Here is a 143,502-nt window from a genome sequence, read left to right as displayed (position 1 = left end):
TCAATCCGGAACATTTCAAGAACTTTGAACGTTTCTTCAAGTACAGTCGCAAAAATCATCAAGCGCTATGACAAGGACCGCCACAGGAAAGGAAGACCCAGAGTTACCTCTGCTGCAGAGGAAAAGTTCCTTAGTTACCAGCCTCCAGAAATTGCAGCACAAATAAATGCTTCAGAGTTCTAGTAACAGACACATCAACTGTTCAGAGGACACTACGTGAATCAGGCCTTCATGGTCGAAAAGGAGACCAATAAGAGACTTGCTTGGGCTAAGAAACACGAGCAATGGACATTAGATGGTGGAAATCTGACCTTTTAGTCCAACCACCGTGTCTTTGTGAGACGTAGAGTAGCTGAACGGATGATCTCCGCATGTGTGGTTCCCACCGTGAAGCGTGGGGGTGCGTTGCTGGTGACACTGTCAGTGATTTATTTAGAATTCAAGGAACCAGGTGAAGCTGGTTTCTCAACCAGGTGAAGCTGGTTGAGAAAAGGCCAAGAGTGTACAAAGCTGTCAAGGCAAAGGGTGGCTACTTTGAAGAATCTCAAATATAAAAGTATATTTTGTTTTGTTAAACACTTTTTTTGGTTACTACATGATTCCATGTGTGTTTTCGTAATTTGTCTTCACTATTCTACAATGTAAAAAATAAATAAAAACCCTTGAATGAGTAGGTGTGTCAACTTTTGACTGGTACTGTAAGCATTCAGACCCTTTGCTATGAGACTCGAAATTGAACTCCGGTGCATCCTGTTTCCATTGATCATCCTTGATGTTTCTATGACTTGATTGGAGTTGCCCGGCCCAACTGAGCAATCGGGGGAGAAGGGCCTTGGTCAGGGTGGTGACCAAGAACCTGATGGTCACTCAAACAGAGCTCCAGAGTTCCTCTTTGGAGAGAGAACCTTAAAGAAGGACAACCATCTCTGCAGCACTCCACTAATCAGGCCTTTATGGTAGTGGCCAGAAGGAAGCCACTCCTCAGTAAAATACACATGACAGCCCGTTTGGAGTTTGCCAAAAGGCAACTAAAGGACTATCAGATAATGGCGCCGGAGGTAATGGCTGCAGTTTTACGGGCTCCTAACCGACTATGCTATTTAGTTTTTTTTCGCATTGTAACTTATTTTGTACGTAATGTTGCTTCTACCATCTCTTATGACCGAAAAGAGCTTCTGGATATCAGAACAGCAATTACTCACCTCGAACTTGGCAAATATTTATTTATTTAATAAAGTCTGATGCAGCTGATGTGAAGAATATACTGCTTCCTCGAGACCAGGCCCAAATCCATAATTTGCGTCAAGAAAAGACAGAAATGTACAGACTTCAACGCGAGCCTACCAGCCGAGCTAAATGCCTTTTTTTTATGCTCACTTCGAGGCATGCAACACTTAAGCATGCATGAGAGCACCGGCTGTTCCAGACGACTGTGTGATTACCTTCTCCATAGCCGACGTAAGCAAGACCTTTTTAAACAGGTCAACATTCACAAGGCCGCCGGGCCAGAGGGATTACTAGGACGTCTACTCGGAGCATGCGCGGACCAACTGGCAAGTGTCTTCACTGACATTTTCAACCTCTCCCTGACCGAGTCTGTAATGCCTACATGTTTCAAGCATACCACCCTAGTCTCTGTGCCCAAGAAAGCAAAGGTAACCTGCCTAAATGACTACCGCCCCATAGCACTCACTTCTGTAGCCATGAAATGCTTTGAAAGGCTGGTCATGGCTCACATCAACACCATCATCCCGGAAACCCTAGACCCACTCCAATTCGCATACCGCCCCAACAGATCCACAGATGACACAATCGCACTCCACACTGCCCTTTTCCACCTGGACAAAAGGACCACCTATGTGAGAAGGCTGTTCATTGACTACAGCTCTGTGTTCGACGACATTGTGCCCACAAAGCTAAGGACCCTGGGACTAAACACCTCCCTCTGCAACTGGATCCTGGACTTCCTGACGGGCCACCCCCAGGAGATAAGGGTAGACAACACCTCTGCCACGCTGATCCTCAACACTGGGGCCCCTCATGGGTAAGTGCTTAGTCCCCTCCTGTACTCCCTGTTCACCCACGACTATGTGGCCAGGCACGACTCCAACACCATCATTAAGTTTGCTGGTGACCCAACAGTGGTAGGCCTGATCACCGACAACGATGAGACAGCCTGTAGGGAGACGGTCAGAGACCTGGCAGTGTGGTTCCAGGACAACAACCTCACCCTCAATGTGACTAAGACAAAGGAGCTGATCGTGGACTACAGGAAATGGAGGACTGAACACGCCCCATTCACATCGATGGGGATGTAGTGGAGCGTGTTGAGAGCTTCAAGTTCCTTGGTGGCCACATCACCAACAAACTATCATAGTCCAAACACACCAAGACAGTTGTGAAGAGGGCATGGCAACACCTCCCCAGATCCTCAAAAGTTCTACAGCTGCACCATCGAGAGTATCCTGACCACTGCTTGGCATCTGACCCTAAGGCGCTACAGAGGGTAGTGCGAACAACCCAGTACATCACTGGGGCTTCCTGCAATCCAGGAGTTATATACTAGGCGGTGTCGGAGGAAGGCCCAAAAATTGTCAGACTCGAGTCACCCAAGTCATAGACTGTTCACTCTGCTACTGCACGGCAAGCGGTCCTTAACAGCTTCTACCCCCCAAGCCATAAGACTGCTGAACAATTAATCAAATGGCCACCGGACTATTTACATTGTTTTTACACTGCTGCTACTCGCTGTTTATCACTTTACCCCTACCTACATGTACAAAAACTCCGTTGTTGGTTAAGGGCTTGTAAGTAAGCATTTCACGGTAAGGTCTACACCCTTTGTATTCGGAGCATGTAACAAATAAGATTTGATTTGATCAGACCATGAGAAACAAGATTCTCTGGTCTGATGAAACCAAGATCTCTTTGGCCTGAATGCCAAGCGTCACGTCTGGAGGAAACCTGGCACCATTCCTACGGTGAAGCGTGATGGTGACAGCATCATGCTGTGGGGATGTGTGTCAGCGGCAGGGACTGAGAGACTAGTCAGGATCGAGGGATAGGTGAACAGAGCAAAGTACAGAGATCCTCAATTAACCTGCTCCAGAGGGCTCAGGACCTCAGACTGGTGGGGAAGGTTCACCTTCCAACAGGACAACGACCCTAAGCACACAGCCGAGACAGTGCAGGAGTGGCTTCGGGACAAGTCTCTGAATGTCCTTGAGTGGCCCAGCCAGAGCCCGGACTTGAACCCTATCCAAAATCTCTGGAGAGACCTGAAAATAGCTGTGCAGCAACGCTCCCCATCCAACCTGACAGCTCTTGAGGATCTGCAAAGAAGAATGGGAGAAACTCCCCAAATAAAGTTGTGCCAAGCGTGTAGTGTCATACCCAAGAAGACTCCAGGCTGTAATCGCTTCCAAAGGTGCTTCAACAAAATACTGAATAAAGGGTCTGAATACTTATGTAAATGTAATAATGAAACATTTCTAAAAAAAATTTTTTTGCTTTGTCATTATGGGGTATTGTGTGTAGATAAGGGGAAAACAACTATTTAATCCATTTAAGAGTAAGGCTTAACAAAATGTGGAAGAAGTCAAGGGGTCTACTTTGAGTGCAATGCATTCTGTTCATGTTTTATGATAAACTTGGGCAAATGTAATTTAATACATTTAGTTGAATCCCTGCTAAGGTCAATAAGCTAAAAATAATATATATATTCTTGAATTCCGTTTTAATGCCTGGATTCCGTGAGTGCTAATTATCATATTTGAACCAGAATGAGGCTCTGTTGTTCCTGCAGTGATTCACCATCTTCGTCAAATGTTTTCATAATTTATCGGCAGCTAATCTCCACTAAAGCCTAGGCCAACCAGTAGCCTATGCAAATTAGAGAGCCAAATGAACGACACTTAGCGATGCAGTTTGGTAGGCTACACTGACTGACAAAACGAGTCACTCACTTTAGCAACCAGAGTTTTGTATATAATGACGAGATGCTCATTTCTCCACCCTAGCAATGGGAGTCGTTGTCCCAAAAGCAGGAAGGTAGGCGACAAGTTTAGGTCCAAAATAAAGCTAATAGAAACACATTGGGCTTATTTTGGAAAGATTTTGGCGAGAGTGAAACCTCTCGCTTCGCCTCTTCCTCTCTGCTGCGTTTCTCTGTCATCGTTAGGATAGGCGCCTGTCAGTCACATAGCTATCAATAGATGGCTAGAAGATGCATTCCAGCAGGAGGGCTCGACCGGACTTGTGAATTAAACTTTTTTAAATGAAAAGTAGCCTAATTAATATGAAGTGGAAAATATAACCCGCTGATTTAGCCGGCGCTAATGGAAAACACTTAAGTCAATGTATTGAAATTGAAGTTTTATCCTAATTTCAATGTTTACAACGCTGGTTACAATTATATTACCTTTTTTTTATGTAATATCACCAATGCGCATTGGTCCCCGATTCAAATGTTTAACTGGTTAAATGTAATCTACGTAATCCCCAAAGGTAATTATTTAGATGGCCATAAACTATGACTAGTAATGCTGCATACTCCAAGAAAGGTTAAAATCTCACCTTTCTGGTAAAAATAGTTAAATTGCTGAGGTGTAGTCATTTGAGGACAAGCTCAAGTACACAGTACAAATGTGATAAAAATGAAGTATTTGATGTATTTCCTATTCAACTGAATAAGGCTTGAAACGACTTGTGCTTTCTAAATATAATAATTTATAAAATGACCTAACTATAAGAGTTCACCTTCCTTATAACTGTAACATACATATTTATATGTTTAGTGTTATAAGGTGCATATTTTCTAAAGGTCTCTCTTGATCAAAATGTCTGACCCTATCGCTGTGAACGTCACACATAGCTCTAGCTTGGGTTCCTGAACTCGTTAGGAACTCTCCTTTCATCTCATATTGATCTTGTCTGTCTATGACAGTGTTTTTGTTTAAAATCGATTAATTTTACATTTGATAAAGTTGGCTATATATCGAATGTGCTAGAGGGACGAAACCACTCTCCTGCTGTGCTACGATGTGACGTAGGGTTCAGCAAGGAGTTGGACAGTCAGAAGAGCAAATTAAATGGTAAGAGGGACATCTCAGCTTCAAGTTGTTAGATTTTACATCCTACTTCACATAGGCGGATGAGATGTACTCCTGTGTCTGAGAATCAGAGCTACCGCTCAATGCAAGCCATTTCGATCTACGGTGTCAGAACGGAACTGGTACCAGAACCATGCAGGTCTCCTAAACAGCGGAATTTATATTTAGAGAGTTAAGATACAAGTGCATCGATCCGCGGACCCAAACCAATAAAAATACAAAAAATCTGAAAAATCTGTTCACATGTTATGAATCGCCGTTTCACAAAAATGATTTGCTCATATCACATTATTTCTACTTTCTGAAAATACTTCCTCTTTTGTGACAACTGATGCGTCCTCTCTCATTCAGTGTCAAACTCCATTCAACTGTGTAGACAGTCCTTGATCTTTCAGTCATTTTGCATGCCAAACAACCCCAGGCCTAGTCAAACTGCGCACTGTGCCCAGCTTTGCGCACTGACCAACGTGAGGTAGGCAGCCTGTTCCTGATCTAGCACATCTGCTTGGTACCTTCAGCATTCAAATGCTAAAATGGCTTGCGTGATATTAAGCTTTATTAGTTGAGTGACGACCTGTGTAATTTGCTAGGTTAATGTTATCTGTCCGCTGTTGAAAATGTGTTTAACTTTTATTCCAGTAAGATACTGGAGACACAACTCATCTGGCTATAGCTGCTAAACGGGGCTTACAATAGATTTTATTTTGATGTTTCAGCAATAGGTTTGATAGTTTAAAGATAATCTGTTTATGGTCATTTTTATATATACAGGGTAAAGTTAATAATTTCATAATGAAGACAGCAATCACTTTTGCAAGGCGCACTGCAAATGCCTGAAGCAAGAGAAGAGAAGTTCTCTGTAAAACTTCCAAACTGTCAAAACCATTTGAGATTGGGGGTGAAATCCAAAGTTGTGCTATGTCTTCATTGGCTAGGTCATAGCTAATTTTTGGAAATGATAAATATTGATACATTAGTAGCTAAAACACAATCTGCAAAAATTCTAGAACCAAAGTGGGAGGACAAAAACATATGCTACATTGCCCCCCTCCCTAATCTGGTAGTAGGGTGGTAGATGCCTAGGCTCCCTTATGGCTCAGCTCACGTTCCTACATAATACATACACCATAGACATAATCCTCCTTGTCCCCCATGCCGTGGACCCTGCTGACTTCCCCTTCTCGCTGGTGCTGCTGTGGGCCGGGGAGTTGCTGTACGCCTCAGGTATGGAGATGTATACTCAATACAAAAGTATAAGCAACTCATCACAGCTCTGCCACAAACATGGAAGAGGCATTTACTCAAAAGAGAAAAGAATGAATGTCTGCCGCCAATCAAAAAACTTGTATGGCTAAAAAGACTAGTATAAATCGCATAATGTATCAGTACCACTTAAAGTCGAGAGGTTTGACAACTATACTGCATCAAATTCAAGATAGTTAGGAACCGATTTGATGTCCCAATACCATGGCATCGGGTTTATCAGATAAAAAAAAATATTTGACTCATCAAAGTTCTTTTCAATTTAAACTATATACATTTCTCGCCACAAAAATAATGCTCAATATATGGGGCATTGAACAGTCAGCCCGTGCAGATTCTGCCACGAGGAAACAATCAATAGAGCATCTCTTTTGATACTGTCGCTTTTGATTTGTTGAGTCATAATGTCCAGCACAAATAGAAACTATATATAGCTTATTTCCACAAACTTCCTTAAAATGTATATCTAATATTTGAGAGTTGTGTGTTGTGGGACACATCCAATCCCTGCTTGTGTGTCCTGATATGATATGTACTTATTTGCCTGACTCTTTGTCTCCGTGTGTCCAGGCTGGCATCTGAGATCTTAAAGGAGACCCATGAGGACATTGAGGAGATTGAATATCTGACTGACGGTTCATGGAGAGCCATTCGAGATGAGAAGGAGAGGGAGAGGGAACGGAGCAACACTCCCGACTATCCTGTAGTGGATATATGTAAGTGCATGTCAAATGGGGCTGGGTGGTATGGGCAAAATATCATGATATTTGTAGAAAAAAAAGGTATGTCTGCATTTTGTCTTTGAATGATAAAAGTTCTAAATATGATTTGAGTAGTCCATGACCCTAGGGGGGCAACACATATACATTCTAAGTGATTTTCAATGGGTCTTTCTCAATTCTGATTTGTTTTATACTGTTCAATTTAACTTCAACCGCCAACAATGTCTGCATTTTCATCAATTTCTACATTGCCTGCACTCATTTGTTATCATTTCCACACTGTGCCACGTAGGGCTGCATGATATTGGCAAAAAATCAAGCCCTAATATTGCTATTTGACTTTGCAATTTAGATCAAAACACTTGAGTGAACTGTTGGAATCATGGCCATAGAATAATTATTCTGTTGTAGTGGGCAGTACTTTGAATACAGTGTTTGAAATGACAACGAATGAAATGAAAAAGGATAAAGCCAGGGAGGAATTATTTTGACAGGGTAGTAACCAAGTTAAGCTCAGTGTTTCCCAGGAGACCCTAATTTAGATATTACTTTACATGGTTTATCTTAATGTAGCTAGATACTGTTGCACAAACATGCTGATCTAGGCCTACACCAGCACTGCTATCTGTTTGTTTTAGTTAGCTACGTTTGTTCTGACACTGAAAAGACAAAAAGACAAACTAGCTATTTGCAGACAGTACAATACATTATCAGTTTGTAATTCTAGAACGCTTGTGGATTTATATTTTAAGAAGAAAAGTGTAACGCCGTATCATTGTCACCAACATCTGACCATGCAGCAAGTGCTCGTGACTGTGGTCGAGCAAAAACGTGTCTCCTTGAGTGACTGGGAAGGGCTTGGTGTGTACGTGCAGAAGGAGTAGGGTGAGAAACAACTCAAGTAGCAAATGGAGTAAACTATAAAAAACTGGTGGCGTATCACATTTTAACAAACCAAACATTGAAATACCGTTATAGAAGGTAAAGTAAAAACCCAAACCGGTCCGTGCATCAATACCGGTGTGTGTATATAGTAAAATATGGTATTCTGCCCGGCCCTAATGTCAAATATTTCCATTTTAGCTCTTACAGACTGATTTTGATACTTAGTGCTTTCGGAAAGTATTCAGACCCCTTGACTTTTTCCACATTTTGTTACAGCCTTATTCTAAAATGGATTAAATAAACATAATAATCTACAGCGAACTACACACAATACCCCATAATGACAAAGTGCAAATGTATAAGAAATAAAGATACCCTATTTACATAAGCATTCAGACCCTTTGCTATGAGACTCAAACTTGAGCTCAGGTGCATCCTGTTTCCATTGATCATCCTTGATGTTTCTACAACTTGATTGGAGTCCACCTGTGGTAAATTCAATTGATTGGACATGATTTGGAAAGGCACAAACCTGTCTATATAAGGTCCCACAGTTGACAGTGCATGTCAGAGCAAAAACCAAGTCATGAGATTGAAGGAATTGTCCGTAGAGCTCCAAGACAGGATTGTGTCGAGGCACAGATCTGGGGAAGGGTACCAAAACAATTCTGCAGTATTGAAGGTCCCCAAGAACACAGTGGCCTCCATCATTCTTAGATGGAAGAAGTTTGGAACCACCAAGACTCTTACTAGAGATGGCCGCCTGGCCCAACTGAGCAATCGGGGAGAAGGACCTTGGTCAGGGAGGTGACCAAGAACCCAATGGTCGCCTAGAGTTCCTCTGTGGAGATGGTTGTCCTTATGGAAGGTTCTCCCATCTCTGCAGCACTCTACCAATCAGGCCTTTATGGTAGAGTGGCCAGACGGAAGCCACTCCTCAGTAAGAGGCACATGACAGCCCGCTTGGAATTTGCCAAAAGGCACCTAAAGGAAATTTATTTTTATTTTTTTTGATATTTCAATTTCTAAACCTGTTTTTGCTTTGTCATTATGGGTATTGTGTGTAGATTGATGGCGGGAAAAAAACAATTTTAATTAATTTTAGAAGAGGTCTACCGATTATGATTTTTTCCCTCAGTGCCGATTATTGGAGGCCCAAAAAGCCGATACCGATTTTAGTCGGCCGATATTTTTTGGGGTGTGTAATAATGACAATTACAACAGTACTGAATGAACACTTATTTTAACTTAATACATTTTAGCCTCAAATAAATAATGAAACATGTTCAATTTGGTTTAAATAATGCAAAAACAAAGTGTTGGAGAAGAAAGTAAAAGTGCAATATGTGCCATGTAAGAAAGCTAACGTTTAAGTTCCTTGCTCAGAACATGAGAACATAATGAAAGCTGGTGGTTCCTTTTAACATGAGTCTTCAATATTCCCAGGTAAGATGTTTTAGGTTGTAGTTATTATAGGAATTATAGGACTATTTCTCTCTACGATTTCTATTTCATATACCTTTTGACTATTGGATGTTCTTATAGGCACTTTAGTATTGCCAGTGTAACAGTATAGCTTCCGTCCCTCTCCTCGCTCCTACCTGGGCTTGAACCAGGAACACATCGACAACAGCCACCCTCGAAGCAGCGTTACCCATGTAGAGGAAGGGGAAACAACTACTCCAAGTCTCAGTGCGAGTGAAGTTTGAAACGCTATTAGCGCGCATCTGGCTAACTAGCTAGCCATTTCACATGGGTTACACAAGCCTCGTCTTGGGAGTTGACAGGCTTGAAGTCATAAGACGCGCAATGCATTGCAAAGGGCTGCTGGCAAAACGCACGAAAGTGCTATTTTGAATGAATGCTTACGAGCCTGCTGCTGCCTACCACTGCTCAGTCAGACTGCTCTAGACTTAATTATAACACAATAACACACAGAAACACGAGCCTTAGGTCATTAATATGGTCGAATCCGGAAACTATCATCTCGAAAACAAAACGTTATTCCTGTTACATTGCACAACCCTCAATGTTATGTCATAATTACATAAAATTCTGGCAAATTAGTTTGCAACGAGCCAGGCGGCCCAAACTGTTGCATATACCCTGACTGCGTGCAATGAACTCAAAATGACACAATTTCACCTGGTTAATATTGCCTGCTAACCTGGATTTCTTTTAGCTAAATATGCAGGTTTAAAAATATATACTTCTGTGTATTGATTTTAAGAAAGGCATTGATGTTTATGGTTAGGTACAGTCGTGCAACGGTTGTGCTTTTTTCGCAAATGCTATTTTGTTAAATCATCCCCGTTTGGCGAAGTCTGCTGTCTTTGTTAGGAAGAAATAGTATTCACACAGTTCGCAACGAGCCAGGCGGCCCAAACTGCTGCATATACCCTGACTCTGTTTGCAAGAGAAGTGACACATTTTCCCTAGTTAAAAGAAATTCATGTTAGCAGGCAATATTAACTAAATATGCAGGTTTAAAAATATACACTTGTGTATTGATTTTAAGAAAGGCATTGATGTTTATGGTTGGAGCAACGTGTACCTAAGCGATTATATGCAACGCAGGACAGGCTAGATAAACTAGTAATATCATCAACCATGTGTAGTTAACTAGTGATTATGATTGTTTTTTATAAGATAAGTTTAATGCTAGCTAGAAACTTACCTTGGCTTCTTATGCATTCGCGTAACCTCGTGGAGTGCAATGTAAAGCAGGTGGTTAGAGCGTTGGACTAGTTAACCGTAAGGTTGGAAGATTGAATCCCTGAGCTGACAAGGTAAAAATCTGTCATTCTGCCCCTGAACAAGGCAGTTAACCCACCGTTCCTAGGCCATCATTGAAAATAAGAATGTGTTCTTAACTGACTTGCCTAGTTAAATAAAGGTGTAAACATTTTTTTAAGAAATCGGCGGCCAAAAATACCGATTTCCGATTGTTATGAAAACTTGAAATCGGCCCTAATTAATCGGCCATTACGATTAATCGGTCGACCTCTACATTTTAGAATAAGGGTGTAACTTAGAAGTGGAAAAAGTCAAGGGTTTCTGAATACTTTCAGAATGTTCTAAGTTATACGCCATGCTTTGTAGGTCATTTATTTTAGATTATATCTTCTTTTTTTTTTTATAGCATTGGTTTGTAATAGTGTTCACTTGTTCCCCCTCCCTCCCAGGTGTTCCTGAGGCGAACGGCCACTCCCCAGCCCACAGCAGCACCAGCCAGACAGGGAAGTCAGGAGCAGGGTCCACGGCGGGGGGAACGGGCGGAGGAGTGGTGGTAGATCTGACTCTGGACTCGGAGGAGGAGGGGGGAGGGGCTAGAGGAGACAGCGACGACACTGAGGACAGCCAGGACAGCCCCGCCCCCAAGAGGGGCCGATACGACTATGACAAGGACCTGGTCACTGCCTACTGACTGGCGGACTGACCCCACAAACTGAGAGAGAGGGTTGGGCTTGATTGGAGGACAGGAAATCATTAGTCCCTACTGCATCCCCTGCCTGCCCGCCTGCCCCCACTTCTCTGGCGTTTATCCACACACACACACTCTCATACATGCACTGTCATCCTCTGGAGTGGTTAGGCTTCATCTATACACCACTGGAAACAACTGCTCCCTAACACTTGTGGCTCACCCCTCCCAGCATTCTGTATCCTCCCTCCTTAGAGACAATTTAAAATGATAACCTCTCAAACTATTCCCCCTCCATCTCCTTGTACTTTGTATTTGACTTGAATTTAAGGCTCTCAAAGCCACAAGCATTTGGTGTTTCGCCACTTTTTGTGATCGCAGGCAATGGGAGATATGGAGCATCATCGTTGTTCAGTCGTAAGAGGTCAAGATAACCTATATGAAGAATTTGTGACTCGAGTCACAGACTAGATCTTTCTGGAATATGATGAAATTGAACACCCCAACTTTCTTTCTGTTTAATTCATTCAGACAATGAAGACAAAGCAAATGGGCTCTAACAGTATTTCAAATGGTTTAAGTCAGAAAATCCCTAAAAATGATTGGTTTGATGATACTTCCCCCATTTAATTTTGTCCTTAGATGATGACAACCTACCTCAGTCATACAGAGAGAGTAGCACCTGAACTATGGTTGCTATAGTATTTTAACAAGAGGGTCTACTTTTTTCTTTTTTCGCTCGCATCACTTAAAAATAAAGAAATCCATTAAACATTTTATACAACTTGTACGGCCCAAATAGGGAATAGGTTATGGGAAGCAGAGTCATGTTCATTAGGGCACAATAGCAACATGTTAGTTTTTTTTTATGGTTTATAATGGAAAATGAGTACTTCCCTGTTTGAGTGTTTTTGTTTTGTGCTGAATATGACCCAGGAGTGCTGTATCTTTGAGAAGTTATTGTAAGTACTCCCCACTGCATTGAAATATATACGATTTCAGTTGGTGTCTGAATAGCTACACAGTATGACAAGCAATTGTCATAGTGGCGGGTAAGCAGAGACCAGCAGTTATCGTTTGAGGTTTTGGAACATAATCTTTTCAGATTCTGTCCAATGTTCTGTGTTGCCAGTGTTGTTCATATTGATCAAGGAAACTAATACAGCATGGATTATTTTCACCTGCCCATTTATTGTCAGTTAAACGTTGGATAGTCTGAGACTAAACACTGCTGCATTCAACCTTCTTCCCCCTAAATCATGAGAGCTTTACAGTGTTTTGAACCAGGTAAATTTTTCTTTCAGTTTCTTAAATTTGTTCATTAAAAAAAAAAAAAAAGATTGAACAAGGCACTTGACTAAAGAATGTCATAAATATTAGTATCGACACAAAACTGGTCAAAACCATGTTGAGGCAATTGTGCCAAAGCAGATTTGTCAATTATCTCTTGTTGCAAGGTCAGATTTGGGTGCCTTTTTTTGTTTTGAGTTTAGATTGGTGGAGGCTGGAGCCCACAGTTTCGCTATTTGAACTGGTCTACACAGGAAGTCCCAGTAAGAAAATACATTATTTAAGACGATTTGTCATTATTTACTGTTTTTTTTTTTTTTTTTTTTTTTTACAGAGTGGGGGACTTAAGGAGGGATGTATCTCCAGATGTGGAATGGTATCGATTTGTGAGTGTCGACATCCTTTTGACTTAATTGTCTTTGTCTAAAGTATAGTATTTATTGATAATTGATTGCGTCACAACTTTGTTTTATTTGAAAGGCAGTTTGTATTAAATTGTACATATGTGGCAATCAAGAGTGCTGTACCAGAGCCATTTATATATGGCTTTGTACTGTACACAAGTTCCCAGTAAGGGGTAGCAGAACACTTACGAAGCTGGAACTTTTTTTGTGATTGAATACGTGGCAAACTGAATGATCCAGGCTCAAGGCACTGCCGTCGTTAGACATGTCCCTTTCCATCTGAGTAAACTGAGTTCTAACCAATAACACATTCTGCCTCTTCCCAGTTCAATGATATTACACTCAAATTAGCCTTTATTATTGCATAGGCCCTAGATGAATGTCCTCTCTACAGGTAGTTTAAACAATACATCAGTAATGACTGCTTCAGATTAGCCTTTTCCACAGGCACAGTTCAAATTGTAGTAAACATTGTTAATCTTTTGGGTTCCAACGGTTGCTGAGACCTACAAAAAAATAAAAACATTTTCGTTCCTGGTCATTAGATTCCTCACCCCAGCGATAGTCCCCGTTTTTTAATTTGTGCTGTTTATGGTATTTGTTTACTTTCAGGATTTTATAGAACAGTCTGTTGTAAATTCCTAGAATCTCTGAAATGGTATTGGTAATACATGCATTTGACTATAGCGTAAGCATATTGACATTTTGTAATCATCCTGAATTCAGACTTGCATAGACACTCAGTACTGTATGAGTAAGCCATTTTGTGGAAGATGTAGTAGTATACCTAATCTAATAATGAGATGGTATTGACTGAGGAAACGTATGGGATCTTGTCTTCCACTTTTCTGCAGTACTCATGACATTTCAAGCTTGCGGATATTATACCGATAGGTGAGTTCTGAAACCATTATAGGTAACCCGCATGGTTTGATGGCACTTTCTGTCAAAGAACCCCAAACCGTAGTGGTGTCCCTGAATATGACCATAGTTGTATGATTCATGCATTTTAAGCAACATGTTATTACGTCTAGCAGAATTTCATCTTCAACTAAGCCGATCTATCCAACAAATTACTCTACAGATTTGAATCACATTGTTTTAATTTATAAGTGTAGAACATCACTGCGCAGATAGATTTCCTCAAGCTTTTTCATATTGCGAGAGAGAGGTGAAGTACAGGTTGTTTCTGAGGAACTGAGCAAGATGGTGAAACCTGGGTTAGGGTCCAGAGTGGGTTTTAAGCAAATGGTGGATCAGGTCTTGATGGTGGCATTCCTTATTATAACTGCTTAAGGTAGCATGGGCAGGGCTTGCAATCCATTATGTAAATGTTTTGTTTGTCTTTTATATCTTCATATTAAAAGACAATACAATTAAAATATTTTATTAAGCTTCGAATCGCCTCCAGTTGTTACAAAAGTCAGACACAATAAAATCACAAATACCAGTATTGGAACTGATGCCACTTTAGGGGTAAGAGGTGGTTGGGTCATCACTAGTTACCACAGCCACAAAGTCAATTATGGCTAATCATTGCCTAGTTCTACAATTTAACTTATTACAATCTGACTTTAACCTTATGCCTAACCTTAAAACCAAAAAGCAAATGTTTGTTTTCATGAGTTTTTACGGTATAGCCATTTGACTTTGGCTGTGGTAACTAGTGACAACCAGATGGGGTTGAGGTGTAGATTGGTGTGACATCCTTTATCTGATGCTGGGGCCTCAGGGACACATTTGTCTCCTTTTCAAAAAGAACTGTACAATTCAAAATCATATTCTAACACCTGTTATTGACTTGTGGAATTAATTAAACCTTTTTTTTTCTTTTTTATCGAATTGTCTGCTAAGTCATGTTAGCTTGAAAAGTAACAAGTTCCTTCTGGAAAAATAAAAGTTATTCAAAACAGATCATGATCAAATTACTTTTGCCAGTTTTTCCCCATGGGTAAATTTCCTTAAAGTTAAAATACTAAAATTAAACATTAATCAAGTCAAACCTTTTGAAAAGGGAAGTTTTGTAAATTTAGGAGAGTAATTTACGTAGTAGGTGAGTAGCTAGGCCTAGTTGTAGAAATCTGCTTGATAGTAATTTCTACAACGTGCCATTGGAGGTCGCTACCATTAAACATGGCTGTTTTAAAATCCCGCGATAGTTCAATTGCCATGGATGATGGCTCAGACTCGCGATTTTTGGAAGACTCCCCATGTTGCTGCTTCCTGTATTGAAACACCGAATTCCGTCTCCGCAGTCAGCAACCAAGCTTCACACCCCGGCTCCATACAGGGGAAGGTCGATAAGTGTACCCCTTAAACCTTCGAACGCTAACAATCCTCGGTCAGTGACCAGCCAGTCCTGTCAACCACAGCCGTTGTCCTTGTGGCGAGGGCCGCTCTGATTTGAGGAACGCAGCACACGATTTCCGTAGGGGAGGTGGTGCTAGCTGGACAAGAAGCAAAAGGAACAGTAATGTGTACAAATCTAGTGTACTATTATAGCTAGTTTGTTTTTGAAATATACCTTACTCGTTAGATATCTAAAATAGTCAAATGCACCTGACCTGATGGTGACGTGCATGTGTGATTGTCCTTCCAAACATCTATCTGTCATGCTCGCAAAGTAACTAGCTGGCTAAGCCACTAACAGCCAGCAACATTTACCCCTGTTGCTGTTTTAGAACAACTTTGAATTATCAGTTCCTTGTACTGATTTGCTTCGGAAAGTCGTCCAGGGCACTGTAAAATATTTCGATATGGCTCCGAAGAGAAGACCCGTTCCCCTAAATATCACGCCCATTGGAGAGGGGCAGTCCATCTCCACAACCATCGATGCTGCGTCCGAGTGAGTAACTCGGGAGGGCCGAGAGCATGTCTATTGTGTACTGTACTGATATTGGGTAAATTATGGTTTTTGGGACTAGATGCACAATTTTGTTCCAGTCGAACACTTACCTATATAACACTAGCCTAACTCACCTGATTCAAACCAATCATGGGCTCAGTGATTAGTCGTATCCATGTGCACCCATATGTCCCCAGGACCAGGATTGAAAGTATGTTTGTTTATTAATCTATGCCACACTCCCTCAATGCATCTCCACTTCTCAGAGCCAATCTGGAGGCCTTACAAAAGAAGCTAGGAGAGCTAGATTTGGACGAACAGCAGAGGAAACGCCTGGAGGCTTTCCTCACCCAGAAAGCCCAAGTGGGCGAGCTGAAAGATGATGATTTCCACCCCATATGTGAGCTGGGCGCTGGCAACGGTGGAGTGGTCAACAAGGTCCGCCACAAACCCTCCAGACTGGTCATGGCCCGAAAGGTGAGTCTACCCTTGTATCAATTTTTTATATTTCTCCCTAAACTCAGTTGGAGATCCACGCTACACTACTAGTCTTGGGTGCCAGGCTTCTAGGCTGAGACATACAGCCGTTGAAGGAAACCAGGTCCACACAAACAAGTCTGTTTTAATTCTGGTTTATGGCTCAAACTGTTATTCTAGATGAGCACTTGATTATTCTTATGTTCTCATCTGATCCTCTCCTCCACAGCTCATCCACCTGGAGATTAAGCCTGCCATCAGGAACCAGATCATCAGAGAGCTGCAGGTGCTGCATGAATGCAACTCTCCCTACATCGTGGGCTTCTACGGGGCCTTCTACAGCGATGGAGAGATCAGTATCTGCATGGAGCACATGGTGAGCTTCTGATAGAGACCGGTTTGAGTTGAGGGGGCGGATCAGTCGTAGGACTAGCATTGTGCTGGAATGTCGGAAGACATTGGGGGTCAGTGGCAAAAAGGCTGATGTGTGAATTAGAGTTTTGGCCGGGAGTAGGAATATTTGTTTGTGGTTTTGAGACTGCAATGGTGCTTATTACAGGACCTGTGGCATAACACTAACAAACCAGTTGTAACTTTGATTTAACAAGTTAAAATGTTGCAGTGGTTGTTATGATATATTAATCATGTCATGCACCTGGAGCTATTGTGCATTACAGAATGCGGACAATGTACAGACATTAAACCGTTGCCTATTGGGTACAGGATGGAGGCTCTCTGGATCAGGTGCTGAAGGAAGCCAGGAGAATCCCTGAGGAGATCTTGGGAAAAGTCAGCATAGCAGTAAGTATTACTCAACTTAATTAAGATTTAAATTAATTGTTTGTGCTTAATTGGTGTTTTCCTTCATTTGGTATATTTTTCATAAATACCCAAGGTAAGTTTATTATGACTAGATGAGTTAAAAATATATATATATATATAATATAAAATGCTCTTTAATTATTTGTTACTTTTATCTCACTTTTTTTAGGTATTTTCTTAGCTGTATTGTTGGTTAAGGGCTTGTAAGTAAGCATTTCACAGTAAGTTCTACACCTGTTGTATTCGGTGTATGTGACAAATAAAATTTGATTTGATATTGTTGATCTAAACGCAACTTGGCAGTTTGTCACAACTGTGATCAAGTGCACTCTGTTCCTTTCCCTTGTGGTTAAGGAGTTTTTTGTTTCTCAATGGACTGCTTTTTCTCCTGTCATTGTGATAATCATGAGTCACAGGAAGCTCAACATGCAAGGCCTTCTCACTGTTCTCACCATTAACACTGTGGGCGTCAGTGCGTGTTTTGGTGTGATATCTTGTATGGATGTAACTATGGACCCAGGCAGGGTAAAACGTCTCAGAGCTGGTCTTTGTGTAGGATTTCAGGTCCAGGAAGTGTGGATGATACGCTGTCAGAGTATGTTGTGTTAAATAAAATGTTTGCATATCACTCTTAAAGGTACTCCGAGGACTTGCCTATCTGCGGGAGAAGCACCAGATCATGCACAGAGGTAAGACGGCTCTCCATATGGACTGTTGTTTTCCATATAGATTGTATTGTATTTTTGTGCATATAAACGATATGATTTGAGACCCTGGGTGTAGTGTTTTATTTGGACATAGTGAAATAGTGTGAGGTGTGTTTGGGTGTATCTTGAGTTGAGGGGATGTAACGTTTAACGTTTGTGGTGTATAATGGTGTTTTGAGCTGAGGGTGGTGGTGCAGTGTTTTGAGCTGAGGGTGGTGGTGGAGTGTTTTGAGCTGAGGGTGGTGGTTTACAGTGTTTTGAGCTGAGGGCCCTGGTGTGTGGTGTGGTATGTGGAGCCGATGGGTGTGCTCCAGTGTGTGGTGTTGTTCTGGAGCTGAGGTCCATGGTACAGTGTTTTGGGCTGTGTTGTGGCAGGGCTGAGGCAGAGCTGTCTGGGAGCCCAGGCTGTAATTACAGGCTCTCAGATGTGATTACATGGCAGCCGCGCCCTGCAGCCCCCTCCCTCCGTCTCCCTCTCTCTCATACTCGCCCCTGTCTCCCTCTCTCTCATATTCGCCCCTGTCTCCTCTGAAGTGGGAGGGGGTCACCACAGAGGATGGATGTCAGGTCTACAACCCCATTATTCAGTTTCAATTTTCCAGACTGTTTGTGACTAGGGGGATTGAGGAGGATTTGGCTTGTTTGTATGGTCTCAACTGTAACTGTAGTGTTCAGCTCTAGCTACCACAGAGTAGCTTTGTGAAATGTGTCAGTGTTGAGGTGTCTGGCATGGTAGAGGGGCTTGGACAGGGACGTGGGGAAGGGGCAGCTGGTGCTGCTGGGTCTGGAACCTCGGCCTTCTCTCTCTCTGGAACCTCGGCCTTCTCTCTCTCTGGAACCTCGGCCTTCTCTCTCTCTGGGACCTCGGCCTTCTCTCTCTCTGGGACCTCAGCCCTCTCTCTCTCTCTGGGACCTCACCTGTCCTCCCTGCTTTACCACGCAGACGTCAAGCCCTCCAACATCCTGGTGAACTCGCGCGGGGAGATCAAGCTGTGTGACTTCGGCGTGAGTGGCCAACTCATCGACTCCATGGCCAACTCCTTCGTGGGAACGCGCTCCTACATGTCGGTGAGTCAGCTCTCCTTCTCCCTCCCTGCCCAGGACGCCCTGCCAAGAGCTGAGGCCGTGCCCAGTAGAGGGCCCTGTGGCACGGAGGCAGGCTCTGCCAGCCCTGCCCCCTCCCCTCAGACACCTGGAGGGCGCAGTGCACAGAGCCGCCCGCCCACTTGGCCAGCTCTGCCTGGGTGTGACGTACGTGTGTGTTCCTCAACAGCCGGAGAGACTGCAGGGCACACACTACTCTGTGCAGTCGGACGTGTGGAGCATGGGCCTGTCCCTGGTGGAGCTGGCCATCGGCCGCTACCCCATCCCCCCGCCTGATGCCAAGGAGCTGGAGGCCATCTTTGGCCGGCCCGTACAGGACGGAGCCGAGGGGGAACCACACACCATCTCCAACCGTCTCCCCAGACCACCAGGAGGGCGACCAGTCAGCGGTGAGAACTGACCTGAATCCCCTCCTCACACATAATACAATATAGATGATATTAGTGCTTTTCAAACAGATTTCCTTTTGCTTCTCCGTAAAAAGTAACTGTAATCAAACATTTAAGTATTTTATTTGTGATATCCATATTCTCCTCTTCCTCAGGACATGGGATGGACAGTCGACCAGCCATGGCGATATTTGAGCTGCTGGACTACATTGTCAATGAGGTCAGATGAACTGCTGACCCCACATATTATTCTCCTTATTACTAGTTCTCCTTGTCTGTGTGCTCTGGGGATTTTGAAATCACATCTGTCTTACACACCTTTTTACTCATTCCCAGCCTCCTCCCAGGCTGCCACTTGGTGTCTTCACCAACGATTTCAACGAGTTTGTGACAAAATGGTGAGCCCAAGCATTCATCATATAAGAATAGTGCCCATTACCTCAGCACCTTTTATTGTTGTTTTACCATGACACTTCTGTTTTGTGGCTGTGTGTGGACTCGACACACGTCTTGTGAATTATTGTAGGCAATAGGCACAGCATAGAGCAATGTGGAGCAAACGTACATTTTAAAGGTCATTTTCTCATCCCTTGAGAATGATGGCCACGTCAGCAGAATGAGATTTCTTGTGCAGCTTAATCAAAGCGTTCCTTTCTATTCTTCTTTTGGGGGGGGGGGGGGTCTAATGATTTCTCTGGAGTCATGGAGATTATCAAATGTTTCTGTTTGTGTTAATAGTCTGATCAAGAATCCAGCAGAGCGAGCTGACCTGAAGATGCTCATGGTGAGTAGCTGTTGACTTTTATTTCAAGTGCATCTATGTAGTTGTTCAGCTCTGATTGTTCATTGGTTCTCTGTAGCTCATGTTCCTCTAGCTCAGTTGGTAGAGCCTAGCGCTTGCGATGTCAGGATAATTCGGGTATATTCCCAGGACCACCCGTATGTATCCATAAATAAGTCGCTTTGAATAAAAGCGTCTCCTAAATGACGTATTATACTATATTTATTATTATTGAGGTTTGTAAAGACATTTTTTTGTTTGCAAATTGGCTATGTTCCCTACTGTACATGCCCTTTCAGCATCAGCCATGGACTAATATTGATGCGTTAACTAACTTGCTTTTACGGTTTGTTATTGTTTAGAACCACACGTTTATCAAGCGTGCTGAGGTGGAGGAGGTGGACTTTGCTGGCTGGATGTGTAAAACCATGGGCCTCAACCAACCCAGCACCCCCACCCGTGGCACTGAATGAGAAGCCCAACGCCAGCTGCTTCCCACACGAGGATCCCCAGTGCCTCACTGTCTCTCACACACACACTTTGGCACCCCTTCCATCTTGCTCTTAAGAGGTTTCAGCTCTTAAGTATACTCATCATCAACAGGGCCCATTTACTCATTGTATGACCACAGGTTTCCCATACCAGTGTCATGGTAGAGTCACACACATCATGCTATTTTTTCCTATCATATTAAAGATATTCATTTCATGAATTGCCATTGATATCATCTTACCACTTGTATTGATAAATGCTGTATTATGTTCATGGTTTGTGCAACAGCATATTGGTGTAGGCTGTAGAGGAGCTATCTTTGACAATGAAAGTGTCCATGACAGAAATCAAGTTAAGTGCTTTGAAGGTACAGGAGGACTGCAAACCAAAGAAGGTTCTCATCTTGACTACTAATGTTTTGGATATCATGCCTGATCAAAGTACTTCGTTTTGTACATTCATGACCAGTACATTTTTGAGAGAGGAGTACTTTCAATGTTGACATTTTGATTTGATTTTAATGATCATTAAACACTGTACAATGAACATCAAATGTGCTCATTTTACGAAATGGAATGATTTACCATCATATATTTTCCAGACACCCGAGGTCTTTTTTTTTAATTTCTTTTTTTAACTTGTATCAACTGCCTGAAACTCATGTGTCAAGTTAGAATCTCTCAAACCGTGACTATAGATGCTCTGAAAGGTTCAGATTTTTGCCAGTCTACTCAATTTATTCCGAAGAGTGTTTTTCGGTTGTGCTCCACTGTTTTGCTTTGCGTGAGTAAGTAAGTGTAACCTACTCCAAGCGTTCTCTTTGTGAAGCCCCAGCGTGGTGACTGGCTTTGTGCAGGCGGGTGGTGGTTGTAACATGTATTAGCCTGTCGTCTATAAGAGCCCATGTACTGTATGTATTCTCTGCTTCTGGCTGATTTTATCATTCTCAACAGACTTGCATTTGTTGGGAACAAAGTGGATGCGTTGTCGCCTGTATGTGTATAAAGCTATATAAACAGTACGCAAGTACTATTTAGCAGTCTTAAGAAAAACACACTTTTGACTCGTTTAGGAGGAAATGGAAGAGATGTCATTTTATTTTAAGAAAATGTGTTGGATACGGTTGTAATGTAAAAATAAAACTTTGAATGTATATGGAAATGAGTTTTTATGTGGTGGGTTTTGTGGTTAGTTATTGGGAGAACTGAATGGCGTTGCCCTCTTGCAGGTGCGTTCCTTTAGATGAGACGTGCAGCAAGCACTCCGAGGACCCTACCTGAGGCTTACCGAGGAAAGACGAGGTAACAAGGGCCAGAGGATGTTCTTTACTCAGGTTATAACATGCTACACATCCTCCAAGGCAGATCTATGCGGCATGTCTACGTATTTCCCAAGTCGATCTACGTACTATTACAATAGCTTTCACCCAGATAACTGCTTTGGATTCTTCTATTAAAACCTACCTCTTCTAGGATATTATCTCAGCATTGTTCTTCAGTATAGTTTCTCTCGCCTTGGGCCTGAATTAAATCAAAACCATGGCTCAGCCACAAATTACAAAAGCATAGTTGGTGGGTGTCTGTGGTGGAGGGAGAACTAGTTTATATTGGACTGTGAGACTATTGTAATAAACATGGCTGACATCATCTGGAGAGCTACCAGAAGGGAAAATTAACCAGTTTGACGGTTTGTTAATTATTTCAGATTTGTATGAAAACGATGTATTGTAGCTGTGTCATTTTAAGCAAAGTAGAATTGTATTTATTTGTTTATTGAAACAATGTTTTTTTAGCCATGAAAATCGTTTCTATTGATCAACCGAAATGATCCTGCAGTTAAAATGTTTTTATAGTGTGCGTTTTGTCTGATTGTGAACTACCTCTGGTACCTACTGAAGTGCTGACACTGCCCTCTAGGCTGGGTGTGTGTTACTGCCTCCCCATGCTGTCAGAGCATGCCTAGCCTAGTTCTCCCCACAGTGCCAAGCCATGCCACACAGTGGGGTGCATCAGCTTCCAGTCAGACCGAAGAGACACCTTTCATGGCTAGCTGTTACATCACATTACACAAGGTAAGCCGTTTCACTTCATATATGATAAATGCATTCCAACTCTGTGTGTAGGCCTGTTAAAGATAGTTTAGAGTATGGAAGATCTCCACCCCAGTCCACTGCAGCGTGACTGTGACGGTCCAGGTGTACAGTGTAGAAAATGTAAAGTGTGTAGGCGTGTTAGAAATCAGTCAAAATGAGTTCTTCTAAGCGATATAAAGCTGACTGATTTTGACTGGTGTCTTACACGCCACCGAAGAAACATTGGTAAAAGTGGGTTTGGTATGAATGAAGAGGTGAGGCGTGTGGTAAAGGTGTTACTGTACAACGTGAGAAGTGGGAGAGATGAAGGTATGGGTGTCGAGGGGGTTGCTGGCAGCCCCTGTGTCCTGGAATGTGCCAAGGCTTGTTTTTGGGGTGGGACACTAGGACCTCAGGCTATGGGATGGGTGGGTGCGACTCATCTCAAGGCGCGAGAGAGAGATACAGTAGAAGAGAAAAGACAAGAGTAACAACTATAATCAGATCATGATCAATTAATCTGGATGCTGTTCACAACTGTATCAACATATACTTTCAAAAAAAAGAGGATGAAGTCAAGTACTCATTTGTCATTTTTTTGATGTGATCGATATGACGAATGTCCACTCTTGATCGCAGGTGAATATCTCTTTTACTTTGCTCCCCAGAGAGGAGAGGAAGAGAAACATAGAGGGGAATGCTGTTTCTTTAAGAGAGAGGGAGGGAGAGCGAGAGAAAGGGAGGGACCTCTTTGCCCTCCAGAAACCAGGAAGGGAATTGAGTTGATCTGCTGCTGCTTGGTTAGCGCATATGGGGCTTTGAGCAGCACGACAGTTAGAGAGAGAGCGCTCCAGAGAGGAGGAGGGCTGAGCTAACCCACAACAAGCACCATCACGGCCATCGCAGGTGAGCTAAAGGCACCCCCGCATACCCCCCACTGTCCACCCAGGGCCTGTCGACAGGAGGGAGCAAGCACAGGAGGAGAGGAGAATGAGGGAGGGGGACAGAGAGATACTTGGGGGGGGGGGGGTGAAATGGGTCGCAGTCAGTAGTTATGGTTCTCTTTTTATTCCTGCTAAACTACTTCTCTGATTCCTGCTTTTACCTTTTGGGCTTGCTATGATAGTTTTATTAGCTGTGTTTGAGGTATTAACTTTACGGGCAGGTGGGAGAACTTAGGGGAGGAGGAGGATGGGGGGGGGTGGGTTCTGAAGAAGAGGAAGGAGGAACCAAAACTAATTTTATAGGACAAGGTACGATGACAAGCGAATTACTTTTCGGGATGTTGTCATTCACTAAGAAATCATGCTTGGAGGGAAAAGTTCCTGACCCACTTGCATTGTTCATTCTTTCCTGCTGGTTTGGAATTTATCAGAATAAGAATGTCTTAATTTAGGTCAGGAGTCTTGAAGTGCGTTTAAAACATAGACAGAGGGGTTGTCACAGAATGCTACCCCAGTGTTTGGCTGTGGCTTAGACAGTTCTGGTCGAGCCCCTTTTTTTAGTTTGCAGCACAACCCTGTTTGATGGCTGGTCTGTACTTTTAATACCTGGCATTCTGCTAGCAACATACTGAAGTGTATAATTCTGCCCTGAGTGCTTACGTTGGAACAGGCTTGGAGAAGTGGGGGTGGTGAGGGACGGAAAGCTGGTACTCGTAGTTCGCAGCAGGGGCTGTGAAGCAGGTCAAATAGTATTTAAGGACTCCACATCCCAGAGTGCCTTGCCCTTGGCCATACAGGAAAGGGAACACCTACCAGCCTATCCCAGCAAGGAGGTGTGGTGAGTGAGCAGCTGTCAAGCCAATCACAGAAGGGGAAGAGATGCCAGAGCGGAGCAGTGGGCTGAAAATAGAGGGGGGTGGTAGGTGTCTGCTTGTTTGGGATCAGGCAAGGGCTTGCCTGTATGACTAGGGCCACTCGGAAGTTTCCTGTCTGCAAAAGCTCCAGTACTGAGGCACCAGGCAGGGCCCTGCTCAGACACGAAGACAGGAGAGCAGGCAGGAGAGCCGGATAGGGCCTGGGGAAGGGACACACGCTTCTGCCCAGCTGGTAAGAGCTCAAACTGCACTCTCTCCTGACACTGAGGAGAGTGAAAGAGGGGAGAGCTTAGGAAATAAATACCAGGACCTGCGTGTGTAAGAGAGCGAGGGAGATGGGGCTTGGTAGAGTTCAGAGTTCCTGACCCACTTGCACATAAAAAATAGATGGCAAATAGGGCACTGCTCAGAGCAGGTTGAGCACATCATGTTTAGAGAGACTGTTGTTGTCTTAAAGTTTTGGCTATACACACTGTGCCCTTTTAACCCTTTACTTACTGGTTTGATTTAAAATGAGTACAGTTGTTAATCTAATCATCTGAATTGGTGTTACTGTGTGTAATGTTAGTTATTGTTATTAATGTATGAGACTAGGAATAAATGAGCCAACTGCAGATCCTTTATATATCCTTACCCCCAATGCTCGACTGTGACTGGATAGAAGAAAATGTGACACCTCTTGTGGACAATTTTACCTCGTTAGTGAGGTGTAGTTAACGAGATGCCATAACACAATCATAGCACATAGAATCTTGAGCAACTGGAAACTTTACCCTCTGCCCTTGGGAACTCCTTTATTCATTTATTAACTTTCAGTTCTTCTCCACGGCTGCCCACACCCTTTTTGTCATTCTCTACATCCCTCTTGCCTCAAGTAGCCCCTATGGCACTGTGTGATTTGCGTCACAACATCATTTAGTCTACGGTATCTGTCCGTACGTTGGTGGTTTGTCAAAAGATGTTAAAGGAGCGTAACTTATTTTTCTAATTCACAGATGCGTATTCCTGGAAACACATACTTGTTGGACTTGTTTTGAAGCATGCGGGTACAGCGAGAGAGGGAGGGGAGTATTTTATTGTCAGATGCCCAGACTCAGGGAAGTGTTTGGTTAGCTTTCAGATGCAGCGTTTGAAACATTATTCATTCTGTCAAATGTCACAGTGTTGTCATAATGTTACTCGTGCCACTCCTGAGTGACAATTGCAGAAGGCTGTACTTTCAGCCTGAGTAAATTCCACTAAGAGGTTAAGTTGGGACACTCCATGCTACCCACAATAGACTCAAGGGGAATTGTAGGGGACTTCAGTGGCTGTGGGTAGGCCTTAGACACCACCCATCAATTTGGCGGTGAGCATGTTGAATACAGTTTGATATTCCTGTATGTTATGCACCATAATGCCCCAAACTAGCAGGTCCACAGCGACAGGAGTAGACAGGTTGCGTGCTATTACACTGCCAGGCCTTGGAAGAACTAGTTTTGGGGTTATGTTGCTTTTGGGTGGTGCGCTAAACTATAAGCTGCCCCCTTATTAAGGGTGAACTCCCCTTGTCAGCAGTTAAATGTCCCACTGCTCCTGGCCCAAGCTGACAGACAGACAGACAGGGCTCTGTGTGTTATGTTGTTGTCTTGGGGGAGTCATAGGGGCTGTTCTGGGCCTGCTGGTTTATGAAGCAAGCAGTTCACACAACCTGATCAAATTAGAGGCTGAGATGCAGCCCTGGGTTAGACTAGGCCGTTGTGTTGCGAGTCTGACTTCACTTACATTGTTTACTTTCATGGTGGTGGGTTGTCTCCAAAATGTCACACCTTTTTTCTGGCTTTGCTGGATGCTGTCGTTGTTTTCATACATTAGACTCTAGACAACCTTAGACAATAGTTGTCAGAAAAACCAGATGTTTGATTGAGTAATCCCACGTTGACCTAAGGCACTACGTAGGGATCAAAGAGCGTTAGCCAAACTCTCCTGTGATCATGGGAGGGTACCATATGACAATCTCATGGTTGGTGAGATCTCATCTCTAGACGTGGGATGGTGGGTGGGTGTTTCAGCTTCCTCAGCAAGCTGAAGGGGGAAGTGGGCAATGTGGTGGGCTGATGTCTGAGAGAGCCAGCAAGAGGGAGAAGGAGGGATGGTCATCTGATAACAAAGCAGGTTCTGTTACACGCCTGTCACAGACACACAGGAAGTCCTCTGCCCGCAATGCACGGTAGCACTCACAGATTGGCACAGGGCTCAGGGGAGGAGCTGCTGCTGGACTTGGCACTATGGGTGTAGCTTACGGCCTACTAGGGGTTCTGTTTCTGGTGCCACGTGGGAGTTTGGATCCGCTACTTCCTGACTGACAGCATGGCAGCGTTAGGAAAGTCTAGCTCCAGCAGCAGAAGTTGTGTCTCTGTAACACTGCTGCCAGATGTGCACGGCTGTTTCTGGACCAGCTAAGTCAGGCTGGAGGAGGGAGGCAAGGAAAGCCAAGTAGAGCCTTCACTTTGGTTTACTTTACTTTGCAAGGAGGAGGGGGATGGTACAGTAAACCCATACAGTAGTCAGTGATTCCCGACAGTGGCTCTCCACCAACTATCTCTTGATCTCTGGGGTAATGGTACCCTTAAAGAACTTAGACCTTTGAAATGAAATCATAAAAATCTCCCACTTCCCCTTGCACTAAACTTTTATTGACAAACATGATACAAAGATTTAAGATAATGATGTCAAACCCTTCCTGCAGTGAGGGGTTAGTTTCTTACAGTGGCTAAGTAAAGGTTTCTCAAGTCTGAGACACTTTTGAAACACATTCAATTTACATTATTCCTTGGGCTGATGTCAAGGTTGTGCGTTTTTAAGACTGCCTCACCCAATACCTTTCAGTCAGGGGCATTGTCTAATTTTTGGCAGTCGGACGTGTTTCAAGTCGAGTAGCCCAGCCCCACAACTCCAGTTTTATCAGTTGCTCACCCTCTTCCTGCTTGCTCCCAATACGACCAATCAAGCTTCCTATCCTAGCAAGCCTGGCAGTAATGACTCAGTCAGCCACACTAGCACTAGACCAGGCAGGTTCAGCCTCAGTCAGAATCTAGTTCTTCTTGGAACTGTCCAGCCCCCCCTCACCTCTCCACATAGCTTTTCCGATTATCCTGTAATATCCTCTGTGACTTGACCTTGAACCCTTGTGACCCAATCCAGTGATTCCCTTTCTCTGGGCTGTCACTGACTCCTGTCACTAATCATCAGGGGCTCTGCTTATCCCGTGACAGTCTGCCAGGGAGAGACAGCCTGCTTGAACTCTGTTGTCCATCTATATTACTCATCTATATTACTCAATCTATGCTTCTAGGAGTTAGACCCTGGCTTCTGCTGTCGTTGTTTCACTCTGGTTTGGTTATTCACAGATATGCTACTTATCCCCCACACACTTGCGCTGCTAAAGATGCTTGTTTTCTGGCCTCTATGTTACTCCCTTCAGCAGAGCAACAAAGTATTGTGGTGTTGACTACTCTTAAAAAGCATCGTCGTAAAGAACTTAGAGTTTAAGTGACATACATTTTTGTCATGTAAGGAACACCTGAGGTTGATCTGGGTAAGGTTGATAGTCATTGTACTCCAGGATGAATGGTATGTGTAGGACAGGCTGTAGATCATTTGATGCGGGTTTCAGTTGACCTGAGAGGATATTTCCAGTAAAACGCAACACCCAGTTTATAACCACGTTTATAACTACCAGTTTAACCACATATCACTGTATTGGTCATTAAATAAGAAGGGAACTACTGTAACCAGGGGAGAAGCCCATCTATCTCTCACAGGTTTTAAGAAAAGCCCAATAGAACTGAAACAAAGTTGACGTTCAGGTCCAGGGTTCCCCAACTGGCGGCCCGGTGGATTTATTTGGCCTCCCAAGTTTTCTGAGCAAAAGCAAAAATTTAGAATTATTATTTTTGAGAAGTTTCATTGTTGGACATAAGACTGTAAAAACACCAAGAAATTGGATCAAAGTGATTTTACATTTTGGAAATGTGTTCCGAAGCATTCCCACGCATAATAGAGAGATGTGATCATGTACAAATGGAAGCAAGGTTCGAAATTATTGTTTTAGTCAAATATATTGATTTGGGCTTCTTGCGGTCAGTTTGCAGTCTGCAAATTATTTGTAATTATGTTTCGGTCCCCGACAAACCGTTCAACAAAAAATCGGCCCGCAGCTGAATCTAGTTGATGATCCCTGTCCTAGTCTTGCGTTGGATCATCCCCGAAATCTAATCTTGATAGCGGCTCTCAACGCTTGCTTGGCGCAAGCGCAGGGGTTAGTATTGAGTGATGGTGGGGGAGGAGTGGGATCTGCAGCAGTAAGTAGTGGTTTGACTTGCAAAGCAGCGCTCTGTGTGTGCGGAGTGGGACCCGGTGAACTAGGCAGGCAGCTCTTGGTCGGTGGCGGCCCTGGGAACTGAGACGGTGTGGTGCTGCAGCCTCTCACCCACAGCCATGAATAAGTGATAAGGAATGTTTCAAGCCATGAGAAGGTGTCAGGATCAGGTTTGTTTGCACAGTTTTTCCTCTTTCTTTCTTTGGTCATCTTTGTGGGTTATTCCTGGCCTGGGCCTCTACTCTCCCTATAGCTCCTGTGTAAAGGACATGACAGAGCAGCTGGATGCCTCAGTGGACTGTATGCTGGGCTGTTTTAACTCCTTTCAGCATCCTCTCCCCTCCACAGAGCTGTGTGTGACCCAGGGTCAGACATGTATGTCCTGGGGATAATGTGTTAGCAGGTTTGCACCAGGGACCAGCCCAGCAGCCTGGTGCAGTAAACAGCAGCATCAGTGAGAGCAGGTTGACTCGGCTTGAGTCTCTGTAGGCTCACCCAGGATCTGTTTCCACACTGTGAAGGACGTGACCGTTATCCCTGTGGTTGCCCTCTCTGACTCCCCCTATCCCTCTCTCTCTGCCCTCACTTCCCTCCCACAGCATATTCAGATGAGAGCTGGAGGATAATAATATTTGCCCATGTCAGACAGGGCAATTTTATCAGGAAGACAATGGGAGAGGTTGTAGTGGCGGTGTGGTCAGTTGCGTATCAAAATGGTAGAGGGTTAAAGGAGAAAGAGTAGGCTAACTGGGTTTGAGCCAAAATGAAAGGCCATTGTGTCATGAATAAAAGACACACACTACTCTGAATAGAACCAAGTGGGACAGTATTATTTGCATGTGCAAGGCTGCAAGCTTGTTGTTTTACGATTACCACGAGACAGATGGACCGGTTTTCCATACTCAGAAAAGTGTTTATATACTCAATGGCAAGTTTATTGGGTACACCCATCTACTACCGGGTCGGACCCCCCTTTGCCTCCAGAACAGCCTGAATTCTTTGGGGCACAGAACCTTTGCTCAGTTGGTATCAAGGAACCGAACATGTGCCAGGAAAACATTCCCCACACCATTACACCACCGGTACCAGCCTGTACCATTGACACCAGGCAGGATGGGGCCATGGACTTATGTTGTTACGCCAAATCCTGACTCTACCATCAGCATGACGCAACAGGAACCAGGATTCGTCAAACCAGGCAATGTTTTTCCAGTCTTCAATTGTCCAGTGTTGGTGATCCTGTGCCCACTGGAGCCGCTTCTTCTGGTTTTTAGGTGATAGGAGTGGAACCCGGTGTGGTCGTCTGCTGCAATAGCCCGTTCATAACAAGGGCCGACGAGTTGTGCGTTCCAACATGCTGTTCTGCACACCACTGTTGTACTGCTCCGTTATTTGCCTGTTTGTGGCCCACCTATTAGCTTCCGCTATTCTTGCTGTTCTCCTTTGACCTCTCTCATCAAGGAGCTGTTTTCGCCCACAGGACTGCCGCTGACTGGCTGTTTTTTGTTTGTCATACCATTCTCTGTAAACCTTAGACGTGTCGTGTGTGAAAATCCCAGGAGGCCAGACATTTCTGAGACACTGGATCCGACGTGCCTGGCACCGACGATCATACCACACTCAAAGTTGTTTAGGTTGCACGTTTTGCCCATTCTAACGTTGAATTGAACAGTAACTGAATTCCTCCATACATTTCTGACTGCTTTATATAGCAAGCCGTGGCCACGTAGGAGCAAACCATTTTCTTAAACAGGGTGGTGTACCCAAAAAACTGCCCACTGCGTGTATGTCACACATGGGTTTACATGACTGACAGGTCTGTTTTAAGGATTTGAACCTTTGTCAACAGTGTTGGAGTGGAGTTAATAGCAGAGTAAGGGCAGTTATGTTCGTAGCACACTACCCAGAGTTGACTTCTCAGAGAGCATTACCTAAGTATGACATGTGGTTAGTGCTGACACAGTGCCAGCGTTGTAGGTGTGGAGAGAGGTGGAGCTTTGTGAGGAGGTGTGGGAAAGAGCCGAGCAGGGGAGAGAAGAGGCAGCCAGGTTGAGCAGGTCTAGTGTACATACCAAGAGGCTTGATCTGAAGGAATGTCATTTGAATGCATTGCTCTTATAGAGAATAATCCCCCTGGCCTCACCCCCTGCTGGGTCTCCCTGGCAGATGGAGAATGGAGGGGCTGGCTTTTGTGTGTGTGTGTGTGTGTGTGTGTGTGTGTGTGTGTAAATGGACGAATCAGGGAGGGCTTGCATTGCTGAGCCCCCCTCCCCCGCGCAGGCAAACTGCAGTCTATAATTTTAATCTCCCCCACACACGTGAGCGAGGGGACAGCCTTTCCTGAAACTTGGCACACAGTACAGGGTGGGGTAACCGGCTCAGACTGGATTGACAACCTCCCTTTTTAATAGCGATCCCTCGCAGCTTGTGCGTGTTGTCCTCCAGTGGGGTTTTTCCACGGGGTCTGTAACCGGCAGTCTCCCCCTACCCTAACTGACAGAGCGATGCACACGCTGCTGCACAGCCCCGCCTCTGCTCCTCCTCCCAGCATGCACTCTGATCCTCCCTGCTCTCCCTTAAACTGCCCTTCACTCTCTCTCATGGTAATAGGTTCAGCAGTGGGCCAATACATCCAGCATTCCAGATACAGCTAATTCAACACTGAAGGATGTATGCCATAGCTATACTGTATTTTCTATTAGATTGGTCTGTAAATACAGTAAGTCTGCCAATAGCTGTTTGTCAGTGAAATCATGGTAACTGTAGTGTTGTACGTTGGTGATGTTTCAACATGGCTCACCTCCAGGCTCTTTAGTGGACTTTGGGGCCTGGTGTTTAAGGTATAAAGTGACAGACATCACAAGAGGTAAACTGATTATGCACTACCCAATTTCGCAATGGCATTCTATTATTACAACTTTCAAGAGTAAGTTGAAGCCGGACTGAGTTCATAAAAAACAGAGTGTCATACTGTGAAGAACTTTGGGTTCCAGCCCATAGTAACTCTGACGTGATTTAATACTTATTTGATCTTTAGTATCAGTGAGCCGAGTCAAAACCGGTCCATTACTTGCAATGACAAGCCACGTTATTGTGATATTAGTGAGCAACATTTCAACACATGGGTATTTCCATCTATAAGCACCGATGAGCGCCGACGGGAAGTTCATTAGAGCATATCTGGGTGTCAAGTGAAAGCTGAGTCTATATTTTTGAGAAATGAAGGCATAGTTGAAGTTGGATGTTTACATACACCTTAGCCAAATACATTTAAACTCAGTTTTTCACAATTCCTGACATTTAATCCTAGTAAAAATTGTCTTAGGTCAGTGAGGATCACCACTTTATTTTAAGAATGTGAAATGTCAGAATAATAGTAGAGAGAATTATTTATTTCAGCTTTTATTTCTTTCATCACATTCCCAGTTGGTCAGAAGTTTACATACACTTAATTAGTATTTGGTAGCATTGCCTTTAAATTGTTTAACTTGGGTCAAATGTTTCAGGTAGCCTTCCACAAGCTTCCCGATATAAGTTGGGAGAATTTTGGCCCATTCCTCCTGACAGAGCTGGTGTAACTGAGTCAGGTTTGTAGGCCTCCTTGCTCGCACACGCTTTTTCAGTTCTGCCCACACATTTTCTATGGAATTGAGGTCAGGGCTTTGTGATGGCCACTCCAATACCTTGACTTTGTTGTCCTTAAGCCATTTTGCCACAACTTTGGAAGTATGCTTGGTATCATTGTCCATTTGGAAGACCCATTTGCGACCAAGCTTTAACTTCCTGACTGATGTCTTGAGATGTTGCTTCAATACATCCACATAATTTTCTTTCCTCATGATGCCATCTATTTTGTGAAGTGCACCAGGCCCTCCTGCAGCAAAGCACCCCCACAACATGATGCTGCCACCCCTGTGCTTCACGGTTGGGATGGTGTTCTTCGGCTTGCAAGCCTCCCCCTTTTTCCTTATGGCCAAACAGTTCTATTTTTGTTTCATCAGACCAGAGGACATTTCTCAAAAAAGTACAATCTTTGTCCCCATGTGCAGTTGCAAACTGTAGTCTGTTTTTTTATGGCGGTTTTGGAGCAGTGGCTTCTTGCTTGCTGAGCGGCCTTTCAGGTTATGTCGATATAGGACTCATTTTACTGTGGATATAGATACTTTTGTACCTGTTTCCTCCAGCATCTTCACAAGGTCCTTTGCTGTTGTTCTGGGATTGATTTGCACTTTTCACACCAAAGTACGTTCATCTCTAGGAGACAGAATGCGTCTCCTTCCTGAGCGGTATAACGGCTGCGTGGTCCCATGGTGTTTATACTTGCGTACTATTGTTTGTACAGATGAACGTGGTACCTTCAGGCGTTTGGAAATTGCTCCCAAGGATGAACCAGACTTGTGGAGGTCTACAATTTTTGCCCGATTTCTTTTGATTTTCCCACGATGTCAAGCAAAGAGGCACTGAGTTTGAAGGTAGGCCTTGAAATACAGGTACACCTCCAATTGACTCAAATGATGTCAATTCGCCTGTCAACAGCTTCTAAAGCATGACCTTTTCTGGACATTTCCAAGCTGTTTAAAGGCACAGTCAACTTAGTGTATGTAAACTTCTGACCCACTGGAATTGTGATACAGTGAATTATAAGGGAAATAATCTGTCTGTAAACAATTGTTGGAAAAATTACTTGTCATGCACAAAGTAGATGTCCTAACCAACTTGCCAAAACTATGGTTGAAAAACTAAAGTGTATGCAAACTTCCGACTTCAACTGTACATTAAAACACAATGTTGACGAAAAGATCCCTGCCAACGAATATCAACACTTACTGTATATTTCGTTTTGGAGAAATCATTTACCTTAAGAAACATTGCCTTGAGTCTTGTAATTCCGTTACCACAAACCTACATATCTTTAAGATATTTTGTAATTTCTCTCCCTCATGAGGGAGGACAATGAAAGTTCACAGAAGTAACAAGGAACGGTAGACCTACCAATTGTTTTTTACTAATAATAAACCAGTAACGGAATTACTGCAATTGAATTGGCTACCATGGGAAATCATAGTTGCCAAAAACCACAGTTGGTTCTCCTGCTACTGTCCTCCCTTCCACTGGCATACTGTTATGTTCAGCTCATAACTGTTTTCTTTCTGTCGTCTGGTGGTCAAAGCAAGACTGTGAAAACAGTCTGGACAACCTCCCTCTGCCTCTTCTCTCTCCAGTTAATGTCACCTCTCCCAGCTCTTACTGACAGCTACTATTACAGCTACCACCTACCCTCTTTCCATTTCCCGTAACAAGCATCCTCAACCACTGAGCACCGACCAATCCCGGACATCCATGGACATTGACAAGTAGTTGAAATTTGGTCAGTCAGCTCTGACCGGACCAAATCTGAACCAATCCTAGACATCTGTTTCACAAGTTTGGACAGCAGTACAGAAAAGTAGAGTACACAAGCCAAGTGAAATGGTCAGAGGAAAAGAGCGTGTAGATGCTAGAAGGAATTTTACAGCAAGCAAAGTGATCATGTGGCTCTATGAAAGTCAACTGTGTGTGAGGGTGATCAGAGGTGTAGTCATTCCGCCAATTCTGTTGCAAAATATTAAAAAAATGGAAGCAAACGAAACGTGGAGGAACCTACAAGAATTTATCCAATTGAAACGGAACATTTTGTAACAGTTTGGGCTAATGATTGCACCCTAGATCACGGTGAGAGTGTGCAAGGTGGTATTGAATGTGTCACTGTCTTTCACCTTGATTACCGTAAATTCCGGACTATAAGCCGCAACTTTTTTCCCAGCTTTGAACCTCGCGGCTTAAACAATGACGTGGCTAATACATGGATTTTTCCCGCTTTCAAATTTTTTTTCTCAAAAAGAAACACATTCTGTGACGTGCTCAGTTTTTTGGCGGCATGAAGCTTTCATTAGACCAATGAAATTGCCGAACGGGTTAAGGTCAAACAACTTTTTTGTTTACTGTTTAGATTAAATCGAGCGCTCTCAAACTTCCCATCCTTCTGATTACGGTAGTCATTTTGTCACCCTCATCATGGCAAAGACACGGAGAAATGAATATGATGCAGCTTTCAAGTTGAAGGCGATTGATCTGGCTGTTGGAAAAGGAAATAGAGCTGCTGCACGGGAGCTTGGTCTTAATGAGTCGATGATAAGACGTTGGAAACAGCAGCGTGAGGAATTGACTCAGTGCAAAAAGACAACTAAAGCTTACTGCAAATTTTTTATTTTTTGTTACAAGCCGTGTTTCGTTAAAGCCTATTTATTTTTGTTACAAGCCGTGTTTCGTTAAAGCCTATTTATTTTTGTTACAAGCCTTGTTTCGTTAAAGCCTGTGTAAAGTTAATTTGTTTTAATGTACCGGTAGGCACCTGCGGCTTATACACATGAGCAGCTTATTTATGTTCAAAATAATACTTTTTTTTTTAATTCAGTGGGTGCGGCTTATATTCAGGTGCGCTTAATAGTCCGGAAATTACGGTACTCTAATTTGTCTCTTGACCTGTGCACTTACATTGTAAACTTTAATTCATAGGCTAGGTTGTAGCAACCTCATGGGTATAGGGCAAATTAGGGTACCATGTAGTAGCCTAAACCTGTCAATGTTACATTGAACTGGGGGAATGGAATATGAATGACAGTCATCCAATATGCTGTAATAAAAATCGTCCTACCTAATCCTGAATGGCACTAACCAACACTGTACAGTACTATATAGTTGAGTAGAACACACGAGTACAGTGTACTGTACTGAACATATTTACTCTACTGTGAAACATAGATATCTATGACTGGTTCAGATTTAGTGTGGTCCGGACCAACCAAATGTGGTCTTATTTTGGGGAGGAGCTCATTAGAATAACAACTAAATAGGCAAAAGAAGGATATTGCCTAGTTCTACCTTTGTGTACCTATTCTGGATACATCACAATGAAGAGAATTCTATTCATATCCAGAATGATGCATTTCTGTATAGTACAGATCAGGGACCCATGATCTAATTCTGTTACCGTAATTCCATTAACGGTTGTAAATCCACTGCACTTACTGTAGTTCAATAACCAAAATATACCTTTTTTTTTTACTCAAGATTTCATAGCTGACACCCCATTCTTTCTGCAGGCATCTTTGAATCTTAATTCGGAGCAGATATTTAGAGTTTTTGGAAAACGTAGTCTCATAAAAAGGGGGATTTTACCATAATTCAATTCTTCCAGTAAATATGTTTTTGTGAAATGTTCAAAATAGTCCTTGTGCATAGAGTTTTACGGTTTGTTTAACTTTTTAAAGTATAAAATTGGAGTCAGACTAATTCTGTTACTGTGCCAATATTATTTTCATGTGTTGTCTCCAGTGTGAAGGCTGAAGCCTGTCGGAGCACATTGAAATTACTGTAATTTCAAAATAACCCCCAGCGCTTACCCTGAGGCAGCTAGCCTACCGTGCATTGCTACTGTGCCTACCCAATCCCAAGAAGTATTGCCTAGGAATTGAACTGGGCATATGTGTGTCTTAAAGACTGAGAACTGATCCTCTCCTTCTCTTCCTCCCTCAGACAGGCAGACGGACAGACGGCAGGACGGACACGCGGGCGGCGGCTGTGATTGGCGGCTCGGCGGCAGGCTGGTGGAAGATGTCGTCGGGAGCCGGTGGGAGGGGTGGGCGGCGGCTCAGGGGTGGGGGGGGAGGGGAAGCGGCGGAGGAAGGCCCAGTGGGCATCCCCTTCCCCGAGCACAGCTCAGACATCCTGGGCAGTCTGAACAAGCAGCGCCTCAGCGGCCTGCTGTGCGACGTGCTCCTGATCACCCAGGAGAGGGAGTTCACTGCCCACCGTTCAGTCCTAGCCTCCTGCAGCTCCTACTTCCACAAGTTGTTCACCTCGGGCCCGAAGGCCAGCCAGCAGAATGTCTACACCATAGACTTTGTGGCAGCCGAGGCCCTGGGCGCCCTGCTGGACTTTGCCTATACAGCCACGCTAACGGTCAGTCACAGCTCCGTGGGAGACATCCTGGCCGCCGCCCGCCTGCTGGAGATCCCGCCCGTCCAGGAAGTCTGCACTCACCTGCTGGACACCAAAGTGCTCTCCCCGCCGGTAGGCTGGTCATCATGACAACACTATCGTAACATTCTGTCAACAGTCTCTGTCCTATCATTACATCCCATCACATGGCCTTTACTAGTATGTCTCCCTGCGGGTAGATCTGCATCGAAATATAGTCACTTAGCAAATGATTTTATCCAAAGAGATTTACAGTTAAAATGCATGTATTCAGTATGGCCTATGTGGAAATCAGTCAAACCTCTCTTGTTTTGAGTTATAACTATTGTATTGTAAATGCCATTCTTGATTTCCATCCAACTGTGCCGCCACAGACCACGTACCACACAACCTCTGTCATCACGTCACTCTACCAAACAAACACTCCATCATCAGTCTCTGGCCATCACATAGTCAGCACGCTTACATCATGCTCTTCATTAATCTCTCACTCTCACACTGCCAAACACACATCCACACCCCGGGGTCACAATAACACTCAACTTTTAACACTTACCCATGCTGGGCCAACACCAGTCTCTGAGTCTCAGGACAGCGTGCTCTACCACAAGCTGCATTATACAGACAAAGCATATTGCAGTTACATGCTATGCTTCAAAATGTAGAATAGAAGTAGCGTGGTCATATTCATGGTCATGTGTCTTTCTGTTTTGTGTGTGTCTGAGTATGATTGTGAGTGTATGAGAGTTATGAAATCCTGTTTTGTTTTTTCATAGGCGGGTAGTGAGCGAGGAGAGGATGGGGAGGGGGAGGGAGGGAAGGGTGGAGGAGGATGGGGGCAGCAGGGGAATCGACTGCGGGCCCGGGAGTATCTAGAATACTTCCAGAGAGGGGCCCACTGGAGCAGCAGCTGCAGCACGCCAGAGCTCAGGGACATGCCCACACACCTGCACTTTAACCATGGCAACGGGGCCCACAGCAACGGGGCCCCCGGGGGCCCCAGCGAGTACTGCTCTCCCCTGGACCTTGCCCAGGCCCCCACACAGGACCCAGATGATGAGGAGGACGACAAGGAGGACGAAGTAAAGGTGGAGCACTCTGAGAGCCGCAGGGACACGCTGACCTGGACCAGGGGGAACGGAGGGGGGCCAGGGGCCTCTTTCTATGCCCCAGCCCAGAACGGCCACTTCTACCTCCCCACGGAGCCCAAACTGGAGCCGGAGGAGGAAGAGGAGGAAGATGGCATGCGGGATGGGGAGAGAGGCTCGGCCAGCGCCCTCCTGCAGCAGATGATGGACTCAATCGAGAGGCAGAAGGAGCGGGCCGCGGCCGGGGAGGACCCGGGGGAGGGGGAGGACCCAGACGTGGAGTTTTACTTGAATTACTTTAACAGCACGCAGCATGAGGACACCGCCGTCTCACAGGGACTGCTGCCCCTCTGGGCGACACGGGGAGGCTCCAGCCAAGATAGAGGGGGAGGAGAGAGGGGAGGAAGAGGAGGAGAAGAGAGAGGAGGGGGCGGAGGGGAGAGGAAGATGCGCTCCAAGGCCTTCCAGAAGTGCCCCATCTGCTCCAAGGTCATCCAGGGCGCAGGCAAGCTACCCCGCCACATCCGCACGCACACGGGAGAGAAGCCCTACGAGTGCGCCATCTGCAAAGTGCGCTTCACCAGGTACGGCCCAATTAATGCACTGACCACCCATGTCACACCTACTCATGGTCAGGAAGAGGGCTGGAGGAAAAACAAGACCACTGTTGTCCCACAGCCAAGGACACTCCTGCTTAGCAATAGCTGCATTAGCCAAATGTTTGCTATATGTCAATTTATTAATTCACTATCCTGAAAACAAAGTGAAAAACATTGTTGATAGCATAGGAAACAAATGATCTCCTAGATGTCCCTCCCCCGCCCCATGCAATAATATGGATCATTTTGCCAAGACCTTTCTGGAAAACTTTAATCAGAGATGAACATGTTTCATATTTCATCTAATGAATGGGGACAGAGTGTCATAAAGATGTGTTTTATAGAGACGGGACTCATGGCAAAGTCCTGGAATGTTAACAGGGGGTGGTATAACAGGCTTTCTAGGAGGAGGCTGCTATAAAATGTTATGTTCTGATACAGGCAGTGGGGTTAAAAGCAGAGTGGTGCCCTATCTGTGCCAATGCTGTAATTTATTTTGAACTTACTGATCTCTGGGTTTGTTGATTATTGCCCACGGCAGAACCGACCGGCCTTCTCTCTCTCCCAGTCCCTAGCCAGTTAATGAAATCTGCCCCTGCTCAGACAGCCCAGCTAGCTACAGGCCAGTGTGGACTACTAGACTAGAGTGCTGTGTTACTGGTTTCCCCGTATGATTATTATTCTATTTTTTTAGGGGGTAGATCAGCTTTAATATTGCAAATGGATTGTAGCTTCCATCAATGTAACCGTCTGCATCATTTCCAGTCCCCCATATATTTTTTTGTAAATATATACAGTACCAGTCACAAATTGACACACCTACTCATTTATTTTGACTGTTTTCTGCATTGTAGAATAATAGTGAAGACACCAAACATATGAAATAACACATATGGAATCATGTAGTAACCAAAAAAGTGTTAAACAAATCAAAATATATTTTCTATTTGAGATTCTTCAAAGTAACCACCCTTTGCCTTGATGACAGCTTTGCACATGCTTGGCATTCTCTCAACCAGCTTCATGAGGTAGTCACCTGGAATGCATTTCAATTAAAGGGTGTGCCTTGTTAAAAGTGAATTTGTGGAATTTCTTTCCTTGTTATTGCGTTTGAGCCAATCAGTTGTGTTGTGACAAGGCAGGGGTGGTATACAGAAGATAGCCCTATTTGGTAAAAGACGAAGTCAATATTATGGCAAGAACAACTCAAATAATCAAAGACAGATGACAGTCCGTAATTACTTTAAGACACGGTCAGTCAATACGGAACATTTCAAGAACTTTGAAAGTTTATTTTAGTGCAGTCGCAAAAACCCTCAAGTGCTGTGATGAAACTGCCTCTCATGAGGACCACCACAGGAAAGGAAGTCCCAGAGTTACCTCTGCTGCAGAGGATAAGTTCATGAGAGTTACTAGCCTCAGAAATTGCAGCCCAAATAAATGCTTCACAGAGTTCAAGTAACAGACACATCTCAACATCAACTGTTCAGAGGAGACTGCATGAATCAAGCCTTCATGGTCAAATTGCTGCAAAGAAACTACTACTAAAGGACACCAATAACAAGAAGAGACTTGAAGAGACGTAGAGTAGGTGAATGGATGATCTCCGCATGTGTGGTTCCCACCATGAAGCATGGAGGAGGATGTGTGGGGGTGCTTTGCTGTTAACACTGTCTGTGATTCTTTTAGAATTCAATGCACACTTAACCAGCATGGCTACCACAGCATTCAGCAGCAATACACCATCCCATCTGGTTCGTGCTTAGTGGGACTATCATTTGTTTTTCAACAGGACAATGACCCAAAACACACCTCCAGGCTATGTAAGGGCTATTTGACCAAGAAGGAGAGTGATGGAGTGCTGCATCAGATGACTTGGCCTCCACAATCACCTGACCTCAACCCAATTGAGATGGTTTGGGATGAGTTGGACCGCAGAGTGAAGGAAAAGCAGCCAACAAGTGCTCAGCATATGTGGGAACTCCTTCAAGACTGTTGGAAAAGCATTCCAGGTGAAGCTGGTTGAAAGAATGCCAAGAGTGTGCAAAGCATTCATCAAGGCAAAGGGTGGCTACTTTGAAGAACCTAAAATATAAAATATATTTTGAATTGTTTAACACTTTTTTTGGTTACTATATGATTCCATATATGTTATTTCATAGTTTTTCATTCACTATTATTGTACAATGTAGAAAATAGTACAAATAATTAAAACTCTGGAATGAGTATGTGTGTCCAAACTTTTGACTGGTACTGTATGTACAGTTGAAGTTGGAAGTTTACATACACCTTAGCCAAAAACATTTAAACTCAGTTTTTCACAATTCCTGACATTCAATCCTAGTAAAAAATTGCCTGTCTTAGGTCAGTTAGGATTACCACTTTATTTTAAGAATGTGAAATGTCAGAATAATAGTAGATAGAATGATTTATTTCAGCTTTTATTTCTTTCATCACATTCCCAGTGGGTCAGAAGTTTACATAGACTCAATTAGTATTTGGTAGCGTTGCCTTTAAATTGTTTAACTTGGGTCAAACGTTTTGGGTAGCCTTCCACAAGCTTCCCACAATAAGTTGGGTGAATTTTGGCCCATTCCTCCTGACAGAGCTGGTGTAACTGAGTCAGGTTTGTAGGCCTCCTTGCTCGCACATGCTTTTTCAGTTCTGCCCACACATTTTCTGTAGGATTGAGGTCAGGGATTTGTGATGGCCACTCCAATACCTTGACTTTGTTTTCCTTAATTCATTTTGCCACAACTTTGGAAGTATGCTTGGTATCATTGTACATTTGGAAGACCCATTTGCGACCAAGCTTTAACTTCCTGACTGATGTCTTGAATTGTTGCTTCAATATATCCTCATAATTTTCTTTCCTCATGATGCCATCTATTTTGTGAAGTGCACCAGTCCCTCCTGCAGCAAAGCACCCCCACAACATGATGCTGCCACCCCCGTGCTTCACGGTTGGGATGGTGTTTTTTGCCTTGCAAGCGTCCCCCTTTTTCCCTCCAAACATAACAATGGTCATTATGGCCAAACAGTTCAATTTGTTTTTCTCCATCAGACCAGAGGACATTTCTCCAAAAAGTACGATCTTTGTCCTCATGTGCAGTTGCAAACCATAGTCTGGCTTTTTTATGGCGGTTTTGGAGCAGTGGCTTCTTCCTTGCTGAGCGGCCTTTCAGATTATGTCGATATAGGACTCATTTTACTGTGGATACTGTGTTTCCTCCAGCATCTTCACAAGGTCCTTTGCTGTTGTTCTGGGATTGATTTGCACTTTTCGCACCAAAGTACGTTCATCTCTAGGAGACAGAAGGTCTCTCCTTCCTGAGCGGTATGACGGCTCCGTGGTCCCATGGTGTTTATACTTGCGTACTATTGTTTGTACAGATGAACGTGGTACCTTCAGGCGTTTGGAAATTGCTCCCAAGGATGAACCAGACTTGTGGAGGTCTCCAATTCTTTTTTCAGAGATCTGATTTGTTTTGATTTTCCCACGATGTCAAGCAAAGAGGCACTGAGTTTGAAGGTAGGCCTTGAAATACATCCACAGGTACACCTCCAATTTACTCAAATGATGTAAATTCAGAAGCTTCTGAAGCCATGACATCATTTTCTGGAATTTTCCAAGCTGTTTAAAGGCACAGTCAGCTTAGTGTATGTTAACCTCTGACCCACTGGAATTGTGATACAGTGAATTATATGTGAAATAATCTGTAAACAATTGTTGGAGAAATTACTTGTGTCATGCACAAAGTAGATGTCCTAACCGACTTGCCAAAACTATAGTTTGTTAACAAGAAATTTGTGGAGTGGTTGAAAAATGAGTTTTAATAACTCCAACCTAAGTGTATGTAAACTTCTGACCTCAACTGTATATACATTTTTTTTTATATATATATGTTCCTCTATTATTTTCCTCCAAACCCTTTCACCCCTGCCCTAATTTGAGTTAACTAATTGACAACAACACTTAGGCTTCTACTTCCAGTTTATACATACTATATAATCTTTTTTTCAATAGTTATTTTCTTTATTTTTTTATTCCCATCCTTTTGTGAAACAGCAAAGTTAAAAATATATGGCAAATAGAAATCAAACTGGACGGTCTTCAGAGATAGATGGGAGGGGTTGGGGGTAGTTGAAGGTTTTCCCGTATTTAAGAGCACCATCTCTTCCTTGAAACCATCCCCTTAATTAATGAATCAAGGGACTTGCGTTGGAAATAGATGCACACTGGATATACCCAGGACCCTTTGCGCAGGCGGGCGGGTGGGCGGGCCTGATCTAAATGTGCCGTCTAAATTCAGCCGGTCGGCAGTGCACTGAGAAGGGAAGGTGGTATTGTAATCTTAATCCTGTTTGACCAGGGTTAAGAGTGTGCTGTTCTCGCACTAATAAATCACTCCTCCTGCCCTTTAAATAATTCACCTCTGTCATTGTGCTACTTTGTGTCACTGTGTGTGTAGAGGTGGGGTGGGTGGGTGGTCTGTGTGTAGTTTTAGGTCAGTGAGTGCATCTGCCTATACGTGCTTCGTTCACCAGCATTTTTTATTTATTGGATTTCCCCTTTCCAGGTATTAGTGTGTGAAGGTATCTGCTCCAGAAATAGATCTCCCCTGAACCTAGCCACACTGAACGTTGAGCTCTGGGCCGGGTCTCTGCGTGTGCTTTGAGAAATGGTGTAGATAAAGATGTGAAGTTTATTGTCTATCCTCAGGTGACCTGGCTGCCATGGCAGAGTAAACAACCTGGAATGAATGAATGACTTAATGAATAAATACAAAAATCTGTGTCAATCTCGCCATTTGGCAACCCGCCCCTTAGGGGGTTAATTGACACAGACAAACATTACATTAATTCAGTCATATTTCACAGTGATAATTATTCCGGTGTTCTGTGCAGTGCACTCTGCATAAAGAATGAAAAAGAAACAATAATTACACCTTTTATTTAATCTTTATTTAACTAGGAAATTCCGTTAAGAACAAATTCTTATTTTACAATGACGGCCTACCCCGGCCAAACCCTCCCCTATGGGACTCGCGATCACGGCCGGTTGTGATACAGCCTGAGATCGAACCAGGGTCTGTAGTGACACCTCTAGCACTGAAATGCAGTGCCTTAGACCGCTGTGCCCCTCGGGAGCCCAATCTATAATAGTAAAAAAGGTTATCCAAGCGATAATATCCCTAGTGCAGTAAAACGTTTAAAATAAATACCTGAGAGTGGTGCATATGGTGAAGGAGATACACAGGGAGACAAACTGCCTCCATAGGCACGTTCACCCAAGGCCAGGGATCATCAACTAGATTCAGCCGCGGGACAATTTGTTATTGAGCGGAGGGTCAGGGGCCCGGAACGTAATGGCAAGTCATTTGTAGACTGCAAATTGACCGCAAGAAGCCCAAACAGATATAATATTTGACTAAAACATAATAATTTCAAACCTTGCTTACATTTGTAACGATCACATAGATTCTCTTTGGAATACTTTGGAACAGATTTCCAAAAATGAAAATCACTTGGAGCTGATTTGCTGGTGTTTTTACAGACTTTTATGTCCAACAATATACAAAGTTTTAAAAAAAATGACTCCGAAATAAATAAATGAAATCACCGCAGGCCGCCAGTTGGGGAACCCTGTCCAAGGCAAACACCTTACTTTAAGATCACATGTTCCTCAATATAACAATGTGTACTGTGTCATATATTGCAAAGATAAATAGCTAAGTTTTGGAACATTTTATACTTTTTATCAATGTCAACACAGACACGGTTGAAATTGTTGCTTTTCTGAACTATAATAGACAGAAATGGCTATGAAAATGTGTATAAGATTGTGATTCTTACTGTTTGGTTAATAGTAGTAGTTTGCTTAGTACTTTAACTACCTTTGTTGCTATCAGAGTTCCTACTGTACTAATCAATTCTCTGTTGTCTTGGACTGAGCCTCTGTGTTCTTCCTCCGCAGGCAGGACAAGCTCAAGGTTCACATGCGTAAGCATACGGGAGAGAAGCCTTACCTGTGTACGCAGTGTGGTGCAGCGTTCGCCCACAACTACGACCTGAAGAACCACATGCGCGTGCACACAGGCCTGCGGCCCTACCAGTGCTCCAGCTGCTTTAAGACTTTTGTGCGTTCAGACCACCTGCACCGCCACCTCAAGAAGGACGGCTGCAATGGTATCCCGTCCCGCCGGGGCCGAAAGCCTCGGGTACGGGACCCCGGGCTCCTGGAGGCCTCCATGGGGCTGGTGGGCCCCGGCCCTCGCAGTGGCAGGGAGAGACGGCGCATGGAGGCAGCCTCGGCAGAGGGGGCCTCCAGGGTCCATGCACACAGTCCCCAGCCCCAGGAGAGGCCAGAGGAGCCGGGGCACTGAGGCAGGGAGACAGGGAGGGACGCTGGACACCATAGTCATACTTGGCCCCTGGAGGGGCCGCTGCCGAAACAAGAGGAGAAAAAAAACATGCTAAGGCAAAAAAACAAAAAAAAACACAACTAACTATTTCTCTATAAACCAAATCAGGGTGTCACAAATCTAATATTTTCAGTTTATTTTATCCCTTTGCTTTAGGAAACAGTAGACACAACAGACAAACATGAGTCAGTGTTCTGTTAAAGAGCAAGGAACGCTTCAAATCACACACCCATGATGTCTCCTTTCTGGGTCATTTCTGTCTGATCTGGGTTTTTATACATTTGGCAAAAATGCTTTATATGCATAACAAAACAACAGAAAACCCTGAGCAAACTATGCAGTTAAAATAGGTTTTGAATTCAGAGCCAAACGATGAGGTGTCCCACACCTACCGGCTGCAGCAGGGGTGAACTGAGTGTAATCTCTCATATTCAGATGGAAAGCAACCAATCTTTTTCTATTCTTTTGCAGTTCTAAAATGTACAGTTACCATAGAAACAGTATTGTCAGAATATGGCAATATATGCAAGATTAACTTACCCACACCTCTGATGCAGCATCCTTTTTTCTAAAGGCTTCAGAAAGAATCAGACAAGGGTTTGATTTAAGTGTTACTTACTCGATAAAATATATTTTAAAAATCTATGGTTCATCTTTTTTAAATGTCGAGTCGAATCCACGTTTGGGGGGCTCTTCCATTGCAGGGGTAGGGAACGCGAGGGGAGGAGGGGGTGTGTTTCTGAAGCACTACCATGGCCATGGTGCCGTTCGGCTTGACCACGTCATTGACTCTTAGCCCTCACAACCCTGACATTTCATTTCTGTTTTCTTTTTGATTTGTCTTATTGTTGTTTGTCCCTTTTTGAGTGACTGCTTTGGGTACTTGACACTTTACATTTGTATACATGCGTGTGTGTATGTATATGTGTGTGTATATATATATATATATATATATACACACACACATTAGGTGGTGATGATTTAATGCTGAGGTATATTAGCTTACCAATCGGGGTTTCCTTCGGCTTGACGTCAGATTTCTCACAGAGTGAAGCTTGTGGGTAAAAGAGAAAAGAAACTATATGAATGTTAGATTATATTGAATTTAGAAACCCATTGGTCCTAAACTTAACACTTGATTGAGATGTATATAGAGTTCCTGCCCGAAGGTAGAAGAGATACTATGTGGTTAACTTTGTGTAGTTCTGACAGGATCTGCCCTCTAACCAACAGCAGGTTGAAAGACGAAAAGCAGGGATAGACCGGGATATATACGTTTGCACAGCTTTACTAAAGATATCCAACAGAGAGAGGTATATTTAAAGGAGATTGTTGAGAAAAGGTGTGTATTAGTGCTTATTCCAATCTTTTTTGCCCTAGGGACCACGAAACCATGAGGCAACCTGTGTGATGAAGAGAGCATTAAATACCTGTCCAAGTTGGGAGGCCAAATAAGCACACAGCTGCAGGGTGAGACAGGTCGAGGGGAGGGGGATTTCACAATGTCTGTTGCATTCCAAAATATAATCTCCCCGGCACAGCCACTTTTCCAGGCAGAACGGGTTCAAATCAGACGTTTTCTCTCTCTCACTTTAGTTCTCCAACGCCCCAAAACCAGCCTGTGGAGTGCAGGGTATTATAGAGCCCTGGGTAGAGGAGGTCTGGTCGGTGGCTGACCGGACTGCTGCTGGGTGTTGGTGTGTGTGGCAGCCAGGGTCTTTTCTCTGGCTCACTCACTAGACTTGGGCTGGGAGTGTCAGCAGCTCCTCCAGTTGTGGACATGTTGAAACATGCTCTCCAAACTGCCAGTGCACTAAAAGCCAGGCAGCCATTATAGTGGGCAAAAAACATGAGGGCAGCCACCAGAGATCTCGGGGTGTTGCTCGACAGACTTATGACGTGTGTTTGGAAACGGCCACTGGTTCATATAGATCTGAACACGTTTGTCTTTGTGTTTTGAGTCGCTTGGCTAGTCAACTCTATGTTTTTAACCATACTTGTACACTGGTTTTGGGGCAAAGGAGAGTGTGCCGTACCGGTGACTGTAGATTGAATTCCCCTGCCATTGCTGCAATGCTGTGTCCTGAGTATCAGTCCTTTGCACCTTAATGGGAAAGAAGCAGGTTCTGAATGCACTTTGTTACTGAGAAAGGCACTTTTGTCAAAGAAACGGGTACTTTGAAACAAACTAAGGCGAATTAGCTTAATATCCCCATCGCAAGTGGTTCCGTTAAGCTTGTTCTCTGGTTTTGTTCAGTTTTTGACGACAAGCTGCCAAAAAAGAAAGATGTCTGCGTGTTTCGGGTCTCTTAAGAGAAGTCATGCGGGTTCAAAAAACAAACATGTTTTGTGACCTTAAAAACATTTTTTCTAAAAGACAAAATAACCCCATGTAACTGATTGCACTTGAAGTTAGGTTTGGTAAAACAAGCGCTAGTGAGTTGTCTATATTCATGTCTTAATGCAGAGTGGGAGGGGGGGTGGGGGGGAGGACGGAGTGTGAGTGTGTGTGCATGGCTGGAGGGTCTCAGGGCAAGCCTGGATAAACAAACTCTATCTCCACCCATCTGTTCACCAGCTCCCCTCTCATAGCTCCACATATTATCACAGAGAAGAGAACACAGTTAGACACTTTCAGACCAACTGCGCGGCAGTTCAATCATACACAAATAGACCCTTTTCCAAGTAGTGGCTAACTAACGGTGTGTGTGTGTGTGTGAGTATACTTGAAACTTCCACACACCCTCAACCATCTTTTCCATGGCTTTTCACTGCTTTGTATTCTGTTGAAATCCTTATTTCCCTGGGATGTTGACTCCTTCTCTTAGAAAAATGCAAATCAATAGTCTGTCAGTATTGATATCCACAGATCAAGTAAAAGACAAGGTGGTAGATGAGAGGGGTTGATATGTATAGCCTGACAGCCAGGAGCTCAGGGTATAGTCATGTATATGCATAGGTCTGATGAAAGAAGCCGTAGTCAGGTGATCTGTTAGGGGTTCTAAGTTATCACTCTCAAGTATATGTAGCCATCAAAACTTGTAATGTTCTTGGGCCTTAATATTGTGATTTCAAGTTGTATTCCTATTTTATTTCTTTAATCTTGGTTAAGCCAAAGTTACCCTGATTGTACATAGTACACTCTTATAGAGTTCTCCCTAAATTGCTGTTCATGTCTTGTATATGATATAAAGGTATGAAAGTAATTCTAAACATATCCAGAATGAGACCACCTCTGACCAAGCCACACACCAACAAAACCCACCCCCTCGATATGTATGCAGGAAATTGTGTAGAATCAGTTCACATTTTCTTTATTTCCGTGGACTCTAAAATCAATGGTGTAGATGGAATAGCTTCTCTTTTATGTCTTTATGTTCAAATCTTCTTAAAAAGGTGTCCCTACAGCTTCACTTTTTTTCTAATCAACTTTATGGCTGTTTTGTGTGTGGGTCGGGGTATAGGATTTGGTTTAGGGAGGGTAGGGTATTTTATGAGTTCGATTAAAGGTGTGTTTTGGTTGGGGATATAAAGCCTGATAGCACTGGAAATAGTGCTTTAGCTGAGACAGCAAGAGTTTGCACTAAAGTCCTTGTCCTACTAAAGGAAGGAGGGCGTGAGACCTCAGCAAGGCCCTTGAGTTTCTGTGAGCACAGGGTGTTATACACTCAACGGTCCAACACAGACAGTCCATCCATTCCCCTAACCAACAGACTTAATCATGTAGAGGTTCTTCTGAGAAGTGTACCAACATTACTTAACCAAACCAAAAGAGAAAAAGACTTTGATAAGTCGTCACAACATGTTGGATGTATGGGATTTGAATACATCAAAACCTGAAGGTGCTTTGAAAGTTTTAGGATGGTACACACAGAAGAGACAAAACTATTGTAACAGCGAAGCTGCCTCTGGGAGGTAGTATGACAACCCTCTGAGCAGTGTGTTCAGGGTCTAGATGTATTCAGGTGTTCTTCAGTTAGAGTGAGTGTCCCTGGGACTCTCTGGCCTTGTCTGAGGACTAAGCTTTGTTTAATGGGTCCAGTAGAAGTCTGAGGCTGGGCCTCCGTCTAGCTCCCATGTGGACATGGGTCATGGGCAAGAACGTGACTTAAAACAGAAGGAATGGAAGAACCTTTCTCTCCCTCATTCTAATTTTAGAGCGCCTTACTCAAACTTCCACATAGTTAGAGTTTAAAATGTGGATGTTGAGTGTGGCTGTAAACCTTTCCATACTGAACATTGGGACGATTGGCAGGTGGGGGACAGAATCAAAAGGCAATATATTCTAAACTGTCTGGAATCTGATCTCTAGTGAGCCACACTCTCAATCCAACTCCCACTGTAGTGATTGACCAAACTACTATGACTTACTTGAATGAATTGGTTATTGTGAGAAGTGTCCCTGTGAGAGAAACATACTACTGGGTGATGTAGTGGTGAGGCTCTCTCCTCCAATTCCTCCCAGGCCCTATGCTCCCATTCCTGCTGAGACCTCCCAGCCCCAGACCACCGTTACTCCAACACATGTTACACTGAGAAGATGTCTCACAACTCCTTAAAGAGAAGACGTATCGTTGGGGTTAATCCAAATCGACCAGATGTTTTGTTCCTAATTCACTATGACACAAAATAAAATGTCTGAAAGCATTAAAAATGACACAAAACATTTGATAACAATGATAATTGTAATAATCATGGGACAGGAGTGGGTGGTGGTTGGAGGAGTGTGTTTTGTTAGTGGTGCTGCACACCTGAATGCCCAGACTGGTGAAGCACAGCAAGCTGAGGATGACATATGTAGTATGGCATAATGCACAGCGTGGCACTGGCACTTACACAGCCATCCCTGGGGCCAGAGAGGCTGTTGGCTGGTTGGTTGGCCAGTTTAGGAGTCTCTACGTCAGTGGGCTACAATGGTTTGCACAACATGGGAGGGTCAGGATTGGGGTGGGACGGGACGGGACGGGACTGGACCAAATTGGTCAGCAGCGACGACATGGGAGAGACTAGATCAGGGTTGCGGTGCAATGGTTCAGGTTGCCCCATCTTGTTGTGTTTCACTGGGAATGATATGATGTAGCAAAATGGTGGATAACATAGGGTAGTCACCGAACTGGTGATGGGGAATGGTGATCTGTTTTTCTGTGCTTCTAAGTTGAAACACAACACTGAAATACATTGTGTTCCTGTTTCTGTTCAGTTTGTGGTTTGATTCAGAGTTAACATCTCTTTCTTTGCCTTCATGTACAATTGGCAAATTGTACCAATGTTTAAAGAAATGGTTTTCAAAACACGGAGTGCGGAAACGGTTGGTTCCCCATTGCCATGTGACTGTGACACCCCCCCGTTACTATTGTTAATGTTGATTCAATAGCTTGTCTGTGGGAGGGAGAGTGCTGAGAAGTGTGTTAATCAGGTTGAAATGTATAAAAGTAGCTGGGTATAAGAAGCACAGGGGGGGGGGGGTTCTCTCTCCAGACCTTGGTGTCCACTTCTCTACTGACTGGCCTTTGATTACAGATCACAGGCCCTCAGCAGGGGAAGCTAGGAGGGAGGGAGAGGGAGGGGGAGGGAGACTTGTGGTTTAAAGCCACCAACCAATAGAGGATACATTCCATAACTTCATACTGTAATTTCCACTTCTGAGTCTTGGCGTGGGGAGACGGAGGGGGTGGAGGGAGAGGAACAGTCAGCGTTTTACAGCCGAGTGTTTCAATCTGTCCGTCCCCCCTTCTACCACCCCCAGTCTGACAGACAGGCAGTGAGTTGGGCCTCTCCAGACCTGGCCATCCAACTGCCTGTCTGTCTCAGCTTCTGCTATTGTAACAAAGCACTTTGCAAAAGGCCATCCAGAATATTGTGTCCTGTTGTTTTTTGGTTATTACTATTGTTATTATTCTTGTTTATATTTTTGTTCTCATTATGGATGATTATTTAAATGCAAAAACTACATGAAAAAATAACTTGAATATTTGGGTTTAGGTCCATTCGAGCTGCCGCCCCACTAGGCCATACACACACTTCTGGCACACACACCGTCTCAGATAGATAGATACTCAGAGTGGAAGGGTAAAGGCAAGGTCTCCCTATCGCCACATACAATCTCAAATATATTTGGAAAACAAGTCATATAATCTCATTGGGAGAGTTGCATTGCACAGAAACTTCCATAACACAAGCTTTCTGAGAAGGCGAACTGTGCTGTACTACTTAATGTCAAACATGCAGATTTAAAGCTGTTTTATTTTGTATCCCTCACATCATTTACACATACTGTAGTAGCCGCATATTGATCCTGGTCCATTAATGTATGTGGTGTCTATGCCCTACACTAGTGACCCTTGTGTAGCTAAAGTAAATTGCTGGATCTGGTATAAAATAGACACAACCAAATGATTATGCCATTTTTGTCACCTTTTGGAGTTAAGGTTTTTTACAGAATCGATTTAATTGATTGGCCTTGATAGATTTTTTTTCTGTCAAATCAAAATTAGTTTCAGCAAAATAGAGTAGTATGCAGACATATAGCAGGTGTGAGGGAAAATAGTTATTATCATTGTAGAATGATTTCTAACTGTAAAAATGACAATAATCATCCATACTAGTTTAGAACTCTGCTGCACATATGGGGGAGGCAGAGTATTTCCTGTCTGCCAGGCTTGGATGCTAAAAACCCTGTCCTCTTCAGAAAAGTCCTTTTCCTTAAACATTGGCTAGTGTCTGTTGGAAGTTATGCGGGATAGGTGGTTTTGGAGATTTGCACTTTTGGCTACGAAAATAAATTGTGTTGTATATGAGACCACTAAATCCATACCATCTAAACCATATAATTCCATTTGTTTTGGTTTTTGTTCTGTTTTTTTCTTTTTTAATATATCCAAAAATGTCTGTTGTCCTGGTTTAAAGAAAATAAGATCTTTCTATTAAAAAAAACAATGGTTGCGACTTTTTGTGTTCATGCTCGTGTTTGTTTAGAACTAAGAAAAGACAGAATGGATTCAAGAGCAAGTCTCTTATTGTCATGTCAAACGTCAGGCAAATTGTTTCTCTTTTGTTATGCCCACACACTAAAACCACATCAAGTAGCCTTTATAATTATTAATTTCGCATCATATATGATCTAAAACAGTTCAAAGTACTGTAATAGTTTACATACGTGTACATTTACAATGTCTTACATGTCAATATTGTAAATGTAAAAAATATTTAGTCTAAATCTGCTGCACTTCAAAACGGTCCTACTGACAAATACAGAATAATCCAACCTGTTTATGAATATCAAATAATTAAGAATATTATAAACTACACATGTACTTAATCTATCAATGTAGTATCAGATCAATTATTACAATATTTTATTCTGGTATGAAGAGCTCCCACAACTTTTTTCCACATGCAGTACTCAGGGCATCAGTCCCCCCACAAGATGGCAGTATACTTTCTAAAATGACACACGAGTACTAAAACTAGATACCTTTTAGTGACTTGCTTCCGCACCTGTACTACACACACAAACTGCTTTTCATTCTGCTAGATCCACCACCGCGGAAGCAGACCTCGCCATGCTGAACATTCAAATCATTTACCCACTTTAAGCAAAGAAAGAAACACACCACCATTACGTTTGATACTTTATAACATATTCTGAAGTGAAGTGTGTACTTTGACTCTTAACATGAGTTCCTCCCTGTTTGCTATGGTCTTGGACCCTGCAGTGTCCACTAACACTCCTCTTGTCTTTCCGTGTCTGATTCCCTCAGGCTTTCCTGTGGTGAGTGAGCGGTGTCCCGAACCAAACAGCCCCGCTAGGATACACTTGGGGAAATTCTCGTTAGGAAAAAGACGGTTCTCTCTCCTCTGTGACCCGGAAACCGCTAAGTGGTCGAAGAGTGTTTCATTTCGTCAGTATCCAAACGGAGGGGTCCCCACCTCGACAGCCACCTTTCATCGAGCATACTCCTGTGTGTCCTACAGCGGAAGTGTTTTGAAATCTGCCACACCCCCTTTGAATCAGCTTTTGTTTTGTCAGAGGATGAAAAACATGCGCACGTTAAAAACAACATGCAACTTATTGTTTTATCTATCAAATGTATTGCACAACTAACTTTGTTTTGAGCACTTTACAATATTTGGGATCCACCCATGTAAACGTAATTTGCCTAATGACGCTTGAGTGGAGAAGGACCTTCTCATTTCAAGCAAGCGCATTTCCATACACGTTCACTCTCCTCGCTGACTGAGCGGACGAGGAGAGATGACGGAGGAGGTGAACAATGTATTTGATAAAAGGCCCATGTGGCTATATACACTATATATACAAAAGTATGTTAACATCCATTCAAATTAGTGGATTTGGCTATTTCAGCCACACCCGTTGCTGACAGTGTATAAAATTTAACACACATCCATGCAATCTCCATAGACAAGAATTTGCAGTAGAATGGAGAGCTGTAATGAAGAGCTCAGTGACTTTCAACGTGTCACCTTCATAAGACGCCACCTTTCCAGCAAGTCAGTTCGTCAAATTTCTGCCCCGCTTGAGCTGCCCAGGTCAACTGTAAGTGCTGTTATTGTGAAGTGGAAACTTCTCAGCTGAGCTGTTGTTGCTCCTAGAAGTGGTTGGCCACACAAGTTCACAGAACGGGACAGCCAAGTGCTGAAGCGTGTAAAACGTAAAAAACGTCTTGCAACACTCACTACTGAGTTCCAAAATGCCTTTGAAAGCAACGTCAGCACAACTGTTTGTCGGGAGCTTCATGAAATGTGTTTCCATGGCTGAGCAGCTGCACACAAGCCCAAGATCACCATGCTCAATGCCAAGCATCGGCTGAAGTGGTGTAAAGCTCACCGCCATTGGACTCTGGAGCAGTGGAAACGTGTTCTCTGGAGTGATGAATCACGCCTCACCATCTGGCATTCCAACAGACAAATCTGGGTTTGGCGGATGTCAGGAGAACGCTACCTGCCCCAATGCTGTAGGGATGGTCCCAGGATTCCCCCAGACGTGACGCTTGACATTCAGGCCAAAGAGTTCAATCTTGGTTTCATCAGACCAGAGAATCTTTTAGGTGCCTTTTGGCAAACTCCAAGCGGGCTGTCGTGCCTTTTACTGAGGTGCTGCAGAGATGGTTGTCTTTCTGGAAAATTCTCACATCTCCACAGAGGAACTCTAGAGAGCTGTCAGAGGAGTGACCATTGGGTTCTTGGTCACCTCCCTGACCAAGACCCTTCTCCCCCGATTGCTCAGTTTGGCCGAGAGGCCAGCTCTAGGACATGCACTGTGAACTGTGGGACCTTACATAGACAGGTGTGTGCCTTTCCAAATCATATCCAGGTTGTATCACATCTGGCCGTGAGAGTCCCATAGGGCGGAGAACAATTTGGCCCAGCATCATCCGGGTTTGGCCGGGGTAGGCCGTCATTGTAAATAAGAATTTGTCCTTAACTGGCTTGTCTAGTTAAATAAAAAAAGTCCAGTAAATTGAATTTACCACAGGTGGGCTCCAATCAAGTTGTAGGAACATCTCAAGGATGATCAATGGAAACAGGATGAACCTGAGCTCAATTTTGAGTCTCATAGCAAAGGGTCTGAATACTTATGTAAATAAGGCATTTCTGTTTTTTATTTTTAATACATTTGCAAAAAATATATAACTGTTTTCACTTCGTCATTATGGGGTATTCTTTGTAGATTGATGAGGAATTGTTTTTATTTAATACATTTTAGAATAAGTAATGTAACAACATGTGGAAAAAGTCAAGTGGTCTGAATACTTTGCGAATGCATCGTATGCATCCTAGCCTCAGCTCGTGATTTAATACCGTAGGAACATGTCCAAATTTCCACTTATTCTTCATCTTCATTGAGATAACATCAATTTGGGATTTTTGAGTATAATGATAGTGTTTTTCAGGAATGCTTGAAGCTAACATAATCTATATTAAACAAAACATGATGAATGGAGAACACTCATAGTACATTACACTAAAACCCATGCATGAATACATTGAAGTGCAGAATGTCTTTAGGCTTGACACGATTCTAATTCCCACTTTTGAGTCTTGGCGTGGGGAGACGTAGGGGGGTGGAGGGAGAGAGACAGTCAACATTTTACATCCGAGTATTTCAATCTGTCTGTCAAGCTTGGACGCTAAAAACTGTCCTATTCTGAAAACGTGTTTTCCTTAACAATGGCCATCAGTGTCTGTTGGAAGAAGCTATACGGGGATATGTGGTTTTGGAGATTTGCACTTTTGGCAACAAAAATATATTGTATGAGACCATTACAAATCCATATAATTTAAAGTCTAAAGCATATAATTCCATTTGTTTCAGTTTTTGTTCTGTTTTCTTTTTTTAATATATATATCCCAAAATGTCTGGCGTCCTGGTTTAAAGAAAATACGATATTTCTAATATCTAAATTTTGTCTAAATCTGCTTCACTTTAAAATCGTCCCACTGAAAAATACAGAATCATCCAACATGTTTGTGAATTTAAAATAATCCAGATTATTATAAATTACACATGTACCTAATCTATCAATGTAGTATCAGAGAAATTATTACTATATATTATTCTGGTGTGAAGAGCTCTCACCTCAACTAGTTTCCAAATGCAGTACTCGGGGCATCAGTCCCGCCACAAGATGGCAGTATACTTTCTATAAAAACACACATGAGTACCAAAACTATCTCTAGATCCCAGTACTTGCTACTGCATACACAAACATGCTGATTTTCATTCTGCTGGATCCACCACAACGGAAGGAGGTCCAGCCATGCTGAACATTCAAATACAGTACTGTATTTTTACCCACTTAAGCAAATACATAAACACACTACCATTCTGTTTTTGGATGCTTTGTATTGTGACATTCTGAAGTGTGTGCACTTTGACTCTTGTTTAACATTCATTCCTCCCTGTTTGCTAATGTCTCGGACTCCGCCATGTCCGATTACACAGTCCTGCTGTCTGTCTGTCTGTCTGTCTGTCTGTCTGTCTGTCTGTCTGTCTGTCTGTCTGTCTGTCTGTCTGTCTGTCTGTCTGTCTGTCTGTCTGTCTGTCTGTCTGTCTGTGATTCCCTCAGGCTGTGGTGTGAGCGGGTTACGTGACAGCTCATTAACCCCACCCTAACAGCCCCAATCCAGTCCCCAGGCCCAGCTAAGCCCGGCCCCTCCCACCACACACACACACTAACACACATCTAATATTCCATTAATGACAGTTAAGCAGACTAAAGCCTTGTTCACACTTCAGGCCTTACTGCTCAAATCAGTTTTGTTTTTCAAATCCGTTTTGGAATACTGAATGTCCAAACTGCAAGTTACAAGTGACCAGATCAGATTTGTGTGTGTTCAGACAGCAGTCATTTGCTGGCATGGCTTCACAAGTTGTTGTAGCTACGAAGGGTGTGTGCACAGTGGTGTAGGCTGATTGGTGGTGATGCTCATGGTTCCTATCACTCAGAAGTTATGCAGCAAGCTAAGGTGACAACAATACCTGCCATGGATGTTTCCCAGTTGCTTTGAATGTTCAAAATCATAGTGTCAGAACACCTTTTAAAGCCTTAAAGGATAAGGTGAATTTCAAATTGTGTCATTTTTGGCTAGCCTCAGCAATCAACTGGGTACGTAGCTGTTCAGCTTTCTAGCACATTCACTCATTTGTTTGTAAACAATTATCAAGCTAGTTAGCTACCACATGTTCTTGTCAAACTGTCAACAGAGTAGCAAGCAACAAGATCTGCCAAGTAACAGTCTTAAAACCACTTCAGGGCAAATTAAATCAGATTTGACCGGTGGTTTGAAATGTGGCTTTAAATATCTAATTCCATGTGCTTTTTGGCTGTTCAGACTGCAGGAAAAAGAACATACTCCCCAAAAATTGGATTGGAGTCATTCAAACCAATGTGAACAAGGCTTAAGAGCCCACTGTGCGAATGTGTGAGTGTGTTTGCATTCTCTTGTGTTATTCATGTGGATATACAGTATATGCTTCCTAGCTTTAGCCCATGATGTCATACAGTATGTAGGAAATCAAATAAAAATGTATTGGTCGTGTACACAGAATTGTAGACGTTAGCAGGTAGCCTAGTGGTTAGGGCATTGGGCCAGTAACTGAAAGGTTGCTGGATCGAATCCCCGAGCTGACAAGGTAAAAATCTGTCGTTCTGCCCCTGAGCAAGGCAGTTAACCCACTGTTCCCCGGGCGCCAAAGACGAGGATGTCGATTATGGCAGCCCCCGCACCTCTCTGATTCCCTTTTCCCTATCACACGTGCAGCATAATTCTTGTGTTTTCTAGCTCCAACAGTGCAGTAATATCTAGCATTACAAAACAATACACACTTAATCCAAAAAGTAACAAAAAATAAATTAAGAAATATCCGAACGAGCAATATCAGAACGAGCAATGTCAGAGTATGTTATATAAATGTATATATGGGGTGTATGGACAGTGCATTAGTAGAAAAGGTATGTGCAGCAGTACTTATATTGGATGAGCCAAGACTAGAATACAGTATAAACATATTATGTTGGCAAAACAGTATGTAAACATTTATTAAAGTGACCAGTGTTCAATGACTATGTACATAGAGCAGCAGTCTCTAAAGTGCTGGCTAGTGACAGTGTCTAAGTTTCAGGGCACGGTACTGTGCGGAGGCCGGCTAGTGATGACTGTTTACCAGTCTGATGGCCTGGAGATTGAAGCTGTTTAACAGTCGATAAGTGCATCGACGACGTCGTCCCCTCAGTGACCGTAGGTACATATCCCAACCGGAAACCATGGATTACAGGCAACATCCGTACCGAGCTAAAGGCTAGAGCTGCCGCTTTCAAGGAGTGGGACACTAATCCGGACACTATGCCCTCAGACAAACCATCAAACAGGCAAAGCGTCAATACAGAGCTAAGATTGAATCCTACCACACCGGCACCGACGCTCGTCGGATGTGGCAGGCCTTGCAAACTGTTACGCAGTACAAAGGGAAACTCAGCCGCGAGCTGCCAAGTGACGCAAGCCTACCAGATGGGCTAAATGCCTTTTATGCTCACTTCGAGGGAAGCAACACTGAGGCATGCATGAGAGCTCTAGCTGTTCCGGACGACTGTGTGACCGTGCTCTCTGTAGCCGATGTAAGCAAGACCTTTAAACAGGTCAACATTCACAAGGCCGCAGGGCCAGACGGATTACCATGACGTGTACTCAGAGCATGCGAGGACCAACTGGCAAGTGTCTTCTCTGACATTTTCAACCTCTCCCTAAGAGTCTGTAATACCTACATGTTTCAAGCAGATCACCATAGTCCCTGTGCCCAAGAAAGCAAAGGTAACCTGCCTAAATTAATACCGATCCGTAGCACTCACGTCTGTAGCCATGAAGTGCATTGAAAGGCTGGTCATGGCTTACATCAACACCATCATCCCGGAAACCCTAAACCCACTCCAATTTGCATACCGCCCCAATAGATCCACAGGTGACGCAATCTCAATCGCACTCCATACTGCCTTTTCCCACCTGGACAAAAGGAACACCTATGTGAGAATGCTGTTCATTGACTACAGCTCAGTGTTCAACACCAAGGTGCCAACAAAGCTTATCACTAAGCTAAAAACCCTGGGACTAAACACCTCCCTCTGCAACTGGATCCCCATGAGGGGCCCCCAGGTGGTAAGGGTAGGCAACAACACATCTGCCACGCTGATCCTCAACATGGGGGCCCCTCATGGGTGCGTGCTTAGTTCCCACCTGTACTCCCTGTTCACCCACGACTGCGTGGCCAACATCATCATTAAGTTTGCTGATGACACAACGGTGGTAGGCCTGATCACCGACAATGGTGAGACAGCCTATAGGGAGGAGGTCAGAGACCTGGCTGTGTGGTGCCAGGACAACAATCTCTCCCTCAACGTAAGCAAGACAAAGGTGATGATCATGGACTACAGGAAAAGGAGGGCTGAGTTCCACATCACCAACAAACTATCATGGTCCAAACACACCAGGAAAGTTGTGAAGAGGGCACGACAACGCCTTTTCCCCCTCAGGAGACTGAGAAGATTTGGCTTGGTTCCCCAGATCCTTGAAAAGTTATACAGCTGCACCATCGAGAGTATCCTGATCAGTTGCATCACCGCCTGGTATGGCAACTGCTCGGCATCCAACCGTAAGGCGCTACAGAGGGTAGTGCGTACGGCCCAGTACATCACTGGGGCCAAGCTTCCTGACATCCAGGACCTATATACTAGGTGGTGTCAGAGGAAGGCCCAAAAAATGGTCAAAGACTCCAGTCATCCAAGTCATAGACTGTTCTCTCTGCTACCGCACAGGAAGCGTTACTGGAGCGCTAAGTCTAGGACCAAAAGATTCCATAACAGCTTCTACCCCCAAGCCAAAAGACTGTTTAACAATTAATCAAATGGCCACCCGGACAATTTGCATTGACACACCCCCCTCCTTTGCATTTACACTGCTGCTACTCACTGTTTATTATCTATGCATAGAAACTTTACCCCTACCTACATGTACAAATTACCTTGACTATCCTGTACTCCCACACATTGACTCGGTACCAACTTTATATAGCCTAATTAATGTTATTTTATTGTGTTACTTTATATTATACTTTTTTTATTACATTTTTGACTTTAGTTAATTTAGTAAACATTTTATTAACTCTATTTTCTTAACTGCATTACTGGTTAAGGGCTTGTAATTAAGCATTTCACAGTAAGTTCTACACCTGTTTTATTCGGCGCATGTGACAAATAAAATTTGATTTGATCAAGTGCACTGTCTGGATGCTCTATATTATTCACATTAGACCAACAAATATTTTTTGTATCTTCAACATAACAATTTGTACCAAAAGTTTTGTATTATCTCTTAAACTCTATTTTAGGCCCAGCCTTTGGAACTATATTATGGTTAGTACATCCAATTGGTATGGATACAGCTTCAGAGCAGAGTTCTGCAGCATTGGTAAAATTGTGATCAATACATGTGGATGATATATTTCCTGTACTGTTTGTAAACACCCTGATAGGTTGATTAATAACCTGAACCAGATTACAGGCACTGGTTACAGTGAGCAGCTTCCTCTTGAGCGGATAGCTTGAGGAAAACCAGTAACCTAGAATATAGACCTCTCTGTTAACATCACACACATTATCAAGCATTGCATACATGTTATCCAGATAATGAATGTTAGCACTTGGTGGCCTATAGCAGCACCCCCAAAGAAGAGGCTTCAGATGAGGTAGGTGAACCTGCAACCATAACACTTCAAAAGCATTAGACATGAGATCCTCTCTAAGCTTTACAGGAATATGGCTCTGAACATGTACAGCAACACCTCCACCTTAGGCATTCCTGTTTCTTCTGTAGATTTTATGTATAGAGTTGGTCCCCCCTTTGCTGCTACAACAGCCTCCACTCTTCTGGGAAGGCTTTCCACTAGATGTTGGAACATTGCTGTGGGGACTTGCTTTCATTCAGCCATAAGAGCATTAGTGAGGTCGGGCGCTGATATTGGGCGATTAGGCCTGGCTCGCAGTCGGTGTTCCAATTCATCCCAAAGGTGTTTGATAGGGTTGAGGTCAGGGCTCTGTGCTGGCCAGTCAAGTTCTTCCACACCAATCTCAACAAACCATTTCTGTATGGACCTCGCTTTGTGCACAAGGGCATTGTCATGCTGAAACAGGAAAGGGCCTTCCCCAAACTGTTGCCACAAAGTTGGAAGCACAGAATCGTTTAGAATGTCATTGGATGCTGTAGCGTTGAGATTTCCCTTCACTGGAACTAAGGAGCCTAGCCCAAACTATTATTCCTCCTCCACCAAACATTACAGTTGGCACTATGCATTTTGGCAGGTAGCGTTCTTCTGGCATCAGCCAAACCCAAATTCGTCCGTCAAGCTGACGCTTGGCCTTGCGCATGGTGATCTTAGGCTTGTTTGCGGTTGCTCAGCCATGGAAACCTATTTCATGAAGCTCCCTACGAGCAGTTATTGTGTTGACGTTGCTTCCAGAGGCAGTTTGGAACTAGGTAGTGAGTGTTGAAACCGAGGACAGACGATTTTTACACACTACACGCTTCAGCACTGAGCTGTCCTGTTCTGTGAGGTTGTGTGGCCTACCACTTCACGGCTGAGCTGTTGTTGCTCCTAGACTTTTCCCCTCACAATAACACCCCTTACAGTTGACCGGGATAGCTCTAGCAGGGCAGAAATGTGACGAACTGACTTCTTGGAAAGGTGGCATCCTATGACGGTACCATGTTGAAAGTCACTGAGCTCTTCATTACATGTCATTCTACTGTCAATATTTGTTTGTGGAGATTGCATGGCTGTGATCTCAATTTTATACACCTGTCAGCAACAGGTGTGGATGAAATATCCGAATCCACTTATTTGAAGGGATGTCCACATAATGTTGGCCATGTCCCCACTCTCTCTGGCAATCTAAGTGAGTCTCAGAGATGGCAAATATATTCATGTTATCTAATGTTAGGAAGTTATTGATTTCTTAAACCTAATTTCTGAGGTTACATATATTAATATGGGCTATTTTTCCTGGGTAACTTATTGGAGATAGACATAATATGAAAATAAAGAATAAAAAACACACAAAGCATGACAAGAACATTTTCCAGGTAATAGTCAGTCAATCAGGCCCTTGTGAGTGTCAGTTGGTGTATGTCTGTGTGTGTGATGTGGGGCTGAAGCTACTGACCCGGAAGCTAGGCTCTTTCACTCCTCCCTGTCTTTTGTGAGGGAGGGTGGACAATGAGCCTGTCTTACTGGATGTAAGCAATGTCCCCACTCTCTCTGGCAGCCTTTATGTCCTTCAACTTTTGGAACTTGACCCCTATCAGCCTGAGTCTGTCACCGTTTCAGTGATCCTTTTTTAAATTTTATCCTCAGACTTGCTCAGTTCTCATGTGAGGACTCTGGTATGCCATCCACAATGATGTTATTCCTCCTGCATTGCCCCTCTAGATAGTCTATTTTCCAAGTAATCTGTAATAATAATTCACAGATAGTGCTGATGTCATCTCGCGTGGACTTATAGTTTCTTGTCATCTTGCTGCAGGTCTCTTTCAGGACATCCACCTCCCTCTGGGAGAATTGCAAACTGTTCTTAACAACCTCTTAAGGATCCGCCCCTTTTTTTCAATTATCGCCTAAAATGACATATCCAAGTCTAACTGCCTGTAGCTCAGGTCCTGAAGCAAGGATATGTATATTCTTGATACCATTTGAAAGGAAACACTGAAGTTTGTGTAAATGTGAAATGAATGTAGGAGAATATAGCACATTAGATCTGGTCAGATTGTCCGTTCTTTTATTAGTTTAGTCCATCAGTATTTGGACAAAGCTCTTGAAGCTATTTAGCTGTTGTTGTAACAACTGGTTGTAGAACCCTTTTTGTTCATTTAAAAGATCCTTCACCTGTGATAGAGAAACACTTTACTCCCACCGGCTTTGACTTTGGATTACATGGTAGCAACGTAGGCTAACACTGGTTAGTCCAGACCTGTTGTTTATGAAGCATGTGACGAATACAATTTGATTTCATTTTACTCCATGCAGTTCCAGACAGGGCAGGTCGCAGCCCAGATGGAAGCAGCAACAAACAGCAGGGATTTAAACAGCCACAAGCATGGGACAAGGGCTAATTGCGTTGTGGGCTGTGTTCAAGCTTTCAAGAAAACCTTGCTAGCTTGATAGCTAGTTAGCAGCTAGGCTCGCTGCAATGCCAAGCAGATCTTCAGACTTTTGGTTGGCAGGATCCCTGGACAGATCGTAGCGATCCCAGCAACTGATGCTAACCGTGTCATGGGATCCAAATTTAGAAGCTAGTAAGCTAGCTAGTAACTAAACTTTGTCAATGGAACACTTTTAGAGTGTTCTATTGAGACTTTCAATAGAGACTTTCAATACTTTCCAAAACAACAAACTGAGCTCTCCCTCACATCTGTGGAGAGCCCTGTGGTTGTGGGCGGTGCAATTGCCGTACCAAGCGGTGATACAGCCCGACAGAATGCTCTCAATGGTGCATTTGTAGAAGTTTGTGGTCTTAGGGGACAAGGACAATTTCTTCCGATTTAGAAAAGATTACATCGACAGTATCTGGGATTTTTTAGGTATAGTTTTTTATTTTACCTTTATTTAGCTAGGCAAGTCAGTTAAGAACAAATTATTATTTTCAATGACGGCCTAGGAACAGTGGGTTAACTACCTTGTTCAGGGGCAGAACGACAGATTTTTTTACCTTGTCAGCTCGGGGATTCGATCTAGTTACCTTCCAGTAACTAGTCCAACGCTCTAACCACTAGGCTACCTGCCGGCCCATAATGAATCTAGTATTTTTCAGGAATACTTGAAGCTTACAAAATCTATATTAAAATAACAAAACATGAATGCAGTACACTATACTAAATCCAATTCATGACTACAACGAAGTGCAGAATGTCTTTAGGCTTGACACGATTAAGAAATGAGTAAGGTATCTCCGACACAGTAGGATATGGTGTTATTTTCCATGTTCAGGCCTGTGTGTTATAGTCTAAACATATTGGATAAGAAGCACAGCAACACTGGGGGGTAAGAAATGCCTGGGAGCTGTTGTCTAGCGTCTCTGGTGACACCACTTTGAGTGTGCGCATGTGTACATGCATATGTGTGTGTGCGCTGGTGTGCGTTTGTGTTTCGTCTTCGTTATGACCCGAGGTAGTTGGGCTCCCTGGTGTTTTTACAATGAACACTTAGAAATGTTGTTCATTTACAGAGAAACAGGGAAACCTGCTATCCTCATTTTCCTCATAGACACTTTGTTCTGTGGCATACAAATTCCCTGTCCTTAACATGTGGTTGAACATGATACATTCAGGACTGTTCTAAGTCCTTTCAGATATGTATCTCTGTGATATACATGCCCAGACACTTTTCCTCTCAGGGTATACTTTTTCAGATCAGGTGCCTAACTCCTCAATATAACAATAATTAGGCGCTGCAGAAGACATATGTTCTTTCTTATGTTGATCAGGGACATTGATCCTTAACCCCTGCACCCTGCCGCCCAGCTCCACGTCCACCCCCACTCTGCCCAACTCCCACCAGGAAGCATTCTGGGGGACGGGAGAGGCTTGGAGCCTCGCCTCTGGCCATTCCCTTCCCTAGAGGAGAGGACTGAGGTGCCTTTAAACCACTGCGGCAAAAACCCCACCAAAACTCTGCAGTCATTAATATGCAAAAATGCAAATGAGGAGGTAATTAAGAGCCTGAGCTCTCTGGAGGCTCTTTGATTGCTAATTAATTCTAATCTGCAAAGAAAGGGGGGAGGGGATACAAAAAGTATGAACTAATATAGAGAACCAACTAAAAGAGGGCCCAATACCTGAATTACTTACATTCATTTAACTTTATAAATCAGTTATTACCTGGGGTCATACACTTGAGAATTATTTCTGATATTTTATCCAATAACACAATGGTACATAGAGGTTACAACATTTTTGGGAGAATAGCAAAATGTACTTGATCAAAGAAAGATAGACTAAGGGCTCTATTCAATCCATATCGCAGAAGTTCAGCATTACAGAGTGATTGAAATTTAAAGGCAATGTTCCCATGTTAGCGGAGACTGGATTCACAGTAAATGCTGAATGTGTTGGCTCGATCGAAAATTACCTTTACATTTCTATTGCGCAATCTGTAATGCTTCAGTGATAGACTAAATATAGCCCTAAGCATTTTTGTTATATTTTGCTGATGTCATTTTAACCTAAGCAAAGGTCATGTTTTGAACTGAAAAGGTTGTGTTCAACAATAGAGTATCAGTATGGTGTGTTTGTAATGGGAGAACATTAGACATAGTTAAGCGGATCCGAATACACTGGCAAACACAGTGATGACCTGACGTGTGTCAGGGAGAAAACAAAAAAAGGTCAGGTATCTTGTCAGAATGTGTTCTACTGCTGCAGCAGCTGTGTTGTGGAGGAGAGGAGATGTCATTTCATCACTTTTGTGAGAAACAATACCCCCCACTTCCACTCTCTCGCTTTAATACACACACACACACACACACACACTGCTGTTATTGTTGTTCCTGTGCTCCCACGACACCAACAATCTCTGTCTCCCTCCCCCACTCGCTCCCATCCATCTCTCCTTCTTTTCCTCCTCCTGTCCTCTCCCTGACATGCCTGCTCCAATTGATTTTAAGTCAATTCAAACCTTGATCTGATTGTAATGATATGACTTTGCCTTCCTACACCTCCTACTCAGTATCTGACTATTTATTACATTATATTTACAAAATGTCAAGAGACCAAAGATTGGGCAGTGTTGATATTGCCAGGGACCTCTCTTTCTCTCTCAAGAAATTAGTTATATTTGTCCCTCTTTCATTACACTGCCACATTTTTGCTTTCCTTCTTGCTCTTGCTCATGCGACTGCAAGTCTGCTCCGTGGTGTGGTTCTGATGTGCCTGCCTGGTTTTGTAAACAGGAAGCCAGTGTTCTGTTAACTGTACCTGAAGGCGTGGGTGGCAGAACAGGGGCTACCCTAGGAACTACTGCTCTATAATGGGATTCCAAGATGGCAGAAGGGGTGACAGAAATCACAAGAGAAATACAGTGGTCAGGAAACCACCTCATCTGAAAACGGGGAGGGCAATGGGGTTTGTGTTTTTTGCAAATACACTGTTGATTTGTTTTTGTCTGTGACATTCAACATTGTGTTCAATTTAGCTCTGGGATGTCTGTGAGATACATTTTAAGGTCAATCCACAAAACAAATCTTCTGCTCTATGGAGCTCTGCCCCAGTATTTTATTAGAAATATAATATATAACACATTTGTGTTCACATGAGGGTTCTTTGTGAACCATGAGGTTACATTATGTACCAACTATTTTAATTTGAGGTGTCTTCACATCACATTCAATATTAACCTTGTGTGTTTCCCCATAGCTAGCTGACCTTGTAGCTTTTTAAACACTTGCTCTTCTCTGTGCACCTTGCTGGTATTACACAGGTGGGAGTCTGAGTTTGGACAGTTTCGACTCTGTGGGGTTCTGTTTGCCATGAGCACAGAGAGCACAACAGATAGGTCCCTCTCTCCTCCCCTTCCTTCTGCAGAGATAGACTCAGAACACGGGCACCCAGCCAACGCTATCAATCTATATAACCTGCTACCATCCGCCCTTTCATTGGAGCATGGCTTTCAAGGGGTACCAAATTATGAATCATCCCTAAAATAGGTACGGTTTATTCTCTAAACACACGTGTTGTGGATCAAATACTTTTTTATGTCTGGTTAATTACATTTTTGCAAGTGATTGTCATGAGACTGTAATAAGTTGCAGTGATGGGAGGAGCTAGAGTTTGAGGGATTGTCGCCCTTGGCCTAGTTTCTTGTGTGATCAGAACCCTATGCACCTCTGCCCTTCCCCCACACCCAAACCAAAGCCTCTACCATTACGCAGCCATTGGCTGTGAGGCACTCCATGTGTAAGGTAGTGAGCAGCTTGTCTCACTGCTGTGTGATATAACCTGGTGATGTGGTTTGCATGAGTGGCTTCCTATAGACTGAACAGAGAGGATGCTGGGGAAGAGGGCTGGATGTGACAAAAGATGTAAGAGACTGTTGAGACAGGTAGCACCAAACCACAGAACATAAAAAGGAAAGGTAAATGCTACCATTTGTTCAGTGTAAAATGGAACAAAGAACAGTGGTATCCTAATATTTATATATTCCTTAATTCCATTATTTTACTTTTAGATATGTGTGTATTGTTGTGAATGGTTAGATATTACTCCATTGCTGGAGCTAGGAACACAAGCATTTCGCTACACCCGCAATAACATCTGCTAAATATGTATATGCGACCAATAAAATTTGATTTGATACAGTGCTTCATTCCATGTTGTCCCAGGAGGGGATAATTCCCCTTTCTTTATTTGTTTCTGTACTGTAATACATCTAAAATTGCATAATTAGTACACTTAGTACACACTTATTACTTACATGAATTGATCAATATTCAAAGATTCATACACGTATTAATATTTGATACATGTGCACAAATATATGACCGATTAGCACCAATGTGCTAGACATATGCAAATGTTCCATGTGCATCTGTCGTTAATTACAGAGAGGAGGCGGGGAATGGCTTGAAGGAAGTTATGGGGGCAAATATGGCAGTCTCCCTCTCCAAATACATTCTATGTGGTTGTACTATTAATGTATTTTAAAATGGTATATTATATACTGGATATTTTGGTATCCATTTTTTCGTACAGTGACAATGATATAATGATGATAATCTGGGACTGTCGTGATACCATTATATAACCTATTACTCATAAACAACTCACTGCAATATGAGTGATGGTTAAATTATGTGATTTAAAATCATGCTGCTCTATTTCTCTGCAACACACAGTATTGATAAAACATTTATAGGTACTCTTGACAAAAATGTCTACTCCATTTACAATTATATGCAATGCCCCTTCCATTCTACCTATAATTCTTGTTGTTCACTATCCACTCTCAATATTCTATGAATTCACGTTTATTATCCGATAGTTAACGGTTCTCAGATATGATTTTTTTTATTCCACCCCCTCCCTCTTCACTCTGGCTGCCCTTGTACATGCTCTCCGTGTCAGGCCCAGCTGTTACTACAAACTACTTGGAGGGCTTACAAATCTCATTGTTAACACTGACAACAGCACTATTCTTACCCAGGGCCCAATACTGGAAAAATATATTTTTTTCTGGCAATTCATTTTCAAACAGATGTTTCCATCTGTTAGAATTTTTATTTTTGATTAATAGATACCTTAAGACAGGATTGTTCAAGTGGTTGTCAGATAAGTGAGTCAGATGTTCTTTGACAGCGGGATTTAAAAAAAATCCTGTCTTCTGTCAATGTGTTCAGTGTGTTAGTAAAGGTATTTATGACCCATATGTGCATTTTTTCTAGGCAATAACCCTACTACATTCCACAGACTGTCTCTGGGACTAATTAATGCAGACTGTGCTGCCGAGGCTCTCCTACCCAGGGGACACACATGATTATTTACCTATATCTCCTATTGGCAGCCCATCCCTCTTTCTCTGAATGGAGAGTTAGATATTTGGTTAACGCCTTTAACAATTTCCATACAAACTCTTTGCTTTCTAACTGTCCTGTTTGGTCACAACTTATACCATAAACACAGATAGTCATCATCAGTTATGGCCATCCATATGATACCCAGCCTGAATTCATTAATACAAGTGCTATGCCAAGGTTTAAGGCAGAGGCTCTCACATATACTGAACAAAAATATAAATGCAACAATTTCAACGATTTTACTGAGTTACTGTTCATATAAGGAAATCAGTCAATTGAAATAAATGTATTAGGCCCTAATCTATGGATTTCACATGACTGGGCAGGGGCACAGCCGTGGGTGGGCCTGGGAGGGCATAGGCCCACACACTTGGGAGCCAGGCCCAGCCAATCAGAATGAGTTTTTCCACACAAAAGGGCTTTATTACAGACAGAAATATTCCTCAGTTTCATCAGCTGTCCGGGTGGCTGGTTTCAAACGATCCCGCAGGTGAAGAAGCCGGATGTGAAGGTCCTGGGCAGGTGTGACTACACGTGGTCTGCGGTTGTGAGGCAGGTTGGATGTACTGCCAAATTTTCTAAAATGACATTGGAAGCAGCTTATGGTAGAGAAATTAACATTCAATTCTCTGGCAACAACTCTGGCGGACATTCCTGCAGTCAGCATGCAAATTGCACGCTCCCTCAAAACTTGATACATCTGTGGCATTGTGTTGTGTGACAAAACTGCACATTTTAGAGTGTCCTTGTGTGCATGAAACATGGGACCAACACTTTACATGTTGTGTTTTATGTATTTGTTCAGTAGAAATTATAAAACGGACATTAGAATAACCTAAAACCTGCCTCCCAAGTGGCACAGTGGTCTAAGGCACTGCATCATAGTGCTAGCTGTGCCACTAGAGATCCTGGTTCGAGTCCAGGCTCTGTTGCAGCCGGCCGCGACCAGGAGACCAATGGGGCGGTGCACAATTGGCCTAGCATCATCCGGGTTAGGGGAGGGTTTGGCCGGCCGGCCGGGATGCTCTAGCGACTCCTGTGATGGGCTGGGTGCAATGCACGCTGACACGGTCACCAGGTGTACGGTGTTTCCCCCGACACATTGGTGCGGCTGGCTTCCGGGTTGAGCGGGCATTGTGTTAAGAAGCAGTGCAGCTTGATTGGTTTGTGTTTCGACCTGCGCCTCTCCCAAGTCCGTACAGGAATTGTAGTGATGAGACAAGACTGTAACTACCAATTGGATACCATGAAAAAGGGGTAAAAGTAAAAAAACTAATAACAGAAAGACATACTATATGAAGAATATAAGCTGTCTATAACATATGTGCGGTCCACTTAGTTTGCAAATATTTTTCCCTTTGTCAGGGGAGGTGAAGATTATTAAAACCATTCATTCCAAGGATGTGTATCTTCGTGGTAATTTATGGAAAATACAAACTATCAAGCTATTAACTCATATAGTTTTTCTTAAGATCTTAATCATTCAATTGAATGGGACCACTATGTCCCCCGACCCACCCCTGACTCAGTCTCTAGTATCTATGCTGCATTAGTCTATGTGCTGGGAGGCTAGGGTCAGTCTGTTATTTCTGGTGTAATTCTCCTGTCTTATCTGGTGTTCTGTGTGAATTTAAGTATGCTTCCTCTAATTCTCTCTCCCTCCCCTCCCGGAGGACCTGAGCCTTAGGATCATGCCTCAGGACTACCTGGCCTGATGACTCCTGGATGTAACCAGTCCACCTGGTCGTGCTGCTGCTCCATTTTCAACTGTTCTGCCTGCGGCTAGGGAACCCTGACCTGTTCACCGGACGTGCTACCTTGTCCAGGACCTGCTGTTTTCGGCTCTCTCTCTCTACCGCACCTGCTGTCTCAACCTCTGAATGCTTGACTATGAAAAGCCAACTGACATTTACTCCTGAGGTACTGACCTGTTGCACTCTCTACAACCACTGTGATCATCTTGAAGAACAATCTGACCTTAAATGGCCATGTACTTTTATCATCTCCACCCGGCACAGCCAGAAGATAACTGGCTACCCCTCAGAGCCTGGTTCCTCTCTAGGTTTCTTCCTAGGTTCCTGCCTTTATAGGGAGTTTTTCCTAGCCACCGTGCTTTTACATCTGCGTTGCTTGCTGTTTGGGGTTTTAGGCTGGGTTTCTGTACAGCACTTTATGTCATCTGCTGATGTAAAAAGGGCTTTATAAATACATTTGATTGATTGATTGATTGATTAATCACTATGGATATCGTCATCAAACAAACTTAGACCTCGCTATGCGCTCTCTCTCAACACATGTTCTCTCTCTCTCTCTCTGCAGCCAGACCTCTCCCCTCCCCCCACATTCATGCTCTGTTATGATCCCATACTATACTCTTTCCTTTCCCCTCTCTCTCCACCCCAGGTCTATGTATCAGGCGCAGAAAGACAGAGGACGCTTTAGTTTTATGTCCAAGTGAAAATAGCATTGAACATAACCAATCAACCTAGCCTTGAGGTTTCCCTGGTCATATCACCTGGTCTAAAAAACTCAGGCCCCGAATAATAAAATAGTTATTGATTATCTATTATCCATTTGTTAGAAAATATTTTTGCCAAAATGAGATACACTCAACGGTGTGACCAGTTTTAAGGTGAACATTTTGATTATCAAGAAATTGTAAAAGTCTAAATGGCAAAAACAGCCTATTCCTAGGCTAGATCTTATGGCTAGTCTGAATTAACAATTTAGTGATGCCCACTCTGTTGGCACTACAGTGCACATAGTTGTAGCCAAGCCTTGTACAACTAGTAGTGTGATATAGTTAGGCAATGAATGTTATTTATTTGACAATTTCACCCTTCTGCTTGGAGTAGCCTAGGCTACGCTTACAAAATGTAGACCGAGCAAAATGTTAACCACAGCATTAAAATGATGTCAGAGGCTACACTGTAGCCCCCTCACAGCCTCCCTGAGCACACAGCAAACCAGGCGTCAAGAAGAGGGAGGTTCAAATATGTATTTGCGGTCGGCTATTGGCTTCTGTGTCTGCTTGTCACTCATATATGTTTTTCTATTGGCTAAGCTTTTACGGATTTATCATTCCATCTCGTGAAGCTGCTGTGTAATCGCAGCTAACTTTCCTACTATAACCTTCCGCTAAAAGGCGTAGTCCTTTAGATCTCCTTTATTTTGAAGAGTACACATTAACTGTTGACCAACGATTTAACATATGCGGCGGTTACATCAATTTAAGTCGTTACAACTTATATTTGTTCTTTTCCGAGGAGCAAATAGGTTGTCTCTATATAGGCGTTTGAAATTGGACACCGCTGCTTTGAGGCCCTCTTTTTATGCGGAAGGATACGTTGTTGCTTTTGACAATGTGGACGGAGGTGGTTAAGATGTCTTCTAGAAGAATGAAATCATCTCAATTGTAACAACAAAAAGGAAGACGTGAGATTAATAACTAGATATTGATTGGACACAAACTGGTTACATTGTACTAATGACGTGGACAGTGTAACGAAGCAAGGTTCAGGAGGAATAAGGAAGACCTACAGCGATCCAATGCGTTTCACGCGCTGAGGTTGAAATTCTCTTGAAGTTTTATGTTTTTTCCCCCTGCGAGAGACAGCCTTTCTTTTTACTGTTGGATGCCAGACATTTGAAGATTAAAGGTAAAAAATGCTTCTGTTTCAGACTGACATATAGTCGGGGAAATTGCACGAATTCATTAGGTGTGATGTGGCCAATTGTAGAACGTCTGACTTCTACAATTATCAAAAGTTTTGGGAATGTGTGGTTGGAGCGGGGGGATGCAAGTTTTTGTCTGGTTTCTAGTAAGGTGGCGAGTTCAGCCCTCAAGTCTGTGATGGTCTCCGCACCAACCGTGTAGTGGGGGAAATTAGTCCTTTGTTCACCATAAAGATATAGGTTATTCTGAATTTGACTCACTTTGATGTGTTTACTAGTCTCAATTTTCCCATAAAGAAGCCTATGTTTGATCAGTGGGAATGACGACTAAATCTAATTGGCTATATAGCCTAAGTAATGTTGAGGGGCATTATAAACTTGTACTTTCATTGGTTCACCCTGCCACTGCAAGAGTTCATCAGAAATGTAAAGCAACTAACGCAGACGTTTCTATAACCACTAATACACAAACAACGACCCCTTTATGAAAGTGGTTAAGCGGCTGGTCACAGGCTAGACTTACATTTATTTTATTCCACATTTGGCAGGAAATTCCTTATTCCCCCACCCCCCCACCATCTCCTTTTTGGACTAACTGAAATGCGAACTTCAACCTTGAGTTTGTTGTCATATTTCAAAAGAAATAACGTATTTATAACCTTATTTCAATTACTTTCACAGTTATTCAAAGAGGACACATTATTTGTTTTTCAGTGTCTTTTAGATGTTTTTTCTTTTCCTCAAGGTTAATGGAATTATTTTACATTTTGTGTGGAGAGAGATCCCATTCTTAATTCCACAATATAGAGCCCTTGGAAACTGACAATATCCTCCGGCTGGAAAGCATCCCTTTTCAGTAGGCTATAGGACCTAGACGTGGCCTATTATCCTTGGAAACGGCTAGCGAGCGGAGTAGGAGTTTGCAACCAGGAATAAATATTTACGTTGTTTCAGTTAGGGAAACTACGGGAAACGATATGGAAACATTTCATTGGAACGAAAATATCGTTGAACCCAGCAGATTTCTGAATACGTTTGATCATGACGATATTTCCGACAATAATGTCAAGTTTTAGTTGGATTCATTGTAGCCAGACACATTATATTCCCTTGCTGAGAAGCAACAGTTGTATTTTAGATTTTTCAACTCAAAACATATATTTACATTTTCTGTTAATGTCTATTCAAAGTTAAAACACAATTGTCCAAAGCTCACATTCTACTATTAGTTTTTTTGGTGGTGGTTGAATATGTTCGAAGGTTTTGGGAAGTTCATGACCACAATGGATTTTGTATTGATGTCAGCTATCAGAAACAGAGGTCTGTATATGCAAGGTGTGGGTAGAGTAGCCAACTTGTCAAAATGTGTTTTGTTTAATTAAAATAACATAAAAATTGTGTTAAAAATATGTTCCTTTTAGGAATACAGGCTATAGTTTTGCACATGCAGGATGTCATGCCTTGTCTGGCTCAAGTGCACAAGGCGACCATAGCCCTAATCTATTGCTTCCGAATATTGTTCTAACTGGGTAGCAAAAGATACAATTCTGTACAATAAAATGTGTGTATCCACAGTGCCAGCGTCTTTTGAAATATCCAGATGTGCCCACAACATTTTGGAACAGTAATTGTTTTTGTGGTTTATGTTTGGCAAGGTTTGTGTATCCTTGGTCTACCACCTTATCCAAAAGTGTGGCAAGACAACATAGGCATATTTACAATTGGGCCTATTGTTATATTGAGTGGGGGGGTCTTGTTTCAAGGTTAAGGCCTAACCTGCCTTCACTTTCAATACCAAGGCCTGATCCTGATGGCTCCTTTGCATGGTTTATAGGCATTTTTTAAAGTATTTAAAAAAAAAATGTACACGTCTTCTCCAAGGAATTTATTAAACATTGAAGATACTAAAGCGTAATTTGTAAAAAAAATAAAAATAAAAATTAAAAGACCTCAATTCCTTGATTCCACTCTAGGCTCAAAGGAACTACTAGCCCTATGTGTGTGTGTGTGTGTGTGTGTGTGACAAATATGAAGAGTGTAAGAATAGCTTTAATTTTGCAATTGATGTATTGTTACAAATTTGGTGTTTACATTTACACCTGACAAGTTGCATTTATTTTGTGGTTCAAACCTTCAAATGGTTGTTTACAACAAATTGCACAAGAAATGGACTACAAAGGAGGTTGTAAAAGTACACCACCTGTTGGCGCCCTAGTGCTTCTTCTCTGTTGCACTGGCAGTTTATTCTGAGGCATGTAGTGCTGCTGAGCATCCGAGCTCTGCCTCTTTGCCTCGGGCTCCCGTTGGAATGCAAAACACAGGGTAAATCCAGTATTCATGCCTTTTGTGCCATTTGACAAGGTTCCTCTGTGCTGACATATGGTAATTTCGTAATGACATGTTTGCGTACGTCCATTAGCTCTGCCTTTCACCCCTATTGCCTTGGTCTAACAATAGCTCCAATTATGTCTAATTGTAAACCTAATATACTTTACTTTCATGTAGAAATGGATGATCAACGTGCATGTGATTTGTTGTGGAAGACATGGCCTGAGAGAAGTGATTAGCCTTGGTAAAGGTTGAATAAGGGATACATTAACTAGGCAGGCCTATATTCTTCATATGGAGTGTCCGATTCCCTTCCTTGCAGCCTGTGTAGTGATGCCTCACTGTTAGTAACCTATGTGGTCATGCCCAATGGAGTTAATGACCATCTCTGGTCTTTCTTTATGTTGTATTTGCTCATATGTGATTATTCCCAATGAATTATTGCAATGGCCTATATGCGACAAGGGAAATGGTGCTACCCATTTTAACTCGGTTACAACAAAATAGTGTTGCCCATTTGTTTCCGGTATATTTTTTGAATATCCATGTCCCATATGCCAAAATACCCATGTCTGGCAACTATTATTACCATGAAGAAGTCCTAGGTGGGCAGGCGGCAGTGTTAAGGTTGTAGGGCCTCTGGGAAATCATCTAGACAACAATAAGAGGGGACGGATCTTGAACTTTTAGTCTGGGTACTCAACTTTCGCCAACTTTCTACGCATCCGTGTCCATAGTGAGTTGTAGGTAAGAGTGAATTACATGGCCAGAAAAAAGCAGTATGTTCATTCATTTTCTCAAGTGATAGAACTCAGAAATTCCTCAGGCATATCAGCCAGTAATATCTAGCCTGATTTTTATTTTATTTTTTTATTTTTTCAGTCACATTCAATGTGTTTGTGCTGTCTAGTCTGGTTCCACTAAAAGTCAGTCTATCTTATTTGCGAATCTCTCTCGTAGGGTTGTTAGTGACTGAGGGGCATGAACGAGCAGCAGCAGCAGAGAATGACTGCAGTGGGAACACAAGACAAGGAACTCAACGACCTCCTGGATTTCAGTGCGGTAAGAGAGAGTGGGCTAGGGGTCTGGGACCAGGTCATAGACTGCTGGACCGGGAGGGTGGGAGAGAGAGAGAGCGGCTGAATGGGGAGGGACGGGCCCGTTACATATCCAATATAATGACAGCAAAACCGTTAAACTGTTCTCCTTGTTCCCGATTCATTAGGAGGTTATAATTTTCCCACATTGCTTACCCCATGTTCTTTTCCATCCTTGAACTCCGGCATGGCAGAAGTAGCTTCATCCCTCCCAGAAGTTATTTGATTTGAATATTTTTGTTTTGTTTTACCCCGTCTTCAATAAGTCTAAGCAAGGTCACCTGAATGTACCACAGGTCCTAGGTGTTTATTCATTGGTTTTAAACCAGTGTTTGAACATGAAAAAAAATCAGTAAGGTTGATTTATGGTTTGGGCTCACCTGAATTGTGAAGATTTATTCAAGCGAGATGTATTTGATTCCTATTTTGCCGTAGTGTTTATTTTTGCTCTGAGTTTGGTTTTTCTTATTTTGTGCACAACCTTTCAATATTTCGATGGCTGGTGATAACTTATGGGAAGCGTTTGAAGGGACGCTCCATACTTTTGAGTGGTTCTGGCGCTGAAACACCCACATCGTATATTCAACTCAATACATGCTGTGTGGAATGGGGTAACCCTGTCATTTATGTCTCTTGAATAGCAGGTCTTTATGAATGGTCAGATTAATAGGAGATTTTGGGTTTGATTTTCATCTACTTGCTGGCATCAGCCTGTGTGTTCATTCATTTTTACCGTATGATTTCTGTTGGGCTTTTAAGTTGACATGTCTGTTTTTTTTTTCTCTGGATAAATTGAACAGCTGAGCCTGTGTAAATTGATTGTTATGGGTAATTACTATACGTGGAAAAATATCTTTGAATTCAAGACCAGGAACCCTAATTAAGTAAACGCTTGTCATCGGACTTGATGTCCCACACATCGATATTCCTCCACTAACCACAGCTTACTAATATAAGATCTGCCCAGGTATTTGATTTCCTCTCTGTGTTATTGAAGCCTTATGTGTAGGGAAATTCCATTGGTTTTATTCCCTCTCTTACTTAATGGGCCACTAGTGTGTGTGGAGCATCAAATATCATGCCCTCAATCAAGACTTAGGTTTGCTATGCACATCCATTTGTGTAGCCACCCACTCAAATCAGAAATGTGTCCATGGTCCTGTAAGCAGTAGCTATGCATGGAATCTAAACCCATTGGAGACAAAGGTGTGTGTGTGTGTGTGTGTGTGTGTGTGTGTTTGTTTTGTGCCAGGATTGGCTGATAATGTTACAGTATGGCTGTTGCTGGCCCAGATGCCAAGAGGCAGAAGCACACACAGTGGCTCATGAGATGGCATGTTAAGCAAGCACCTGTGACCAGGGATTAGGCTAGATCACTCCTAACATCCGTGTCCAGCCCACATTTCACATCACAGACGATGATCTAGCTTCACTGTATGTTCAGTGAAGGTGTGGCCTATGTGAATATTCACGTCAGTATTTATTTCCCACCTCTTCTCTATTCTAGATGTTTGCACCACCTGTGGCTAATGGGAAGAACAGACCGACGACACTCGCTAGCAGTCAGTTTGGCGGATCAGGTAAGATTCTGTTCTGAATGCAGAATACTGTAAAACTGTCTTCCTGAGCCTTAAATACCCTGCAGGGCTGTACCTAAATTCTATTGTATCGACTTTTAGTAAGGTCAGTAAGTAATGGATAATGGCTGTTTATATGTAGCTGCAACATTGCTAATTGTCCTTATATAATACGTTTAAAGTACTAGAGCAGTGGTGCAGTAGTGGTTTTGTTCTATTGCATTATGCCTTCACCCATTCACTTGGCAATAGAATTTAAAGATACTGTATATATTTTTGATTGACCTCCTACTTCCGCTGTGTGGGATGGTATTTCATCACCTTTTATTGCTGGTAGTAAGTTGTCCAGAGCTGGTTAGTTTGATCCTAGTTCTCCTGTGGAAATATTCAAGCCTGCTCTGTGTGCACATTTCCCCCTTTTAACCCCCGCTCTTTTTATCTAACCAAGATGATTCATCTGTGCTAAAGCTTCAGAACGTTGTTGGTGCCTTTGAACGCTGTGTGTTGGATGACAAAATCTCTCTAATTCAGAAGAGTGTCTTCTTTATTTTTGGTTGTTGAATGAGACCCAATGTGTTTTTTGGTGGGGTGATGAAGAAAACTATCTTGGTGGCCGTTTAGATTTACAATATGTCTCTATTTAGTGAATTCAAATAAATATTTTTTTAAACTTCCAAAGCATCTTTTTCTACCACCATCATGGCTTGTATTTTCCCACCTCGGAACACCTGAAACCCCTGTGTGCGAGTAGCTTTTGCTGAATGTTATTAGTAAGTCATGTTCCTTCCCTCTGTCACCCTGCCAACCTGCAGTGTGAAATGGAGTCACACTCTGTGCGGCCCCCAGAGTAAGAACTCAGCCGCAGAGGAACAAAGGCAGAAAAGGGCTTATGGACTTGAAACGACTCCCCCACCCTGAAGTATAAAACACTCCTCCCCCAACTCGGCACAAGGCTCTTCCCCCCACTTGGTTCACAGGAAATGGCTTCAGCCGGAGACAATGCCCCTCACCCCGAGCTCTGGAACACTTAACTGGCCCAGCATGGAGTGTTGGCCAGAGTGGGAACCCTCTGAATGGGGATCAGTGGCAGGACTCAGTTTGTTTCTATTACAGCAGGCAATTACTTAGCAGTGAGAAGTTAATTCCTGCCCCTGTCCTAAGTGTGCCCCTTGGTCATTGACACCATTCGAATGTGATACTTCAAGATGTCACATTTAACTTTCAGAGAACTCCAGGTAGCTCGTAATAGCACGAGTGCCACACCGCCAACCTCTAGAGATTCTGTTCGAGGTTATGACACAAGCCTATCAATCCAGTGAGAGATTAGGGCATCCGTAAGCTACAATTCAGGCTTGTTGGATACGTTTCTTCCTGTTTTCCACTCTGAAGCTGCACCAAATCCCTTGTTATAACTAGATATACAATCAACAGGGAGTAGCATCGGCACAGGTCTAAATTACACACTTTAGCAGTTTTACGTCAGTTTTTCACCTGAGGAGAATGGACTTCTATTGAAGTAGGCAATGTATGTGAAAAATGTGTATTTCGCACCTCTTCCACTTTTTCCTGAAATGACAACTTGACTTCAGTCCTCCATTATGATAAGATCGCATGGCCATAACAAAGAGCAGCCTGTTTGTTCTGTATTGTTCTCCTGCAAACAGGTCAACTTCCTGTTTGACTGGCCCAACTGTAGCCTGTGACATCACCGCTTCTGTTCTACTAGTAGGTGACTCAGCGCGGGAAAGGCAGCGGTGGAGTTGTGGCCTACCAGTCCGCCTCTATTCACCAACACAAAAGTACTCGGAGGGGTGCTAATTGCATTAGGCGTCCTCCCCTCCTCGTCGGAGCCCATAGCCCAGAGCGTGTGGAGAGGGGAGCTGGAGCTGGGGCTGTGGGAGCAGTAACACCCGCAGGGCTCCACCAGGCATCGCCTCACTCACCTCTGCAGCTGCTGGCCCCGTCACCCACCCACCCAGGACAGGCCACATTTCCCCCCCAACCACAACAAACAACCCTCTCTCACAGGCAGAGACACATGCTTGTGCACACACACTCCCACACAAATATTATTTCAGATGATTGTCATAGGATGTTTGTCACCTTATGATCTGAACAGCCAACTTCTATCTAATATGTCCTATACTGGTGGCACTAGAAAATGGCTGGTCTACTAGACCTAGCCTATAGCTTGTGGTTTTAAGACTTACACAAGAAATGATCCAGGCTGCCTTTTCAGAGGCATATTCGATTTTGCCCAGTGAGACGATTTTGTGCCTCAAAATCAGATTATTTGTTCAGCGGCCGGCTGCCCTGTACAGTGTTAATATTGCCCTCATGGCCTTCACTAGATTCTCATCTACTGAATCAGGTTAGACGTTGGAGCGCAACGTTTCAACAGGTAGAAAGTGGGAGAAGAGAATGGAACCACACTTATAACATCATTACACGTAAACAATGAAATTGAAGATCTTCTGTAAAAGCATGAAGAATGAACATGAAACAATTATTGCAGCATGAAGTCTGTCTCCTTTAGTCCCCCAGACCTGTCCTTCTCCAGTCCCTCAGCCCTGTACTTCTCCCCTCTTATCGCCCATGCCTTTTCCTCTTTCCTTCAGTCCTTCACCCCTGTCCTCCCATCCTCCGTCTCTCCTCCCCTCTTCCATTGTGGCAGTAGGCTCCTCAGTGTTTGGCTCTCACTTCTCAATATAGCTGGCTGTGCGTCGGTGTCACCTCAGCAGCTCCCCACCTTGTTTAATTGCCTCCAAGTTAATTACTCCACAAAGTGTGAAACAATGTTGTCAGAGTTTCTCTGCAAGGCGATGCTCTCTCTATCTCATGTAGTACCCGCTCGCCAAATGGAGGCCTTTTATTAAGTGCCGTAGGTCTATGTGGGCACCAAATACTACTATTGACTGGCTGTTGGAACGAAGCCATTGTAGACACTGGATAATGGAGAAGGTTTTTAAAAAGCCTTATTTTATGGCCCTGGGGTGCCACTTATGTGGATTTGATCGTGTCTCCGTATTGAGTGGACTAACTCTGCCAGCAGGGCTGTTGAAGTGGTGTCCATGCAAAGCCTGTCGCTCATATTTAGTTGTGTCCATCAGTCCTTGTGACTAAATGTGACTGTCTTAGCAGTGTGACCTTTCAGCTCACTGACAGTGACTGAGTAAGGCTGATATTTGGAGGTGCCTCTCTCTCTGCTCCCCTGCTTCTCCATGCCAGTGGCATCAGCTCCATAGATCATAGCTGTCATGGCGTATGTAGGTGCTTGCACCGCTCTGTTAGCCTCATCACTCATTCTGAGTCGTCAGCCGCTCATCTCGCCCAGACCCTCACTCCCCCCCTCACTCTCTCTCACACATTTTTTTAATTAGGCAGAATTCAAAGGAGGAATATGAATATTCATAAGGAAACTGCATTAATATGCACAATTATGCAAATCAGTATGCAATTAAGCCCTGTGTCTCCAGAGAGGCTTGGTAGCATTAACGGATAAGACAAGGAGAAAGGGGTGATGGGGGTATTTTGGAATTTCTGCTCCACCAATCTTTAGAATGCTTGTTTTTCCTCAGCCACACAGCCGCCACTCGTGAAATGATTTAACATATTCATATATGATTTGTGTATTGAATATGTATGTTATTTGGCGATTTATGGCTTACCATATTATGGCATCTGCACAACTGCTGTGAAAAAAATGAAAATGAGAAGCTGGACAATGACACATATTCTGTTATCATCTGGTTTCTCAGTCAACTACGACAGGATCATTGCCCACTGTAGAATCAGTGAAATGCCCTGTTTCAGACTGGTGATTTAAAACAGCAGTTCCCGTCACTGCTTCTTCAATTTGAGGTTTTCACATGGACATATGGAATGGTCCCTCTTTAATGCGACAATGACAGATTCTCTTAAAGGTGATGTGTTGTCCCAATGGTGTTGCCATTTAAGACCTGTGAATGACATGCATTGGCTCAGGGACCCTGCAGTGCTGACAAGTTCAGCTGAGTGATGGGTGCTAGCATTATGGCTACATTCCTACACATATACCCCTACATATTTATTTGGACAGTGAAGCTAAAACAGAATTTTGCTCTATACTCCACCATTTGGGATTTGAGATCACATGTTTCATATGAGGTGACAGTATGTGACAGTACCTTTTATTTGACTGTATTTTCATACGTATATGTTTTACCATTTTAGAAATGAAAGCACTTGATGTATCTAGTCCCCTCATTTGAAGGTGTCCATAGGTATTTAGACAATTTCACTTGTATATTAAAGTAGTCAAATTTGTAATATTTGGTTTTATATTCCTAGCGTGATATGACCTCCTCAAATGGGGGGACTAAATGCAGAAAGTGCTTTCATTTCTAAAAGGTAAAACAGATAAGTATAAAATAGCCTACCCTCATATAAATGGTGACGTTCTGTACTTTCGCCAGTCAGTGCGAGTCTAACCCTTTCATTTCTCTCTCTTCCAGCTTTGGATGAGCGCAATGGCTCTGGATCCTGGGGCCCAGGAGAACAAAACAGCCCCCCCTTCAACCAGGGAAGGGTAAGCACTACCAGGGGCTCATCACAGGCTCACATACACTACACACTCACTTCACAACAGCTCAGTGCATTGGCAAACTATGCATTTGATTCAGACTGGTAGTTTTACTTTGTACCTAATAGCCTGGCTCAGAGTCGGGCGTTGGCAGGCTCTGCGCTAGTCTTTACCTCTGTGGAAGCCCAACGGTAATTTGTGGCTTCACATCCACGGTAACTGTCTTGGCTCGTCTCATTGTAAATATAAGGAACGGTGTACAGGGGGTGAAGATTGGCTGCAGCAAACTGTTATTAACACAACTTGATGATTAAGAAATTGCTAGAGACTGGATCCCGTACACATTTCCTGAGCTCACATGGTAGTTTACAGACAGGGATGAACCAGTGCGCTGGCCATGGCATGGAAGGACTCATTATTGATCAGTGAACTCTGCTGACTGACTCTTTACCATGTTGTCTTCCCCTCTGTGTTTTTCCCCACAGGGCTACGGAGATGGCTCCCACTACAATGAGCACGAGGGCCTGTCATCCCCCTTCCTCAGCTCAGGAATCGGAGGTAGGCTATGCTCAGAATCTCTGCTGGCTTGTCTCTGTGTCTTTCAGTGTTGTAATTGGGATCGGTTGTAAATAAGTAGTGGAGTTACTGTTGGTGTGCACGTGTTTTGTTATAACCATGAAATGATCTGAGTGACATAGTGCCAGGAAGCGTGTGTGCGTTGGGGATGTTAAGAGCACTGGAGCAGAAATGCTCCCTTGGGTTTTGTCTGGCCAGCAGCTGAGCGCTCTGAAAGGGGGGGGGGCACTTCTATCACTACTTTGTATTTTAAACAGCTACTGATTTTGACTTTGTCATTGTTAAAGTATACTCCAAATACCCGATGTTTAACTACCATTCCATAAGGAAGCCGCTAATTGTCAATTTCTTCTTACAGGTAAAAATGAGAGGATAGCATACTCTTCCTTTGGTGGTCAGGTAAGAGTGCTTCTGACCCCTTTGCTTATTAAACCTAGTTAAGATCATAGTTTAGGTTTCCTATGTCACCAATTCTAACTTGATTTGAGCTAAAGTCTGGTTTCAGTATAAAGACGACCCAGTTTTCTCACTTCTCCTTTCATCCGAAACACATTGAATTAGAGCGTTCTGGATTTCCCAGAACTGTGCATTCATGTGTGCTTTGTATGCATTCCTGCATGTGTTGTTTGTTAACCCCTTGTTCTTTGTGTTGTTCTGCCAGCCTGGCTTCCTACCCAGTGACATCGCCATGCCCAGTCCAGATGCCATGTCCCCCTCTGGGCTAAAGTCTACCTCTCAGTTCTACCCCGGATCGTACCCCAACAACCCCAGGAGGAGGCCTCCCGATGGCCAGCTAGGTACGGTGGTTCGGGAAGAAGCCCACTTTAGTTCTTTAATGTTTTCCAGGCTTTTGCCTTCTCTGTCGGATGATTTGAGCAAGAGTATTAGTAATAGGCGTAGCATGATTCTCTAACTGTGAAAACGCTAGCAATACACAGTCATTAGGATGTTATTTTCAAACTAGACACAACAGTCGACCTTGATGAAGCGAGCCATGTGATTTACCTTCTCTCTGTCTCCCTGTAGACACCCAACCCAAGAAGATCCGCAAGCCCCCTGGCCTGCCGTCCTCAGTGAGTGTTCATTCTGCTCCCTTTCACAGCCCACAGACAGACAGACAGTCTCCCCACGCTAACACACTCACCACCCTGTCTGTCTGCTCCATCAGCTCTCTGACTGACTGACGGACTGACGGACTGACGGACGGACGGACACTGACTGACTGACTGACTGACTGACTGACTGACTGACTGACTGACTGACTGACTGACTGACTGACTGACTGACCTCGCAAAGGGCCTCTGCTCACACAGGCAAACTGACAGTCCAGGCTAGTGAGAGAGCCTCCAAACAAGCAACATTAGTCTACAACACTGGGCTCAGGCTACTGTCTAAGCCTGCAAATAAGCAACTATAGTCTCTAGTCTACAACACTGCTCGGGCTACTGATAATACTTCCAAATAACCAACAGTGGTAAATAACACTAGACTTGTTTGTGTTGAACTACTGCTTGAGAATGCATGCCGGGGGTATTTCCTTGCCTTGTAAGATGTTCCAGATATTTCTGGTGTGTTCGGGCTGCCTGATGCCTTATTAGTGGAAGACTGGAAGGCCCTCTGCCAGGGATCATAAAAAATAAATATTGCCATTAGACAAAAAATGTTCTGTAACTGAAACCATTGCCACATGCACTCTCCAATATGACAGTCATATTGAAACCTCTGTGGTCATCATCTATGAAACATAGATGATGTTAAACACCGGTTTTAGTGTAAATTCATTTCAACTCCCAGCTGCCCCCCCCTTCTCTCCCCCTCCCTCCGTCTGCCTACGCTTCGCCACATGATGGTCTGGGTGGCCTCCCCCTGTGAGTGACCCAGTTGTGAGGCGCGCTGCTCGCGAGGCCTCTTAGCCCGTGTCTGAGCCCAGATTAATGACTGCTGATGATCCTGTGTCCCTCTCCCCTCCCTTCGCACCCTCAGCTCTGTGTTGTAACCTAGTCCGGCAAAGCTCTCAAGTCCTCCCACTCGTCCAACCCAATCGACAGACCCCTCCACTAATCCTCCAATACCTGTACACTAGGGTCCAGCCCTGACCCCTAACCTAAATGTCACATACAACACATCCTATTTCCCTTATTGTGGCCCCTTGTTACTGAGACATCTACACTGGTTGTATTATTTATGTAGACAGTATTGTCTCTCTAAATTGATATGAATCTGTTTTCTATTCTATCATATTACATCACTTGTTTTGCCATTGACTATAGGACCTCACACACGGTCATAACCTGAATTACATGAAACCCCCATTAGTGAGGATTTTCACCAGAAATCCTCTTTCTTTCCTTCTTAAGAACAGAATTATCCACCCGCAATCATTGTTTCATTCCCCCACATCTATCTAGAGCAGAGGATTCGCTCAACATTGTTTTCCCGTGAAAGACAAAGCCTAATGTTCAATGAAGTCATCTCTGGCTTGTTCTCTCGAATTATCTGTGATGGTAGTAAATCCCCTATTACCTCACACTCCCCTCGCCATATCATGCTTTAAGTCATTCAGATTTCCTTATTCTGTCCCCCCAGCCTTATCTCTCTGCCTATTTCATAAATCATCAGCGCCTTAATACCCTCCCTCGCTCCCTCTCCATTGCAACCTCTCTCTCTCTCCCCATGCCTCCCTCTCTCGCTGACTGGCTCCCAGCCCCCACCTCTCTCAGCCCAGCTGCCTGTGGAGTTGGACCGGGTCCAGGAACAGGCAGATGGCTCTGTAATTAGAAGTGCATCTCTCCATTCCCTTTCCACTTCTCCCTGTTAAATCAAATTACAAGAAAAAAAACAGTTTTCTGGATTAGCATTCTTTGCAGCATATCCTCTCCCCCCTCTTCTCTCTCTCTCATCCCTCTTTCTCCTCATACATGCCAGAAAGCGTGAGTGATGGGTTATGGTGTCAGAAAGCTGGGATCTTTGTGTCCGTATGAATTTTATGGGAGTGATTCGACGTTCTCGACACATGCGAAAAGAAGGCTCGGGAATGGCATGGCATTTTGAATGTAGCATTCATTGTGGTTCGGAATAACTTGAATGGCCCATTGAAGCATTGAAGGGCCATTTAACAAAAATGGCTATTTGAGTATTCAAACCCATGGTTGGGACACACTCATATCACCCCCCCTCCCCAATTAAATGTTAAAAATGTCAATACAATACATTTATATAATCAAATATATACTAATAATATATGCCAAAACCCACGGTCTGGGTACTATAGAAATCGGAGAAACCATTAAATGTGATCCTCTTGCTTATTTGAGGTCATGGACTCGACAATTGTGTGTGTGTCTGTGTGTGAGCTACCGGTGAGAGGCGAGCTTCAGGCGGTAACCCTGCTATGTCACTAGGCTCCTGGGAAAGAGGAAGCGCTGGCTGGGCTGTGGGATTGGATCTGTCGCCGTGACCAGCATGGCATGACTGCTCTCTCACACAGCACAAGCAGGGGTAGCATGCCAGCTTCACCCTCGCCACCTCCTGGCTGCTTAGTGCAACAACCGTTACACATTAACACCGTTTTATTATTGGCAGTTACAGTATGCATTTGTTGTCGTCTTGGCAATAGTGATACCTGCCAGTTTAGATGTAAGGAGCAGACAACTTTATTCTAGGGCGGGCTAAATGTAGGCATATGTCGTGTGTGTGTGTTTGAAATGGCGCTTAACGTGAACTGTGGTTGACCCTTTAGGTGTATGCCTCTTCCTCTGGGGATGAATATGCCCGTGACAACGGAGGATATCCTGGCACCAAACCTGGCTCTGTCTACCCAGGCTCTTTCTACATGCAAGGTAACTACTTGCAAGGTAACCATTTTAAGCACTTTCATAAACTGTCGTTGGAGTGAGTACACTGTCTAACTTTTCTTTGTTATTTTAACTTTATGTTAAAGGTACCGTAAAACTTCAATTCAACTCGGTCTCAAATAGCCACCTGTCTCTTTTTTTAATAGCCAGGCAACGGCAACCATTTCAACACATAAACACCTGTTTCAAATAAACGCTGGGTATAATCGAATTGTTTTACGAGGTTACCGTGAATTACCATTCATTCTTTACAAGGTTTAATGTTTGACTTGTTACGTTAAATAATTCAGTAATGACTCAAAACAAGGATGGCAATCATCCATTTTTCTCGCCAGTAAGAAACTGCTAGCCATTGGCTGCTAACAACAGAGAACTGCTAGCCATTGGCTGCTAACAACAGAGAACTGCTAGCCTTTGGCTGCTAACAACAGAGAACTGCTAGCCTTTGGCTGCTAACAACAGAGAACTGCTAGCCTTTGGCTGCTAACAACAGAGAACTGCTAGCCTTTGGCTGCTAACAACAGAGAACTGCTAGCCTTTGGCTGCTAACAACAGAGAACTGCTAGCCTTTGGCTGCTAACAACAGAGAACTGCTAGCCTTTGGCTGCTAACAACAGAGAACTGCTAGCCATTGGCTGCTAACAACAGAGAACTGCTAGCCTTTGGCTGCTAACAACAGAGAACTGCTAGCCTTTGGCTGCTAACAACAGAGAACTGCTAGCCTTTGGCTGCTAACAACAGAGAACTGCTAGCCTTTGGCTGCTAACAACAGAGAACTGCTAGCCTTTGGCTGCTAACAACAGAGAACTGCTAGCCTTTGGCTGCAAACAACAGAGAACTGCTAGCCTTTGGCTGCTAACAACAGAGAACTGCTAGCCATTGGCTGCTAACAACAGAGAACTGCTAGCTAAGCACAAAAACAGTCAACAACTTTGCGAGTACAATACCCAAGAAACTGTCCAACCGCCCTCTAGTAGCAAAAGTAAGAACTGACAAATGCACAGTCAAAGAAGTATAAAAAATAAAAAATCTATTTTGTATCGAGGCATGCTAAGACAAAAGAAACGTGACACAGTGTGTAGGTAACACATTAGTGCAGGAAATTAAGAAATGTATTAAAATGCTGGAAGTCAGCAATTAGCTATGCAAATTAGCGAAAGCTATGTGCTTTAAGGAAATAGACGCCTGTCTTAAATAGAAACCCTTCTCTCTAATAAGCACCTGTTGTGGTCAGAGATTTTAAGCAAATAAACACAGTAAATGAAAATGTGTTGAGTTAAAATGCCCTGGAGTTGGTCATGTTTCAGTGAGTAATAAGTCCATTTCCTAACCCTGGTTGTTGTTGTTGACAGAGGGCCTCCACCCCTCCTCTGACCCCTGGGCCTCCTCAGGACCTCTGGGTCAGTCTGGCTACTCTGCCATGCTGGGGAACTCCCCCCACATTGGCCAGCCAGGCTCCTTCTCTGCCATCAACCCACAGGACAGGATGGTGAGGACAGCCCCTCAATATGTAATATTTCATATCGTTTATATTCAAATTCCTAATTGTTTTACTTTTTAAGTAACTGTTGTATTGAATTGGTACATGCAACAAGATGTTTTTTGTAATCTGTATTCTGTTTATGCCATTTCTCCTCTATGACGAATCCAACTTCCATGCAAGTGGCTCTAACCCAAGCTGTTCTGTCCTCCCTCCAGAAGCGTCAACCCCTACCTCTGTCCCCACAGAACTACCCTCTCCATGGCAGTGAGGTGAACGGCAGCCTCCCACCCGGCTTCCACTCTGGCTCTGGGAGCTACAACCACACGCCCTCCATTAATGGAGCAGACGGCATCATGGGTACAACTAACGCTCACATGACAACCGCTCACTTTTTTTTTAACCAATTACCTTGTCTTTCTCCTGTGAAACATGTTGTGCTGCCCCTCGGTTTAACAGTGTCTTTAAAGCGGTCTCACTAGCTTATTGGAGACCTTTTTATAGTAGTCTCTGCCTTGTAATAATGTGAGATCAATAAGCTGTTTTTCTCCACAGCCAACAGAGGCGCCACTGCAGGGAGCTCAGGGGATGAGATTGGGAAGGCTCTCGCATCGGTGAGTAATCCTCTCCAAAGAAATCCTACTGTCTTTTTGTTTGTACCATCTTCTTTGTGTGTGTGCTGTTGTTCAGTGGCTGAAGGTACTCTTTCCTGAGGGTTGTAGATCTACCCTTCGGACCACAACAGTAACAACTTCTCCTCCACACCCTCCACCCCAGTGGGCTCACCCCAGGGAATTGCAGGTATACATACTGGATTGTTATATCTGCTGCATTTGGTAGCTTGTATTAGTTAAGAGTTTTAAGGGCAGACAATTGGATGAAATAGTGATGAAAAGCTGTAATGGAAATGATCTCCTATTAGCACACGGGCTTGACTGGAGCTCTGGTTCGCCATCTACTGGTAGAAATCAGAGCTGTCATTTTGTCGGTCACGCTTTTCCATGTAAATGTGGCATCTTATCTATTCTCTCTGCAGGAGCTGCATCTCAATGGCCAAGACCTTCAGGGCAGTCTGCCCTGTCACCCAACTACGAAGGGCAACTGCACGCCCTGGTACGCACTTCACTCTTTACTACAAATAATAATGGAGAAAAAAAACAATTATTTTATGTGATCGTATTATAATCAATGTAGTGATTGAGATTTACCCTGTGTCTCCTTGCAGCAGAACAAAATGGAGGACCGTCTGGAAGAGGCCATCCACGTGCTGCGTAGCCACGCTGTCCAGGGCCCGCCTGGCTTGGGGGGAGGAGCCCACTCTGACATGCACAGCCTGCTGAGCGCTGTGTCGTCTGCGCACAACGGTGGCCTGGGAGGCCTCTCTCAGGCCTTCTCCAATGCTGGCCTGGCTCTCAGCAACAGACACCCTGCCATGGTGAGCACGCCCTCTGACCTCTGGTTCCAACACTAACCCCCTGTTGTCTTACATCATTGACATTGTGATGATGCTTTTGTTGTGTTTTATCTCATGCTTTGTTCCCATTCTCCAGGGAGGAAACCATCACGAGGAGCCCACAGGCCTTCCTCCCAGCAGTACCCTGCTGCACGGTCACCACGCCTCCGGACCCCCTCAGTCCACTGGACAACCAGATGGCTTTACCAGTGAGTCACACGCACCTCTCACACGCACTCATTCGCTACTCTCATCCTCCACATGATCTGTGAGCTGTGCTCCTTTTCCCTAATGTAATGTGTCAACCATGGCAAACAGATAAGAGAATGGGCTACTTAATTGTTCTTTAAATCGGAAATACTGACGGGGAGGTTCCATTCTCCTCCACAGGTCTGCCAGGAAGCGTGGCCCGCTCCACACACTCGTCCAGCGGCTCGGACATCAAGAGAGAGGACAAGGAGGATGAAGAGAACTCCTCCATCGCTGACAAGTCTGAGGATGAGAAGAAGGAAACCAAACGCATCAGAGCAAGGTAGGTGATCACCAACCATCTCATCCTGACTATTGATACTGGTAACTGATACAGAATGTATGCCTGTGTGTAGGGATGGGCACGGTTATTCCAATATCCAAACGGCCGTTGGTATTCCATTGACTTTTTTGAGAGAACAAATAATATAGGCCTATTGTAATGAAAAGGTTTTGTCAAATGGTCTATGTGACATTGATACATACAAGAATAGACCATGATATTAGAATTTAATAAAGCAACAGTTTACCGGCTGTACCGGCAGCCTAAACTTTTCACTGTACCTTATTGTTGGTCATTCAAAGCAGCACTACTGTCAGGCTCCACGTGTAGCAAGTGAAGTGGGAGATTTCTAGTCAATGCAAAATGGAATAACAGTTACAGGATTCAGTTGGCTAAATGAGAAGGAATAGGCTACAATAATCAACCAATACGTAGGCTGTTGTTTCATATGAATGGAATTGTTGTGGAGAAGGATGCGGGGAGAGCAGCGAAAGAGCCAGCTAGCAAGGCTAATTGAGGCTAACTAACTTGGTGGCTAGTGTAGCTAGCTTCTTTACATCGATTTGATGCAGTAAAGACAGACACTACCAGATGAGATGATAGACCCATTTGTTGCTGCGGTAGATTATCGCAAGTTGGTTTGGCTACTTTCTCTCTCTCCCTCTGTATCGGACACACCGGTCCGTGCTCCTCTCGCGCCACTCCCCCTGTCTGTGCTTAAACAACAAGCCGAGTGCACCGCACAATCAAGTCCCCATTTTGAAGTTGACATTTTTTCTTTAAAACACATGTATTTGAACTATCTGGATATCCACTTTTTCATGTATTTGTATTAGTGGAAGGCAAGTCAGAGGTAACGCAGTGTTATTATGGCCATATTTCTTTGTGTGCTGTAGACTATTTTATCCCACATAGGTGGAAATTTTGTTCAATTCTGTTACGCAAACAAATACAAGGATAAACACATGACAATAGCCCCCATTTTATATGCTCAATTACCACTGTTAGTTAGCTGTGTTCGTTGAGTTGGTCACTTCATTTCCAGCTAGTTGTGTAATGCCCTCCCCTCATGTCCCATTGTTTTCAGAAAGGAGGCGCTGACCCTCCAGATCCTCTCTGGCCTCTCAGGTCTGTCAGACCCGGGAGATGAGTAAGTCTCGCCATCCATAGACTGTAAAGCTTTGTGTGCTGAAGCCACACAATTGGGGAGCCAAGATTGTATAGCGATGTCCACTGTTCTGCAAAGCTCCCCACATACATTTTCATTTGGTTTGATGGTATAGACGTAGTGGTTGACAAAGTGACATTGAATAGCATAATGGTAAAAGTTAACATTTCCAATCTATGTGGGATAAAAGTCATTATTGTTTGTTTATCTATTTACCAAATGGAATAGTCCTTATTATCCATTACACTGAAACTGTTAACTTATTTTTCTAGTCTTGAGTGAATTAATGTTTTCTATTCGGATCAATTGTATGCCTATTAACCTGTTTAATAATATATCTGGAGTTTCCTTTTTAATACATTTACTTTCAGAACTACATAACTTCCTGGTGCTACCCAGGATTCTTTTAGAATGACAGCTAAATGCTTAGGCATCTATGCTTTGCATGTTTTGCTGAGGTGCAGCTGGCACATGCGGCCCAACTCTTTGAAAGTCTAGTTGCTTGGTTTGTGAGTGTCGCCCTCCCGTGGCTTCATTCCTCTCCGTGTCTTCCGCCTTCTAGTCCAGAGGATGAGGATGACGAGGACCTTCCTCCTGAGGTAAAGGTAGAGCGTGAGAAAGAGCGGCGAGTGGCCAACAACGCCCGCGAGCGGCTGCGAGTGCGAGACATCAACGAGGCTTTCAAGGAGCTGGGCCGCATGTGCCAGCTGCACCTCAGCAACGACAAACCTCAGACCAAACTGCTCATCCTGCATCAAGCCGTCAACGTCATTCTCAACCTGGAGCAGCAAGTCAGAGGTAACGCAGTGTGACCATATTTCTTTGTGCATTTGTTTTAATGCGTTGACCTCGGTATTACTTTGTCCCCTGTGTGTATTCTTTCCTCAGGGACCGAAGGACCGAACAGAATATTTCATCCAGCTGTTTTTCAGACCAGAAAAATCAGTTTTATGCATATTTTTTAAAGGATTAAATATGTTTGGAGCACAATGGAAAGTTGGATAACTAACTTGTATGCCATGTAAACTCATCTTCTCTCCTTTCACCCCGTCAGAACGCAACCTGAACCCTAAAGCAGCGTGTCTGAAGCGGCGGGAGGAGGAGAAGGTGTCTGGGGGGGTGGGGGACTCCCCCATGCAGCTCTCAGGAGGCCACCCCGGCATGGGGGGAGACGGCCATAACCCAGTCAGTCATATGTAATACCTGGTAGGTACCTCTTCATCCATCAATAATTGTAGTACTTTTGAGTTGATCACTTCACCAAAATTCAAGTTTGGAAGACTAACACTGTTGTATTTTCTTTTGCAGATCTAATGGAATTCCCTTGGCTCTCGGAAGATGTGGCCTTAATCTCTTCTTCCACCCATTCTTCTCTGTGTGTGTGTGTGTGTGTGTGTGTGTGTGTGTGTGTGTGTGTGTGTGTGTGTGTGTGTGTGTACACACGTATACTGATGTTTTTGTGTATTGTCAAATTCAGTTTCAAGACGCACATTCACATACCCTTATCCACACATGCATACTGCCAAAACTGACACAGCCAATTTGCCGCACTCATGACCATGACTACCAGCGCAAATGTGAACTTTTTTTTTTTATACATATTTTTTGCTTCTATAACATGATGGAACACCAGAGTAATAGTGTCCTGCCACTAATGGGACTCAACACACTGCCGAGAGGTGCTCTGTGAACGATAGAAGCCTAACAAATGACAAATTTAATCAAGGATTTGTGCCTAATTGTTACATGTTTTATGAGACATTTAAGCAAACTGCTTACAGTTGCGGAACATTTTGTTTAGGGGTTGCTTATATGTATGAACACTTTTTTTCAGGTGTAGTTTTGTCATTCCCAACTTAATGGTACAGTCTTACATATGTTATGTAACCAAACCCATGCAATAGAGAGGGGACATGACCTGCATCGGGGGGGGGCAGAGTTGCAGGCCCCACCCCAGCTCTGTGGGCCCTGGGCCCGGCATGAGATGAGATGAGGGAGAGGCACCTCCGCTGCCCAGTTGTCATGGTCTCAGAGTTGTAGAAAATTATTCTCCAAGGCTGTTCTTTCCATCCATAAAGAAAAGAATGGCATTTCAGACTCCAGTATTGTTCCCCTCAGTGTAGGTTATTATGGAGATGCCGGTTTAACTGGCCAGGGGTAGAGGAGGGCAAAGTGCAGTTTTACAGCACAAAAAGAAGAGTAGGTTTCATCCTGCATCTCACCCCCACCCATAGGCTACTATTGAGTCCATCAAAAACTACAGAAAAGGCTTGTGGAGCTAACCAGCCACTCTGTCACATTTTCTCATGAGACTGGAGGCTTGGTTTGATGGGCAACTTATGGCTGTATTGTGTAGTGCCACCCTTTTAAGTTTTTCAAATCAATTGACCCTGTACCAACACACACCACCTATGCCCCCTAAGACACCAAACTAAATGTGGTGCTTCACCCCCTGCATTGTCATTGTTAAAAGGCTAATACTAGGTGCACATTTGCAGATGCAGGACCAACCATTGATGCCCATAATTAAATACAATCTTAATATTTGTTATAAGTTAAGTTGTCTATTCTTAAAATTGAAGCTTTGAGCATTCCCAATGAACTATCAAGCCCTCACCCTTCTGCTGTGAAGTCCTGACTATATTATTAAGATGGCTACTTAATGAGGCAAAATCTCATTTGTAAATCCACCTAATTCATTCAAAAATCAAAGGATATTATTTCAAGTGGGGCAAAATGAAATATATATATATATATATATATACAAATAAATATATATTTTTTGTTAGTCTATACATTGTAGATTTTTTTTATAAATGACAATGTTAGTTTGAAGTTTAGAGTGTATCGTAGTTGAGCAGAAGGAAGAGATGATATTAAATGTATTTTCAAAATGAACTCCAATTGCACCGTCAACTTGCCATTGGAGAGGAAAGTTGAACAAAAACACAGGCTCAGAATATAAACAAAGACAGATGGGGTCAGTTGTAGGCTTAATTATCATGATGTATTTAGTGACTATTAAGCTGTCAGTCTTTGGTGCATACCTTTTTGATGCGATTGCTACATTTGATAAGGGTACAGTGGCCTAAGATATTGTTCCTGTGTAAAAAAAAAAAAAAAAATGTGTAAGGAAGTGTGTTTTGTCTGTTACCCAGATGAATTATTTATTTTCAAATGGGAATGTGTGGATGGAGTTGACGCCTCTTGACTGTCCTATTGAAGTGTTCTTACTGATTGGTAGTGTCACTTCACAAGTAAACATCTACGGAGACAGGCTCTGTCTCGAACAGTAATTATGCAACTGGTTTTGAATGTACCATTCAAATGTGGATTGCCTTCATTTTCAAGTATGTATCCAGGTTTTGTCAGTCGGTTCAATGTTATTTTATCTTCATTTCAAACGTTCCGTTCTACTCTCTGCACTCATCCATGTGGTCATCAATGTGCAGCTATGCTAGAGTGACCTGACATGTTATTTTGGAGGCAGGAGTTTGTGTTTGTGTGTAAGATGTAGGATGGTCTGAAAATACAACAGTGTTAATTCCTGTGATAAGTTATTATCATGGCCTCAGACATGGTATAGCAGCACCATCTAACCACAGGGGCAGAAATGTGCATTGTTACCTGATGGTCATAGTATTGAGAAGGATTTAAGTTTACTTTGTAGAAAAAGAGGGGAAAAGAAAAATACAGTTTCAAATCAATAGTGTGGCCTTTTCATTCTCAAGACTAAAGATGTCATTATTGGAGAGTGATGCCTTATCAGTGCCTGAACTTGTATTTTCATAACTATAAAGACAGTTTTCTCTTTTTAACCATAACATTTCATGTATCGCCAGGAGTAGAGGTACATCGGATGACCCCCGCCCCCCCTTCAATTTTCAGGAAGAAGTTGGGAATGGGAGAGAAAAAAATATATGGGCGCTTTTTCAGTGTATCTAGTTAAATAAACATTAAAACGTTATGTATATCGCTTAGTTACTTTTTATATTTTTTTACTGATTTGACCATTTGTCCAAACTACTGTTAAGTTGTGGCCGTGGGGTCAGTTTCCTGGTTTTGTTTGTTTCTGTTTGCCCCCCCCCCCCCCCCATATTGATAAACCACTCAACACTACTGGGTTCTAAGATGCTGGTTTCTGCCCTTGTGATTTGCTTTTCGAAGCACCTCAATGTCAAAATATGGCTTCAGCTTTGAAGTGGGGGGGGATGTGTTATTTTGAGCCTTGATAACTGGAGCTTCTTGTCATATTACAACTTACAAAATTTGTCTGTGTAAAAAAAAAAGGGCGCGCAGCAGTGATGCTATATTTAGTCATTTATGACCATTTCCTTTGCTTTGAGACTTTTCTTATTTCTGATTGCCAGCTCATTATTGACTTTGACAGTGACTTCTTGTAAGAGGTATTTATGTACCTCTTCAAAGAGTTGATTTGAAGACTTGTTTCTCTACTATTACAAGGTTAAATGTGTACTAAATATACAAGATTTGTTCTGAGGGGGAAAAAATGGACTGATCTGATTTGTCATTGCTTATTCTGTGAACATCCCAAAATGACAATTCACAACCTGTATTCTGAGTTGTTGGATGGGGGGAAAGATGGAGGGTCTATTTTCTGTGTCTCTTGACCTGAATATTGACACTGGCCCTGTTTGAATACTTATAAGTGCATCCATCCCTCCTTGCTCAATGACATGACTGGATAGTGTGAAGTGTATTGTCAACCTGTTAAAATGTGCTATATGAATAACTTTTTGATTTCATTTGGTATATGACAGCAAACCTTTCTTTTCCTAACCACTTCTTTCAGATCAAATCAAATGTATTTATAAAGCCCTTTTTTTTTCTTTTTTTTTACATCCGATCATAGATCAATTCAAGGAGGAGGGAAATACTTTTTATGTATTCAAATGGGGCTACTCACTCACTGCTACAGAGCCTGGCATCTTACACTTGCAGTGAGGACACAATCAAGATTGAGCAGTGTCTTCAGAGTGCCTCCAGTCCGTCTCCTTTATTATTTTTTATATATATATAAAGTAGTTATTGAGAACTGTCCTGTATATAACAGTAATGTAGCAATAAATGTGCCATTTTTAATAACAGAATTATACCTTTTTCAATGTCTGGCTTTTGAATCTTGTATACATAAAAAAGAAAATAAAGGAAAACATTGTAATAAAGGGTTGATTTATAGCTTGGAAAATGAATGGTTTCTATCAATCTCCCATTGGTGCAGAAAGGTCTGAGAAAGTATAGCCCACAATCCCTTATTAAAGTTTTCCAAATGGTTGAATTTTGATCTTTTTGACCTCTGAAAGTAAACCTTTTTGATAATGATTTGGTTTACTTACCATTGGAAAGGTAGCTAAATGATGCCATCATAATAAAAAGTGATGGCATTGTCAGTTTGAACCACAAATAGGCAGACATAGGCCTATGATTTATAATTTATAGCCTTATCTGTAAACCAATTAAGTTAATAATAAAATACACGATTTGATGTTTAAATAATCAGGGGGGAACTAAATTGTGGTGTAACTAGCTGATGATAGAGGATTGTACAGGTAAACTCAGGCAGGTTTAGCTCTCAAACCGTATAAGCTTGTAAATAAGATGGCCTTGATGCATAGACAAACAATATTCTGCATCTTTTTCTGCTATGAGAACATTATTTGATCCTATTTGGAAATAGTGATTTTCAGTTTTGTAGCTTTTTTAAAAACCGGCATTACAACGGACAGTCCTGAGGAGGTCCTGAGACTTTCTGGGGGGTTCCACTAGTTACTACAGCCACAAAGTCAAAATTGGCGTTATCGTAAAAGTTCATGAAAACAAACGTTTGCTTTTTGGTCTTAATTTAATGTTAGCAGTGTAGTCAAGGTTAGGATCAGGTTTAGGATTAAAATCAGATTTTAAGAAAATACATTTTAGCAATGGTCGGGGTTTACAACTTTTGTGGCTGTGGTAATTAGTGACGACCGTGCTTGAGGGGGAAGGTCAGAATCTTCTTATAGCTCAATCAGTGTTCAGAATGGTGCAAGTGCTAAACAAGTTGATTGGGGCTAAGTACATTGCCATCGCCAGGACGTGGTAAGTTGAAGTCTGTTTATCGTTTTGTGAAAATGTATTTTGACTTTTCTAAATAAATGGTGACAGGTCCATCACTCCGTTAGCTAGCTATCAAGGCAGTGAGCTTGCAAGCTAACGTTAGCTACTGTTCTTTGCCGATCTATGATCCAAAATAGCTAGCTAGTTAATTTTGCTAACAATATCAGGCCTTTGTGTTAATTATGGCCTTATATTTACAAAATCCACCTTGTTGGAGTGTTTACTTTACCCCCATCCAAATCTTTGGTTTGTGTTCGTGTTGCCAGTTGTTTACAATTTGAGCCATACGTCTTATCTAGCTGGCTTACCCTTAGGGCCCAATCTCCACTTCCTTCACCATGGAGTGGAATTTAGTTAGCTACCTTGGCCTTGATGTGTGACCGTGTGAGACTGACCCCTTTTTGCGATTTGGTAGGAATCTAGGTACATTGTTGTATTGATATGCCAACCAAAATAGCCTACACCACCTCAAGTGATCTCTAGGTTGAGTGGTCAAGGGGTTAAATACTGGGGGGTGGGGGGGGACTGACTTGACAGCTGTAGTGCAAACTCCTGTAGTAGATACTGGACTTCAAATATCTATCTCCCCCCCATGTTGTCATTTGTCCAGGGTTCCCACAATGGCTGGTTGGGGGTCGGTGGGCGGAGTTGCCCTTGTCTACTTTACAGACTGGAGGCTGATCCTGGACTGGGTGCCCTATATCAACGGCAAGTTCAAGGACGACTAGAGTCACCTCTATGGCTCAGAATGGTAAGTGAACATAAAGTGAGAAAATAATTCTGGGGTGCTGTGTGTTTATTTCCAAAGCAATTTAACAATCCATTCAAGCATTTAGTTGTAGGCTATTAAGTGGCCAACATATGGCATTGTCCTTAAAACTACAACTGCCATGTCTGTTGGCAATCTTACAACAAAGTTACTACAAACAAAGAACACCGTCCCCCCCCCCCCCCCCCCGGACATCACTGCATGCTTGATAGAACATCATTAATGTGGTGCACTGTGGATGTGTGACGCTCCCCACCTCATTTGTCAAGAAAACAAAGGACAAATCAAAGTTTATTGGTTGCGTAGACAAGTTATAAGATGTTTTGATTCATCCTTAATTTTAACAGGGAAGACATTGAGACCTCGGTCTCTTTTAGAAATGAGCCCTATACAACATTTAAAAAAATATATGTATACAGTTGAAGTTTACATACACTTAGGTTGGAGTAATTAAAACTCGTTTTTCAACCACTCCACAAATTTCTTGTTAAACAAACTATAGTTTTGGCAAGTCGGTTAGGACATCTACTTTGTGCATGACACAAGTAATTTTTCCAACAATTGTTTACAGACAGATTATTTCACTTATAATTCACTGTATCACAATTCCAGTAGGTCAGAAGTTGACATACACTAAGTTGACTGTGCCTTTAAACAGATTACCTGTGGTTCTATATCAAGGCCTGCCTTCAAACTCAGTGTCTCTTTGCTTGACATGGGAAAATCAAAAGAAATCAGCCAAGACCTCACAAAAAATATTGTAGACCTCCACAAGTTTGGTTCATCCTTGGGAGCAATTCCCAAACGCCTGAAGGTACCACGTTCATCTGTACAAACAATAGTACGCAAGTATAAACACCATGGGACCACGCAGCCATCATACTGCTCAGGAAGGAGACACGTTTTGTCTCCTAGAGATGAACGTACCTTGGTGCAAAAAGTGCAAATCAATCCCAGAACAACAGCAAAGGACCTTGTGAAGATGCTGGAGGAAAACGGGTACAAAAGTATCTATATCCACAGTAAAACGACTCCTATATCGACATAACCTGAAAGGCCGCTCGGCAAGGAAGAAGCCACTGCTCCAAAACCGCCATAAAAAAGCCAGACTATGGTTTGCAACTGCACATGGGGACAAATATCATACTTTTTGGAGAAATGTCCTTTGGTCTGATGAAACAAAAATAGAACTGTTTGGCCATAATGACCATCGTTATGTTTGGAGGAAAAGGGGGGCGGCTTGCAAGCTGAAGAACACCATCCCAACCGCGAAGCACGGGGGTGGCAGCATCATGTTGTGGGGGTGCTTTGCTGCAGGAGGGACTGGTGCACTTCACAAAATAGATGGCATCATGAGGATGGAAAATTATGTGGATATATTGAAGCAACATCTCAAGACATCAGTCAGGAAGTTAAAGCTTGGTCGCAAATGGGTCTTCCAAATGGACAATGACACCAAGCATACTTCCAAAGGTGTGGCAAAATAGCTTAAGGACAACAAAATCAAGGTATTGGAGTGGCCATCACAAAGCCCTGACCTCAATCCTATAGAAAATGAGTGGGCAGAACTGAAAAAGCTTGTGCGGCGAGCAAGGAGGCCTACAAACCTGACTCAGTTACACCAGCTCTGTCAGGAGGAATGGGCCAAAATTCACCCAACTTATTGTGGGACGCTTGTGGAAGGCTACCCAAAACGTTTGACCCAAGTTAAACAATTTAAAGGCAATGCTACCAAATACTAATTGAGTGTATGTAAACTTCTGACCCATTAGGAATGTGATGAAAGAAATAAAAGCTGAAATAAATCATTCTCTCTACTATTATTCTGACATTTCACATTCTTAAAATAAAGTGGTGATCCTAACTGACCTAAGACAGGGAATTATTACTAGGATCAAATGTCAGGAATAGTGAAAAACTGAGTTTTTAAATGAGTTTAAATGTATTTGGCTAAGGTGTATGTAAACTTCCCACTTCAACTGTATATATATATACAGTACCAGTCAAAAGTTGACACACCTACTCATTCCATTTTTTATTTTATTTTTAATTTTACTATTTTCTACATTGTACAATAATACTGAAGACATCAACTTTGAAATAACACACATGGAATCATGTACTAACCAAAAAATCTAAATATTTTATATTTGAGATTCTTCAAAGTAGGCACCCTTTGCCTTGACAGCTTTGCACACTCCTGGCATTCTCTCAACCAGCTTCATGAGGTAGTCCCCTGGAATGCAATTCAATTAACAGCTGTGCCTTGTTAATTTGTGGAATTTATTTCCTAATTGCATTTGAGCCAAGCAGTTAACCCACTGTTCCTAGGCCGTCATTGAAAATAAGAATTTGTTCTTAACTGACTTGCCTAGTTAAATAAACATAAAATAAAACAATATTAACCTTATTGACACAGAGTAAAAAGGGAGCCGGTGCAGAATAAAAACATTCATCCCGTTTGCAACAAGGCACTAAAGTAATTCTGCAAAAAAATTAGGCAAAGCAATTCACTTTTTGTCCTGAATACAAAGTGTTATGTTTGGGACAAATCCAATACAACACATTACTAAGTACCACTCTCCATATTTTCAAGCATAGTGGTGTCTGCATTATGTTATGAGTACGCTTGTAATTGTTAAGAACTGGGGAGTTTTTCAGAATGGGAAAGAAACAGAATGAAGCTAAGCACAGGCAAAGTCTTTGAACCAGGGTTTCCTCTGTCTGCTTTCCACCAGACACTGGGAGATGAATTCACCTTTCAGCAGGACAATAACCTAAAACACAAGGCCAAACCTACACTGGAGTTGCTTACCAAGAAGACAGTGAATGTTCTTGAGTGGCCGAGTTAGTTTTGACTTACAGTGCATTCGGAAAGTATTCAGACCCCTTTTTCCACATTTTGTTACGTTTACAGCCTTATTCTAAAATTGATGAGGGAAAAAATAATTTAATCCATCTGCACACAATACCTCATAATGATGGGGTGAAAACAGGTTTTTAGAAATGTTTGCTAATTTATTAAAAATAAAAACCAGTTACCTTATTTACATCAGTATTCAGATCCTTTGCTATGAGACTCAAAATTGAGCTCCGGTGCATCCTGTTTCCATTGATCATCCTTGAGCTGTTTCTACAACTTGATTGGAGTCTACGTGTGGTACATTTAAATTGATTGGACATCATTTGGAAAGGCACACACCTGTCTACAGTGCATTCGGAAAGTATTCAGACCCCTTGACATTTTCCACATTACAGGTCCCACAGTTGACTAGTACAGGAATTGTCCGTAGAGCTCCGAAACAGGATTGTGTCGAGGCACAGATCTGGGGAAGGGTACCAAAACATTTCTGCAGCATTGAAGGTCCCCAAGAATATAGTGGCCTCCATCAATCAAATGTATTTATAAAGCCCTTTTTACATCAGCCGATGTCACAAAGTGCTATACAGAAACCCAGCCTAAAACCCCAAACAGCAATCAATGCAGATGCACAGTGGCTAGGAAAAATTCCCTAGAAAGGCAGGAACCTAGGATGAAACATAGAGAGGAACCAGGCTCTGAGGGGTGGTCAGTCCTCTTCTGGCTGTGCTAGGTGGAGATTATAAGAGTACATGGCCATTAAGGCCAGATTGTTCTTCAAGATGTTCAAAAGTTCATAGATGACCAGCAGGGTTGTAGAGGGTGCAACTGGTCAGTACCTCAAGAGTAAATGTCAGTTGGCTTTTTATAGCCAAGCATTCAGAGGTCAAGACAGCAGGTGCGGTAGAGAGTCGAAAACAGCAGGTCCGGGACAAGGTAGCACGTCCGGTGAACAGGTCAGGGTTCCATAGGCAGAACAGTTGAAACTGGAGCAGCAGCACGACCAGGTGTTCTGGGGACAGCCAGGAGTCCTCAGGCCAGGTAGTTGTGAGGCATGGTGCTAGGGCTCTGGGAGGGTGAGAGGGAAGAAGTTTGGAACCACTAAGACTTTTCCTAGAGCTGGCCGCCTGGGCCAAATTGAGCAATCGGGGGAGAAAGGCCTTGTTCAGGGAGGTGACCAAGAACCCGATGGTCACTCTGACACAGCTCCAGAGTTCCTCTGTGGAGATGGGAGAACATTCAGGAAAGACAACCATCTCTGCAGCACTCCACCAATCAGGGCTTTATGGTAGAGGAGCCAAACGGAAGCCACTCCTCAGTAAAAGCCACATGACAGCCCACTTGGTGTTTGGGAAAAAAGGCACCTAAAGACTCTGACCATGAGAAACAAGGTTCTCTGGTCTCATGAAACCAAGATTGAACTATTTGGCCTGAATGCCAAGTGTCACATCTGGAGGAAACCTGGCAGAATCCTTACGGTGAAGCATGGTGATGGCAGCATCATGCTATGGGGATGTTTTTCAGTGGCAGGGACTAGGAGACTTGTCAGGATCGAGGGAAAGATGAATGGATCGAAGTACAGAAAGATACCTGATGAAAACCTGCTCCAGCCAAGACAATGCAGGAGTGGCTTCGGGACAAGTCTTTGAATGTCCTTGAGTGGCCAAACCAGAGCCCGGACTTGAACCCGATCGAACATCTCTGGAGAGACCTGAAAATAGCTGTGCAGCGACGCTCCCCATTCAACCTTAGAGCTTAAGAGGATCTGCAGAGAAGAATGGGAGAAACTCCCCAAATACAGATGTGCCAAGCTTGTAGTGTCATACCCAAGAAGACTCGAGGCTGTAATCGCTGCCAAAGGTGCTTCAACAAAGTACTGAGTAAAGGGTCTGAATACTTGTGATATTCAGGTTTTTTTTTAAATACATTTTGCAAAAAATAAAATTGTTTTTGCTTTGTCTTTATCGGGTATTGTGTGTAGATAGATGGGGGGGAATTATTTAATCCATTTTAGATTAAGGCTGTAATGTAATTTTAAGTCAAGGGGTCACTTTCCAATTGCAAAGTAAATCTACTTGGAAAATGTATGGCAAGACCTGAAAATGGTGCAATGGTCAACAACCAATTTGACAGAGCTTGAAGAATTTTGGAAAGAATACTGGGCAAATGTTGCACAATCCTGGTGTGGAAAATTCTTAGATTTACCCAGAAGAGTCACAGTTGTAATCACTGACAAATGCATTTCTACAAAGTATTGACTCACGGGTGTCATTTTCAATAAATTGTGCTAAATTTTCAAAAAATATGTTTTCACTTTGTCGTTATAGGGTATTGTGTGTAAATGGGTGAGGGGGGAAAAATATATATATAATTCATCCATAAAAATATTGAATTCAGGTTGTAACACAACAAAATGTGGAATATGTCAATGTGTATGCATACTTGCTGAATTCACTTTATATACACAAGATGAATTTACACAAGCTGTACTAGGAATGGTATGTACAGCGGTATATAAATAAATATATGTTGTGTATAAACAGTGTAACTAAAATGCAATGTACAGTAGTAGAAATATTAGAATGAGCTGTTTACAATACCGTATTTAAATACATAGTATAAAACCCCAGTAACAATGCCCATGGGGCAACAGTAGCGCAGTTTCTGCTGTGGATTCCAACTTTATTAACAACAACTTACAATTTTCAGTCGTCCCCTAAGGATATGCTAGCGAATGAATGAATAAAGAATTATATTTGTGTAATATTACTGCTAATGACTGAGTGTTTGTGTCTGTCTGCAGGACTACGACTTGGAGATGGCCATGGGTGGAGTGCTTGCACTTTCTGCGTTGGCTAAAGTGAGATGACCCGACACAGGGCTTGTAGGGGTTTGCACAAAAGGATGTCATCTTAGCTTGAATGCTGTTTTGTTATTTAATGTGAATAAATATGTCATTTACTTACTGTCTTTGTCATTATTCTACACATTGACAATCATTCAAAATATGTTAATGCAGCGTTTGAGTGGCAAACTCGTTGATACGATTGTGTGAATGTTATTTTGAGAAGTTCCCAAAAATATTTATTAATGTATAAAGTATTTTACCAATAGATTCAATTGGTTGAAAAATGCTTTTATTTTGTTTAACATTACTGAAGTGAAGTTAACATTCATACCGCATCAAATAAGAGAAGGCATTAAATCCTTCAAATAAGGACATGCTACAACCATTTGAATGGAATTGCAAATAATTGGTTAGCCAGTCACTGAGAGAAACGGGTTATTTGTAAAATATTGTCTATAAAAATGTATTTGACACTACGTTGTCCAACTGAAATACAAAGTGGTATTAATTAACAACCACTAGCAACCACTGTTACAGTTTGACTCATTTTAGGCTTCCTTGCTACATAATACACATGTGGGCTGTTCTGAAGAGTCAGAAAGATAGTAACTGAAATGTCACATGTAACTATCATAAAGGATACATTGTCTTGCGTTTCTTGTTGGATACATTGACTATTTGAAACACACAGGGCGACTTTGTTTCAAACCCCCATTGATATCCATTATTAACAATCGGGTTTAATCTGGGGGCGATTCTGTTTTTGCGCGGATGTCTTTCATTTCTCTCATTGAAGGGGGAGGGGAGTGAAAGGAGGGGAGAAGGGATTTAACACAGACGGAAAGGGAGAAACCTAGATATTATGCGAGATGGACAAAAACGAGTAAGTACCCTACACAAAGTAATACCCATCTATATTTCTGATATTGCTGTCTTTGACATTAAATGTGTTGTTTTAGGAATGCATTGTTGCAAAATACTATTTTGTCATCGATGAAAGGTTTCGTGTGGGAGGCGTTTCGGTGGTCTCGAGTGTATCCGCAAACCATTGAACTGTAGGTAGTGTTCAGGGATTCCAAATGTAGTTACACACTTCTTATTGGTGTTGCAGTTTAACTTTTCTTAATAGCGATGCATTTCCTTTTTCAAAATAGGACGAGCAATTCGTTTGGTAAGGAATTCGTGAGATAGATTAGTAATTAGTTATCTCTAAATAGATAATTGTTTCATACCGAATATTTCAAACAAGTAATGTAATTAATGTAGCCATCTCAACCTATGAAGCGCCTGCCTACTTTGTCCATTCATAGAAAGCATTATGTAAACGACTGAATGACAAGTGAGTTTTGCCGTGATAAAAAGGACTCACGGCGTTCTCGAATTTCACCTATGTGAAACTTTGCCTGAATAATCTCCTTTGTTGATGTTGATTGGTAATCTATACATATTTTGGGGATAGGCTATATTATAATGCACTACTTTTGGAGCGTTCGCGTCGGCTACCGCGCGCGTCAAACCAATGATTTATCGGATCAGGATTCAATAATGCGATGTTGGCGACGGTCCAATGTGTTGCGGATGCAGCCCTCATTGCCCTGTTGAGGTAGGCAGTGATATGGCTAAAGGTTACGGCGGAGCGATATGCTGCCGTCTACGACAAAGAGCTGCGATACATCGGGAGGGAGATCCCATGAGTAGTGTTGGAGCCCTCTGTCACTAATGGACGGAGTCATTGTATAAAACACGAAATGTTACCCCAAATATAAAAACGCCAGCAAAGAGAATCACTGAACACTTCACAGGAGAACATGGAGAAGAAAAGGTGGGAATGCTTGGCTCTCCCCAAGGGCTGGCAGATCGAAGAAGTGACCAGAAAGTCGGGTTTGTCTGCGGGAAAAAGCGATGTCTATTATTTTAGGTAACGTTACTGAGAAAGAGGGTGTTCTCAGGCGAATGTGGTCTACGGGCGGTATTACAAGGGGGTTGGGGCTCTGGGTTTACTTGGAGGGGGGTGACCTGGAGACAGAAAGTCGGGGAGGGGAGTAGCCGATATTACTCTTCTATTTGTGGCATCAGGGTAACTAGGCCACCTCTCAGCGTAGTTCTACATAATTGTTGGATAAGGATCTCGGTAACCAATGTTTAGCCTATGTAGGCCTAAGAACCTGTCAACCTAGTTCTGGTTGGTTACAAATAGCCTAGCCTCATTGAAAGTCCTTACAATAGCCTTATCATTTTTATTTGACCAGAGGAACTAACTATTAAATAGTCGACTAGCCGATTGTTTAATAGCCACAGAGGAACAAACATGAAACCACAATTTGTTATTTTTTAGGCTAGGTGAGGGGAGGCGGGTCGGTTGTATATAGTTTGTGGCAGGCTACCATATACCGCATTTTGATTCTGTGGTGTGATGCACGCGCCTTATTTTCAAGTGAATTGTCTCAATTTATGATGTTGAAAGCAAGTGCAAGATTTTTTTGCATTAATTATCAGCAAGCACGGATGTTTCCATAGTTTGGTCAATCATACAAAGTTTGAAATGTTTTAGAAAATCCTAATTCATCAAAAATAAACAGTGCATCAATAGGCTACGTATTTGAGATATAACTGGTTATTATAGCAGAGTATGCATTTCTATTGCTGATTTATCAACGCCTTTGTCCACGGATTAAGATCTAGGTGAAATGGGCCCTGCCGTTGTGCTGACAACTAACTAGGCAGTAGAAGGCGACCAGCCGCTACACAATTCATTCTGAAACAATGTTTCCAATCGAACGTTCAAAATGTTGCAACATTTATTGCTCTTGATTGCCCATGTTACATTGTATCCCAGTAGTTTATCTCAACACTACCACTTCTGGAACATGTTAGTAAGGTCATTTATCTGAAACTATTGTATACGTTTAATGGGGAATTGGTTATACATTTGGGAATATACAATACATTAACATGTATTCTACTGCTTAAATAGTTTATTATACAATTACACATATAAAATTGGCAAATTGTTTTGTTGTTAAATAAATAAAATGCTTATGCAAAGACTCATTGTTTACACATGAATTCCATATGAATAATCTGTGAATAGTAAATCCTTGGCTGTGTTGGTTCTTGCATGATATCTTGTTTAACATCTACTCTTCATGTCACCGTTATTTTTCAGCTTAAAACTTGTTTGTTGCAGAGTTTGCGTGTCTGTCTCTGTCTGTTTGCAGCTTTCCTGATCTACAGATAACTGCCAAAATAAAGGAAACTGGAACATAAATTGTCGTAATAGGGCGTAGGGCCACCATGAGCCAGAACCACTTCGATGCACTATGGCATAGATTCTAACTGTCTGGAACTCTCTTGGAGGGACGCGACACCATTCTTCCACAATAAATAACACATTTTGGTGTTTTGTTGACGGTGGTGGAAAATGCTGTCTCAGGTGTTGCTCTAGAATCTCCCATAAGTGTTCAATTGGGTTCAGTTCTGGTGACTGAGACAGCCATAGCATATGGCTTAAATCGTTTTTATGCTCATCAAACCATTGAGTGACCACTCGTGCCCTGTGGATGGGGGCATTGTCATCCTATGGGGGCATAACCATGGTAGTTGAAATAATGGCCTGTCCAACCTTTTTACACATGACCCTAAGCATTATGGGATGTTAATTGATTAATTAACTCAGGAACCACACCTGTGTAGAAGCACCCGCTTTCAATATACTTTGTATCCCTTATTTACTCAAGTATTTCCATTATTTTGTCAGTTACCTTACCTGCATCTATCTCTCTACTTTTCCCCTCTTGCTATCCCCTGGTCAGTTGTCCATAGCCTAACACTGTGGTCTGTTGTCGTCCCCCCACACCTAGTCCAACCGGGAAAAAGTTTCGGAGCAAGCCTCAGCTGGCTCGTTACCTTGGCAACCAGATGGACCTCAGCTCCTTCGACTTCCGCACGGGGAAGATGCTCATGAGTAAACTGAACAAGAACAGGCAGAGACTGCGCTATGACAACAACAATCAGACCAAGGTGAGAGGGTTGTCTTCTGAAGTAATATTTCTAGACACTTTGGACAAACTCTTCTCAATGACTGCACCCTTATTTGCTGTCAAACCAGCCGTTAGAAGAAAAAAGAATGCAGAATAACGTGTTTGAAGACTTCTCCCAAGTGCTAAGGATAACCCACATATCTAATATTATCTAGTATTTCAGGAACAGCACTGTGGCAACATAATGTTGGTTGTCACTGTCGGCTGTTTCTTTGTGTGTCTTCAAGGGCAAGCCAGACCTGAACACATCGCTCCCCGTCAGACAGACTGCTTCCATCTTTAAGCAACCTGTCACCAAGGTAACCAACCACCCTAGCAACAAAGTCAAGACAGATCCACAGAAAGCCGTCGACCAGCCGAGACAGGTGAACACATCCATTAGCCTGTCTGCTGTGTAATGTAAACTACAGTTACATTGAGTTATATGCTTTTATTCCTGAAGATAATTTTGACTAATGAGAAATCTAAATCCATTTGTTTTTTGTTTTGTCCACAGCTTTTCTGGGAGAAGAAGCTTGGTGGTCTCGATGCCTTTGACATCGCAGAGGAGCTAGTGAAGACAATGGACCTGCCTAAAGGTCTTCAAGGTAAGAGTCCAGTGTGGCTATGCTGAACCAACTGGGGTCCTGTGTGGCTCAGTTGGTAGAGCAAGGCCCTTGCTACCCCAGGTTTGTGGGTTTGATTCCCACAGGGGACCAGTACGGGAAAAAAGTATGAAAATGTATTCACTCACTACTGTAAGTCGGATAAGAGCGTCTGTTAAATGAATGAAATGTAAGAGAGAGAGAGCCAAGTATGATCCCCATTTCCTGTTATTTTTGAATGTCTTCTCACTACTGGGATTGTGAACACCTGTCTGTCTTCTAGGTGTTGGACCTGGATGTACAGACAAGACTCTACTGTCAGCGATAGCCAGCGCCCTGCACACCAGTGCAGCCCCCATCACCGGTCAGCTGTCTGCAGCCGTGGAGAAGAACCCAGGGGTGTGGCTCAACACATCGCAGCCCCTTTGCAAGGCCTTCATTGTCACTGACGAGGACATCAGGTAGGCTACACACAGGAGTGTACACTAGATCCATGGAGTCCGATCAGTGCCGAAAGTATTGACATCTGTGAATTTCTGACGTCATTTAATGAATGTATAAATTGAATAACTGAATACATGAATGGAATTGTATTTGAACATTATGACACAATGCTGATTTTTTTTTCCCTTGCTATTTTCATCTCAGTCCATATCTCTAAATGCTTTGGTGTGTTATCGGCTCATGGTGAGTGCAGGAAGCAGGAGGAGCTGGTGTACAGTGTGAGGAAGAAGCTGGAGGAGGCTCTAATGGCAGACATGTTGGCTCATGTGGAGGAAGCAGCCAGCGAGGGCGACTCACTCGAGGAGGACAACGACGACATGGAGACTGTATAGCAGAGGTAGGCTACTGTTCAAAGGTGTCAGTATTGTTGGGAGAGATGGAGACCCGCACACTGTCAAAAGAGGAATAAATCCAAAACTGAGGATTCAATATAGATGTTTGTCACTGATGATGGCTTGATGCCGAAACGTTTTAATTTCTGCACTTTTCTGCACAAAAAGAATCATGATGCCCAATAAAACCTCGGTTTTGGATGTATTCCTCTTTTTATTTTGTTTTACAGTGTCTGTCTCTTCCAGTGTTCTCATTTTGATACCTACGCACCTGGAACAGACACTATTTGGTTTAAAGGACCTTTAAAGAGTGCTGACGGCCTCCTTTTGTTGAAAATAAAATTGTTCAGGCTTGTGCAGCATTTATGGATTTCCCACAGATTCTCAATAGATGTCAGTATTTTAATTTCAGAGCTGCAAAGCATGCCACCCAAGGGATGACACATTTTTAATATGATTTACTGTCTCTATTTGTTTTGCCATTTCAACAAATCTCTTCCTCTCTCTCCTCTTCCAGGGTGATGGGGAGTTAGAGTAGTCTGGATGGGTTTTTCAACACCTTACCACAGGACCATGAAACCATGGGAACCCTGTACCAATCCAACCAAAGAACTGCCCACTTTCCTCCTACTACCCCTCTGAAGCTTTACCTACCTACCTACTGCCCAACTCGCCCGCTGGTTGGGCTCTTCTGGCTCCAGCACTAAGAAAGGACTTGGACTGAGCCATTCTGAATCAAATCATTTAGCTAATAATCAATCTTTCTTTTGAAAAAGAGAGCATCAAATAACTTTGACAGCACAGAGTGAAAGGAGAGCGATTTACATACAGTATGACAAATTCAGTGTTCAATGATGTAGTTTTATTTTTTACAAGACATTGTATGGATTTTCTGAATGTGAGTTATGTTGTGACAATCATGTCAACCCCCCCCCAAAAAAACAACTACTTTTTAAATCTATTTGGAGATTTTCAATTAGTAGTGAATGCTGTTTTTCTTTCTGGGTTTCTAATGCACTCCATGGGGATCGATGGACCATAGTGTAAGGGTACTTTGGTTCAGTTTACAGGGCTATGTGAGAGAGGCTTTGATGAGCGGGAACAATATACTTGCCCAAATGATGCACTCCAAAGCATGTGTTATAGTCACAGGATGGAGTATTAGTGAAAAATGATTGAATCGTTTCTCAAGGAAATGTTCTTGTCATTGTAATGTAGTCCATTCAAACCCCTTACCAAGTATTGACCAAAGATGGTTCATGTGATTTTGGAAAGTGTTGCAGTATTCTACTGTAGTTCTTTTGTTATAGCATCAAATCCAGCTTCTCAATAGCTAGTGATGTTTCCACGACACTGAGTTATGAGTGAAGTCATACTGAACATGGTTAAAATGGGTACAATGGTGTAGAAGTGACTTGGACCCTTTCTCTCCTGCATTGTGTAGATTTTATTCATTTTAACACTCATTGTGATCACTGAAGTTGTTGGTTTAACGTTGCTGTTTCTAGGCAATGCATGTTTGTCCCCATGGCCATGCTTCAGTCAACATGTTTTTAAAATGTTTCCAATAATGGGTCAAAGCCATCACAACACTTGCTGCCTCCATGTTATCTTGTGCACTGGGTGCCAGACAGAGTAAACTAAGCAGATTTTGTTTTTATAAAAATTAAGTGCTGGACTCAATCCGTATCGTGGAAGATCTGTGTTAAATTTAAAGGTAATTTTTTTTTTTTACATATGCAGCGTTTACCATGAATGCAGTCTTTTAAATGCCTTTTTGGGGCAGCAGGTAGCCTAGTGGTTAGAGCGTTGGGCCAGTAACCGAAAGGTTGCTGGATCGAATCCCCGAGCTGACAAGGTAAAAATCTGTCGTTCTGCCCCTGAACAAGGCAGTTTTTTTTATTTTTTTTTATTTCACCTTTATTTAACCAGGTAGGCAAGTTGAGAACAAGTTCTCATTTACAATTGCGACCTGGCAATTGTAACCCACTGTTCCCCCAGTAGGCCTTGCCTACTTAAATAAAGATTCCTTTTTTTTAAGTCAAAATAAATTATCGAGCTATAGTGCGGATTTTCCACGATGTAGATTAAATCCAGCCCAATGATTCTCAGTGTTGAGAAAATGAATTGCGCTTTGTACATATACCCACATTTCTCAAAGTTTGTATGAATTGTCAAGCTCAATAAGATCCCTATCCCACATCAGCAGGCTGAACTGAATTTTATGTTACTGAATAAAATGTATTGGTATATCAACAGTAATACGGTTTCATTTTTCCTTTGTCAGTTTTTGTCTCTTTTGATGAGCCATACTTGATACTGCCATGTCTTGTATCTTCTGACTACTACAGGTGTTCCACAGTGCTGAGAAGGCCATCACAGCTTGGGGTTAACTGCTGCTGTGAATGAGACCGTAGAAGAGAAGTGCTTGTAAATCCTTCCATCTCAATCACCTCGAGATTAACAGTTAACCTGACTGCTGCCTCTCAGGGGTTTTCATGTCAGCCTGTCAAGCAGAACAAAGTGCAAAGTGACAGAGCGGTGCTTTAACACTCATAGGGGAAGAGGACACCAACTATCTCGGAGAGGATACCCTTGTTGCCTTTTTGAGTAATTTAGGAGACCCCTTCTGAAATTGGTCAGGGTTTTTGCAGGCAGAGGGTTCATATCTGGAAAATATTATGATTGGAACTATGGAGTTGTACGCCAAGGTAAGTGAATGAGCCAGTATGTCTGAATAGCTGAGTAGACTTCCTTCTTTTTTGACAGTTTATTTTCAATGAAGACATAATTTATCCGGAGGGTTAAGTACCTTGCTCAAAGGCACATTGACAGATTTTTCTAGTTGGCTCTGGGATTTTGTCTTCTAGTTGGCTCTGGGATTCAAACAGCAACCTTTCAGTTACTGGCCTAACGCTCTGAACCGCTAGGCTACCTGCTGGCTACCTTATGTATGTATCATGAGGGCATGATCTAGTAATAGAGATGTATTAATTGGAAATGCTTTAAATGCCCATGCTCAAGGAACTAGACTTTTCTAGCAATGACACACACATATCATATTGCACAGGAAGTATTGTGTGTTGAGCCAAGAGGTTGCCATTACTGGGATAGATCTGCGAGAACATAATGAGTAATCCAAGATGAGACAGAGAGGGATGACGGACGTTAATTCTTAACGACATTTAGGGTGTTTTATGCTGATGGACGACAAATGTCTTGCTTGGGTGGGACCTGGCAGTGTAACAGGAAAAGGCACACAGAGTAATAACAGACTGTAGAACAGATAGTGTCCTGTGTGATGTAATACTATCCTCTACAGCTGTGTTTTGGGCAACTGGCAGTTGGGCCTGTCCACCTGGTGTGACAGTGATACAGCAAAGGGTGTTAGTCATTAGTACAGGAAATCCCCCTCAATGCATGCTCACTTTTTCACTGGGTTTCTTCAATAAGCTCAACTTTTGTGATAACGTTTATTTCTGTAACAGGGTGCCAGTGTGTGGGTACCTGACCCAGAGGCAGTGTGGGTATCAGCCAAGCTCCTAAAGGACTACAACCTTGGTGATGAGAATGTGGTGCTGCAGATCAGCGATGGCAGGGTGAGACACAGTCAACAGCTGGCATACCGCAGATGTATTGTTAGTCGCTCTGGATAAGCATTTGATAATGACAAATATTTAATGTGCCACCCCTCTAGGAGGTGCAGTACCCAGTGGTGCCACCCTCTGGCCTCCCCCCTCTGGCGAACCCTGATATTCTGGAGGGGGAGAATGACCTCACTGCTCTCAGCTTCCTACACGAGCCTGCTGTTCTACACAACCTGAAAGTCCGATTCCTGGACTACAGCAGCATCTACACCTACTGTGGTAAGGAACAGAGAGAGGGGGAGAGAGAGGAATAGGTTGAGGGAGAGAGTGAGAGAGATGGAGAGAGAGACAGAAAGAGATCGGGGGTGGAGGTCTTTCTTCAGATGCTGTTTTGCCAGTGGACAGATATATGCAGCTCCTGTGTGCTCCTGCTTTTATGATTATGGCCTCATGGCCACAATCTTTACTAGGTGTAAAGTTCACAGGGACATGGCCTCCTCTCTTTGGCTTCATACAAATTGGTTCTCCATAAGATGCTAAATAAACATGAACCTAAGAACACATGCATCTTATGTGATTGCTGTGATATGTTGTAGACATAAACAATAATCGAAGCAGTTTTGATACATAAAAAGTCACAGGAAAAAAAAAAAATAAGCCAGTAGGGATGACCAGGGATGTTCTCTTGATAAGTGTGTGAATTGGTCAATTTTCCTGTCCTGCTAAGCATTCAAAATGTAATGAGTACTTTTGGTTGTCAGGGAAATGTCTGCAGTAAAAAGTACATTATACAATGTAGTGGACTAAATGTAAAAGTTGTCAGAAATATAGATAGTAAAGTACAGATACTCCGAAAAACGACTTAAATAATACTTTAATGTATTTTTACTTAAGTACTTTAAACCATTGGTCATTCACACCAACTGCTCATTCCAGGGATTGTGTTGGTGGCCCTCAACCCGTATGACCAGCTGCCCATCTATGGAGAGGAAGTGATTGATGCCTACAGTGGGCAGGACATGGCTGACATGGAGCCTCACATCTTCTCTGTGGCAGAAGAGGCCTACCGCACCATGACCAGGTCAGGGGTTAAAGGTCAAGGGCCAGGGGTCACCCTACTCTTTGGTCTCCATTTTATATGCCCTTTGTTACCTCAAAACACTGTCGTTTTGCCTGCTCCTTGGGGGGTTGGGCCAGGGTTGCTGTTCTTTGTAAAGAGCTCTATACAGATAAAATAGCAGTGACACGAGAGAGCCTTTGATCGGATCTCTTTAGTTGCCCTGTGTGACAAATAGCTCTGTAAATGACAAGATTATTAAGAGGGTAGTTGTCTATGTATGCAGGGAGGAGAAGAACCAGTCCATTATAATCAGTGGGGAATCTGGAGCAGGGAAAACAGTCTCTGCTAAGTTCACCATGCGCTACTTTGCTGTGGTGGGGGGAGCATCCCAGCAGACCAGTGTGGAGGAGAGAGTACTGGCCTCCAACCCCATCATGGAGGTACTGACATGTGGGTGAATGAGTTCCCTTAACCTGCAATGGGGTTCACACACATTTCTTTTTTGAAGAGTGTGATTTTGGAAAAAGCATGTATTTTGCATATAAAAAATGAGTACTGTATTATATCAGTATTCAGTTGTAAAGGTAATAGCTAAAACAGTGTAATGTATCGTATTTGTAATTCTTTCCTTTACTCTTTAGTCCATTGGGAATGCTAAGACTACACGCAATGACAACAGTAGCCGGTTTGGGAAGTACATTGAGATCGGCTTCGGACGGAAGGGGGATATCATTGGGGGCAACATGAGGACGTACCTGCTGGAGAAGTCTCGAGTCGTCTTCCAGGCGTCACAGGAGAGAAACTACCACATCTTCTACCAGCTGTGTGCTTCTAGAGACCTGCCAGAGATGAGAGTCCTCAAACTGGGTGAGACTGGACCACATTCAGGAACTTATTGCAACGTCAACAGCAGGGAACAAATGAACGTCAATGGTTCTAGCAGTGTATTTCAGAACGTGTTCATTATGTGTTCTGATGTGTGTTTCTGTAGGTGGTGCTGAAACGTTCCGCTACACGAACCAAGGAGGGGAAGATTCCATTCAGATCCCAGGCACTGATGATGTAGTAGATCTGGAGCGCACTCGCAATGCTTTCACCATTCTGGGTATACAGCTTCTATATTAAACACGTCTATGCTAACATGTTTACTCTGACTGTAGTGGTATGCAGTTTGAACATGCCGGTGTTGTGTGTACTCTTCCAGGTGTGCCTCCTGACCAGCAGATGGAGCTCTTCAGGATCCTTGCAGCTGTTCTGCACCTGGGCAATGTCAACATCCAGGCCAGTGGGAGAGGTGGTGATCGAAGTTACATTGATGTAAGATTTTTTGTTTTTTCTTACATTTTTGTCCAGTATTTCCCTAAAACTCTCTCACATAATTCGTTAAAATATTCCATAACCAGGGGGAGGAGCGTTCCCTGTCGGTGTTCTCCAAGCTGCTGGGGGTGGAGCGGACCCAGATGGCCCATTGGCTGTGCCACCGCAGGCTGGCAGTAGGGGGAGAGATGCTGGTCAAGCCCATGCCTGGTCAGCAGTCCCTAGAGGCCCGGGATGCCCTGGCCAAGCATGTGTACGGTCAGCTGTTCACCTGGACAGTGACCCGGCTCAACTCAGCCCTCCGAGCCCAGAGCGAGCAGCCCAAGTCATTTATTGGGGTGCTGGACATCTATGGGTGAGTAGAAAGGGCAGGGGGTCACACTTTAGATGAAGTTGTTGTTATACCTGTAATAACGGTAATGACTGTAGTAACAATGTATTACTAACAGGTTCATTTCCCTTTTTGTCCATTTCTCTTTGGCAGGTTTGAGACGTTTGAAAGGAACAGTTTTGAACAGTTCTGTATAAATTATGCCAATGAGAAATTGCAGCAGCAATTCAACAGGGTGAGTCACCAAGTGTGTGTGGGGTTGGACATCGATATGAATGTGGGTCTGTGTCCTATGAACCTGTTATCCTCATGTCCCCTCGGTAACCTTTGGTCTCCCTCTCCTCCCCTCACCCATGCAGCACGTGTTCCAGTTGGAGCAGGAGGAGTATGTCCGTGAGGAGCTGCCGTGGAGCAGGATAGAGTTCAGTGATAACCAGCCGTGCATCGCTCTCATCGAGGGACAGCTGGGCCTGCTCGACCTGCTGGATGAGGAGTGCAGGGTCAGTCAGTCACAGCGCTGGTTTCTATCAACGCCACATTGTGTTGTGTCTGGTTTGTGTTCATGTGTCCAAACCGGTTTGAAATACAATAAGTACATGTACTCAGGATATGCTGTGCATCTAAATCATCACTGCGCACACTGACAAGCCAGGAGCGCCTTGTGATGGATTTGATCCCCCACAAGTTCAAAAAAGATGTATATATAAAACAAAAGCAAGTCCTGCCAGAAAAATAATTATCCTATTAAAACTTCAAAGTATTTATATAAAAAAACAGAAGATTTATCATTGATCCAGAAAAACCTTACCTCCCATGGTGTCTGTTTCCTTGATCAGATGCCCAAAGGTTCAGAGGAGAGCTGGGCTAGGAAGCTGTATGATCAGCATCAGAGTAACAACCCCAGTCCACACTTCCGCAAACCTCGAATGTCCAACACTGCCTTCATCATCCTGCACTTTGCTGACATGGTGAGCTAGTTATATTAACCAGAGTATATTAGATGCCTCAGTTTGACCTGTTTACATAATGTGCTGGTTGCTGCAAAGTATTTGACTTAAACTTTCTTCTTTTGTTTGTCAGGTCCAATATGAATGTGATGGGTTTTTAGACAAGAACCGGGACACGGTCTTTGAGGAACCCATCAACATCCTAAGAGCCAGTCAGGTATCACCTTTCAATGATTTAAATTACAACTATGATGCATTCTATTCTATCTGCATTCACACATTGATGATCTGCAGCTTCCCCTGTCAGAAGTCTTGGCTCACCTTTCTTAACTCCCTGTCAGTTTTGAGTGCATCTGAAGAGTAGAGGAATTTGAGGGAGGGTCACTGAGGAACCAGATTTCAGCTGTCCACTTTTGTCGGACTGGGGTGAATTCTAGGCTGAGATCAAGATCCTAGGGTGAAATGGAGGACAGTAGAGGGAGAGATGAAGTCTTTTTAACCTACTGTAACCCGGTCTGTCTGTCCCTCCGTCAGTCTGAGCTGGTGGCTGAGCTGTTCCAGCAGAAGCCAGTAGGGGGCAGTCTGTCCCTCTCAGGGGGGAAGTCCTCTCTGCCCAATGGCAGTCTGCGCTCTGGCCCTGGGAAGAGAGCTCAGCGGGAACACAAACTCACTGTGGGCTTCCAGGTACTATATGTCTCCCCCTGCTGTGGCCAAGCAACACCATTCATTTCCAGCTTTTAACAGTTGACAGAATGTATTTGTTTTCTTGCTGCCATATAATGTCTGTATTACTTCATCTATGGCTTGTTGTATGTTATTGTATCTTCTATGGACTGTAGGACAGGAGTGTGAGTTTGTGTGTTCCTCCATGTTTCTTCAAACAGTTCCGTCAGTCTCTGCAGCTGCTGATGGACACTCTGAACAGCACCACCCCCCACTACATCCGCTGTATTAAGCCCAATGACCTCAAAGAGCCTTTTGTGTGAGTCAGACCCCTGTGCTCCAGCTCCAGCCATGTGTGTGTGTGTGTGTGTTTGTGGTGGGGGAGGTGGGTGTGTGCGCAGTGTGTTAAACAGTGTGTATAATGTGTGTATTATGTGGAGAGAGGTGTGTGTGTAGTATGATAAACAGTATGTTATCTGTGTTTGTTGGGTGCGCAGTGTGTATTATGTGTTGCGTTGTGTGTATAATTTCAATATTGTCAGTAGGGGTGTGTGTGTGTCCAGCGTGTTAAGCAGATTTCCCCTCTCAGGTTCGACCCTAAAAGGGCCGTCCAGCAGCTGCGCGCCTGTGGGGTGCTAGAGACCATACGCATCAGTGCTGCAGGCTACCCATCCAGGTACACAGCACATTTAACATCAGCTTCACCTTTGGAATATTCACAGATAAACCTATCACATACACAGAAAACTGATACATAGTTGCATAGTTATTTCACCGACGCAGAACACTGCATCTGTCCTGTAGCCACCAACATTTATGAAAAACGCACAATTAAAGATCTCAAGAGTATTTGTACTCACTCTGTGAAAATGTGTCCCTCTCTTCCTTCCACCATCTTGGTCCCAGGTGGACCTATGCAGAGTTCTTCAGCCGGTACCGGGTGCTGCTGCGCGGGGGTGGGCTTCAGACCAAGGAACAGGTCCAGGTGTTGTGCCAGAGGGCCCTGCCGGAGCTCATTCCAGACCCGGAGCAGTATTGCTTTGGGAAGACCAAGGTGTTCTTCCGTGCTGGGCAGGTGGCTCTGCTGGAGAGGCTGAGGGCAGAGAGACTGAGGGCGGCCGGGGTGATCATCCAGAGCTGGGTCAGAGGCTGGCTGGGCCGCAGGCGATACATCAAGACGCGCTGGGCAACACTCACCATCCAGAGATACACAAGAGGAGCCCTGGCTAGGCGGTGAGAGCAGAATGACTGACTATGTGGCACAATAGCACGTCGATCTGCTTTACGCTTTATACTGTCATATAGTACAGTGTGTCTCAGCAGTAGACTACCTACGTTTGTCCAACTATTTAAACGGCTGTTCTGTTCTGTGTGATCCAGGCTGGCAGACGTTCTGCGCTACACCAAGGCAGCACTGGTCATCCAGAAGACATATCGTATGGTGGCGATAAGACAGATGTTTCTGATGATCCGCGAGGCCACCGTCACCATCCAGGCTTTCACCAGGGGCTCGCTGGCACGACGCCAATACAGACTGGTGAGGAAACACTGGCACAAAGGCCCCAGAATCTTTTTATCAATGAATCTAATGTTATTAATTTACAGCTTAAATATAAAATGCATTTCATACATGTAATAACTTAAACCTCCAGAGATAAGTCAAGGCAGGGCTCCAGCCACAGGAACTATTCCTCAGTAATATCAGATCCAGATTCTAGACTATCCTGATACACTGAGTGTACAGGAACACCTTCCTAATATTGAGTTGCGTCCCCTTTTGCCCTCAAAGCAGCCTCAATACATCGTGGCATGGTCTCTACAAGGTGTCGAAAGCGTTCCACAGGGATGCTGGCCCATGTTGACTCCAATGCTTCCCACAGTTGTGACAAGTTGGCTGGATGTCCTTTAGGTGGCGGACCATTCTTGATACACACGGGAAACTGTTGAGCATGAAAAACCCATCAGCATTGTAGTTCTTGACACCGACTACCATACCCTCTGAATGGCACACACACAATCCTTGTCTCAAGGCAAACAAATCCTTCTTTAACCTGTCTCCTCCCCTTCATCTACACTGATTGAAGTGGACATCAATAAGGAATCATAGCTTTCACCTGGATTCACCTGGTCAGTCTATGTCATGGAAAGAGCAGGTGTTCCTAATGTTTTGTACACTCAGTGTCCTTAATCATAACTGTAATCACAACTGTAATCATAACTGTAATCATAACTGTGTGCAATAATATTATGCATCTCTTCTATCCTCTCCCTCCCAAGGTGGTGGCGGAGCGGGCTGCGGTGTTGCTCCAGTCTGCAGTGCGTGGCTGGCTGGCCCGACGGGCTTACAGGAGGGTGAGGGCAGCCATAGTGTTGATGCAGTGTTGTGTGAGGCGGCGGGCAGCCAGGAGGGAGCTGGTGAAGCTGAAGGCAGAGGCTCGCTCGGTGGAGAAGTTCCGAGAACTCAACAAGGGCATGGAGGTTAAACTGATGCAGCTGCAGCTCAGGGCCGACCAGAAGGTGAGATGCTGGGGTCATGGAAGGTGGTGAGAAAGGGATGGATGGAGGTGTAGAAGGGTGGAGAAGCCTGAGAAGGGGATGGTGAGGCGGCTTAGAAGAAGATGGGTGGTTTTGGATGGGTAGAGGAGACCAGGTGTTTCTAGGGGGCTGGTGAATTTTGATGAGCTGTTTAGAGGTTTTGGTACATCCAGAGTGGAAAAAATAAATGTGCAAATTTAATAATACAGAAGTGAACATTTATGTGTGTGTGTGTGTGTTTATGTATGTGTGTATGTGTGTGTGTGTTTGTGTGTATGTGTGTGTTTATGTATGTGTGTGTTTATGTATGTGTGTGTGTGTTTATGTGTGTATGTGTGTGTGTGTATGTATGTGTGTGTGTGTGTGTTTATGTGTATGTGTGTGTTTATGTATGTGTGTGTGTATGTGTGTGTTTATGTGTGTGTTTATGTGTGTGTGTCCAGGCCAGGGAGAGCAGTGCTCTGAGAGAGACCCTCCAGGTTGAGCGTAAAGCCCACAACACTGAGCTGGACTCCCTGCGGGGGGCGCTAGTTAAACTGGAGAACCAGTTAGAGACCCAGCTCCAGGCCCAGCAGTCTCAGCCCAGCACCGCCATCACAGAGGAGGAGACGGAGGAGAGGAGGAGGGCAGAGGAGAAAGCAGCCCAGGAGATCCTACGACTCACACAGGTAGGTCTTGTTGGTCCTAATGGATCTGAAACAGCTCTTGTGCTTTTCTGCAGAATAGTGGTATTTAAGGTCACTCCTCTTTCTCCGTTTACAGGAGGTGCAGGCCCTGCGGGTTGAGAGGGACTGTTTGGGGAAAGAGAAGGAGGATCTGACCACTCGATTACTGGAGCAGGAGACAGCTCAGAAGGGTAGGTCTATTCATAACAGGTATCTGTTTTCAGTGCATCTCTCTCAATTTTCTTTGTAATCCTATGTGTTATGTCTGTACATCCAGAGTGTGTAGTGCAGGCTGTGACCCAGGAAGGTAAAGCTCTGACAGCAGAGCTGGATGAGGAGAGGAGGAAGTACCAGGGTCTGCTCAGAGAGTTCACCAGGCTGGAGCAGAGATACGAAAACCTACGGGAAATGAGCATGCTCACGGAGGTACTCACACATTATATTCAACTCCATATTCCACTAGCCTGGGTGCCGGCCTTTCTGTTTTGCCTATGTGACGTATCAATGTAGCATTGTTGAGAGGTAACCCCAGGTTATAATATTCAACCTCGCTGAAAAACATGATATTTCTCTGTGTTACCGCTGCAGCACTCTAAGGGCTACAGACGGACAGATTCAAACCAAAGCCTGATCATGGAGCCCCCATCTCCGTCCCCGATGTCGCCGCCCTTTTCCGGGCCCCCTACCTTCCCAGCCACACCTTCCTTCTTCGGCCTCCCTGCCTTCCCCTCGCCGGAGGAGATGAGGACGGTTAGCGTGACGTCCCCCACCGCAGAGAGGAGGGCCTGGCTTAGCTCTGACACACCCATGGTGAGATGCCCTCCCTCTGGATGGCTCCCTAACGGGGAATCAGTAGGAAATGTGTGGTTCAGATCTACTTGTCAATCAATCAATATGGCTCCTGTGGCTGAGACTGTGCTCTGTTCTTTACCCAGGACACTTTGATGGAGAATATGGGTGTGGCTAAAGACTCAGCTGGGAAGATGACCGGAGAAGACCTGTGGCACGCCTATGATGCTGTACGAGTGGCCAACAAGTCAGTCCCTATTCCTTGATCAATACGTTCACAGCAATATCATTATATTTTATCATTAAAAGAATACAGATATATTCTGCCCCGTCTGTGTGTAACTGTCAGGTTCCTGGAGAACCAACTGCGCAGCCAGCGCTCTCAGGAGGAGGCAGGGCTGGAGGCTCTCCGGCTGCAGGCTAAACGGACGTGCTCTGATCCCTCTGCAGACCAGCAGGTAGGGTCTCGTATGAGCGGTCTGGCAGCGTCAGGTGGACTACAGTGCAGATTCTGTTACTTTGAGCATCACCGCTCTAAACGTGTCATAATGGCCCTGCATGTGTGCTCGCTGTTCAGTACCTGGTGGAACTGGTGGAAGCCAGGGAGCAGGAGGTCTGCAGACTGAGGAGAGAACTGAAGGAGCTGAGACACACAGTCACACTCAGAAGACTACTGGCACAGATAGGTCTGAACAACACACAACTACATACTTGAAAAATGTCTTGACTGAAATGTCTACAAAATAAATGTGTGGAGGGACACATCGATATCTATCATACTTGTTTGCTCGTCCCACTAGACCCAGTGCTGGCCCAGTCCACAGAGGATTCCTCTGCCCCCCATGCCAAGGCTGGGACTGTCACAGGGCTGCTGGAGTGTAGGAAGAGGGACGAGGCCAAGCTTATGAAGACCCTCATCACAGGTAGGACCCCTAACCCTAACTCCATCTGTACAATTAGTGAATGTGCCCTCTAACCTGTATGTTCCAGACATGAGGGTGGACAGTGCCCTCTCCCTGCCCCCTGGCCTGGCTGCCAGTGTGCTGTTCCTGTGTGTACGCCAGGCAGACTGCAGCGGAGACGAAACCCGTGCCCGCTCTCTCTGCACTGCTGCTGTCACTGCCATGAAGGGGGCTCTGAAGGTGCGCATGCACAAACACACACACACACACACACACACACACACACACACACACACACACACTTACTTCTCTGCATTTCAATCATGGTTCTCTTCCAGGTTTGTTCTTATTCATTTGTTGTGCCTTTGTTTTCCCCTCCTACCAGAAACACTGTAATGATGTGGACATGACAGCACTGTGGCTGAAAAATGCCTGCCTTCTCACCGACCTACTGACCCAGCACTCCAAACAGGCAAGGCATCGACATCTCTCATCAAAATGTCACCAATGTCATATGTTATTATCACTAAATAATATCAGGAGTTATTATCACTAAATAATATCAGGAGTTATTATCACTAAATAATATCAGGAGTTATTATCACTAAATAATATCAGGAGTTATTATCACTAAATAATATCAGGAGTTATTATCACTAAATCATGTCAGGAGTTATTATCACTAAATAATATTAGGAGTTATTATCACTAAATAATATCAGGAGTTATTATCACTAAATAATGTCAGGAGTTATTATCACTAAATAATGTCAGGAGTTATTATCACTAAATAATATCAGGAGTTATTATCACTAAATAATATCAGGAGTTATTATCACTAAATAATATCAGGAGTTATTATCACTAAATAATATCAGGAGTTATTATCACTAAATAATATCAGGAGTTATTATCACTAAATAATATCAGGAGTTATTATCACTAAATAATATCAGGAGTTATTATCACTAAATAATGTCAGGAGTTATTATCACTAAATAATGTCAGGAGTTATTATCCCTAAATAATATCAGGAGTTATTATCCCTAAATAATGTCAGGAGTTATTATCACTAAATAATATCAGGAGTTATTATCACTAAATAATATCAGGAGTTATTATCACTAAATAATGTCAGGAGTTATTATCACTAAATAATGTCAGGAGTTATTATCACTAAATAATGTCAGGAGTTATTATCACTAAATAATATCAGGAGTTATTATCACTAAATAATGTCAGGAGTTATTATCACTAAATAATGTCAGGAGTTATTATCACTAAATAATATCAGGAGTTATTATCACTAAATAATGTCAGGAGTTATTATCACTAAATAATATCAGGAGTTATTATCACTAAATAATGTCAGGAGTTATTATCACTAATATATCAGGAGTTATTATCACTAAATAATATCAGGAGTTATTATCACTAAATAATATCAGGAGTTATTATCACTAAATAATATCAGGAGTTATTATCACTAAATAATATCAGGAGTTATTATCACTAAATAATGTCAGGAGTTATTATCACTAAATAATGTCAGGAGTTATTATCACTAAATAATGTCAGGAGTTATTATCACTAAATAATGTCAGGAGTTATTATCACTAAATAATATCAGGAGTTAGTATCACTAAATAATTCAGGAGTTATTATCACTAAATAATATCAGGAGTTATTATCACTAAATAATGTCAGGAGTTATTATCACTAAATAATGTCAGGAGTTATTATCACTAAATAATGTCAGGAGTTATTATCACTAAATAATGTCAGGAGTTATTATCACTAAATAATATCAGGAGTTATTATCACTAAATAATATCAGGAGTTATTATCACTAAATAATATCAGGAGTTATTATCACTAAATAATATCAGGAGTTATTATCACTAAATAATATCAGGAGTTATTATCACTAAATAATATCAGGAGTTATTATCACTAAATAATGTCAGGAGTTATTATCACTAAATAATGTCAGGAGTTATTATCACTAAATAATATCAGGAGTTATTATCACTAAATAATATCAGGAGTTATTATCACTAAATAATATCAGGAGTTATTATCACTAAATAATATCAGGAGTTATTATCACTAAATAATATCAGGAGTTATTATCACTAAATAATATCAGGAGTTATTATCACTAAATAATATCAGGAGTTATTATCACTAAATAATATCAGGAGTTATTATCACTAAATAATGTCAGGAGTTATTATCACTAAATAATGTCAGGAGTTATTATCACTAAATAATGTCAGGAGTTTATTTATCACTAAATAATGTCAGGAGTTATTATCACTAAATAATATCAGGAGTTATTATCACTAAATAATATCAGGAGTTATTATCACTAAATAATATCAGGAGTTATTATCACTAAATAATGTCAGGAGTTATTATCACTAAATAATATCAGGAGTTATTATCACTAAATAATGTCAGGAGTTATTATCACTAAATAATGTCAGGAGTTATTATCACTAAATAATGTCAGGAGTTATTATCACTAAATAATGTCAGGAGTTATTATCACTAAATAATGTCAGGAGTTATTATCACTAAATAATATCAGGAGTTATTATCACTAAATAATATCAGGAGTTATTATCACTAAATAATGTCAGGAGTTATTATCACTAAATAATGTCAGGAGTTATTATCACTAATAATTAGTTATCACTAAGATTCAGGAGTTATTATCACTAAATAATATCAGGAGTTATTATCACTAAATAATGTCCAGGAGTTATTATCACTAAATAATATCAGGAGTTATTATCACTAAATAATATCAGGAGTTATTATCACTAAATAATGTCAGGAGTTATTATCACTAAATAATGTCAGGAGTTATTATCACTAAATAATGTCTGGAGTTATTATCACTAAATAATATCAGGAGTTATTATCACTAAATAATGTCAGGAGTTATTATCACTAAATAATGTCAGGAGTTATTATCACTAAATAATGTCAGGAGTTATTATCACTAAATAATATCAGGAGTTATTATCACTAAATAATGTCAGGAGTTATTATCACTAAATAATGTCAGGAGTTATTATCACTAAATAATATCAGGAGTTATTATCACTAAATAATATCAGGAGTTATTATCACGAAATAATGTCAGGAGTTATTATCACGAAATAATGTCAGGAGTTATTATCACGAAATAATGTCAGGAGTTATTATCACGAAATAATGTCAGGAGTTATTATCACTAAATAATATCAGGAGTTATTATCACTAAATAATGTCAGGAGTTATTATCACTAAATAATGTCAGGAGTTATTATCACTAAATAATGTCAGGAGTTATTATCACTAAATAATGTCAGGAGTTATTATCACTAAATAATATCAGGAGTTGTTATCACTAAATAATGTCAGGAGTTATTATCACTAAATAATGTCAGGAGTTATTATCACTAAATAATGTCAGGAGTTATTATCACTAAATAATATCAGGAGTTATTACAAATAATATCAGGAGTTATTATCACTAAATAATATCAGGAGTTATTATCACTAAATAATATCAGGAGTTATTATCACTAAATAATATCAGGAGTTATTATCACTAAATAATATCAGGAGTTATTATCACTAAATAATAGTCAGGAGTTATTATCACTAAATAATGTCAGGAGATTATTATCACTAAATAATATCAGGAGATATTATCACTAAATAATATCAGGAGTTATTATCACTAAATAATGTCAGGAGTTATTATCACTAAATAATGTCAGGAGTTATTATCACTAAATAATAGTCAGGAGTTATTATCACTAAATAATATCAGGAGTTATATCACTAAATAATATCAGGAGTTATTATCACTAAATAATATCAGGAGTTATTATCACTAAATAATATCAGGAGTTATTATCACTAAATAATATCAGGAGTTATTATCACTAAATAATGTCAGGAGTTATTATCACTAAATAATATCAGGAGTTATTATCACTAATAATAGAGTATATCAAATATCAGGAGTTATTATCACTAAATAATGTCAGGAGTTATTATCACTAAATAATGTCAGGAGTTATTATCACTAAATAATGTCAGGAGTTATTATCACTAAATAATATCAGGAGTTATTATCACTAAATAATGTCAGGAGTTATTATCACTAAATAATGTCAGGAGTTATTATCACTAAATAATATCAGGAGTTATTATCACTAAATAATATCAGGAGTTATTAATACTAAATAATATCAGGAGTTATTATCACTAAATAATATCAGGAGTTATTATCACTAAATAATGTCAGGAGTTATTATCACTAAATAATGTCAGGAGTTATTATCACTAAATAATATCAGGAGTTATTATCACTAAATAATGTCAGGAGTTATTATCACTAAATAATGTCAGGAGTTATTATCACTAAATAATGTCAGGAGTTATTATCACTAAATAATATCAGGAGTTATTATCACTAAATAATATCAGGAGTTATTATCACTAAATAATATCAGGAGTTATTATCACTAAATAATGTCAGGAGTTATTATCACTAATAATGTCAGGAGTTATTATCACTACATAATATCAGGAGTTATTATCACTACATAATGTCAGGAGTTATTATCACTAAATAATGTCAGGAGTTATTATCACTAAATAATATCAGGAGTTATTATCACTAAATAATGTCAGGAGTTATTATCACTAAATAATGTCAGGAGTTATTATCACTAAATAATGTCAGGAGTTATTATCACTAAATAATATCAGGAGTTATTATCACTAAATAATGTCAGGAGTTATTATCACTAAATAATATCAGGAGTTATTATCACTAAATAATATCAGGAGTTATTATCACTAAATAATATCAGGAGTTATTATCACTAAATAATCAGGAGTTATTATCACTAAATAATATCAGGAGTTATTATCACTAAATAATGTCAGGAGTTATTATCAACTAAATAATATCAGGAGTTATTATCACTAAATAATGTCAGGAGTTATTATCACTAAATAATGTCAGGAGTTATTATCACTAAATAATATCAGGAGTTATTATCACTAAATAATATCAGGAGTTATTATCACTAAATAATATCAGGAGTTATTATCACTAAATAATATCAGGAGTTATTATCACTAAATAATATCAGGAGTTATTATCACTAAATAATGTCAGGAGTTATTATCACTAAATAATGTCAGGAGTTATTATCACTAAATAATGTCAGGAGTTATTATCACTAAATAATATCAGGAGTTATTATCACTAAATAATGTCAGGAGTTATTATCAAATCAAATTTATTTATATAGCCCTTCGTACATCAGCTGAAATCTCAAAGTGCTGTACAGAAACCCAGCCTAAAACCCCAAACAGCAAGCAATGCATGTGAAAGAAGCACGGTGGCTGGGAAAAACTCCCTAGGAAAAACTCCTGAGAAAGGCCAAAAACCTAGGAAGAAACCTAGAGAGGAACCAGGCTATGAGGGGTGGCCAGTCCTCTTCTGGCTGTGCCGGGTGGATATTATAACAGAACATGGTCAAGATGTTAAAATGTTCGTAAATGACCAGCATGGTCAAATAATAATGATCATAGTAATTGTCGAGGGTGCAACAAGCACGTCCGGTGAACAGGTCAGGGTTCCGTAGCCGCAGGCAGAACAGTTGAAACTGGAGCAGCAGCATGGCCAGGTGGACTGGGGACAGCAAGGAGTCATCATGCCAGGTAGTCCTAGGGCTCAGGTCCTCCGAGAGAAAGAAAGAAAGAAAGAAAGAAAGAAAGAGAGAATTAGAGAGAGCATATTTACATTCACACAGGACACCGGATAAGACAAGAGAATACTCCAGATGTAACAGACTGACCCTAGCCCCCCGACACATAAACTACTGCAGCATAAATACTGGAGGCTGAGACAGGAGGGATCAGAAGACACTGTGGCCCCATCCGATGATTATCACTAAATAATATCAGGAGTTATTATCACTAAATAATATCAGGAGTTATTATCACTAAATAATGTCAGGAGTTATTATCACTAAATAATGTCAGGAGTTATTATCACTAAATAATATCAGGAGTTATTATCACTAAATAATATCAGGAGTTATTATCACTAAATAATATCAGGAGTTATTATCACTAAATAATATCAGGAGTTATTATCACTAAATAATGTCAGGAGTTATTATCACTAAATAATATCAGGAGTTATTATCACTAAATAATATCAGGAGTTATTATCACTAAATAATATCAGGAGTTATTATCACTAAATAATATCAGGAGTTATTATCACTAAATAATATCAGGAGTTATTATCACTAAATAATGTCAGGAGTTATTATCACTAAATAATATCAGGAGTTATTATCACTAAATAATATCAGGAGTTATTATCACTAAATAATATCAGGAGTTATTATCACTAAATAATATCAGGAGTTATTATCACTAAATAATATCAGGAGTTATTATCACTAAATAATATCAGAGTTATTATCACTAAATATGTCAGGAGTTATTATCACTAAATAATGTCAGGAGTTATTATCACTAAATAATATCAGGAGTTATTATCACTAAATAATGTCAGGAGTTATTATCACTAAATAATGTCAGGAGTTATTATCACTAAATAATGTCAGGAGTTATTATCACTAAATAATGTCAGGAGTTATTATCACTAAATAATATCAGGAGTTGTTATCACTAAATAATGTCAGGAGTTATTATCACTAAATAATGTCAGGAGTTATTATCACTAAATAATGTCAGGAGTTATTATCACTAAATAATATCAGGAGTTATTATCACTAAATAATATCAGGAGTTATTATCACTAAATAATATCAGGAGTTATTATCACTAAATAATATCAGGAGTTATTATCACTAAATAATATCAGGAGTTATTATCACTAAATAATATCAGGAGTTATTATCACTAAATAATATCAGGAGTTATTATCACTAAATAATGTCAGGAGTTATTATCACTAAATAATGTCAGGAGATATTATCACTAAATAATATCAGGAGTTATTATCACTAAATAATGTCAGGAGTTATTATCACTAAATAATGTCAGGAGTTATTATCACTAAATAATGTCAGGAGTTATTATCACTAAATAATATCAGGAGTTATTATCACTAAATAATATCAGGAGTTATTATCACTAAATAATATCAGGAGTTATTATCACTAAATAATATCAGGAGTTATTATCACTAAATAATATCAGGAGTTATTATCACTAAATAATATCAGGAGTTATTATCACTAAATAATATCAGGAGTTATTATCACTAAATAATGTCAGGAGTTATTATCACTAAATAATATCAGGAGTTATTATCACTAAATAATGTCAGGAGTTATTATCACTAAATAATATCAGGAGTTATTATCACTAAATAATGTCAGGAGTTATTATCACTAAATAATGTCAGGAGTTATTATCACTAAATAATGTCAGGAGTTATTATCACTAAATAATATCAGGAGTTATATCACTAAATAATGTCAGGAGTTATTATCACTAAATAATGTCAGGAGTTATTATCACTAAATAATATCAGGAGTTATTATCACTAAATAATATCAGGAGTTATTAATACTAAATAATATCAGGAGTTATTATCACTAAATAATATCAGGAGTTATTATCACTAAATAATGTCAGGAGTTATTATCACTAAATAATGTCAGGAGTTATTATCACTAAATAATATCAGGAGTTATTATCACTAAATAATGTCAGGAGTTATTATCACTAAATAATGTCAGGAGTTATTATCACTAAATAATATCAGGAGTTATTATCACTAAATAATATCAGGAGTTATTATCACTAAATAATGTCAGGAGTTATTATCACTAAATAATGTCAGGAGTTATTATCACTACATAATATCAGGAGTTATTATCACTACATAATGTCAGGAGTTATTATCACTAAATAATGTCAGGAGTTATTATCACTAAATAATATCAGGAGTTATTATCACTAAATAATGTCAGGAGTTATTATCACTAAATAATGTCAGGAGTTATTATCACTAAATAATGTCAGGAGTTATTATCACTAAATAATGTCAGGAGTTATTATCACTAAATAATGTCAGGAGTTATTATCACTAAATAATATCAGGAGTTATTATCACTAAATAATATCAGGAGTTATTATCACTAAATAATATCAGGAGTTATTATCACTAAATAATATCAGGAGTTATTATCACTAAATAATATCAGGAGTTATTATCACTAAATAATGTCAGGAGTTATTATCACTAAATAATATCAGGAGTTATTATCACTAAATAATATCAGGAGTTATTATCACTAAATAATGTCAGGAGTTATTATCACTAAATAATGTCAGGAGTTATTATCACTAAATAATATCAGGAGTTATTATCACTAAATAATATCAGGAGTTATTATCACTAAATAATATCAGGAGTTATTATCACTAAATAATATCAGGAGTTAATATCAGGAGTTATTATCACTAAATAATGTCAGGAGTTATTATCACTAAATAATGTCAGGAGTTATTATCACTAAATAATATCAGGAGTTATTATCACTAAATAATATCAGGAGTTATTGTCACTAAATAATATCAGGAGTTATTGTCACTAAATAATATCAGGAGTTATTGTCACTAAATAATGTCAGGAGTTATTATCACTAAATAATATCAGGAGTTATTATCACTAAATAATATCAGGAGTTATTATCACTAAATAATGTCAGGAGTTATTATCACTAAATAATATCAGGAGTTATTATCACTAAATAATGTCAGGAGTTATTATCAAATCAAATTTATTTATATAGCCCTTCGTACATCAGCTGAAATCTCAAAGTGCTGTACAGAAACCCAGCCTAAAACCCCAAACAGCAAGCAATGCATGTGAAAGAAGCACGGTGGCTGGGAAAAACTCCCTAGGAAAAACTCCTGAGAAAGGCCAAAAACCTAGGAAGAAACCTAGAGAGGAACCAGGCTATGAGGGGTGGCCAGTCCTCTTCTGGCTGTGCCGGGTGGATATTATAACAGAACATGGTCAAGATGTTAAAATGTTCGTAAATGACCAGCATGGTCAAATAATAATGATCATAGTAATTGTCGAGGGTGCAACAAGCACGTCCGGTGAACAGGTCAGGGTTCCGTAGCCGCAGGCAGAACAGTTGAAACTGGAGCAGCAGCATGGCCAGGTGGACTGGGGACAGCAAGGAGTCATCATGCCAGGTAGTCCTAGGGCTCAGGTCCTCCGAGAGAAAGAAAGAAAGAAAGAAAGAAAGAAAGAGAGAATTAGAGAGAGCATATTTACATTCACACAGGACACCGGATAAGACAAGAGAATACTCCAGATGTAACAGACTGACCCTAGCCCCCCGACACATAAACTACTGCAGCATAAATACTGGAGGCTGAGACAGGAGGGATCAGAAGACACTGTGGCCCCATCCGATGATTATCACTAAATAATATCAGGAGTTATTATCACTAATAATATCAGGAGTTATTATCACTAAATAATGTCAGGAGTTATTATCACTAAATAATGTCAGGAGTTATTATCACTAAATAATATCAGGAGTTATTATCACTAAATAATATCAGGAGTTATTATCACTAAATAATATCAGGAGTTATTATCACTAAATAATATCAGGAGTTATTATCACTAAATAATGTCAGGAGTTATTATCACTAAATAATATCAGGAGTTATTATCACTAAATAATATCAGGAGTTATTATCACTAAATAATATCAGGAGTTATTATCACTAAATAATATCAGGAGTTATTATCACTAAATAATATCAGGAGTTATTATCACTAAATAATATCAGGAGTTATTATCACTAAATAATATCAGGAGTTATTATCACTAAATAATGTCAGGAGTTATTATCACTAAATAATGTCAGGAGTTATTATCACTAAATAATATCAGGAGTTATTATCACTAAATAATGTCAGGAGTTATTATCACTAAATAATGTCAGGAGTTTTATTCACTAAATAATGTCAGGAGTTATTATCACTAAATAATGTCAGGAGTTATTATCACTAAATAATGTCAGGAGTTATTATCACTAAATAATATCAGGAGTTATTATCACTGAATAATGTCAGGAGTTATTATCACTAAATAATATCAGGAGTTATTATCACTAAATAATATCAGGAGTTATTATCACTAAATAATGTCAGGAGTTATTATCACTAAATACTATCAGGAGTTATTATCACTAAATAATGTCAGGAGTTATTATCACTAAATAATGTCAGGAGTTATTATCACTAAATAATGTCAGGAGTTATTATCACTAAATAATGTCAGGAGTTATTATCACTAAATAATATCAGGAGTTATTATCACTAAATAATGTCAGGAGTTATTATCACTAAATAATATCAGGAGTTATTATCACTAAATAATATCAGGAGTTATTATCAGGAGTTATTATCACTAAATAATATCAGGAGTTATTATCACTAAATAATATCAGGAGTTATTATCACTAAATAATGTCAGGAGTTATTATCACTAAATACTGATCAGGAGTTATTATCACTAAATAATATCAGGAGTTATTATCACTAAATAATAGTCAGGAGTTATTATCACTAATAATGTCAGGAGTTATTATCACTAAATAATATCAGGAGTTATTATCACTAAATAATATCAGGAGGTTATTATCACTAAATATAGTCAGGAGTTATTATCACTAAATAATATCAGGAGTATTATCACTAAATAATATCAGGAGTATTATCACTAAATAATATCAGGAGTTATTATCACTAAATAATATCAGGAGTTATTATCACTAAATAATATCAGGAGTTATTATCACTAAATAATATCAGGAGTTATTATCACTAATAATAGTCAGGAGTTATTATCACTAAATAATATCAGGGAGTTATTATCACTAATAATGTCAGGAGTTATTATCAACTAAATAATGTCAGGAGTTATTATCAATAATATCAGGAGTTATTATCACTAAATAATGTCAGGAGTTATTATCACTAAATAATGTCAGGAGTTATTATCACTAAATAATGTCAGGAGTTATTATCACTAATAATGTCAGAGTTATTATCACTAAATAATGTCAGGAGTTATTATCACTAAATAATGTCAGGAGTTATTATCACTAAATAATATCAGGAGTTATTATCACTAAATAATGTCATGAGTTATTATCACTAAATAATATCAGGAGTTATTATCACTAAATAATATCAGGAGTTATTATCACTAAATAATATCAGGAGTTATTATCACTAAATAATATCAGGAGTTATTATCACTAAATAATATCAGGAGTTATTATCACTAAATAATATCAAGGAGTTATTATCACTAAATAATGTCAGGAGTTATTATCACTAAATAATGTCAGGAGTTATTATCACTAAATAATGTCAGGAGTTATTATCACTAAATAATGTCAGGAGTTATTATCACTAAATAATATCAGGAGTTATTATCACTAAATAATGTCAGGAGTTATTATCACTAAATAATATCAGGAGTTATTATCACTAAATAATATCAGGAGTTATTATCAGGAGTTATTATCACTAAATAATATCAGGAGTTATTATCACTAAATAATATCAGGAGTTATTATCACTAAATAATATCAGGAGTTATTATCACTAAATAATATCAGGAGTTATTATCACTAAATAATATCAGGAGTTATTATCACTAAATAATATCAGGAGTTATTATCACTAAATAATGTCAGGAGTTATTCATAGCCATGTAAGCTGACCGGGGAAATACACCCCTAGTTATTGAGTTCATGGCAATAAAACCCATTACATACATACTTCAACATGTGACTGACAGACAGTATTTGTGCTTGGTCTCTAGGATGAGGATTTGGTTCCGTTAACCTCTGACCTGAGTGAGTTAAACCGTGCTCTGAGTGACCTCTGTATCCAGGCCTATCAGCAGCTCCTGTCCATCTCAGAATCCCGTCTGCAGCCCATCATTGGTAGGACTGACCAACTCCAGAACAATATCAAAGCCAACCCACCCAGTCGACTAAACGTTTTATCATAGTTTAGCGCCTGTTCTCCTGACCCACTCAATTCCTCCACAGTTGCTGCCACGCTGGAGAGTGAGATGATCCCAGGACTGTCTGGGTCAGGGGTGAAGCTGGGGAACTTTAGGAAGCGTGCGGGGTCTGACCCCAGGGCCGTAGAGAGGAATGCAGGGGAGACCCCTAGTATGGCTGCAGTGCTGAGGGAGCTGGGTGCCCTCCACACGGCCCTGTCCCGCCAGGCCCTGCCACCCACCCTGATGGAGCAGGCCTTCCGTCAGCTCACCCACCTCCTCTCTGCCTCTGCCCTCAACAGCCTGCTGCTACGCAAGGACATGTGTAGCTGGAGCCGCGGCTTGCAGATACGGTCAGAGGACAGAAACACATACACACACACACTTATACACACACAGGGCCTGCGCAGGAACACGTTTCAGTAAAAGATATGCAACCAAATGTCTAATATAAAGCTAGGGCTCTATTCAATCTGTATTGTGGAAGTTTGGCGCTAAAGCCCAATTGAAATTTAAAGGCAATGTTCCCACGTTGGCTTAGACTGCATCACAGTAAACGCTGCATATGTCATACCAAACGGAAATTACCTTTAAATTTCTATCGCGCAATCTGTAATGCTTCAGCATTGAATAGAGCCACTAAAGTTGGTTTATAAAGGGGACAGTTTGCATGTACAGTCGTGGCCAAAAGTTTTGAGAATGACCCAAATATTAATTTCCACAAAGTTTGCTGCTTCAGTGTCTAGATATTTTTGTCAGATGTTACTATGGAATACTGAAGTATAATTACAAGCATTTCATAAGTGTCAAAGGCTTTTATTGACAATTACATGAAGTTGATGCAAAGAGTCAATATTTGCAGTGTTGACCCTTCTTTTTCAAGACCTCTGCAATCCGCCCTGGCATGCTGTCAATTAACTTCTGGGCCACATCCTGACTGATGGCAGCCCATTCTTGCATAATCAATGCTTGGAGTTTGTCAGAATTTGTCGGTTTTTGTTTCTCCACCTGCCTCTTGAGGATTGACCACAAGTTCTCAATGGGATTAAGGTCTGGGGAGTTTCCTGGCCATGGACCCAAAATATCGATGTTTTGTTCCCCGAGCCACTTAGTTATCACTTTTGCCTTATGGCAAGGTGCTCCATCATGCTGGAAAAGGCATTGTTCGTCACCAAACTGTTCCTGGATGGTTGGGAGAAGTTGCTCTCGGAGGATGTTTTGGTACCATTCTTTATTCATGGCTGTGTTCTTAGGCAAAATTGTGAGTGAGCCCACTCCCTTGGCTGAGAAGCAACCCTACACATGAATGGTCTCAGGATGCTTTACTGTTGGCATGACACAGGACTGATGGTAGCGCTCACCTTGTCTTCTCCGGACAAGCTTTTTTCCGGATGCCCCAAACAATCGGAAAGGGGATTCATCAGAGAAAATGACTTTACCCCAGTCCTCAGCAGTCCAATCTCTGTACCTTTTGCAGAATATCAGTCTGTCCCTGATGTTTTTCCTGGAGAGAAGTGGCTTCTTTGCTGCCCTTCTTGACACCAGGCCATCCTCCAAAAGTCTTCGCCTCACTGTGCGTGCAGATGCACTCACACCTGCCTGTTGCCATTCCTGAGCAAGCTCTGTACTGGTGGTGCCCCGATCCCCCAGCTGAATCAACTTTAGGAGACGGTCCTGGCGCTTGCTGGACTTTCTTGGGCACCCTGAAGCCTTCTTCACAACAATTGAACCGCTCTCCTTGAAGTTCTTGATGATCCGATAAATTATTGATTTAGGTGCAATCTTGCTGGCAGCAATATCCTTGCCTGTGAAGCCCTTTTTGTGCAAAGCAATGATGACGGCACGTGTTTCCGTGCAGGTAACCATGGTTGACAGAGGAAGAACAATGATTCCAAGCACCACCCTCCTTTTGAAGCTTCCAGTCTGTTATTCAAATTCAATCAGCATGACAGAGTGATCTCCAGCCTTGTCCTCATCAACACTCACACCTGTGTTAACGAGAGAATCACTGACATGATGTCAGCTGGTACTTTTGTGGCAGGGCTGAAATGCAGTGGAAATGATGTTTTTGGGATTCAGTTAATTTGCATGGCAAAGAGGGACTTTGCAATTAATTGCAATTCATCTGATCACTCTTCAAAACATTCTGGAGTATATGCAAATTGCCATCATACAAACTGAGGCAGCAGACTTTGTGAAAATTAATATTTGTGTCAGTCTCAAAACTTTTGGCCACAACTGTAGAGTACCAGGTCACTGTTGGACCTGACTCCATTCTTTTTGTTCTGCTGGGTTCTGCCAGGTATAATGTGAGTCTGCTGGAGGAGTGGCTGCGAAGCCGTGGGCTGCAGGCAGGGGGAGCTGTGGCCCTGTTGGAGCCTCTCATCCAGGCCGCTCAGCTCCTGCAAGTGGGCAAGAAGACAGACGCTGATGCACAGGCCCTCGTTCACACCTGCACTGCCCTGTCTACCCAGCAGGTGGCGCCCTTATCACTATTACAACACTATTGCAACGGGTGGTTTTTAAGCTGGTATTGGCAGGGTGAAATGTTCAAAGTGTTGTAGATATTATTTAAATAGAATAAACCCAATATGATTCTGTGAACATTATTCCCTTCACTAGAGAACCATGTTCTTTTTATACAGTATATGTCTATGTACAACCACACATCCTTGCAGGGCTAAGCTAACTGTCTCTGTTCCAGATTGTGAAGATTCTGACCCTGTACACCCCTCACAGTGACCTAGAGGAGAGGGTGACACTCAATTTTATCCGCACAGTGCAGGTACAGTACCTAATAATAATACACACAACAGTAATGTAAACTTCTGGCATGGCATGTTACATTTTCAACTGAATGAATGAATGACATTTTATTTTCCTGTCAAATCGCCAGTTGGAAACCCATCCCTTATGGGATTAATTGACACATAAACAAACATTACAATCTGTGACAATTCAGTGATAATTATTGTGTGGCAGTTGTGACTGTTGTGACAGTCCTCTTTACACCCTCACAGGCTGTCTGAAGTCCATATACTGACTGTCTTCACTAGGGTTGTGGTGTGGTCTGGTTACCAGTAGTGCGGTTGTGTTACCAGTAGTGTGGTCTGGTTACCAGTAGTGTGGTCTGGTTACCAGTAGTGTGGTCTGGTTACCAGTAGTGTGGTCTGGTTACCAGTAGTGCGGTTGTGTTACCAGTAGTGCGGTTGTGTTACCAGTAGTGTGGTCTGGTTACCAGTAGTGTGGTCTGGTTACCAGTAGTGTGGTCTGGTTACCAGTAGTGTGGTCTGGTTACCAGTAGTGTGGTCTGGTTACCAGTAGTGTGGTCTGGTTACCAGTAGTGCGGTTGTGTTACCAGTAGTGTGGTCTGGTTACCAGTAGTGTGGTTGTGTTACCAGCAGTGTGGTCTGGTTACCAGTAGTGTGGTCTGGTTACCAGTAGTGTGGTCTGGTTACCAGTAGTGCGGTTGTGTTACCAGTAGTGTGGTCTGGTTACCAGTAGTGTGGTCTGGTTACCAGTAGTGCGGTTGTGTTACCAGTAGTGTGGTCTGGTTACCAGTAGTGCGGTTGTGTTACCAGTAGTGTGGTCTGGTTACCAGTAGTGCGGTTGTGTTACCAGTAGTGCGGTTGTGTTACCAGTAGTGTGGGCTGGTTACCAGTAGTGTGGTCTGGTTACCAGTAGTGTGGTCTGGTTACCAGTAGTGTGGTCTGGTTACCAGCAGTGCGGTTGTGTTACCAGTAGTGCGGTTGTGTTACCAGTAGTGTGGTCTGGTTACCAGTAGTGCGGTTGTGTTACCAGTAGTGTGGTCTGGTTACCAGTAGTGCGGTTGTGTTACCAGTAGTGTGGTCTGGTTACCAGTAGTGTGGTCTGGTTACCAGTAGTGTGGTCTGGTTACCAGTAGTGTGGTCTGGTTACCAGTAGTGCGGTTGTGTTACCAGTAGTGTGGTCTGGTTACCAGTAGTGTGGTCTGGTTACCAGTAGTGTGGTCTGGTTAACAGTAGTGTGGTCTTGTTACCAGTAGTGCGGTTGTGTTACCAGTAGTGTGGTCTGGTTACCAGTAGTGTGGTCTGGTTACCAGTAGTGTGGTCTGGTTACCAGTAGTGTGGTCTGGTTACCAGTAGTGTGGTTTGGTTACCAGTAGTGCGGTTGTGTTACCAGTAGTGTGGTCTGGTTACCAGTAATGTGGTCTGGTTACCAGTAGTGTGGTCTGGTTACCAGTAGTGTGGTTTGGTTACCAGTAGTGCGGTTGTGTTACCAGTAGTGTGGTCTGGTTACCAGTAATGTGGTCTGGTTACCAGTAATGTGGTCTGGTTACCAGTAGTGTGGTCTGGTTACCAGTAGTGTGGTCTGGTTACCAGTAGTGTGGTCTGGTTACCAGTAGTGCGGTTGTGTTACCAGTAGTGTGGTCTGGTTACCAGTAATGTGGTCTGGTTACCAGTAATGTGGTCTGGTTACCAGTAGTGTGGTCTGGTTACCAGTAGTGTGGTCTGGTTACCAGTAGTGTGGTCTGGTTACCAGTAGTGTGGTCTGGTTACCAGTAGTGTGGTTTGGTTACCAGTAGTGCGGTTGTGTTACCAGTAGTGTGGTCTGGTTACCAGTAGTGTGGTCTGGTTACCAGTAGTGCGGTTTGGTTACCAGTAATGTGGTCTGGTTACCAGTAATGTGGTCTGGTTACCAGTAGTGTGGTCTGGTTACCAGTAGTGTGGTCTAGTTACCAGTAGTGCGGTTGTGTTACCAGTAGTGTGGTCTGGTTACCAGTAGTGTGGTCTGGTTACCAGTAGTGTGGTCTGGTTACCAGTAGTGTGGTCTGGTTACCAGTAGTGTGGTCTGGTTACCAGTAGTGTGGTCTGGTTACCAGTAGTGCGGTTGTGTTACCAGTAGTGTGGTCTGGTTACCAGTAGTGTGGTCTGGTTACCAGTAGTGTGGTCTGGTTACCAGTAGTGTGGTCTGGTTACCAGTAGTGCGGTTGTGTTACCAGTAGTGTGGTCTGGTTACCAGTAGTGTGGTCTGGTTACCAGTAGTGTGGTCTGGTTACCAGTAGTGTGGTCTGGTTACCAGTAGTGCGGTTGTGTTACCAGTAGTGTGGTCTGGTTACCAGTAGTGTGGTCTGGTTACCAGTAGTGTGGTCTGGTTACCAGTAGTGTGGTCTGGTTACCAGTAGTGTGGTTGTGTTACGGTCGTCATTTCCTCTCTGTTCCAATAGGGTCTGCTGAAGGAGCGTTCAGGCGGTCAGCCTCCACAGCTGCTGATGGATGTACGGCGTGTGTTCCCTGTCACCTTCCCCTACCTGCCGCCCCCGCCTGTCCGCGCTGACCAGCTAGACATCCCAGACTCCCTCAAGATCTCCTTCCTACGACGGCCTTAGAGGAAGCAGTAGTTATTCACAGAGGATTACACTCTTTTTTAAAGTTTTGGTATTGCTACCTCGGGTCTTTTTCCTGCAGGCTATACAGTATATCAAAGTAATTGTAAGTGAATAATACATGTCATTTTTGATTAGGCATTAGTATTCTGTATCAGGCATTCTTTCAGTAGCACAAGTATAGGACTCTTACTGCTGCTCTTCCTGTGAGGGTTATTGTGCTGTTAGAATGGCCGTATGGATTCTTTCTCATCTGTTCCAGAGTATGGATTTTGGACACAAAGATTTCCTTATTTGTACTAAGATTACAGTATTGCCTGTCTGCTGATTGACATTTCCCAATTTGATGCATCCCACATACTTCAATCCCTACCCATGTGTAGTTTTCCACTGGGAAATGTTGTGCGTTGGAAGTGTGTGCTTAATATATTTTTTTAATTGGTAATAAGTTCCAGATATCAGAATTTATAATTGTATAATGGTAACTTAACATGTTTTTCACTCTGATCCATAATGAACACTATGAAAAAGAGTTCAGATTTTCTCTAACATTTTATTGGAAGCAGAAACACAGCAATGCTGCAGTCCCCCACCTCAACCCTCAATAAGAACAACCAGAATAAAAAAAAATTAGAAACATCTTCAGTATAAAAAAATTATCTCATGCGAGTACTTTGTACCACTACACATCATCAGTAATACATATTTATATATTCACAAACCTCTGAAAAATAGAAAATAATACTAAAATATCAAAATAAATGAAGACAACAATTGGAAAATATAACGTCAAATAAACGCGTGCTGGCACAAGAAAGACGTTTTTTCCCATCATGCACTGCTTCCTATGTACAGGCTGGCATCACGGTGGGCTCGTGTTCAAGATTGACTACACTGCAGTCGGTGACTGCAGACTGACTGATCTACAAATCACCTCATCCTAATGAACTATTCATTATTACTTGTGGATCAATCGTTGCTCTTGAACACGACCATTGTGTCTGCCTGTGTGGGCGTCAGTGACAGTGCATGCGTGCCTGTCTGGTTGTCATTGTGCTTCTTCTATATCTCTGTATCATGCCTCTGTGCCTGTCTGTACTACATACATGCCAACCTGAAAGGGTGAGGTTTCCTTTTTACCTCAACGCACAGACACCAAATGTCTGTCTGAAAGGAAATGGCCTCGGTGACCGAATGTACTCAGTATCATTGTCAACAGCAATAAATAAGATATTGTGCCATTCGCATTCCTTGCTACAGTTGCTATACCTGTACGTTAACGTAGTGACAATACAATAGTCTGTGAGGCTGTGTATTCGTAGCCTATAGACTCCTATCCCATCTCCCATTGGAGTTCAAAGTTCAAATGGATGTCCATCCACTACCCAGCCACAGCAGGATTCAAGTTGACTAAGTAGCAGCAGCTTCACTTCATTCAGTGTATGTATTTCTATAGATATTGAACCATATATGTTTGGTACAGAAGTACTATTTACAATGACAATATACAGAGTCTGTTGTTGATCCTCTCTACGCTGAGTCTGTTGACGCTGAGTCTGTTGACACTGCTCTGCATGTTGTTTAGCCACTACTAGCTACTGCCCCAGAACCTGGCCCGTTTCAAAACAACATTTACACGTCTCGACAAAAACACTTTGTGCTGATAACTCACAATGTAAACATTATAGGACTGCTGAAAACCGACTGATCTACATAGAAACGGTACTGATTAGATGCATAGAGTCAAGTTGTACACACGTTTAAATATGGGAGCCACATATAAAAATTGGTGATACTATATGCAGTGCTTTCTGGAGCTGGACCACCACAGTAAGGTGTAACTGGCAAGTGTAGCTACTTACACAGGTTCTGAGCAGAGTCACTGTCTGATACCTGGGGCAGATGGACCAGAACCCAGGGGAGGGGAGGCAGTGTAGTGGGCTGTAGAGGGGAGGCAGTGTAGTGGGCTGTAGAGGGGAGGCAGTGTAGTGGGATGTAGAGGGGAGGCAGTGTAGTGGGATGTAGAGGGGAGGCAGTGTAGTGGGATGTAGAGGAGAGGCAGTGTAGTGGGATGTAGAGGGGAGGCAGTGTAGTGGGATGTAGAGGGGAGGCAGTGTAGTGGGCTGTAGAGGGGAGGCAGTGTAGTGGGCTGTAGAGGGGAGGCAGTGTAGTGGGCTGTAGAGGAGAGGCAGTGTAGTGGGCTGTAGAGGGGAGGCAGTGTAGTGGGCTGTAGAGGAGAGGCAGTGTAGTGGGCTGTAGAGGGGAGGCAGTGTAGTGGGATGTAGAGGAGAGGCAGTGTAGTGGGCTGTAGAGGAGAGGCAGTGTAGTGGGCTGTAGAGGGGAGGCAGTGTAGTGGGATGTAGAGGAGAGGCAGTGTAGTGGGATGTAGAGGGGAGGCAGTGTAGTGGGATGTAGAGGGGAGGCAGTGTAGTGGGCTGTAGAGGGGAGGCAGTGTAGTGGGCTGTAGAGGGGAGGCAGTGTAGTGGGATGTAGAGGGGAGGCAGTGTAGTGGGATGTAGAGGGGAGGCAGTGTAGTGGGCTGTAGAGGGGAGGCAGTGTAGTGGGCTGTAGAGGGGAGGCAGTGTAGTGGGCTGTAGAGGGGAGGCAGTGTAGTGGGATGTAGAGGGGAGGCAGTGTAGTGGGCTGTAGAGGGGAGGCAGTGTAGTGGGCTGTAGAGGGGAGGCAGTGTAGTGGGCTGTAGAGGGGAGGCAGTGTAGTGGGCTGTAGAGGAGAGGCAGTGTAGTGGGCTGTAGAGGGGAGGCAGTGTAGTGGGCTGTAGAGGGGAGGCAGTGTAGTGGGCTGTAGAGGGGAGGCAGTGTAGTGGGCTGTAGAGGGGAGGCAGTGTAGTGGGCTGTAGAGGGGAGGCAGTGTAGTGGGCTGTAGAGGGGAGGCAGTGTAGTGGGCTGTAGAGGGGAGGCAGTGTAGTGGGCTGTAGAGGGGAGGCAGTGTAGTGGGCTGTAGAGGAGAGGCAGTGTAGTGGGCTGTAGAGGAGCAGTGTAGTGGGCTTAGAGGGGAGGCAGTGTAGTGGGCTGTAGAGGGGAGGCAGTGTAGTGGGCTGTAGAGGGGAGGCAGTGTAGTGGGCTGTAGAGGGGAGGCAGTGTAGTGGGCTGTAGAGGGGAAGAAGGGGAGGCAGTGCTGTGGAGGGGAGAGAGGGGAGGCAGTGCTGTGGAGGGGAGAGAGGGGAGGCAGTGCTGTGGAGGGGAGAGAGGGGAGGCAGTGCTGTGGAGGGGAGAGAGGGGAGGCAGTGCTGTGGAGGGGAGAGAGGGGAGGCAGTGTAGTGGGTGTGGGGGGGAGAGACGGGAGGCAGTGTAGTGGGTGTGGGGGGGGATACGGGAGGCAGTGTAGTTGGCTTTAGAGGGGAGGGAGTGTAGAGGGCTGAAGAGGGGAGGAGGGGGGATCAGATGAGAGACCTGTCATTCCATTGACAGTCTTAATATAATCCAGTTTTGACATCGAAATACATACGATCCTACCCTGCAGGCTCAACCTCCTCCAGGAAATGTAATCAATGATAAATTAGTGAAAGTTGGGACCTTTGGTCCTGGAATGGCACTAGATACAGTATGGTTACAGTCTGGGTACCATGCATGCACTATGAGCTACAACACCACCAATACCCTGTAAGTACCCTGTGCTTACTACCCTTCCCTGTGCTTACTACCCTTCCCTGTGCTTACTACCCTTCCCTGTGCTTACTACCCTTCCCTGTGCTTACTACCCTTCCCTGTGCTTACTACCCTTCCCTGTGCTTACTACCCTTCCCTGTGCTTACTACCCTTCCCTGTAATACTACCCTTCCCTGTGCTTACTACCCTTCCCTGTAATACTACCCTTCCCTGTGCTTACTACCCTTCCCTGTAATACTACCCTTCCCTGTGCTTACTACCCTTCCCTGTAATACTACCCTTCCCTGTGCTTACTACCCTTCCCTGTAATACTACCCTTCCCTGTGCTTACTACCCTTCCCTGTGCTTACTATGTGCTTCTTCTATGTGAGAGCCATGCCATGGATGTTATGAGATTTCCCCCCCACATAGCTATCTCAGTCACATATCGATGGCAAGTTTCACTATTGAAGAGGGCAGGCAGGAGCAGTTCTGGTACTATAGCCCTTGTGGACAGACCCTGTATGCTCAGAACCAGGACCAGACAGCCTGGCCATTCTAGGTAAAAGGTTATAGGTCATGTGTGCTTCCCCCAGCAGAGGGGAAGAAAGACAAAAAAAAGAGACCGTGGGGGTCACCCGTGGCCTGACATCTTCATTTGACAAGAGGTTGCTATGGCAACACACGCAGTAAGAAATGTCTCAGTGTTTTGTCTCTAACTGCTCTCTTCCACGCTGACACATGTTGATCAGAGAGGTTAAAGGAGAGGAGGTGGCTGTTTTCCAAGGCAAACTAATGAAGCTCTGTTTACACTCTGTACTGTACAGCCCACTAAATGTTTCTGATCAAACAAGCAATAAACCTTCACCCCAAAAAATGTACTTGCATTCCCCCAAGTAAAAGACACTTAGGAAATTCTCAAAGAATCTAAATATACTATAGACTATGTGTTCTTCCACTAAATTGTGTTCTATGTTCTTGATGGCTTTCTGTGATTTACACATTTACACAAACAGGCAACACTGGTGTCTACACAAGG

At 42.4% G+C, this 143,502-nt stretch overlaps 7 protein-coding genes and 1 long non-coding RNA gene across 29 annotated transcripts in view; 7 read left to right on the top strand and 1 right to left on the bottom strand.

The window, feature by feature from the left end:
* LOC115158252 (E3 SUMO-protein ligase PIAS4-A) overlaps positions 1-14,934 on the top strand; it is a 28,078-nt gene extending 13,144 nt beyond the window's left edge. For 2 of the 3 annotated variants that reach the window (XM_029706979.1, XM_029706981.1), the window contains exons 10-11: positions 6,945-7,090; positions 11,167-14,497. In XM_029706979.1, coding sequence (XP_029562839.1) covers positions 6,945-7,090; positions 11,167-11,408 — 388 coding nt within the window. In that variant the 3' untranslated portion in view covers positions 11,409-14,497. Of the gene's footprint in view, positions 1-6,944; positions 7,091-11,166 lie in introns of all 3 variants that reach the window. The other variant, XR_003868649.1, reaches the window with a different exon arrangement.
* Positions 14,935-15,273: 339 nt separating this feature from the next.
* LOC115158253 (dual specificity mitogen-activated protein kinase kinase 2) lies at positions 15,274-21,877 on the top strand. Its single transcript, XM_029706982.1, has 11 exons — positions 15,274-15,944; positions 16,211-16,421; positions 16,651-16,797; positions 17,145-17,222; positions 17,881-17,932; positions 18,894-19,018; positions 19,224-19,443; positions 19,599-19,663; positions 19,780-19,841; positions 20,182-20,227; positions 20,587-21,877. The coding sequence occupies exons 1-11, from the start codon at positions 15,856-15,858 to the stop codon at positions 20,695-20,697; spliced, it is 1,206 nt and encodes a 401-aa protein (XP_029562842.1). The 5' UTR covers positions 15,274-15,855; the 3' UTR covers positions 20,698-21,877.
* A 72-nt stretch (positions 21,878-21,949) lies between these two features.
* Positions 21,950-52,042, top strand: LOC115158251 (zinc finger and BTB domain-containing protein 7A). Its single transcript, XM_029706978.1, has 5 exons — positions 21,950-22,017; positions 22,633-22,787; positions 36,542-37,078; positions 37,762-38,657; positions 44,650-52,042. The coding sequence occupies exons 2-5, from the start codon at positions 22,671-22,673 to the stop codon at positions 45,056-45,058; spliced, it is 1,959 nt and encodes a 652-aa protein (XP_029562838.1). The 5' UTR covers positions 21,950-22,017; positions 22,633-22,670; the 3' UTR covers positions 45,059-52,042.
* A 19,272-nt stretch (positions 52,043-71,314) lies between these two features.
* On the top strand, positions 71,315-95,734 carry LOC115158250 (transcription factor E2-alpha). Of its 9 annotated transcripts, none has more exons than XM_029706969.1 (21): positions 71,315-71,888; positions 75,193-75,294; positions 76,837-76,909; positions 81,400-81,473; positions 81,953-82,025; positions 82,402-82,442; positions 82,705-82,840; positions 83,070-83,116; positions 85,783-85,897; positions 87,250-87,407; positions 87,596-87,737; positions 87,933-87,991; positions 88,100-88,178; positions 88,414-88,490; positions 88,606-88,812; positions 88,928-89,039; positions 89,221-89,362; positions 90,450-90,512; positions 91,093-91,328; positions 91,585-91,736; positions 91,839-95,734. In XM_029706969.1, the coding sequence occupies exons 2-20, from the start codon at positions 75,214-75,216 to the stop codon at positions 91,728-91,730; spliced, it is 2,061 nt and encodes a 686-aa protein (XP_029562829.1). In that variant the 5' UTR covers positions 71,315-71,888; positions 75,193-75,213; the 3' UTR covers positions 91,731-91,736; positions 91,839-95,734. The 9 variants fall into 9 exon arrangements, with proteins under 9 accessions (XP_029562829.1, XP_029562830.1, XP_029562833.1 ...); XM_029706970.1 differs by having other exon boundaries at positions 71,317-71,888; positions 85,783-85,882; positions 88,603-88,812; XM_029706973.1 differs by having other exon boundaries at positions 71,317-71,888; positions 87,626-87,737; positions 88,603-88,812.
* A 644-nt stretch (positions 95,735-96,378) lies between these two features.
* Positions 96,379-103,239, top strand: LOC115158249 (uncharacterized). The gene is made up of 3 exons (XR_003868648.1): positions 96,379-96,626; positions 97,255-97,395; positions 103,077-103,239. It is a non-coding gene; the product is annotated as an uncharacterized LOC115158249 (long non-coding RNA).
* A 508-nt stretch (positions 103,240-103,747) lies between these two features.
* On the top strand, positions 103,748-110,262 carry LOC115158248 (methyl-CpG-binding domain protein 3-like). Of its 2 annotated transcripts, none has more exons than XM_029706967.1 (7): positions 103,748-104,004; positions 106,982-107,141; positions 107,389-107,526; positions 107,658-107,748; positions 108,029-108,206; positions 108,443-108,586; positions 109,099-110,262. In XM_029706967.1, the coding sequence occupies exons 1-6, from the start codon at positions 103,991-103,993 to the stop codon at positions 108,579-108,581; spliced, it is 720 nt and encodes a 239-aa protein (XP_029562827.1). In that variant the 5' UTR covers positions 103,748-103,990; the 3' UTR covers positions 108,582-108,586; positions 109,099-110,262. The 2 variants fall into 2 exon arrangements, with proteins under 2 accessions (XP_029562827.1, XP_029562826.1); XM_029706966.1 differs by lacking the exon at positions 103,748-104,004 and adding an exon at positions 104,479-105,039.
* An 818-nt stretch (positions 110,263-111,080) lies between these two features.
* On the top strand, positions 111,081-139,497 carry LOC115158247 (unconventional myosin-Vb). Its single transcript, XM_029706965.1, has 34 exons — positions 111,081-111,292; positions 112,070-112,180; positions 112,279-112,447; positions 113,105-113,249; positions 113,512-113,668; positions 113,870-114,095; positions 114,220-114,333; positions 114,433-114,545; positions 114,632-114,900; positions 115,030-115,111; positions 115,236-115,376; positions 115,713-115,844; positions 115,957-116,040; positions 116,358-116,507; positions 116,708-116,805; positions 117,076-117,162; positions 117,393-117,719; positions 117,867-118,023; positions 118,764-119,003; positions 119,465-119,689; positions 119,784-119,877; positions 119,964-120,112; positions 120,275-120,496; positions 120,622-120,722; positions 120,825-120,933; positions 121,053-121,161; positions 121,276-121,398; positions 121,466-121,617; positions 121,763-121,849; positions 133,308-133,431; positions 133,540-133,846; positions 135,796-135,970; positions 136,198-136,278; positions 138,700-139,497. The coding sequence occupies exons 1-34, from the start codon at positions 111,263-111,265 to the stop codon at positions 138,859-138,861; spliced, it is 5,052 nt and encodes a 1,683-aa protein (XP_029562825.1). The 5' UTR covers positions 111,081-111,262; the 3' UTR covers positions 138,862-139,497.
* A 3,265-nt stretch (positions 139,498-142,762) lies between these two features.
* The window catches only part of unc13a (unc-13 homolog A (C. elegans)), a 59,869-nt gene continuing 59,129 nt past the window's right edge, over positions 142,763-143,502 (bottom strand). For all 11 annotated transcript variants that reach the window (XM_029706953.1, XM_029706957.1, XM_029706955.1 and 8 more), the window contains one exon: positions 142,763-143,502. This exon is cut by the window's right edge and continues 1,670 nt beyond it. The gene's annotated coding sequence lies outside the window, so the exon portion shown is untranslated.

Source organism: Salmo trutta, chromosome 22 (genome assembly GCF_901001165.1).
Source record: "Salmo trutta chromosome 22, fSalTru1.1, whole genome shotgun sequence".
In the NCBI taxonomy this organism is placed as follows: Eukaryota; Metazoa; Chordata; class Actinopteri; order Salmoniformes; family Salmonidae; genus Salmo; species Salmo trutta.
This window is presented reverse-complemented; position numbering and strand designations above follow the sequence as displayed.

Excerpts from the sequence above, each read along its gene's own strand:
- LOC115158253 (XM_029706982.1), top strand. The coding sequence starts at position 15,856 with ATGGCTCCGAAGAGAAGACCCGTTCCCCTAAATATCACGCCCATTGGA. Across the intron at positions 17,223-17,880 it reads TGGGAAAAGTCAGCATAGCA|GTACTCCGAGGACTTGCCTA; the intron begins GTAAGTATTACT and ends TCACTCTTAAAG. Across the intron at positions 19,019-19,223 it reads GAACGCGCTCCTACATGTCG|CCGGAGAGACTGCAGGGCAC; the intron begins GTGAGTCAGCTC and ends GTTCCTCAACAG.
- LOC115158251 (XM_029706978.1), top strand. The coding sequence starts at position 22,671 with ATGCCTAGCCTAGTTCTCCCCACAGTGCCAAGCCATGCCACACAGTGG. Across the intron at positions 22,788-36,541 it reads GTTACATCACATTACACAAG|ACAGGCAGACGGACAGACGG; the intron begins GTAAGCCGTTTC and ends TTCCTCCCTCAG. Across the intron at positions 38,658-44,649 it reads TGCAAAGTGCGCTTCACCAG|GCAGGACAAGCTCAAGGTTC; the intron begins GTACGGCCCAAT and ends CTTCCTCCGCAG.
- LOC115158248 (XM_029706966.1), top strand. The coding sequence starts at position 104,930 with ATGGAGAAGAAAAGGTGGGAATGCTTGGCTCTCCCCAAGGGCTGGCAG. Across the intron at positions 107,527-107,657 it reads CCGTCGACCAGCCGAGACAG|CTTTTCTGGGAGAAGAAGCT; the intron begins GTGAACACATCC and ends TTTTGTCCACAG. Across the intron at positions 107,749-108,028 it reads CCTGCCTAAAGGTCTTCAAG|GTGTTGGACCTGGATGTACA; the intron begins GTAAGAGTCCAG and ends TCTGTCTTCTAG.
- LOC115158250 (XM_029706968.1), top strand. The coding sequence starts at position 75,214 with ATGAACGAGCAGCAGCAGCAGAGAATGACTGCAGTGGGAACACAAGAC. Across the intron at positions 87,408-87,595 it reads TGAGGACAGCCCCTCAATAT|AAGCGTCAACCCCTACCTCT; the intron begins GTAATATTTCAT and ends TCCTCCCTCCAG. Across the intron at positions 89,040-89,220 it reads ACAACCAGATGGCTTTACCA|GTCTGCCAGGAAGCGTGGCC; the intron begins GTGAGTCACACG and ends TCTCCTCCACAG.
- LOC115158247 (XM_029706965.1), top strand. The coding sequence starts at position 111,263 with ATGATTGGAACTATGGAGTTGTACGCCAAG. Across the intron at positions 112,448-113,104 it reads CAGCATCTACACCTACTGTG|GGATTGTGTTGGTGGCCCTC; the intron begins GTAAGGAACAGA and ends TGCTCATTCCAG. Across the intron at positions 120,113-120,274 it reads AAATGAGCATGCTCACGGAG|CACTCTAAGGGCTACAGACG; the intron begins GTACTCACACAT and ends TTACCGCTGCAG.